A 127,558-nucleotide genomic window follows, 5' to 3' on the forward strand; every position below is an offset into this window, starting at 1 on the left:
AGGACCAGCTGATGCCCGAAGACCACGGCTGATATGCGTTCGCTGGGAACCCTCAGAAACACTTAGGAGGGGACTGAACTTACTGAAACCAAATGTGGGGTGTGGACTTGAGTTATTCTATTCAGTTAGCAAGAGAATAGTCACCTCTCAGTTATCTGCAGATTCGGGGACATTCAGGTTACATTGAATTACTGTACTGATAATAAGTAACATTCATGGCAAAATAAAACACTATTTAGTTTGCAAAGAATTTCTGTTTGCTATATCATTTCATAGATGATTCATTACATGTAAGTTTCCAAACCTATCCCGATATTTGGAAGAGAATGTATTTTCCCTGAACAGTGCATGTAAAAACATTTAAACAGACCCTAGCACCATCTTAGAATAGAGTTACACAGTTATTCGTCCAGGACTAGCTCAGGTGGTAAAGAATCTTCCTACGATGCCAGAGACCTGGGTTTGATTCCTGGGTTGGGAAGATCCCCTGGAGAAGGAAATGGCAATCCACACCAGTATTCTTGCCTGGAAAATACCATGGACAGAGGAGCCTGGCGTGACCCCCACGGGGTCACAAGAGTCAGACACGACTTAACGACTAAACCGCCACCGCCACACAGTTATTCATTACAATTAGTAAGTAATTCATTCTCTGTACAATAAAGCCAACCTCCCAACCCATTTGAAATAAGACTTTGACTACCCCGAGCTCTTCAGCAGCATCATTTTTGGGAGCCGGTTGACCCTCCCTTGTGGCTTAGCCAGGGGGCCTCTGAGCCTCCTCCTCTCAGATGTCAGGATGCGTGGAAATGGGGTAGAGAGGATAAAAAAGAGCCTCCGAAAGACTCGTGTGTCAGATGAAGTAAATACTCTGCTTCCACCGCAAGGACTAACCTGAAAAGATGGCAACGGAAACGGAGGTCCTGATGGTGACGAGAGCAGAGTCAGCAGGAATGGTGTTTGCTGCACCCGTGAATAACCTCGCCTGGCTTTTCTTCCCCTGAACCAGCGGGCACCAACCTTTTTGCCACCAGGGATCAGTTTCTTGGAAGACAATTTTTCCACGAGACTGGGGAGCACAGGATGGTTTCAGAATGACTCCAGCACCGGACACCTACTATGTACTTGGTTTCTATTATTACTGCATCAGCTCCTCCTCAGGTCATCAGGTGTTAGATCACAGAGCCTATGGACCCCCAACCTAACAGAAGCTAATCAGTCAGTCCTCTCTTCCTCAACCAAGCGTTGACCTCGTATTCCCAGGTGGCGCTAGTGGTAAAGAACCTGCCTGCCAATGCAGCAGACATAAGAGATGTGGGTTCGACCCCTGAGTTGGGAAGATCCCCTGAAGGAGGGCATGGCAACCCACTCCAGTGTTCTTGCCTGAATAATCCCCATAGACAGAGGAGCCTGGCGGGCTACAGTCCGTGGGGTCGCAAAGAGTGGGATGTGACTGATAGAGCATGCACACACGTGCATTAACTACATTAACCATGAAAGCATTTACAAAGTTCAGCCAAGGCGGCCACAGCAAGCCAGCAAGAAGCTCTGCACCGTGAACAAGGGATCAGGCTGCAGACATTCTTCTGGAGGACAAGGCTAGTGCCACAGTATCATTTTTTTAAGTTAAAAACAAGACTGCTTTATACTAATATAGAAAGAATATGCTTCCAAAATTTGCTTTATTCATTAAAAAAAAAACTGGCAGAATCGCAAAGCTCATTCAAAGAGAACTGGAAAGACTGAGTCCTGAACGATATAACGCTGTAATAAGACTGTTCAGTTAGACATAAAACAGGTTTTCTGTCTGCAGGGCAACGAACCCAAGACTTCTGTCACTATCATTGCTAAAGAAGAAAGAAAATGTGTCCCTCCCGGACACACACAATCATCTCCAGCTTATAAATCTCCACGTCGACATCTAATTTCTAACGTCTGTTGTTGTTGTTTAGTCACTAAGTCGTGTCCGGTTCTTTTGCGATTCCCATGGATAGGCTCCTCTGTCCATGGGATTTCCCAGAGAAGAATACTGGAGTGGGTTGCCATTCCCTTCCCCGGGGATCTTCCCAACCCAGGAATCAAACCCATGTCTCCTGTACTGCAGGCAGATTCTCTACCCCTGAGCACCTGGGAAGTGCTTCTAACACCTAACCAGTCGTAGAAAGTAAGTGAGACAGGAATGACTCCCTTTAGACGATGCTTGAAAATGACGATCAAAGGACACGGTCATCCTTTCGCTTATCCAATGTGGGGGTATTTTTTTTAAGACTTAGGATACACAGGACAATGAATAAAATAAGCGTTCGGTGCGTGGCTGTAAGAATTTAGCCCTTTCACCTGCGTCCTGCAGCACGCTGCCCTGGCACTTCTGTACTTACTGGTGTGTTTTTTAAATGACTGATTTCTACAACAAGCATAGAGACCCCAGGGCTGTCTTGCTCCCCAGAAGGAAGGATCTTTATGGAAACATCTGAACTGCCTTCCTTTGCTATCACGACATCTTCAAGGCTCTACCGGAAGGTGCACAAGGTTCAGAGCATTCAGACTTTCCCCTTAACCAGTGAAATCTAAAGAACTTGATGGTCATGTCTTTCAAAAAAAAATACAGAAATAGATCTTCAAGAAAACAGGTCAGGCCAACTCAGAAGGGGAGAAAAAAAAAACCTTATCCTTGGGAGGAACAGTTAGTTCATTTGACTTTTTCTAAGAACTTTGGCCTTGGGGCAGCCTCGGGAGGTGTGCCCACACACACTGGGCTGTCTGCCGCTGGACAAGTCAGGGCCATTATGATGTTCCTGGGGAAGTGCCATGATGCTCACAGTGGGGGTCTCTCCCCTGCTCAGACCCCGAGCCAGAAAGGGCCGTAACACTGCATCCTGACCACACAGCTCATCAGGGAAGGAGAGAAACTGTAGGTCTGCAGCCATAACGTCTTGTAGGGAGGTCTGGAGCCAAGCAAAGGCTGCTGTAAAAGCCAACAAATGACAACTTGGCTCGCAGAGACTGCTTCGTGTCCAGGCTGGTTTGGAATCTTCCATCAGAGGCCACGAATGCCAGCAATGTTGGTAGTGGTGGTCACTTCACCTAAACAGATGTCCTGGGCCCTGTGGGGGCTGTGGCGGGCTGGAGACCGCCTCTTCCCTTGGCAGTGGGAAATTGCTACCCAGGGCCTCTCCCTGTGACCATGTGGGAACAGTGGGCTGGTGTTGCCAAAGCTTCTGGTGTTTTTTAAGCTGGAAACTCAATGTGTGTGTGCAATCTCTTAGTTTCAACTTTGATTCCTTTTTTTTTTTTCCCCCTGAATGTTAAGGAAAAGCGAAGAAAACACACCTCTGAGCCAGGAGGTAGTGCCCTCTGCAGGGATGGTTCCCTTTCTCTCAGAACCAGCATCCCCAGTGGTCCCTAAACACCCTGCTTCCAGACCATCTGGTCCCCATCCCCAGTACCTCATCGGCAGAGTATTTTTCTGTCTTGCCTCTTTGGGTGGAAGATGCTCAGGCAAACTTTTTTGGTATAATTTTATGCATTTATTTTTACTTTTTTGGCTGTGCTGGGTCTTTGCTGCTGCCCGGCTTTCTCACGTCGCTGTGAGGGGGTCTGCTCTCCAGCTGTGATGCACTGGCTTCTCATCGCGGTGGCTGCTCTTGTTGTCAAGCATGGACTGGAGGGTGCTTGGGCCTCAGTCGTTCAGCACTCGGGCTCAGCAGTTGTGGCTCCTGGACTCTAGAGCACCGGCTTCAGGAGCTATGGCGGACGGGTTTAGTTGCTCCAAGGCACGTGGATTCTTCCCGGAACAGGGATCGAAGCTGTGTCCCCTGCATCGGCAGGCAGATTCCTTAACCACCGAGCCACCAAGGAAGCCCTCAGGCAAACTTCTGATTCAGTCCCTCCTAAGGTTTGCCTTTCAAATCATCTTTCTTTGCTTGATCTCCTGAAGCCTTTGGATGAGTAATGTTTTACCTCTACATTTGACCTTTGGCATCCAGAGAACACACCCTAATTTGAGCCTGGCATCCCACTACTGCTTGTTGAACAAAGATTCTGGGCTAATGTGTGAGAAAGAGACAGAGAGACAGAGGCAGGGTGTTGAGGGGCTGGGGCACTGGAGGAATTAGTAATAAGAATATTGAATTGAGTTCAGAGAAATGGGTTTTTTCCAAAACACAGGCTGGGATATGAACAGCGCGGGACGCTGAGGACTTGAACCTGACAAACCACGACTGTTTCTTAGCCTCACTGCATGACACTTCCCAGCAGTGGCTTCTCAGCCCTGGCCGCACATGACGACTCAGGAAGCCTTTATTTATAACATAGAAATCACTGGGCACCACCCCCAAAAATTCTGATTCAATTGTCTGGACTATATGACTTGGCTTCAGTACTTTTTAAAAGTTCTCCACTGATCTTAATGCGCAACAGGGTTACGAACCACGGAATGGGGAAAAGTCCCTGAGCCTTGCCAACTGAAAACTGGCACTCGCCCTCAGCCTCTGCAAGGATTAGGTCACGAGGGGCTGAGACCACTGACCTTCAACACGCCCTGAAAGGAGTTCAGGGCAGAGATCAGGAACGAGGCACCCTGTGCTCCAGGGAAAACTGGCAGAACAGGCCTTCAGAGAGTTGTATATTTTCAGGAGAAGCTTTTACGAGCCGTTTCTTGCATCTCCTCATATCTAGAAAAGCACTGAGATCACTGGTGGAGACCCCCGCTCCTGTGACCGGCAGCAAGCAGTGCTTGCCTGCACCCACCCGCTCTTCACCAGAGTCCTGTACATCACTGATCCTTCCCCCACCTTCTGGAGCACTTTGCCAGAACCATCCGAAACGCCGTGTCCTTGGCTAGAGTCCTCGTTTTGCCCCAGAGGAAACAGCATGCTGGTTCGGAAGGCAGATTTTCAAGCCAGCTTCAGAGTGAGCTTCGGTTCTGCCTGCACAGCTCTGTGACCTTGGCCAACATGCCTGGGATATCTGAGGCTCACTCAGTCATGGAAACACAGAGGCGAGTGCCGACCTCACGGGGCTGTGTGAGATGAAGCACTGTTGGTAAAGTGCTTGGTAAGTGTACACCGAATTACGGCTGTTATTATTATCAGCAGGGCTGAGGGAGAATTTGCTGACCATTCATTATTTAACAATATTTTAAATAATCTTGTCATTTAAAAATAACATGCTAAGCATCCATATAAAATCTGACCCCGTAAAATGTGTGCTTTCTAAAAGTATGGTCTTGACAAACCATTTTGACAATGACAGAAACTACAGTCCCACAACTCCTTCAAGAGCTGTCACGTGGACACCTGAGAGTAAGCCCTTCCCACTCCCAGTAACGTGTGCTGGGAAGCAGCAGAAAATGAAATGTTCTTGGCTATTATGTACATGACTCACTATTGAGCCATCCTAGCAACAACCCAAGTGCAAATTCAAACAGTAGTGAAATGCCTTTATGGTTTATCAAACTGGCAAAAACTCTTTTTTTCAACAGCACCACAAAGAAATTTTGAGTTTTATGCACTCATGATATGATAGCAAATTGGTGCGCAATTCTTACAGAAAAATTTAGTCATGTTTATCAAAAGCTTTAAAAATATGGATATGTTTCAGTTCAAAGATTTCACTTCTAGGGATTAATCCTAAAGGAAAAGTATTCAGAGATCCATGAAGTTTCACATACAATCATCTTTATTGCAATGCTATTTAAGATAGTGGGAAGGTTGGAAAACAACTTAAATGCCAATTAAAATTTCAGTAAACTATGGTGCATCTCTATAATGAATTCGGCACCATCTATCATTTCTAAACCATGCTTTCCAAGGTTTCCAAATGGAAAAGGAAAATGCCCAGCAAACACTGTAAGTAATACACAGACATCCAGATAGAAAAAAAATAGGGTAAAAATCCAAAATGCTCATCATGATTATCTTTGGGTGGTGGGATTGAGAGACTTCTGCATTTTTCCGAATTTTCTAAAATAAACTGACATCACTGTCTTCATTAGCATATTCTGTAATCTCTCACCCCCTCCATTTAATATTTAATCCATTTTATGCAAAGCTGAGAATTACAAGAGCAGAGGCGAGAGTGTGTGTGTAGGTGTGTGTGTGTGTGTGTGTGTCGCAGAACCTGGAGCGCGAAGGTGCTGGGAATAGGATCTCCCAGTGGTTCTGTAACTGGGCTGCACCTTACGATCATCTGGGGGAAATCCATAAATCCCAGTGCACAAGCTCCTCCCCCTCCCTAAACCAAGTGAATCAGAGTCTCTGGGGTGGGGCAGGCAGCAGCGCTTTTTAAAACTCCCCAAGTGACCCACACATGCAGCCCATGTAACCATAGTTGTCTCTCCCGAGTCATCCAACTTTCTCTTGGATTGTCGCCAACACTATAAAACCATGCCTTACCACCCCCCACACCTGCTTTAGAACTTCTCTTTGGACAGAGTTGAGACCAGGGTGATAGACTGCGTTCTTTTCATTCCCCCTGGAGTGGCTTTGCTCTTCTCGCGGCTTATTTTAATACATCACAGAGCAGCCGGGTGAGCACAGACTGGCCTCCTAAAGTCATTCGCTTGGCCCTGAAGTGAGAATGATGATGTGCTCCAGCTCCTGTGTACCTCACTGTGCTCTTCTTTGGGGCGATCATCTGTGTGCTTCGGGGGGCAAGCCCCTGAGGGTGGGCTCGCATTTGACACCTGGCCCCTCCCAGCACTGTGCATCCTGCCTTGGCACACACTCTACATATGGCCCTCCAACATTTCTCGGGTCTTTCACTTCCACTAAATAGAAACGTTTTAAATGTTAACACGCTTTTCCGCTGCCTCTGTATTTTGTTCACATTTCTAGAGCAATTCCGAGACAAACATCTCCTCCGCCTCCTGTGGTTTTTACCACATTCTGCTTGACACACTGCCTCTCGAGAATGCTCCCTCTGGGTTTGGTTTCCGTGGAAATCTGTCTCTGGTGGAGACAAGTGTCTTTGCCAAAGGTGAACCATCAAGGCTCGTTGCCTCTGTGTGAACAAGTCACCGAAGGACTTGGAGTTGGGCGGGAGTGGCCCCAGCCCCCGGGGAAGCCGACACACTCCATGCCCGTACAACCCCGCACACTCAACCCAAGACAGAAGCAAGCTAACAGGGTCACCTTGTCACCCGGAATCAAGCGTGCCGACTTCACACGCTCCTGGCCCAGAACACTTGCTTTTCCGGGAGGGAAGATGGGAAGGGGACACTGGAGGAGACAGGCCTGGCCCACCCCGAGGCGAGATAGGTGGGGCTGTTATTCAGAGCAAAGGCTGGGGTGCAGTCCTAGCCATGTCCACAAGGTGTCACAGTCATTCTACAGAACAGGGGTCCCCAACCTCTAGGATCTAATGCCTGACGATCTGAGGTGAAGCTGATGTAGTAATAATAATAGTAGACGTGACAAGCACAATACCTGGAATCTTCTGAACCATCTGGAAACCAGCCCCCACCCTGGTCCATGGGAAAATTGTCTTCCACGAAACCGGTCCCTGGTGCCCAAAGTGTTGGGGACCTTTGCTATAGAAGGTTATTCCTCATCATCTTCATGAGAAAAAAACGCGCTAGTGCACAGTCTTCCAAGACGCAAGGAGACTCAGAAAACCCAGGGATGTTGGTATGGAGAAGGAAGCTGCGACAGCACAGACAGAGGCCACGCAGACGGAGCCCCCGGTCCGCCTAGAACACACTGCGGTTCAGAAGGAGCCAGGTTTAAGAGGCAGCGCCAAAGATGCACCTGGATTCACTGCTGACAGGATCGGCGCCTGGTAGGGATGTTATAACAGCGTCTTAACTTTTAGGTGCTTTCATCTGTGGCTTTAAATATGCATGCATTCTTAAAACTAACTCCCCAACCTAATAACTCATTCTTTCTCACGCAAATAATCAAAAACATTTGGAAATAAACTGTCGGAGGAGGCAGGGACAAGAGCACATGCCCAGCTGTATTTCAGGATTCTCAGAGATCATCCCAGACCGCAGTAGAAACGTCCATCTCTGAGCTCTTCTAGTTGCTTTGACCACAGCGGCAAACATTTCGATAAACCGCTCTGATTACACAGAGATATTCTCTGAAACCACTTAATAAACACATATGAGCTTCTACCTACCTATACACACGCCACGTGCAAGACACTGGGGAATCGAAGATAAAGAATATTGGGGACCTCCTTTCCAGGAACTCAAAATCTAGGCGTTGAGACAGTTTTATAACCAAAGATGCTGGTAGTGGTGGGACCATCAGCTACGGGAGTGAGATATCTACCCCTCCCCCAGAGGGGGAAACACGACGGGTACCCTGAGTGCTAGTTATGAGTAGTAGCTCCTCCCAAGCAAGAAAGTACAAGAGCTGCCCCTAATTGGGGAAATATCCTAGGAGGGAAAAACACTTTGTAAGTGATGCCAAGATCCATAGGTTTCAGTCTAACAAGAGGGCTTCTGCTGCTCTCCTAAAGCTGTTACTGTGCCCCAAGCAAGCCGAGAAGTAGGACCAGCAGAACCCGAACCAGTTGGCTCTCATTGTCCAGCCACCGCGGACCATTTGAGGCCTGAGCATTGCAGCAAGTCAGGAGGGTAAAGTTTGGAAATCACAACTCTGTTAAGCACCACATCAGTGTTAACCTATAACAATAAAAGTCAGTTATTTTTGATACAGGTGCGGGGAAGAATTGCAATTTGGGGTATGCAACTGGGGCAAGCCTCCTGCAAGTCTGATAAAGCAAAAAGAGAGGAAACTTTTAAAATGTTTTTTATATTTCACTTACTTTTTTGGTCATGCAGTTCAACATGTGGGATCTTAGTTCCCTATCCAGGAATGGAACCCATGCCCCTGGCGTTGGAAGCACAGAGTCTTAACCATTGGCCACCAGGAAAATCCAGAGGAAGACTTGTTTATAAAAGAGAAGAGGAGTTAGGAGGGGCTGTTGTTAATAAAGAGTCCATTGGAGGAAGCCGAGAGTTTTAAGTGTGGTGGCTTTCCACTGGCTGCGTTCTGACAGTGTGTCATTGGCTGAGCTGTTGCCAGGCGAGAAAATCTTCCTTCCTGCTGGGTAGTAGAGCAGTACTGCCTCCTGCTTGTGGAGCAGGCACCTCTCTTCCCGGTGGGATCCGTATTGACAAAGAGGGTTAGGTGGTTGAGAGCTCCCCCTCTGGCTTCCAGACCCCACTTTCATGAACTTTCCCCTTATTAGACGCCTGGTGTCTCAGATGGTAAAGCATCTGTCTGCAATGCAGGAGACCTGGGTTTGATCCCTGGGTCAGGAAGATCCCCTGGAGAAGGAAATTGCCACCCACTCCAGTATTCTTGCCTGGAGAATCCCATGGACGGAGGAGCCTGGTGGGCAACAGTCCGTGGGGTCGCAAAGAGTCGGACACAACTGAGTGACTTCATTTTCTTTCTTTTTCCCCTTACTGATGTTCACAGCAGTCAACTGGGATAGGCCTCCAATACTCTTTAAATCGATAGTACTCAAGTTCCCAGTCCTCACACTTGGTTCTAACATAACTGACTGCTGCTCTTTGAGCCCTCGCCTTGCTTCCTCCTTCAACTGCCGGCGCTGCCCTTCTGCTTCAGTTCTTGTATCCCATCTCCTTCATTACCAACTCATTATTTGCTGTTGAAGGGATGTTTCCATGATTATGCTAGGACACATCTGCATAGAGATTTGGCTGCAGTAAACGTTGAGGTTCTCACACACCGACTAAGTCTGATTCATCCAACTCTAGGATCCAGCAAGTCCTAAGAGCGCTTGGGTATCTCTCTTTTGCCTCCTGCATCTGTGTGTTCACTGGGTGAAGGGAACTGGCTCAAGATAAGCATTGAGGCCCACGCGGGGGGTGCTCCCTCCCCACATAGCACATTCATGAGGCTTCTGAGTCTAGAAACTTGGGCTTGGCGTGAAGGGATGGTCCTGGGAGTGACCTCGGGTGGTGCCACTCGAATGTCCTCCGATCCAGTCCTTGAGAAATCAGCTCCTGCAGGAATTCGCCGTAGAGAGCGGCTGCGTAAATGGAACAGCATCCTGTGAGACCCGCTCTCGCTAAAGCCTCTGACCGCCTGGGAGAGCCAGACTTACCACAATCTGCCCTTCACCCCATTACCCCAGTCGTGGTAACTGGAGCAAAAGAGAGAGAGAGAAAGAGAATATCAGACTGCTCTATGAATGCCAACTATATTTACTGAGGCCTATGAAATGCCCTGCTGACTCAGAAGGTAAAGAATCTCCCTGCGATACGGGAGACCAGGGTTGACCCCTGGGTCGGGAAGATCCCCTGGAAAAGGGACTGGCACCCCATTCCAGTAGTCTCGCCTGGGAAAATCCCGGGGACAGAGGAGCCTGGTGGGCCACAGGCCATGGGGTCACAAAGAGTTGGACACGCCTGAGAGACTCTATGAAATGCCAGGCCCTGCATAGGGTGGCAGAGCTGTCACCTTCAGCTGGTGAGAGGGTGCCGGGAGCAGGAGCTCCGCCCGTGGCAAAGGTCACGAGGAAGGAGGCTCGGCATACCCAAAGGCGGGATCGAGCCTCAGGAGTCCCCCTGGAAATTCCCGAGCATCTACCCCCAAAACCAGAGTCTGCCTACTTTCCGCTTTGTGCTCTCACCTACACCTCTGACTTTACGGGGGGCTGTCCCCCACTACCTCTCTCTGAAAAAAGAGTTAACTTACAGCTCCAGTTAATAAAGTTCCTGGGTGTGACAGTGTTTCAACCTACAAACTCCTTTGGAAGTCCTCTAGCCTGCCTGAATAGGTTTTTCCGGCCACATGTGATTGTTCAGAGCCTCCCAACTGTGAGAGGCATGAAATGTTCTAAACTGTCTAAATACAGATTCCTTTGAGCAGTTAAAAGATTGATTAGAAATTGTATTGGTAAAGGGTTTTTCACTTGTTGGGCCAGTGTTTGCTGCTAAGTCTCCATATCCCTTACCTGCTGTGTCCCTGGCAGTGTATTGATTAGTATAATTGGTGTAAGTAGCAGCTTTAATGTTTGTAACCTTGGACCCTTGAGTTAATTCTTTTTCTTGTTACAACCCACCACACCTTTGCCCTATAGGAATGCAACTTTAATGCTTTTGGAGGGTGGCGCCTGACTAATCACCTTTAGAGAAAAATAAGTTTTCTGAAGAAAGGGTCTTAAAATGTTAACAGGCCTCCGGGCCAGAAGATGATGCAAATCACCTAAACTTTTGCATATGATAAGTTTGCAGGAAGAAAGCCTGGCTTACTGCATGACTCTATCCCTTCCCCATTATCCTCTATGCATAACTTAAGGTATAAAAACTACTTTGGAAAATAAAGTGCGGGCCTTGTTCACCGAAGCTTGGTCTCCCCATGTCGTTCTTTCTCTCACCTTCTGGCTGAATTATTCAGCCTCTTTTCTCCACTGAATTTCCTCACTGAGCTATCCTTATTTAACCACTCTTTACATCCTTAATTAACCTTTAATTAAGCAATTGTTTCCTGATCGCTGATGCTGTCTCCCCTTCGAATACCCTGGATCAGCCGGGGCTGGACCCCGGCAAGAGGGGACAGCAGAAAGGCGGCGGGCACACAGTGAAACACCTGAAGACCACAGGGCCGGGCATCCTCAGAACCAGGGCGCGAGGAAGGCCATGGAAGGGCTGAGAGTGTGCCCATGTGGCCCTGGGGGGCAGGAGAAACCAAGGCAGTGTCAGCGCAGGGTGACGCGTGCGGTTAGCAGAGGCGGATACGCAGCGGAGCCCAGAAGTCTCCTCCGTGCCCTCCCGGCAGAGAGCAGACAAGGAAGGGGCTTTGGCTTCCACGGGGACTGCTCCCCGTGGCCCAGTGCAGCCCCGGGTGGGTAGGACTCGCCGAGTCAGGCCCTGAGCGGGTGACGCTGGGCCGAAGGGCTGACCCACAACAGTGTATGGAAATCTCAGGTGGATCCAAGTCCTGCTTCCACCCCCGAAACTGCTTGTTGTCCTCCGGAAATGGAGTGCTCTCAGCAGGGGACAGACGTTTGAGGAGGAAACTGCGGATAAACGGTCTACAAAGCATTGAGCTCCCAGGTCTCGCCACCACCTTCCAATTATCTCAACAGGAATCTCCTGCTCCTGAATTGCAGCTCTCTGGAGTCCAGGGGGCTTTGCAAAATAATCCTATCGCCTGCTGGGAAGCAGGGGTCCTGCCTCAGGGTAAAAGTGGAATTGAAAGCACCAGGCGTAGGGGAAGGCGCTCAGACAACCGTGTCCCGTCCTGGCTGGCCTGTGGCTGCGCCCCTGCACGCCTCTCCCCCAACCCCACTCCCCCTCCCCAGCACTGCTGTACTGCACCCAGAGAATTCCAGCCGGGAAACCACTAGCTCCCCATGGAGGAGGCCAGGGGCGAACCAGCCCAAGAAGGGAGGGCCAACCAGTTTGTGATTTTGATGTAAATAACACTTAAAATACTGCACTGAGAGCTTCGGGCTTCCGGGTGGTTCTAGGGATAAAGAATCCACCTACCAATGCAACAGACTGGGGTTGGATCCCTGGGTTGGGAAGATGCCTGGGAGGAGGACATGGCAACCCTCTCCAGTATTCTCACCTGGGAAGTCCTGTGGACAGAGGGGTCTGGTGGGCTACAGTCCATGGGCGTGACTGAGAACGCAAGCTCGTGAGCACTAACAGCCTCAAAGCAGAAGTCAATGAAAGTGCTTTATCTGAAAATCTGAAAACCACTCCAGGAAGACAGACTAAATGGATTAGTAACTTCACCAAAATTTGCACCAAAAAAAAAAAAAGGAAAGAAAAGAGTGTCTGAAGCTAGCTTTGGAAGGATATAAGTAAAATAAGTAAAACTCCCATGTCTTTGTCACAAGAATGTTTATTACAGACAACAACATCAGTTCAGTTCAGTTCACTCAGTCGCGTCCGACTCTTTGCGACCCCATGAATCGCAGCACGCCAGGCCTCCCTGTCCATCACAACTCCCGGAGTTCACTCAGACTCACGTCCATCGAGTCAGTGATGCCATCCAGCCATCTCATCCTCTGTCGTCCCCTTCTCCTCCTGCCCCCAATCCCTCCCAGCATCAGAGTCTTTTCCAATGAGTCAACTCTTCGCATGAGGTGGCCAAAGTACTGGAGTTTCAGCTTTAGCATCATTCCTTCCAAAGAAATCCCAGGGCTGGTCTCCTTTAGGATGGACTGGTTGGATCTCCTTGCAGTCCAAGGGACTCTCAAGAGTCTTCTCCAACACCACAGTTCAAAAGCATCAATTCTTCGGCTCTCAGTCCAACTCTCACATCCATACAACAACATAGACGGAGACAAAAAAGCTATCAGAAAAGCTCCTGAACAGTCCTGTGGGATTTATTGCACTCTTTGGAATCATAATTGGTGCTTTTGCTTCTGTGTCATTTAACTAATCTCTGCTCTGGGATGAGAGGTTTTGGGGGCCAGAGCCCAGAAAACGGGAACCAGGTCAAGTTGGAGCTCAGAAAGAATAACGCATCCTAGGGCTCTGAAAACCTGACCCAGAGGTGGGTGAGGTGGCTCTTCTTGACCTTCATTCTTTGACGCTCAATGTCCCAAGCCCTTTCCCTGACGTCGGTGCACTCCCTACCATTCTTTGACGCTCGATGCCCCAAGCCTCTCCCTGACGTCGGTGCCACTCCCTACCATTCTTTGACGCTCGAAGTCCCAAGCCTTTCCCTGACGTCGGTGCCACTCCCTACCACTGTGTGGTCACATCTTTGCCTCAGACTTGTCAGCTGCATTGTAGAAACGTGCGATTCTCCTCAGTAAGAGTAGGAAGTGTTAAGGATTCTCAGTGGGGGCTCTCTTCCTGATTTTGCTGACTCTGGACTTTAGATTCTCGACCATGATGGTTGGGGAAGGGTCCAGATATTTACATGTAGCAGTATTGTTTAAAAACACGCAAGACTCTAAGACCACGCAAGTGTTAGTTGAGAATGACTACACCTGCACCTACACTCTGGTTTTCCCAATAGTCAAGTACAGATGTGGGAGCTGGACCACAAAGAAGGCTGAGCACCGGAGAATTGATGCTTTTGAACTGTGGTGCTGCAGAAGACTCTTGAGAGTCCCTTGGACTGCAAGGAGATCCAACCAGTCCATCCTAAAGGCGATCAGTCCTGGGTGTTCTTCGGAAGGACTGATGCTAAAGCTGAAGCTCCAATATTTCAGCCACCTGATGCGAAGAGCTGACTCATTTGAAAAGCCCCTGATGCTGGGAAAGATTGAGGGCAGGAGAAGTGGACGACAGAGGATGAGATGGTTGGATGGCATCACAGACTTAATGGACATGAGTTTAGCAAACTCATGGAGACAGAGGACAGGAAAGCCTGGTGTGCGGCAGTCCATGGGGTCACAGAGCTGGACAGACACTGCATAATAGGAATTATGTTCCAGTCATGACACACGGTTGGAGAAGGACATGGCAACCCACTCCAGCATTCTTGCCTGGAGAATCCCAGGGACGGGGGAGCCTGGTGGGCTGCTGTCTATGGGGTCGCACAGAGTTAGACTCGACTGAAGCGACTTAGCAGCAGCAGCATGACATACAGTCATAAAGAGGGTAGAGTGAGTCCTGAGGTCACTTCTAATTCCTCCAAACAAACTAGAGATCATTCCCGTGCCTTCCCCTGGGTGCCCCTGGTGAGGTACAGGGGTGCAAGGTGAAGGGCGTGGATCCTCTGTCCAAGCCCAACAAGATTAACACAGCTGGTGTGAAGTCACACCAGCTTCTGTTTGTTCTCTGATGAGACTGCAGCTTCCTCTTCGAGATACACAGTCAAGACCCAGGAAGGACCCCAGGAGGCACCATGTTGATAATAACCAATTATTTGCACTCTTTTCCAATTCTTTTTTTTCCCAAGGATAGACCGTGTGCTACCTACCCAAGCCACAGCTTGAAGGAAAATCCAAATTATCTGAAGTCACTGTGTTACCCAAAGTGGGGTCCAGCAGCTTGCTGCTCAAGAGCTAAAAAAAGACCAGGCTGGTGGAAAGGAAATCTTACTCTGTTTCAGATGCCAGCAACTGAGGGGGTGGTCCTGTCCAAAGGAAAATTGCCCCCCGCCCAACCCCCTGATAGACTGCAGCCCACCCGGCTCCTCTGTCCACGGACGTCTCCAGGCAAGAATATTGGAGCGGGTTGCTGTTTCCTTCTCCAGGGGATCTTCCCGACCCAGGGATCAAACCGGCATCTCCTGCATTTCAGGCAGATTCTTTACCATCTGAGCCACTGGGGAGGGGGAGAGGTTTCCCATGCCTAGGTAGTCCTTGCTCTCCAGAGCATCTCTGTCACTGAGATGACCCCTGATGCGCATGTCCCAAACATGAGCACCATCATTCTTCTTCCCCAAAAGTGATCAGTTGCTATCAGGTTGACTTGTTCAGCTTGGGATAAGCCAACCTTGTGATGTGTGATATTATTTCATTAACAAATAACCAAATGATCATTGCTAACGTTAACTCTTCTGGGCAATTATTTTATTTACATATATAATTAAAATAGCATAAGTATCTCCACACTTATGGGCTTCCCAGGCAGCACAGTGGTAAAGAACCCCATTTGCCAATACAGGAGATGCAGGAGATGTGGGTTCGATCCCTGAGTTGGGAAGATATCCTGGAGGAGGAAATGACAACCCACTCCAGTAGTCTTGCCTGGGAAATCCCATGGACAGAGGAGGGCTACAGTCCATGGGGTCGCAAAGAGTCAGATATGACCTAATGATTGGGCATGTATATATAATTATTTTAAATAACATTTTGTTTTCTAATTGCATCTATAAATTGATATAATCGCACTTAACATTTATGCTTGATAATTTCATGTATAGAACTGTACATTATATATAACTATAGTAATTACTCTTGTCCTTGTTTTACAGATAAATGAACCGATGCTGGGGTTACAGAGCTTGACCGGGGTCTCACGAGGACCAGGGGGCAGAGCCGGGTTTGGACCCCTCTTTCTCTGAATCCTCTTCTTTGGAGGGAAAGAGCATTTGCGGAGTTCATGGTTCCACCAGCAGACCTCAAGTGTTCATCTCTGTGTTTTTGCTTCTGAGGGTGTGCACTGCAGAAGAGTAAAAGAATTCTCAAAAAAAGACACGAAGACTCCCCGGGGTGTGCCTCAGTTTCTGCTAAGAGCAGCGTCGATTGGTGTCTTCGTCAGCAGGTGGCATCGTTTCTAACCTGAGCCCTGCTGCTCCTGCCTGTTCTGTCTGGGCCTCGAGCTGGAGTCAAATCCGGAACCCAGGCCTCCTGACAACCAGGAGTGTTCAGACTGTCAGCTCCTGCCTCGCTCCCCTCCTTGCCCACCGTGACCCTGTTTTTGTTCTCCTAGCGGCTCAGGGCTTCTCCACCCCTGTGGTCAACGATTCTCTCTTCTGTCTCCTGAAAAACAATTTGTAAATGTGTAAATTTACATCAAAGTGTGCATTTGTGCATAAAATAAAAGATTTTTCTAGAAAAAAAGAGCACATATTTCTATCCAAACAGGATTACCTAGAGAGGTTGCAGGATTTCTTTCCCAAAAGGAGCATTAATCTAGCTATTAGCAAGACCCTCCTGGACTTCAGAATCTGGAAGAACGTGAATGGTGGTGTTCCTTGGGTGGGAGCTCTGGGGCCCCCATCAGTACCCCCGGGGCCCGAGGAAGACTCGCTGTTTCTCTTGGGCGCAGGTGGGCGTGGGTAGAGGGCCCCGTGCATTCGTCTCAAACCATTACGCTGTTTTGTTTATTTGTTTTTTTTTTAATTTATTTTGTTTATTTGTAAATTTGTTTCCAAATTTACACAAAGATTTGTGACTATCTGGCAACCTAGTATTTGTGAAGTATTTTGTAATCCCTAAAGAAAAAAAACACCATATATCCAGAAGATTCCTGGCCACCTGAAATAACAACCTTGTCTCTCTCTCTCCTTCAGAACCTGCCAATAAACTCCCACTTCAAGCAAATCCTATGATTATGAAAGAACTGCAGAGAAAAGCCATGGGAACTTCTCCCACTCTTTGCCCCTGCAATTCACCACCGGTTCCCAAACAAACATGTCTTTATGCCTCGAGTGTTCAGATCTTGCAAACTCGGAGCACATTCTGTCCACATCTTTCCATCTGGACGCCAGCTCCTCCACCACCCTGCAGCGCCTTCGGCCAGACTGCGGGAAGGGCAGCTCCCTGCTGCCTCCTGTCTCCTCCTGGAGACAGCGGGACCCAGGCACTCCGAAAGCAGGGAGCTGGTGGCAGGGGGGAGGCTGCGCCTCTGCCTCTGAGTGGTTGGGAGCACATGGGGACAGAACCAGGCCTGGCACTCGCCCAGAACTAGGACAGTCCCCGGGAATTCTGACAGGGTGGAATGGGCTGAAGGAATAGAGGGTAGGAACAGCCGAAACAACGCCGCAAGGGAAGCGCCAACTCTGCCTGATGTCAGAATGCATCGTAGGGACTCCCCTGGTGATCTGCTGGTTAAGAAGCTGCCTGCCAATACAGGGGAGCCAGAGAGACCCCACATTCCACAGAGAAACTAAGCCCGAGTGACACAAGTACTGAGCCTGTGCTCTAGAGCCCGGGAGCCACAGCGACTGAAACCGCGTGCCTAGGCCTGTGCTCCGCAGCAAGAGAAGCCACCGCAAGGAGAGTAGCCCCTGCTCGCTGTAACTGGAGAAAGTCCCAGTGCAGCATCAAAGACCCAGCACAGACGAAAATAAATCTTTCTAAAATAATAACAAAAAAATAAATACAATTTAAAATAAATAATAAATACACATGTAGGAGACAAGCTTATTCACTTCAGTCGCTCAGTCATGTCTGACTCTTTGCGGCCCCATGGACTGCAGCACGCCAGGCCTCCCTGTCCATCACCAACTCCCAGAGTTTACTCAAACTCATGTCCCTGGAGTCAGTGATGCCATCCAACCATCTCATCCTCTGTCGTCCCCTTCTCCTCCTGCCTTCGATCTTTCCCAGGATCAGGATCTTTTCCAATGAGTCAGTTCTTCACATCAGGTGGCCAAAGTATTAGAGCTTCAGCTTCAGCATCAGTCCTTCCAGTGAATATTCAGGACTGATTTCCTTTAGGAGGGACTGGTTTGATCTCCTTGCAGTCCAAGAGGCTCCCAAGAGTCTTCTCCAACACCACAGTTCAAAACCACAAATACTTCAGTGCTCAGCTTTCTTTACAGTCCAACTCTCACATCCATACATGACTACTGGAAAAACCACAGCTTTGACTAGATGAACCTTTGTTGGCAAAGTAATGTCTCTGCTTTTTAATATGCTGTCTAGGTTACTCATAGCTGGTTCTTCAAGGAGCAAGTGTCTTTTAATTTCATGGTTGCATTCGCCAACTGCGATGATTTTGGAGCCACCCAAAAATAAAGTCTGTCACTGTTTCCATTGTTTCCCCGTCTATTTGCCATGAAGTGAAAAGAATGGATGCTGTGATCTTAGTTCTGTGAATGCTGCGTTTTAAACCAACTTTTTCACTCTCCTCTTTCACTTTCATCAAGAGTTTCTTTAGGTCTTGGTTTCTGCCATAAGAGTGGGGTTATCTATGTATCTGAGGTTATTCCAGCTTATGCTTCATCTAGCCTGGCATTTCACATGATGTACTTTGTATATAAGTTAAATAAGCAGGGTGACAATATACAGCCTTGACGTACTCTTTTTCCTATTTGGAACCAGTCTGTTGTTCCATGTCCAGTTCTAACTGTTGCTTCCTGACCTGCATACAGATTTTTCAAGAGGCAGGTCAGGTGGTCTGGTATTCCCATCTCTTTCAGAATTTTCGACAGTTTATTGTGATTCACACAGTTAAAGGCTTGGCATAGTCAATAAAGCAAAAAACAGATGTTTTTCTGGAACTCTCTTGCTTTTTCCATGATCCAGCAGATGTTGGCAATTTGGTCTCTGGTTCCTCTGCCTTTTCCAAAACCAGCTCGAACATCTGGAAGTTCACGGTTCACGTATTGCTGAAGCCTGGCTTGGAGAATTTTGAGCATTATTTTGCTAGTGTGTGATATGAGTACAATTGTGTGGTAGTTTGAGCATTCTTTGGCATTGCCTTTCTTTGGGATTGGAATGAAAACTGACCTTTTCCAGTCCTGTGGCCACTGCTGAGTTTTCCAAATTTGCTGGCATATTGACTGCAGCACTTTCACAGCATCATCTTTCAGGATTTGGAATAGCTCAACTGGAATTCCATCACCTCCACTAGTTTTGTTTGTAGTGATGCTTCCTAAGGCCTTCTTGACTTCACATTCCAGGATGTCTGGCTCTAGATGAGTGATCACAGCATCATAGTTATATGGATCATGAAGATCTTTTTTGTACAGTTCTTCTACGTATTCTTGCCTCCTATTCTTAGTATCTTCTGCTTCTGTTAGGTCCATATAATTTCTGTCCTTTATCGCGCCCATCTTTGCATGAAATGTTCCCTTGGTATCTCTAATTTTCTTGAAGAGATCTCTAGTCTTTCCCATTCTGTTGTTTTCCTCTATCTTTGCATTGATCACTGAGGAAGGCTTTCTTATCTCTCCTTGCTAATCTTTGGGACTCTGCATTCAAATGGGTATATCTTTCCTTTTCTCCTTTGTTTTTAGCTTCTCTTTTTTTCTCAGCTATTTGATAGGCCTCCTCAGACAATCATTTTGGCTTTTTGCATTTCTTTTTCTTGGGGATGGTCTTGATCCCTGCCTTCTATACAATGTCACAAACCTATGTCCATAGTTCATCAGGCACTCTATCAGATCTAATCCCTTGAATCTATTTGTCACTTCCACTGTATAATTGTAAGGGATTCAACTTAGGTCATACCTGAATGGTCTAGTGGTTTTCCCTACTTTCTTCAATTTAAGTCTGAATTTGGCAATAAGGAGTTCATGATCTGAGCCAGTCAGCTCCCGGTCTTATTTTTGCTGACTATATGGAGCTTCTCCATCATTGGCTGCAAAGAATATAATCAGATTTATGTGTTGACCGCCTGGTGATGTCCATGTGTAGACTCGTATCTTGTGTTGTTGGAAGAGGGTATTTGCTCTGACCAGTGCGTTCTCTTGGCAGAACTCTATTAGCCTTTGCTCTGCTTCATTCTGTACTCCAAGACCAAATTTGCCAGTTACTCCAGGTGTTTCTTGACTTCCCACTTTTGCATTTCAGTCCCGTATAATGAAAAGGACATCTTTTTTTGGGTGTTAGTTCTAAAAAGTCTTGTAGGTTTTCATAGAACCATTCAACTTCAGCTTCTTTAGCATTCCTGGTCAGGACAGAGACTTGGATTACCGTGATATTGAATGGTTTGCCTTGGAAATGAACAGAGATCATTCTGTCGTTTTTGAGATTGCATCCAAGTACTGCATTTTGGGCTCTTTTGTTGACTATGATGGCTACTCCATTTCTTCTAAGGGATTCCTGCCCACAGTAGTAGATATAATGGTCATCTAAGTTAAATCCACCCATCCCAGTCCATTTTAGTTCGCTGATTCCTAGAATGTCGACATTCACTCTTGCCATCTCCTGTTTGACCACTTCCAATTTGCCTTGATTCATGGACCTAGCATTCCAGGTTCATATGCAATATTGCTCTTTAAAGCATCGGACTTTGCTTCCATCCCCAGTCACATCCACATCTGGGTGTTGTTTTTGCCTTGGCTCCGTCTCTTCATTCTTTCTGGAGTTATTTCTCCACTGATCTCCAGTAGCATATTGAGCACCTACCAACCTGGGGAGTTCATCTTTCATCCTATCTTTTTGCCTTTTCATACTGTTCATGGGGTTCTCAAGGCAAGAATATCGAAGTGGTTTGCCATTCCCTTTTCCAGTGGACCACATTTTGTCAGAACTCTCCACCATGATCCGTCCATCTTAGGTGGCCCTACACGGCATGGCTCATAGTTTCATTGAGTTAGAGAAGGCTGTGGTCCATGCTTATAATATACAATTTAAGCTTGAATATAATTTAAATAATAAGACTGAACAGTGCCTTTACCAGCACTGGAATGCGTTCCATAGATCTTGGAACCTGGCCCATTGCCCTTGGAAACTAGGAGGGACTTGTCCCTGGGCTCACCCCCTCCGGGCTTGACTGGGATGGAGCTGGGGCCTCCCACCATCAGCTGCAGCGAGGCCAGGTCACCTGACTCAGATCCAGGTGTCGGTCCCCTGAGCCCCGCTCCCACCGTTTGTGCCCTCCTACCCGGCCCCCAGGCTTCCGCCCAGACTTCAGACCTGCCTTGTGTGTGTGTGCCAAGTTGCTCCAGTCGCGTCTGATTCTTTGTGATCCCATGGACTGTAGTCCCCCAGGCTCCTCTGTCCTTGGGATTCTCCAGGCAAGAATACTGGAGTGGGTTGCCATTTCCTGCTCCAGGGGCTCTTCCTGATCCAGGGGTGGAACCTGCATTTCCTTCTGCTCCTGCACTGCAGGGGGCTTCTTTACTGCTGAGACACCGGAGAAGCCCTTCAGACCTGACTTACCAACTTTCAAGGTGGGTCATTCGTCATTCAGCATTTTTCCCAACTTTTTCCAGCTTAGCCCAGAACCACATTTTGTTAATTCAAGGGTGGATTCCATGTGAGAATTTCCTGGACTGTTTCACTTCCCTCCTGATCCCTGCAGCTGCTGTCTCCCAGCCACGTCCCTACTCAGCGCCCTGGAGGCTGTTACCCCTGGCCCGAAGCAGGAGACAGATGGGCCCCAGGCTGAGCACTGGAGTCTGTCTCCTGTGGACAGACTCTGCAAGGTGAAGACCACAACAGGAGTGAGGAGAGCTGAGTCCTGCACAGGTAAGAGAGAAACAGGTTACAGAGTCCTCGTTCTCCAGGTCAAGGAGACCGTCCTGACCACCCATGCACAGAAAGGCTCCTCGGGGCTCAGAAATGGAGGGGCGCCACCCCATCCTGGGTGATGCAAACCCACCCAGAGGCCTCTATGCTAGAACCTATCTTGGCTAAGAGATGGGCACACCCACAGGGGAGGACCCGGAGAGGAGCAAATACGGACTCAGAGCCGGGCAAAGCAAGGTGGACACTGGCCAGAGGAACCCAGAGGAAATGCCTCGGAGAAGTGATTCAAACTCCCCCGGACTCAGGGCAAGTCAGGGTCCCAGCGGTGAGGACAGAGCACCTGTCACCGCTCTTCTCACTGTGGGTGACAGAGACCTGACGGAGAGCAGCTTAGGCTATTTCTTTGGAATTTAGTTCTGTATTTTAAATCATTTTTTAAATAATTAAGAGTTGATTGGGGACTTCCCTGGTGGTCCAGGGGTTAAGAATCTGCCTGCCAAAGAAGGGGACACCGGTTTGCTCCCTGCTCCGGGAGGATCCCATGTGCCCCGGAGCCACGAAGCCCATGCTCTGCAACGGGAGAAGCCACCACAGTGAGCCCACGCGCCACAACAAAGCCCCTGCGCAGACAAATATAAATCAATTACATCAATAAATCTTTTAAAAATGTGAATAACGAACGCATCACAAGAAAAAGGACCAGCAAGGGGCACTGTACAGTGGCGGCAGAAGGGAAGCCACAGACACTTCAGGACGGGCTGCGGGGGCATCACACGCCAGCTCAGAGCCACCAGGGAGGCCTGGACCACGTTCAGTTTATGTTGTTTCAAGCAGTTCAGTTTGATTCGGTAGTTCAGTCCCTCAGCCGTGTCCCACTCTTTGCAATCCCATGGACTGCAGCACACCAGGCTTCCCTGTCCATCACCAACTCCCGGAGCTTGCTCAAACTCATGTCCATCGAGTCAGCTATGCCTTCCAACCATCTCATCCTCTGTCGTCCCCTTCTCCTCCTGCCTTCAATCTTGCCCAACATCAGAGTCTTTTCTAATGAGTTAGTTCTTCGCATCAGGTGGCTAAAGTATGGAGTTTCAGCTTCAGCCTCAGTCCTTCCAAGGAATACCCTGTTTCAAGCAGAGGATTTATACAATATTTAAGATTTTCATTAAAAATGGTGAAAAGTCAGTATCTATTTCCTTCGTTTCTGTGAAACAGTGCTTTCTTGATTTCTTTCTCTATGTATCTGTAATGAAGGAGCGTGACCAGCACTCATCACGTCGTTGACAAGGCAGAGACGATGCTGGGATCGGGGCTATAAAGACACGCATGTCCTGCTGCAATGAGCGAGGCCAGTGGGAGCTGAGGACAGAGGGTGTCGCTCAGGCCAGGGGGTCTGGAAGCTCCCAGGATGGCACTGTACAGGGTGAGAGGGGGCTGACTGGGGGGTTTTTGCTTGTGTTGACTGAAAAAGAGGCACAACTTGAGAGCTGCAAGTTCAGTTTTATTTGGGGCAGAATGAGGACTGCAGCCAGGAGGCAGCATCTCAGAGAGCTCTGAGAGATGGCTCCAAAGCGGCAGTGGGGAAGGTCAATGTAAGGTTCTGATGAAGTGAGAGTTGACTACCATTAATTACTCATTTTACAAAAGGTTTTTTGTTAGTTATGAGGCTCTGATGTCACCATGAAGGAAGTTAGTGCTTCTTTAGAGATGAGGAGGCTTCCCTGGTGGCTTAGCTGGTAAAGAATCCACCTGCAATGCGGGAGACCTGGGTTCAATCCCTGGGTTGGGAAGATCCCCTGGAGAAGGGCAAGAGCACCCACTCCAGTATTCTGGCCTGGAGAATTCCATGGACTGTATAGTCCACAGGGTCACAAAGAGTCGGACACGACTGAGCAACTTTCACTTCACTTCGCTTCACTTAGCTATGAGGAAATGCAAGGACTGAGATCAGAAAATCTGTTCCCAGAAACATCCAATGATCTAAAGACCTGTCCCACCAGACTCCCCGGAGCAGAGTGCCTCACTCCACCCTGAACTCCCTCAGGGGTTTATGGAACGCAAACAGCTATAAAGGGTTTTTCAGCACAGGGTTCAATCTCCCTCGAGGCAGATGGCAAGTGCCTTTCTGGTTCAGATCAGATCAGATCAGTCGCTCAGTTGTGTCGACTCTTTGCCACCCCATGAATCTCAGCACGCCAGGCCTCCCTGTCCATCACCAACTCCCGGAGTTCACTCAGACTCACGTCCATCGAGTCAGTGATGCCATCCAGCCATCTCATCCTCTCTTGTCCCCTTCTCCTCCTGCCCCCAATCCCTCTCAGCATCAGAGTCTTGTCCAATGAGTCAGCTCTTCGCATGAGATGGCCAAAGTACTGGAGTTTCAGCTTTAGCATCATTCCTTCCAAAGAAATCCCAGGGCTGATCTCCTTCAGAATGGACTGGTTGGATCTCCTTGCAGTCCAAGGGACTCTCAAGAGTCTTCTCCAACACCACAGTTCAAAAGCATCAGTTCTTCAACGCTCAGCTTTCTTCACAGTCCAACTCTCACAACCATACATGACCACAGGAAAAACCATAGCCTTGACTAGCCGGACCTTTGTTGGCAAAGTAATATCTCTGCTTTTGAATATGCTGTCTAGGTTGGTCATAACTTTCCTTCCAAGGAGTAAGCGTCTTTTAATTTCATGGCTGTAGTCACCATCTGCAGTGATTTTGGAGCCCAGAAAAATAAATCTGACACCGTTTCCACATCTATTTCCCATGAAGTGGTGGGACCGGATGCCATGATCTTCATTCTCTGAATGTTGAGCTTTAAGCCAACTTTTTCACTCTCCACTTTCACTTTCATCAAGAGGCTTTTGAGTTCCTCTTCACTTTCTGCCATAAGGGTGGTGTCATCTGCATATCTGAGGTTATTGATATTTATCCTGGCAATCTTGATTCCAGCTTGTGTTTCTTCCAGTCCAGGATTTCTCATGATGTACTCTTGCATATAAGTTAAATAAACAGGGTGACAATATACAGCCTTGACGAACTCCTTTTCCTATTTGGAACCAGTCTGTTGTTCCATGTCCAGTTCTAACTGTTGCTTCCTGACCTGCATACAAATTTCTCAAGAGGCAGATCAGGTGGTCTGGTAATCCCATCTCCTTCAGAATTTTCCACAGTTTATTGTGATCCACACAGTCAAAGGCTTTGGCATAGTCAATAAAGCAGAAATAGATGTTTTTCTGGAACTCTCTTACTTTTTTGATGATCCAGCGGATGTTGGCAATTTGATCTCTGGTTCCTCTGCCTTTTCTAAAACCAGCTTGAACTTCAGGAAGTTCACGGTTCACATATTGCTGAAGCCTGGCTTGGAGAATTTTGAGCATTACTTTACTAGCGTGTGAGATGAGTGCAATTGTGCGGTAGTTTGAACATTCTTTGGCATTGCCTTTCTTTGGGATTGGAATGAAAACTGACCTTTTCCAGTCCTGTGGCCACTGCTGAGTTTTCCAAATTTGCTGGCATATTGAGTGCAGCACTTTCACAGCATCATCTTTCAGGATTTGGAATAGCTCAACTGGAATTCCATCACCTTCACTAGCTTTGTTCGTAGTGATGCTTTTTAATGCCCACTTGACTTCACATCCCAGGATGTCTGGCTCTAGGTGAGTGATCACACCATCGTGATTATCTGGGTCATGAAAATCTTTTTTGTACAGTTCTTCTGTGTATTCTTGCCATCTCTTCTCTCTCTCTCTTTTTTTTAATTTTTTTTTTTTTTTAAACTTTACAATATTGTATTAGTTTTGCCCAACATTGAAATGAATCCGCCACAGGTATACTGCTTCTGTTAGGTCCATACCATTTCTGTCCTTTATCGAGCTCATCTTTGCATGAAATGTTCCTTTGGTATCTCTGATTTTCTTGAAGAGATCCCTAGTCTTTCCCATTCTGTTGTTTTCCTCTATTTCTTTGCATTGATCGCTGGGGAAGGCTTTCTTATCTCTTCTTGCTATTCTTTGGAACTCTGCATTCAGATGTTTATATCTTTCCTTTTCTCCTTTGCTTTTTGCTTCTCTTCTTTTCACAGCTATTTGTAAGGCCTCCCCAGACAGCCATTTTGCTTTTTTGCATTTATTTTCCATGGGGATGGTCTTGATCCCTGTCTCCTGTACAATGTCACGAACCTCATTCCATAGTTCATCAGGCACTCTATCTATCAGATCTAGGCCCTTAAATCTATTTCTCACTTCCACTGTATAATCTGGTTCAGTCGTTGACAATGCTCTTGGTACATGCCGGTTTGTAGTTGACAGTTGCAAGCCCAGAATCTGACTCTGGCCAATGCCAGCAAAAGTAGGCCACATTAGGGACAATCTGAAGACAGATTGGGAAAGACGAGGGCAGAGCAGACGCAGGGCCCAGGGGTCCAGCCAGGACTTACTGAGCATCAGTCAGCGCTTCAGAGCTGGGGAAGAGCTCCTAGCATTTCCTGCCCCTCCTTGAGGCACGCCAGTCACGTTCCAGGTCCTGAGATGAGTGTTCAGGGGCCCAGCCTGAGTTCCATGTGCTCCCCGGGGCCAGGAGTGGGCAGAGCCCTTAACAGGCAGATGGACACTCCTGCACGTAAGTGTGGAGAGGAAACATCCCCTGCAGAGTAAGCAGGAAAAGCTGCCGATCATTAAACAAGCGGAGACCAGTACGCGGGGCGGAAATTAGCTATGGGGAGGAAGGGGAGAGCTCGGCATTTTTACAAAGACATGGTTGCGTGTTTATCGGAGCCAAAGGTCAGAAGTAGGTGATACCACAAAAAATCTCCCAGTCTGAGCTTTAGCTTGACAGTCTGAGAACCCCTGGAAGGTCTGAGGTTTGAGACTTGATGGGATTTATGTTTTTAAAAACTCCCTGCCTGGGACAACCCAGAGGGATGGGGCAGGGAGGGAGGTGGGAGGGGGGCTCAGGATGGAGGGGAGACACATGTACACCTGTGGTTGATTCATGTTGATGGCAAAAATCACCACAATATTATAAAGTAATTAGCCTCCAATTGAAATAAAGTAATTAATTAAATTTTAAAAAGCGAAACTGGAAAAAAACTGCTGTATAATAATATTTAATCATGTAACTGATGAGTAAAATATATGATTTTTAAAATAAAAGTGTAGGGGGAGGAGCTAAGACGGCGGAGGAATAGGATGGGGAGACCACTTTCTCCCCCACAAATTCATCAAAAAAACATTTAAACGCTGAGTAAGTTCCACAAAACAACTTCTGAATGCTGGCAGAGGACATCAGGCACCCAGAAAAGCAACCCATTGTCTTCGAAAGGAGGTAGGGAAAAATATAAAAGACGAAAAAAGAGACACAAGAGGGAGGGACGGAGCTCCGGCCCGGGAAGGGAATCTTAAAAAGAGAGAAGTTTCCAAACACCAGGAAACACTCTCACTGCCGAGTTTGTGCCGAGCCTTGGAAGCACAGAGGGCAACATAACAGGGAGGAAAAATAAATAAACAATTAAAACCCACAGATTACGAGCCCAATGGTAACTCCCCCAGTGGAGAAGCAGCGCAGACGCCGGCACCCGCCACTAGCAAGCGGGGCCTGGGCAGGGAGGCGTGGGCTGCATTGCTTAGAGTAAGGATCTGGCCTGAATGCCCTGAGCTCTATCTGAGCGAACTAACTTGGGCTAGCAAACCAGACTGTGGGATAACTACCACGCAAAAAGCCAGCCCTAACCTAAGACACCACCAGGCCCGTGCACGGAATAAAGGACTGAACAGAGATAGCTGGCTGCAGACTATCCCCCTCCGGTGACAGGCAGCCAGAGCCGGAAGGTGGCAATTGAAGCCCCAGAGAGACATTATCTACAAAACTATAAGCAGGCTTCTTTGCTAACTAAGACTTCTTGGGGTTCTGGACGGTCAACATCCGCCTGAGAAAGTACGCCGATTGTACACCCAGATAAACGAGCCACGGGGAGGCAATAAGTTGCAGCAACTGTGCTCGCCAAACACCTCATCACCTGAGCTGCTCTGCCGGGAGCCGGTGAGGCATTCCACTCGTGACAAAGGTCATGAGGAAGGAGGCTTGGCATACTCAAAGGCGGGATCGAGCCTCAGGAGTCCCCCTGGATATTCTCGAGCATCTACCCCAAAAACCAGAGTGGTACTTTATTGCTTTGTGCTCTCACTTCTGACTTTACTGGGGGCTGTCCCCCACCACCATCTCGCTCTCTCTGTCAAAGAGTTAACTTACAGCTCCAATTAATAAAGTTCCTGGGCAATTAGGAGTGTTTAAATCCAAAGCCCTCAGATGGCTCTCTAACTCACCTGACAAGTTTACCCGGACTCCTACAGCTATGCATACGATTGTTTACAGTCTAGCTTAGAGCCTCTCAGAGAGTTAGAAACTGTCAGAATAAACTAGTAAAGGATTTCATTGATGAGCCAATGCTTGTTGCCAAGTTTTCACATCCCCTGAATTGTATCCTTGAATATGTATTAATTAATAGTTGGTATGTAGAAAAAATAAGTAGTGGCCTTGGTATTAGTAACTTTAGACCCTTAAGGTAATAAATTCTTTCCTTTGTTGTAAACCCATTACATATCCGCCCTATAGGAATGCAATTTTATCTTTGGAAGATGGCGCCAAACCTTAAAATAATTACTCTTAGAGAAAATAAGTCTTTGTTGATAAGTCCTTGTCAAGAGTCATAAAATGTTAATAGGCCTTCTGGCCAGAAGATGATGTAAATCACCTAAACAATTTGTATACGATAAATTTGCAGGAAAGAAACCATGGTTTTTGATAAGGATCAAAAACTGCTGACTTTGCATCCCCTATTATCCTCTATGTGTAACTTAGGGTATATAAGCCCCTGTTGAAAATAAAGCTACGAAAAAAGAGAAAAAAGAAAGCTACGGGCCTTGCTCACCAACGCTTGGTCTCCCCATGTCATTCTTTTCACATTCTGGCTGAAGTCTCCATCTGGAGCGCGGAGGTCTTCTGCGACCATTTATTTGCCTGGGCTTCTAAGACCCACTTGAGAAGGTGTCTAAGGTGGGGCACTTTCCGCTATTCGAGAGGGCACCTGCGGCCTCCGTGGTCAGAGCTAACCTGGTGTCACGGGTTATATTGATTTTCCCCTTAAACCAAGCTACTCAGCCTCTTTTCTCCACTGAATTTTCCTACTGAGCTATCCTCATTCTATTACTCTTTATATCTCTAATTAACATATAAATAGTCGCCTAGGCCGTCTCTCCTTCGAATACCCTGGATCAGCCGGGGCTGGACCCCGGCACTGCTCGGACCTGGGAAGGGCACAAAACGCAGGCCAACTGAGTCTGTGCCTCTGAGGACTACCTGAGTGCCTGAACCTGAGCGGCTTGGACCTGGGAGGTACAGGCAGCCCAGGGCCGGCCTCAGATGGTTCCCGGCGGAGCAACCTAGAACCTGAACAGTGTGGGCAGGGAGGCTACACGCGCCATGAGCAGGGGTAGGCCCAGTGTGGCTGAGGCACTGTGAGCAAACGCCAGTGTTATTTGTTTGCAGCTTCCCTCCCTCCCCACAGCGTGACTGAACAAGTGAGCCTAAAAAAAAAACTGTCCTCCACCGCCCCCTTTGTATCAGGGTGGAAATCAGACACTGAAGAGACCAGCAAACAGAAGAAGCTATAACAGAGGGAACCGCCTTGGAAGCGACTGGCAATAGATTAAAACCCTGTCGTTAGTACTGACTACATAGGAAGGGGCCTATAGATCTTGAGAAATATAAGCCAGACCAAGGAACTAGCTGAAAATGAACTGACCCCACAATACCCACAAACACCAGAGAAAGTCCAAGATATATTTTTACTATTTTTACAATCATTCTTTCTTTCTTTTTTCTTTTAATTTTTAAAAAAAATTTAAGTCCTCTATTACTCCTTTAATTTTCACTTTTATAACCTACTATTACTTTTGCAAAAAAAAAAAAAAAAAAAAGACCCTATTTTTTTTAAAAGCAAACTTCATATATTTTTTTTTATAATTTTTGTGACCTTGTTTTTTTTTTCCTTTTCTCTTTCTTTCTTTCTTTTTTTTTCTTCTTCTTTTCTTTAACATTGTATTTTTGAAATTCCAAACTCTAGATTTTTAATTTTAGCTTTTTGGTATTTGTTATCAATTTTGTACCTATATTTTTTTTTTTATAATTTTTGTGACTTTATTTTCTCTCTTTCTTTCTCTTCTTCTTTTCTTTAACATTGTATTTCTGAAATTCCAAACCCTACTCTGCTGCTGCTGCTGCTGCTGCTGCTGCTAAGTCGCTTCAGCCGTGTCCGACTCTGTTGCAATGCCATAGACAGCAGCCCGACAGGCTCCTCCATCCCTGGGATTCTCCAGGCAAGAACACTGGAGTGGGTTGCCATTTCCTTCTCCAATTATGCTTTTTGATATTTGTTATCAATTTTGTACCTATATTTTCTTTATAATTTTTGTGACTTCGTTTTGTTTTTGTTTTTTTTCTTTTTCTCTCTTTCTTTTCCTTCTTCTTTTCTTTAACATTGTATTTTTGAAATTCCAAACTCTACTCTAGATTTTGAATTTTTGCTTTTAGGTATTTGTTACCAATTTTGTACTAAAGGTACAAAAGGTTCTTCAAAGAGAACCCAATCTTCAGTATCCATTTTTAACTCGGGAGCAAGATTACTGGCTTGACTGCTCTCTCCCCCTTTGGACTCCCCTTTTTCTCCACCAGGTCGCCTGTGTCTCCTCCCTAACCCCTCTCTACCCAACTCTGGGAATTTCTGTGTGTTCCAGACGGTGAAGAACACTTAGGGAACTGATTACTGGCTGGATCTGTCTCTCTCCTTTTCATTCCCCCCTTTTATCCTCCTGGCCGCCTTTGTCTCCTTCCTCTCTCTTCTCTTCTCTGTATAACTCCGTGAACATCTCTGAGCGGTCCAGTTGTGGAGTGCACATGAGGAAGTGATTACTGGCTAGCCCGCTCTCTCCTCTATTGATTCCACCTCATCTCATTCAGGTCACTTCTAACTCCCTCCTCCCTCTTCTCTTCTCCATGTAACGCTGTGAACCTCTCTGGGTGACCCTCACAATGGAGAAACTTTTCATCTTTAATCTAGATGTTTTATCAGTGGTGCTGTATAGAAGGAGAAGTTTTGAGACTACTGTAAAAATAAGACCGATAACTAGAAGCAGGAGGCTTAAGTCCAAACCCTGACTCCAGGGAACTCCTGACTCCAGGGAACATTAATTGACAGGAGTTCATCAAACGCCTCCATACCTACACTGAAACCAAGCACCACACAAGGGCCAAAAAGTTCCAGGGCAAGACATACCAAGCAAATTCTCCAGCAACACAGAAACACAGCCCTGAGCTCCAATATACAGGCTGCCCAAAGTCACGCCAAAACCATAGACATCTCATAACTCATTACTGGACACTTCATTACACTCCAAAGAGAAGAAATCCAGCTCCACCCACCAGAACACCGACACAAGCTTCCTTAACCAAGAAACCTCGACAAGCCACCTGTACAAACCCACACACAGCGAGGAAACTCCACAATAAAGAGAACACTACAAACTGCCAGAATACAGAAAGGACACCCCAAACTCAGCAATTGAAACAAGATGAAGAGACAGAGGAATACCCAGCAGGTAAAGGAACAGGATAAATGCTCACCAAACCAAACAAAAGAGGAAAAGAGAGGGAATCTACCTGATAAAGAATTCCAAATAATGATAGTGAAAATGATCCAAAATCTTGAAATCAAAATGGAATCACAGATAAATAGCCTGGAGACAAGGATTGAGAAGATGCAAGAAAGGTTTAACAAGGACCTAGAAGAAATAAAAGAGTCAATATATAATGAATAATGCAATAAATGAGATCAAAAACACTCTGGAGGCAACAAATAGTAGAATAACAGAGGCAGAAGATAGGATTAGTGAATTAGAAGGTAGAATGGTAGAAATAAATGAATCAGAGAGGAAAAAAGAAAAACGAATTAAAAGAAGTGAGGACAATCTCAGAGACCTCCAGGACAATATTAAACGCTACAACATTCGAATCATAGGAGTCCCAGAAGAAGAAGACAAAAAGAAAGACCATGAGAAAATACTTGAGGAGATAATAGTTGAAAACTTCCCTAAAATAGGGAAGGAAATAATCACTCAAGTCCAAGAAACCCAGAGAGTCCCAAACAGGATAAACCCAAGACAAAACACCCCAAGACACATATTAATCAAATTAACAAAGATCAAACACAAAGAACAAATATTAAAAGCAGCAAGGGAAAAACAACAAATAACACACAAGGGAATTCCCATAAGGATAACAGCTGATCTTTCAATAGAAACTCTTCAAGCCAGGAGGGAATGGCGAGACATACTTAAAGTGATGAAAGAAAATAACCTACAGCCCAGATTATTGTACCCAGCAAGGATCTCATTCAAATATGAAGGAGAAATCAAAAGCTTTACAGACAAGCAAAAGCTGAGAGAATTCAGCACCACCAAACCAGCTCTCCAACAAGTACTAAAGGATATTCTCTAGACAGGAAACACAAAAAGTGTGTATAAATTCGAACCCAAAACAATAAAGTAAATGGCAATGGGATCATACTTATCAATAATTACCTCAAACGTAAATGGGTTGAATGCCCCAACCAAAAGACAAAGAATGGCTGAATGGATACAAAAACAAGACCCCTACATATGTTGTCTACAAGAGATCCACCTCAAAACAGGGGACACATACAGACTGAAAGTGAAGGGCTGGAAAAAGATTTTCCATGCAAGTAGGGACCAAAAGAAAGCAGGAGTAGTAATACTCATATCAGATAAAATAGACTTTAAAACAAAGGCTGTGAAAAGAGACAAAGAAGGTCACTACACAATGATCACAGGATCAATCCAAGAAGAAGATATAACAATTATAAATATATATGCACCCAACATGGGACAAATGCTAACAAGTATGAAAGGAGAAATTAACAATAACACAATAATAGTAGGAGACTTTAATACCCCACTCACACCTATGGATAGATCAACTAAACAGAAAATTAACAAGGAAACACAAACTTTAAATGATACAATAGACCAGTTAGACCTAATTGATATCTATAGGACATTTCATCCCAAAACAATGAATTTCACCATTTTCTCAAGTGCACACGGAACCTTCTCCAAGATAGATCACATCCTGGGCCATAAATCTAGCCTTGGTAAATTCAAAAAATAGAAATCATTCCAAGCATCTTTTCTGACCATAATGCAGTAAGATTAGATCTCAATTACAGGAGAAAAACTATTTAAAATTCCAACATATGGAGGCTGAACAACATGCTGCTGAATAACCAACAAATCACAGAAGAAATGAAAAAAGAAATAAAAATTTGCATAGAAATGAATGAAAATGAAAACACAACAACCCAAAACCCGTGGGACACTGTAAAAGCAGTCCTAAGGGGAAAGTTCATAGCAATACAGGCATACCTCAAGAAACAAGAAAAAAGTCAAATAAATAACCTAACTCTACACCTAAAGCAACTAGAAAAGGAAGAAATGAAGAACCCCAGGGTTAGTAGAAGAAAAGAAATCTTAAAAATTAGGGTAGAAATAAATGCAAAAGAAACAAAAGAGACCATAGCAAAAATCAACAAAGCCAAAAGCTGGTTCTTTGAAAGGATAAATAAAATTGACAAACCATTAGCCAGACTCATCAAGAAACAAAGGGAGAAAAATCAAATCAATAAAATTAGAAATGAAAATGGAGAGGTCACAACAGACAACACAGAAATACAAAGGATCATAAGAGACTACTATCAGCAATCATATGCCAATAAAATGGACAACGTGGAAGAAATAGGCAAATTCTTAGAAAAGTACAACTTTCCAAAACTGGACTAGGAAGAAATAGAAAATCTTAACAGACCCATCACAAGCATGGAAATTGAAACTGTAATCAGAAATCTTCCAGCAAACAAAAGCCCAGGTCCAGAAGGCTTCACAGCTGAATTCTACCAAAAATTTAGAGAAGAGCTAACACCTATCCTACTCAAACTCTTCCAGAAAATTGCAGAGGAAGGTAAACTACTAAACTCATTCTATGAAGCCACCATCACCCTAATACGAAAACCTGACAAAGACGCCACAAAAAAAGAAAACTACAGGCCAATATCACTGATGAACATAGATGCAAAAATTCTTAACAAAATTCTAGCAATCAGAATCCAACAACACATTAAAAATATCATACACCATGACCAAGTGGGCTTTATCCCAAGGATGCAAGTATTCTTCAATATCCGCAAATCAATCAATGTAATACACCACATTAACAAATTGAAAAATAAAAACCATATCATTATCTCAATAGATGCAGAGAAAGCCTTTGACAAAATTCAACACCCATTTATGATAAAAACTCTCCAGAAAGCAGGAATAGAAGGAACATACCTCAACATAATAAAAGCTATATATGACAAACCCATAGCAAACATTATCCTCAATGGTGAAAAATTGAAAGCATTTCCTCTAAAGTCAGGAACAAGACAAGGGTGCCCACTTTCACCATTACTATTTAACATAGTTTTGGAAGTTTTGGCCACAGCAATCAGAGCAGAAAAAGAAATAAAAGGAATCCAAACTGGAAAAGAAGAAGTAAAACTCTCACTGTTTGCAGATGACATGATCCTCTACATAGAAAACCCTAAAGACTCCACCAGAAAATTACTAGAACTAATCAATGAATATAATAAAGTTGCAGGATATAAAATCAACACACAGAAATCCCTTGCATTCCTATACACTAATAATGAGAAAATAGAAAGAGAAATTAAGGAAACAATTCCATTCACCATTGCAACGAAAAGAATAAAACACTTAGGAATATATCTACCTAAAGAAACTAAAGACCTATATATAGAAAACTATAAAACACTGGTGAAAGAAATCAAAGAGGACACTAATAGATGGAGAAATATACCATGTTCATGGATTGGAAGAATCAATATAGTGAAAATGAGTATACTACCCAAAGCAATTTATAGATTCAATGCAATCCCTATCAAGCTACCAACGGTATTCTTCACAGAGCAAGAACAATTTCACAATTTGTATGGAAATACAAAAAAACCTCGAATAGCCAAAGCTATCTTGAGAAAGAAGAATGGAACTGGAGGAATCAACCTGCCTGACTTCAGGCTCTACTACAAAGCCACAGTCATCAAGACAGTATGGTACTGGCACAAAGACAGAAATATAGATCAATGGAACAAAATAGAAAGCCCAGAGATAAATCCACGCACATATGGACACCTTATCTTTGACAAAGGAGGCAAGAATATACAATGGATTAAAGACAATCTCTTTAACAAGTGGTGCTGGGAAAACTGGTCAACCACTTGTAAAAGAATGAAACTAACACCATACACAAAAATAAACTCAAAATGGATTAAAGATCTAAACGTAAGACCAGAAACTATAAAATTCCTAGAGGAGAACATAGGCAAAACACTCTCTGACATACATCACAGCAGGATCCTCTATGACCCCCCCTCCCAGAATATTGGAAATAAAAGCAAAAATAAACAAATGGGACCTAATTAAAATTAAAAGCTTCTGCACAACAAAGGAAACTATTAGCAAGGTGAAAAGACAGCCTTCAGAATGGGAGAAAATAATAGCAAATGAAGCAACGGACAAACAACTAATCTCAAAAATATACAAGCAACTCCTACAGCTCAATTCCAGAAAAATAAATGACCCAATCAAAAAATGGGCCAAGGAACTAAATAGATATTTCTCCAAAGAAGACATACAGATGGCTAACAAACACATGAAAAGATGCTCAACATCATTCATTATCAGAGAAATGCAAATCAAAACCACTATGAGGTACCATTTCAGTTAGAATGGCTGTGATCCAAAAGTCTACAAGCAATAAATGCTGGAGAGGGTGTGGAGAAAAGGGAACCCTCTTACACTGTTGGTGGGAATGTAAACTAGTACAGTCACTATGGAGAACAGTGTGGAGATTCCTTAAAAAACTGGAAATAGAACTGCCTTATGATCCAGCAATCCCACTGCTGGGCATACACACTGAGGAAACCAGAAGGGAAAGAGACACGTGTACCCCAATGTTCACTGCAGCACTGTTTATAATAGCCAGGACATGGAAGCAACCTAGATGTCCATCAGCAGATGAATGGATAAGAAAGCTGTGGTACATATACACAATGGAGTATTACTCAGCCATTAAAAAGAATACATTTGAATTAGTTCTAATGAGGTGGATGAAACTGGAGCCTATTATACAGAGTGAAGTAAGCCAGAAAGAAAAACACCAATACAGTACACTAACACATGTATATGGAATTTAGAAATATGGTAACAATAACCCTGTATATGAGACAGCAAAAGAGACACTGATGTATAGAACAGTCTTTTGTACTCTGTGGGAGAGGGAGAGGGTGGGATGATTTGGGAGAATGGCATTGAAACATGTATAATATCATATATGAAAAGAGTCGCCAGTCCAGGTTTGATACACGATACTGGAAGCTTGGGGCTGGTGCACTGGGACAACCCAGAGAGATGGTATGGGGAGGGAGGAGGGAGGAGGGTTCAGGATGGGGAACACATGTATACCTGTGGCAGATTCATTTTGATATATGGCAAAACCAATATAATATCGTAAAGTTAAAAAATAAAATAAAGTATTTCCTTTAAGTAAAAATAAATAAATAAATAAAGGTTACAAAAAAAAAAGAAATACAAACCCTTGGATTCTACCCAGACCTACTGTATGGCCACTTGGGTCTGGAGTTCTGGGTCTGAACACCCCTACTGGGTGACGAATTCTTAAGCTGGGAAATCACTGGCCTGGCTCAACCTCCTCATTTAACAGAGGAGCAAATGGAGGTCCAGGGAGAGGAAATTGCTGCCCAAGACCAGTTAGGGTCAGGACTGGAATGTGGAGAGGGACTGAGCTGACTGCCCTCTGCCTCATATGATGGCTCTGGGAGTCCACATTTTCTGTCACCTCCCAGGGATCAGGGAGGGTCATGGCAGAAAGGCATTCCTACCTACCCAACTGTGAGCAGGCCTAGTGAGCCCTGCAGACTCCAGACGGTTTGGTGAGCGGGGCTGGTGTCTGTCTTGGGTGGCAGGGGTCCTTAGGTGCTTTATTAATTGATGTGAGTGTCCTCCATCCCTCAGCTCAGAAAGGGTGGGTGGGATTGAAGAGGGAGAGTGAAATTCCACTGGTGCCCAGACCCCTTGGCCAGGTGGTGTGACTTGAAGAGGTGCTATCACTGGCCATCCTTATGGGCTACACTCGGGAGTCAGGAGTCCTGGGTCCTGGTCCCAGTGGCTGCTGAGGTGCGCCATGACTGGGTGAGTCCCTTCTGCCTTTCTGAGCCTGTTTTCCCATCTATAAATTCTGTGACTCAAACACAAACTATTCCCAGCCAAAGTTTTAGCTGGAATTCAAGATGAACGGAGGGCCCAGGGAACACCTTTAGGGATACTGCCCAAGAAAGAAGGGACAGGGAGCCCAGCCACCATGCCCTCAGGCCCAGCTCTGTAGATTCCCTGGGTCCATCCCACCCAGCTGCTGACCAGGAAGCATGGCCCCTCTGGGGCTCCTGGAGCTGAGCCATTTGACTTCTGATGCCCGAGTCTCTCGTGATGGGCGCCTTCCCACATCCCAGAGTATGACCTTTGACTCTTCCGCAATTTGTCTACCTCACCGTCCCCATGGCCCTCTCCCACATGGCTCAGAGTTGCTGCCTGGACCTCATGATGATTTTCCCTTTGAGGGCTAAGCCTGGGGTGCAAGCCTAGGGGGAAATTTGGGGGCCTTTGACCATTACCTCCAGTCTCCCTTGGTGATGGACTCCTCTTCCACTCGGAACTGCAGGTCCTCCACCTTCCTGCGGAGGGGAGAGGGGGCTGAGCAGGCTTCACCCAGAGGGGTCCGTCCATGCTCCTGCTCAGTCGTGTCTGACTCTTTGCGATCCCCCGGACTGTAGCCCACCAGCCTCCTCTGTCCATGGGATTCTCCAGGCAAGAATACTGGGGTGGGTTGTCGTTTCCTCCTCCAGGCGATCTTCCTGACTCAGGCACTGAACCCATGTTTCCTGCATTGCAGGTGGATTCTTTGCCCGCTGAGCCATCAGGGAAGCCCATAAGTGACTCCTACCCAGAGGGGTGGGCTTTGCCAAGTCAGCAATGGCAGAGAGAGCCAAGGCCACCAGAAGCCACATTCAGAGTACCCAGAAGGTACTGTCCCAGGGCCTCATGGCTGATGGGGACGGAGCCTCCTGGAAACAAAAAATAAATAAATAAAATAAATAAAATAAAAATGTATTTACCAGTGAGGTGTGAAACTTTATAAACTAATGGAACTGAAACAGTGTAAAGATTAGTTTCTGATAATATTTTGAGAGATTAAATTAAATTGAAATTTATTCAGGTTTAGTTATTGAAAGAAAAAGCATTAAATTATTTTCTGATTAAAAAAAAAATAAAAAGCTCCCTGCCAGAGCTGGAGCTGGCTGGGAGGCGGCTGCTGGTGGAGGCAGACCTGGTAGGAAACTGCTGTGGGATCCAGGTAGAGTGATAAGGGGCAAGGCGGGAGGGAGAGGTGGAAGGGCCTAGGAGGTGAAGGGGCAGAGCTCCAGGGCTTGGCTGGATGCGGAAATGAGGGCAGTGAGTTATTTCAGACATGAGATTAGCCACAGAAATTCCTTTGGCATAATTTATTTTAGTTTCCATTCAATCAGTGTATCTATGTTCACATGCGTATATACATCACATTGCCACGCACACTGAAGAGAGTTGACGAAATAGCTGCACAAAGAGCGAGTTGCTGCAAGCATGACCTGATACAGAGCCAGGTTGCTCAACGAACCCGGGTCATCTCATGACCACCGTGGGCCTGGACCCAGGGCAGCCGGGAGCACTCAGTGGGCAGGAAGCTGGGCACTAGCTCAGGTCCTGCCTCCAGCCCTGCTGTTCTCCAGCCCTGGACCCAGAGGCCATTCCCCATGTCTTCATGTTCATGGACGCACGCGTTCCTGTGGGCCACCTCCAGGAAGCCATGGAGGAGCCTGTGCTGGGAGATGTGCTGTGACGGTGCCACCGGTGCCATGGCCGCTGTGAAGAGCACAGGCGCAGGGGACGCAGCCTTCCTGCCTCAGAGGGCGGCCTGCTCCTCGTGATGGCCGTGACTCTTGAGCTGAAGGCCCACAACTGTCCAACCAGTGACCGCTGAACACAGGTTCTGACTGCTTCCTGGCGCCGGCTGTGACAGTTAATTTTATCTGTCAGCATGGCTGGGCCGCGGTGTCCAGATGTGTGGTCAAATGTTATTCTGGATGTTTCCGTGTAGGAGTCTTTTGGATAAGATTAGCATTGAAATCAGTAGACCTTGAGTAAAGCAGATTGCCCTCCATAATGTGGGTGGGCCTCATCAGATCAGGTGAAGGCCTGAATACATCCCCAGAACAAGAAGGAATCCTGCCTGTGACCGCCCCTGACACACTTTCCAAGGCCTCCAGCTTCCAGCCCACCTTGCGAATATCGGGCTCAGGAAGCTTCACAGTCACAGAAGCCACTTCCTTAAACCTGCTCTCTGTGCATACACGTGTCCTGCTGGTTCTGCTTTTCTAGCAAACCCGAACACTCTTCAGCGTGCGTGTGCATGCCAAGTCGCTTCAGTCGTGTCCGACTCTTTGCAACCCCATGGACTGTAGTCCGCCAGGCTCATCTGTCCATGGGATTCTCCAGGCAAGAATGCTGGAGTGGGTTGCCATTTCCTTCTCCAGGGGATCTTCCTGACCCAGGGATGGAACCCGGGTCTCTAACATCTCCTGCACTGGCAGGCGGGTTCTTTACCACGAGCACCACCTGAGAAGTTTTCCACCCCAGGACCTGCAGCCAGTGCCTCCTTGCCCCAGATCTGCATGGTTTCTGGAACCTGCCACTTTCTGGAGCAGAAAGCGAGGAGGAGGGAGCCAGGCAGCCATGGCCACCCGCCTGCAGGCTGTCTGCCCTTCCTCTGCCCCCAGTGCCCAGCTCAGACCTGCTCCGAGAGGCGAGAACTTCCAACCAGGCTGCATGTCACTCGAGAACACGGCAGGGTAAATGAAGGGAATGTGCTATGCACAGGCCTGTACTATAATTAATGGGGCTTCTTTGAAAAATAAGCATGACTTTCTCATCACCCCCGGGCGAAGGGCTGGGTGACTGATGGAAAGCCATTAGTGACTGTTCCCCTAACCAGAGCCTTGAGGGAGTTGCTGAGAAAGGGTGTCACTAGCCAAAAGGGCTTCCCTGGCGGCTGAGAGGTTAAAGCGTCTGCCTGCAATGCGGGAGACCCGGGTTTGATCCCTGGATCAGGAAGATCCCCCGGAGAAGGAAATGGCAACCCACTCCAGTATTCTTGCCTGGAAAATCCCATGGACGGAGGAGCCTGGTAGGCTACAGTCCACGGGGTCGCAAAGAGTCGGACACGACTAAACAAAGTCACGAACGGCCTGAAGGTTTGACATTGAGGACTGTGCACTGCATATGTTTATCTGCGATCTGAGATTGTAAAGAACAGATATCTCTGGAGCATGAACAAGGCCGTAGATGTTCACAATAAAAGCCATGCAAGGAATAGGATCTGGGCCTTTGCCTGTGGATGGCATCAGCCCTCTGATCTCCACTTTATTTCTGAGTCTTCTTTCTCTTTACTCTTCTGCGGCCCCGCTCCTTCGGGTCGGTTAGTTGTTGGGCTGGTCCTGACATATGATGCCCGAACAGGGACCTGAGGGCGCAAGTAGGGCTCAAGGCTCTTTTTCGGCAGCTCCAGAAGATGCAGGGAATTCCAGCCAAGAGATGGGAGGACGGTGACAGTACTTGGTGAGTACACCCCCCTGGATTTGTCAATCAGGGGCACAACGGGGCAAGCTCCTTCTCCACATGCTGACTATACTGTGCTTCTAAAACCTTACTACGTAGCTCTGGAGTGAAAGCGAAGGAACAGAATTTTCAGGAATTATTTCAGGCAATTCATAAGCGCTGTCACTGTTTGGACCCAGAAAAAGGGACTTTGCATCTTAATGAGTGGAAAGAAGTGATGAGTGGAAAGAAGCGATGAGTGGCTTGCGTCAAGCCTATCAGTCTGGGGACCTCATTCCTACTAAGCGTGTGGTCTCTGTGTAACCTTATTTATACCACTTTGGCTCCTTCACAATCTGAATGGTCTGACTGTTCTGATTCAGAATCTGATACTCCTGCTCTTTCTGCATCTCAGGAATTGCCTGTCCAGCAGCCTCATATTTATGAAAATCTGGATAAAGGGAAATATAATCCTTTGGAAGGGGAGAGAGAGGCTCAATTTTTGAGTTCTAATTCCCTTGTTAACTGTGGTACTGAGCAACATCCTGAAGCTTTCCCTTTATCGCCAGTCTCACAGCCTTCGGGTCCTTCGCCAGAGCCCCCTATAGTTTAGGACCCCCTGCAGTAGATCCTGATACACCATGGGATGATGGGGTATTTAGAGCCGCGGTCACATTCCAAAGATGTCTACACCTGCTTTCTCATCTTTTCAACAAGCTGAGGAGCAGTGAGGCGAGAAGGTGACCTTGATGCTTTGGTTTTGCCTGTTATCATGACTGAGATGCCCCCTAATGCTCAGCTTCCACAAGCCAGGGTACAATTTGAGCATACGCCTCTCTCTTTTAAAACTAATAAGGAGATTAAACAGGTATGCACACAGTAGGGAGCTACATCCCCTTACACCACGGGTCTTATTCAGGGCTTGGCTCAGTCTGAACGACTAATTCCATATGATTGGGAAATGATCGCTAGAACGTGCTTATCCACTTCAGAATTTTTACAGTCCCGAACATGGTTGCAAGATGAAGCATCTCAACAGGCTCAAAGAAATACAGCGACTAATCCTCTTCTTAACATTACTGTGGAGCAATTAATGGGGTCAGGGGCATATCAAAGGGTTCAGAGACAACTATAATTCGATGATCAACTTATAAGTCAAATTAGATTTATTTGTCTTAGAGCATGGGAAAAGGTTAGCCCCCTGAGACAGTCTCATCCTTCTTCTGTTAATGTAAAACAATCTAATGGAGAAACTTATACTGATTTTATCGCCCAATTAAAACAAAATCTGGTGAGAACTGTTGCTCAAACTGAATTAAGGGATATGTTATTACCGATGCTTGCCTATGATAATGCGAATTCAGAATGTCAAAAGGTTTTACAGCCTCTCAAAGTACAAGGAAAGCCTCCAGAGGATTATATTAAGGCTTGTCACGATATTGGATGAGAACCCTATAAGATGCAAATGTTGGCTCCACCCATTACAGGCTTGAAACAACGAGCAGAATCAGCAGGTTAAGTTTTAGTTGTCGTAACAGAGGACATGTGCAGAAAAACTGCAAGACTAGTAAAAACACACCCACTAAGCCTACTCCCACAGAGGAGAAGACACCTGGATTATGCTCTCGCTGTCATAAAGGCCATCATTGGGCTAATCGGTGCAGATCTAAATTTCATAAAAATGGATCCCCTTTGTCGGGAAACTGGAAGAAGGACCCCACTCAGGGCCCGTCAAACAATACAGGCTCTCAACAAACATGGAACGCTGTTCCTTTTGTGTACCCAGCCGGCGAACAGCAACCTCATCCAAAGCACACACCTGTGTTGCCAGCTTCCTTCCTGCAACACCCAGGAGCTCAGCACTAGATGTCCCCGCCACTGGTAATTTACTTCTTATGCCAGCTATGGGAATTTATAAAATCCCTACTGGAATTAAAGGTCCAATACCTAAAGGAAGTGTGGGATTATTATTAAGACATAGTAGTTTAACAAGTAAGGGAGTTCAAGACCTAATGGGGATTATAGGTGAAGGTTATGAGGGCGAAATTTCTATTATGATGAAAACAGAGTATCCTTATCAAATAATAAAAGGAGATTGTATAGCTCAATTGTTATTATTACCTTATATCACTACTAGTAAATCTCATATGAAAAGAACTGGAGAATTTGGAATTACAGGAAAACAGGTATATTGGCAAACTTTTGTACCTGATTCTGAAAGGTTGTTGCTGAACCACGAAAAGACACTGGGATTCTTGGCCTCTGGAGGACAAGAATTCAATCCGGGGCCAGAGACGAGGCTTGATCGCTCAGAGCTTTTGTGTAATAACGTTTTATTAAAGTATAAAGGAGATAGAGAAAGCTTCTGACATAGGCATCAGAAGGGGCAGAAAGAGTACCCCCTTGCTAGTATTAGCAATGGAGTTATATACTCTCCAATTCGTTATTACAGTGAATGAAAAGAATGTCTGGAGGCTGTAAAGACCTCACTAGACCAACTTCCATAATTTACATTTTAAGACAGCAGGATTAGCCAGAAGTTTTAATCCAGAGACTGTCCTCAGGCAGGATACATTATTGTTATATAATCCTAAGGAATGAGAAAAAAAGTTTGTCCTTTCTTCCTCCTTGAGAATTCCAGACCCCTCTCTCCTTGGGGACCCCTAGGCTTCTTATCAACCTGCCTAGGAAATGACTCTATCAATTCTAGACCCACATTATCTGTATATATTAATAACAAGCAATTTTCAGGACTTGTGGATACTGGAGCTGATGTTTCTATAATATCTAAAAAGCATTGGCCAATTTCTTGGCCTTTAACAGATGTTCTTATTATGTTAACTGGAATTGGAACTATGCAAAATATTCAAAAAAGTACTAATATTTTGAACTGTTCAGGTCCTGAGCAACAACCTGCAACTTTGCAACCTTTAGCTGCAGATATCCCTATTAATTTAGGGGGATGAGATCTACTGATGCAATGGGGAGCTTCTGTAACAAGTCCTACCAGATCTTCTCAGGCTAAACAAACTATGGCAAACATGGGATATAATGCTGTTGAAATACACAGGCTTTTTAGTGGGGGCCACTGCTGAGCAACAAAAGACAGCACTTAAATTGACATGGAAATCTGATGAACCTCAGAGCAGTGGCCGCTATCACATGAAAAGTTACAGGCTCTTGAACAGCTAGTAGAGGAGCAATTATCTCTTAATCATATTGCCTCAACTACTAGTCCTTGGAATTCTCCGGTCTTTGTTTCTAAGAAGAAATCAGGAAAATGGAGAATTCTAACTGATTTAAGAAAAATTAAAGCTATAATTGAACCTATGGGTGCTTTACAACCAGGCATTCCGTCACCCTCTATGATACCACAAAGTTGGAAAAGACTGGAATGCAAAAGTAGGAAGTCAAGAAACACCCAGAGTAACAGGCAAATTTGGCCTTGGAATACAGAATGAAGCAGGGCAAAGACTAATAGAGTTTTGCCAAGAGAATACACTGGTCATAGCAAACACGCTCTTCCAGCAACACAAGAGAAGACTCTACACATGGACATCACCAGATGGTCAACACCGAAATCAGACTGATTATGTTCTTTGCAGCCAAAGATGGAGAAGCTCTATACAGTCAACAAAAGCAAGACCAGGAGCTGACTGTGGCTCAGATCATGAACTCCTTATTGCCAAATTCAGACTGAAATTGAAGAAAGTAGGGAAAACCACTAGACCACTCAGGTATGACCTACGTCAAATCCCTTATGATTATACAGTGGAAGTGAGAAATAGATTTAAGGGACTAGATCTGATAGAGTGCCTGCTGAACTATGGACTGAGGTTCATGACATTGTACAGGAGACAGGGATCAAGACCATTCCCATAGAAAAGAAATGCAAAAAAGCAAAATGGCTGTCTGGGGAAGCCTTACAAATAGCTGTGAAAAGAAGAGAAGCAAAACGCAAAGGAGAAAAGGAAAGATATAAACCTCTGAATGCAGAGTTCCAAAGAATAGCAAGAAGAGATAAGTAAGCCTTCCCCAGCGATCAATGCAAAGAAATAGAGGAAAACAACAGAATGGGGAAGACTATAGATCTCTTCAAGAAAATTAGAGATACCAAGGGAACATTTCATGCAAAGATGGGCTCAATAAAGGACAGAAATGGTAGGGACCTAACAGAAGCAGATATTAAGAAGAGGTGGCAAGAATACACAAAACTGTACAAAAAAGATCTTCACGACCCAGATAATCACAATGGTGTGATCACTGACCTAGAGCCAGACATCCTGGAATGTGAAGTCAAGTGGGCCTTAGGAAGCATCACAATGAACAAAGCTAGTGGAAGTGATGGAATTCCAGTTGAGCTCTTTCAAATCCTAAAAGATGATGCTGTGAAAGTGCTGCACTCAATATGCCAGCAAATTTGGAAAACTCAGCAGTGGCCGCACAACTGGAAAAGGTCAGTTTTCATTCCAATCCCAAAGAAAGGCAATGCCAAAGAATGCTCAAACTAACGCACAATTGCACTCATCCAACACGCTAGCAAAGTAATGCTCAAAATTCTCCAAGCCAGGCTTCAACAATACGTGAACCGTGAACTTCCAGATGTTCAAGCTGGTTTCAGAAAAGGCAGACAAACCAGAGATCAAATTGTCAACATCCGCTGGATCATCGAAAATACAAGAGAGTTCCAGAAAAACATCTGTTTTTTGCTTTATTGACTATGCCAAAGCCTTTGACTGTGTGGATCACAATAAACTGTGGAAAATTCTGAGAGAGATGGGGATATCAGACCACCTGACCTGCCTCTTGAGAAACCTATATGCACGTCAGGAAGCAACAGTTAGAACTGGACATGGAACGACAGGCTGGTTCCAAATAGGAAAAGGAGTATGTCAAGGCTGTATATTGTCACCCTGCTTATTTAACTTCTATGCAGAGTACATCATGAGAAACACTGGGCTGGAGGAAGCACAAGCTGGAATCAAGATTGCTGGGAGAAATATCAATAACTTCAGATATACAGATGACACCACCCTTATGGCAGAAAGTGAAGAACTAAAGAGCCTCTTGATGAAAGTGAAAGAGGAGAGTAAAACAGTTGGTTTAAAACTCAACATTCAGAAAACGAAGATCATGGCATCTGGTCCCATCACTTCATGGCAAATAGCTGGACAAACAGTGGAAACAGTGTCAGACTTTATTTTGGGGGGCTCCAAAATCACTGCAGATGGTGACTGAAGCCATGAAATAAAAAGACTCTTACACCTTGGAAGAAAAGTTATGACCAACTTAGCATATTAAAAAGCAGACATTACTTTGCCAACAAAGGTCCATCTAATCAAGGCTATGTTTTTTCCAGTGGTCATGTATGGATGTGAGGGGTGGACTATAAAGAAAGCTGAGTGCTGAAGAACTGATGCTTTTGAACTGTGGTGTTGGAGAAGACTCTTGAGAGTCCCTTGGACTGCAAGGAGATCCAACCAGTCCATCCTAAAGGACATCAGTCCTGAATGTTTATTGGTAGGACTGATGTTGAAGCTGAAACTCCAATACTTTGGCCACCTGAGGCGAAGAGCTGACTCATTTGAAAAGACCCTGATGCTGGGAAAGATTGAGGGCAGGAGGAGAAGGGGACGACAGAGGATGAGATGGTTGGATGGCATCACTGACTCAATGGACATGAGTTTGAGCAAAGTCCGGAAGTTGGTGATGGACAGAGAGGCCTGGCGTCGTGCGGTTCACCGGGTCTCAGAGAGTCTGTCTTGACTGAGCACTGAACTACTTCGCGTCAAGCCCCGCCCCGTCCCCCGTCTCCGCCCCGTCCCCGCCCCCGGCCTCCACTTCTACCTATGGTGTCAGATACCCCGGTCCCGCCCCTCTACGGCCCCGCCCCCGGCCTCCATTTCTACCTATGGCTTGAGGCCCCGCCCCTGCCCCGCCCCCGGCCCTGGCTTCTACCTATGGTGTCACGCCCGGCGCCCTGTCAGGCAGTCCCGCTCTTGTACTCGGGCGGCCATGGCGGGGTTGGCAGGCAGGTTTGCCAGGCGCTGGTGCTCTGGGCTTCTCGGCAGGTACGTGCTGAGCCGGGCCAGGGCCGCCCTTGGACGCCGCGTCCTTGCGGGAGCTCGCTGCCTGTCTCCGCCTCCTGCCGCAGCGGGTCGCAGCGGGCCGCGCGGGCTGGCCGGGGAGCGTGACGTCAGGCGGCCGCCTCGCGCTCGCCGTCCTCGGGGCCCGAAGGAGGTCTGGCCCGCCAAGCCCGGTTCCGCCCCGCCGGCCGCTGCCGGGCTCGGAGGCGCCGCCCCGGGCGGGTGGGGCGCCGTGTGCGCGGCCTGCCGGGTCGGGCCTTCCAGAGGAGCGCCCCGCATTCCGGGGGGTGACCTGGGTGCTTCGCGGAGGACGTCCTCCGGGTGACTCCTGGTGGGGCGCGCGGCGGCCCACGTGAGGCCGGACCCGGGGCGCACAGGCGACGGGGAGACCGCGGGACGCGCCATCCGCCTACGTGGAGAGGCACGTTCCCGGTTTATGTATTAAACGGTCGTGCTTTTAATTGTTTTTAAAACTCGATTTTAAAATAAATACGTTTGTATCGTATTTTGTGGGAAAAAAATGCACATTTCGGCCTTTATGGACATTTAAAATTTTCCGTTCGTTTTCTACTTGAAACTTTCCAGCTGCCAGATTCGTGTAGGATTCAAAGTTTTTCCTTTTTAGGGGGAAAAAAAATGATTCAGTTATTTAATATAAAACGTGTCCTTTAGTCGCTAAATCTTTTGTGACCCAATGGATTATAGCCCTCCAGGCTCTCTGTCCTTGGATTCTCCAGGCAAGAATACTGGAGTGGTTTGCCATTTCCTCCTCCAGGGAATCTTCCCCACCCAGGGATCAAACCTGGGTCTCCCTCATTGCAGGCAGATTCTTTACCACTGAGGCACCAGGGAAGCCTAATGTAAAACCAGAAGGCTAATTTTACTGAATGGCATTAATTCAAAGTTTGGTCTCAGTCTTTGAAAATTACATTATTGCAGAGGAGGTGATACATTTGTTATGTTTGGGATTTATTCATAACTTATTTTAATCATCTTGGATGCGAGTCATTGCTGTAAACATCCATTGTTTGTTTATGACCTCACTGCTGTGCTGTGATGCTTTTCCCTTCCCTCTGCTTATAGTGTGTGCTTAAAAAGGACTTAGCCATGCTTGCTGTCCCCACTCTGCTGCTGGCTCTTTAGACTGCTGGAGGTGAGGACTGAGCGTGTCTGCTCAGTGAGTGTCACAGCCTAGCATCCAGGCCAAGTAGATTCCCCCAGGTAGGTCCTCCACCTCTCTTAAGAAAGAAGTGCTATCTGTAACACCAACCAGTTTTCCTTCTGAAAACCTACCTTCCTTCTCCTCTCCTGTTATCTGTGTGTGTGCTGGGACTCAGGTGTTTGCTGAGCAGAGTTAGGCATTGACCTGATAAAAGATTTTACTTTGTTAATCAGTGACTACATCATTGAGCAAAAGGCTCTTGTGCCCTTGGAGCAGAAGACCAAGTTCCAGCAGCAGGAGCTGGCAGCAAAGTACGGATTTATTGCAGGACTCCAAGGGGGTGGGAGAAGGAGCCACAGAAACCCCCTCAGGGGTTTTTTGGGGGGAAGGGGGGAGAGCAGAGAAGCTGAAGTTAATTATCCTCTGTTGACAGTAATCATTGGATGTCTCTGGTTTATGACTCTCTGGCCAGGTGGTCCGTGGCTTGGAGGTCTGTGGGCTTATGCTGCTCTGGAGAAATAGCCTGAGTTTGCATGTTTCAAGGGCTGTTTAGAACGGCAGTTTTAGTGCAAGAACGATAGTATCGGCAGCAGCAGTTTTAGTCGTCTGACTGGTTTCATAGTGCTCAGTTCGCCCAGCATTGAGGTCAGAGGGGACGAGAAAGGGGACGGAATTTGGGGCATAAGAACGACTCACAAAGTCGGTAAGGAAATTTGGTCCTAGAGGGATGCAGGTTCAGCTGCAGAGGCTGCGTCTGGATCTTGGGATGCTGAGTTCTTCCTGTACACTTTACCCGGTGGTCTCGATGTCCTTGTTTTGTCTGTGGGGTGCGTGTGCACTTGGTCGTGTCCGACTCTTTGTGACCCCATTGGTTGTGGCCCTCCAGGCTCCTCTGTCCATGGGGTTCTCTGGGCAATAATACTGGAGTGGGTTGCCGTTATACTCAGAGGTTGAGATTGTCAAGTGTTTTATTTGACATGGGTCCGTGCCGGGAATTATAATCATTTCACAAGCCAGAAGTATACAGGATAGTGTCTCTTAATAAGCCAGTAAAGAGTTTTGACTTTGCCATCCAAGAGCTGGGCTTCACTTGTGGCTGGCTCAGCTGGTAAAATAATCCACCTACAATGCAGAAGACCTGGGTTCAATCCGTGGGTTGGGAAGACCCCCTGGAGAAGGGAAAGGCTACCCACTTCAGTATTGTGGCCTGAAGAATTCCATGGACTATACAGTCCATGGGGTCGCAGTCAGACATGACTGAGCAACTTTCACTTTTCCAAGAGATAATGGCCAGCTGCCAGCCTCAAAATAAAAGTCTCTTGATGCTGGAGCAGTTTGCCTGGGTGGCCAGACAGGCGGATTCCACCTTTAGCTTTTGCCACTGCTGATAAGAGTCCCCTTCACCATGGCAGGAACGAGTGCCCCAAGGTCTTGGAGAGTTATTTAGATCAGCAGAGGGGAGCTTTACCCAGGCTGAAACTCTCAGATCATTCCCACAAACTCGGCATTTACAGTCTGAATGTCCCTTCCCCGCAGTTGCTTCAGCGGTTTTGTCTGTTTGTTTTTAGCTGTACCGGCTCTTGCAGCCTGTGGGATCTAGTTCCCTGACTAGGGATCAGACCCAGGCTCCCTCCATTGGGAGCACAGCATCTTAGCCATGGGACCACCAGGGAGGTCCCTCATAAAACAACTGTGCTTCTAAAAAGAACATTTTTTTGCTCTTTGCCACCATCAAGTGGGTTAAAACAACTTCAGTTGCACAGGAGGCTTGGCAGCTCTCAGATCCTGCCTGGCGCTCCTGCCCCCCACCTCCTCCCAGGCCTCTTATTTACTTCCTGCCTCTGACAACGTTACCGGGCTCCCTGGCTTCTGGCTGCTTTTATCTCTGAGGGCCTTCCTTACCGAAGTTAGCTTCTGTCTGGATTTCTTATCCAGGGACCAGTTTGGAAACCACTAACCACTGGCTGAGGCAAGTGCAAGGCAAATATTGCTGGAGAAATGTAGCATTTCGGCGTGGAGGAGTTGGAAACAGTTAGGAACTCGCCTGCCGGTTTGCAGCCCCCTGCAGGTCCCAGCCCTTGGGTTACACGTGGGCGGCCCCGCCATGCTAGCCAGCCAGAAGGACTTTAACAACGCGGTGAGCCAGGTGAAGCTCCTGAAGGAGGATCCGGGCAATGAGGTGAAGCTGAAACTCTACGCACTCTACAAGCAGGTGAGCACCGCAGGTGTTTGGGAGAGAAGCATCTTGAGCACAGGGGTCCTCAGATAGACACGCTGTCTGTTGCTCTGAGAAGACAGCCTGAGTGCGTTGCTGGCTTTCCTCTAAAGAGTGTATGCGTGAGAGTTTATTGGATAAGATTCAGAGCACTGTTAAGGCAAACAGTCCCTCCTTAGGATCACTGCGGAGTAAAAGAGACTTCAGAGATACAGCAACCAGAACGACAAGGCACGGCCAGCCGGCAGCGTGACCTTGAGACAGCTGGGAAACTTGAATAGGGATCGAGTATTAGATGACACCTAGGAACTATTCTTAATAGCATCATGGTTATATAAGAAAAATTGATTTTTTTTTAGGAGTGCATACTAAGTACATGGAGTGAAAAATGGTGTGGTGTTTGCCATTCTCTAAAAAAATTAAGCATAAACGGAAAAGGATGGTTAAGCAAATATAGCAAAAATGAGAGTTAATTGAATTTGCGGGCTGAATATTGGGAGTTCATTATAATATTCTACTCTTACATATATTTGAAAATCTTTATAAAAACATTTCAAAACTTGAGTTTTCAGTTACAGTGTCTGAAAACTATCCAGAAAATCAGACCCTCTGGGCTCCTGTGTCCTCTTTTTCTCTGTGATCCCTGTGAGCCCCTCTTACTTTGATACTAGTGTGTATATTAAAGAATTTAACCTTGCCCCACAAGGTTCTGACCCTTGCCCTTGGCTTCTGGGAGGTAATTTCTAAGCCCTTGAAATGCCAAGCAGGATAGACCGAGTCTTTGTTTGCCTGGAGAGTCTAAGGATGGGATTTAGAGGGGACTGGCCCCCCAGGTAGAGTTGGAGCGGAGGCTGCAGTTACAGAGAATCACTCAGAAGTGGCGGAGCCCCAGGGAAAACTCTGAACACCAAGGAGGCTTGGATGAGCTTCCCTGGTGGCAGGACGCTGTGTGTGCATCACACGGCAGCTGGGACTGGGAAAGTATACAGTCCTGACTCTGCAGTGGCCGCTGGGGGCGGGTCACACTCATCTCTCCTTTACTCCACCGCTGTGCTCCTTCCTTGCTGATCTGAGTCCCGTCTTTTCCCTGCCTCCCCTCACCCCCACCCCCCACCCCCCCACTGCAATGACTGGTAACCGGGAGGACGAGAGTGTGTCCTGTGAGCCATCCTCCGGGTCATTGCCCAGAGTCAGCACTTCCAGGAGCCCCTGGTCTCACACCCATGTGTCACAAGTGGGGGGCAGTCTTATGGCCCGTGTTGCCTCTAGCATCCCCGATGGCTAACTCTTGAGAAATAAGTCTTTTTCTTCGGACCATCTTAGCCTCCTTTACTGTCTTCGTCTTTCAAAGCCTCTCTCTTATTTTCTCTTTTAGCTAGAAATATGACAATTATGGTTATTAAATGGAGTTTTAAGTTGCCATTTCTGAAAAGAATAGTGCATATATATTTTTTAATCTCAAAACACTCACTGCACCTCCTCCTCCCCAACTGCATGTCCTTCAGTTAGGTGTCCTAAGGGCCAGTGGCTCCGGTGCCCACCCCTGCCCCCGCCCCCCTCTGGGGCAGCTCTGTTGCTCACTTACCGGACATCCACCACCACAGATTTGTGAGGAACTGGTGGGGAGTGGTACCTTTGAATGAGCTTTCAGGATATACCGTGTTTTCTAAGTGTTTGTTGGCTAGTTTCCTTTAAAGACTGCTTGAACCATCGATACAAACCTAATGAACGATTAGTTTTTTGAAAGCATTTCCCCAAACCCTGATCTTGCATTATGTTCATACGGAGGCAATTATAACTTTAGGGACTGATAACCCATAATAGCCTATTTTGGCTCTCCAGTCTTTTTTCTCCTGTTTGAGAGGGCAGGGGAGAGGAGAGTTCAGATCAGTCTCTGCCTTGTGAAGCTGCCTGGGAGAGGAGGCACCATCATGCCAGTGTGCATTGCATGGATCTCAGCTGTTTAAGGCCCAGTTTGCATGTGCGTTTGACCAGTAATTGCCCCTCTCCTTTCATAGGCCACTGAAGGACCTTGTAACGTGCCCAAACCAGGTATGCTGGACTTTATCAATAAGACCAAATGGGATGCATGGAACGCTCTTGGCAGTCTGTCCAAGGTACATGGACTCCCATCCTGCTTTTATTTCACTTACTGTGCTCCTAAGGGAGGTGGGTGTTTCTCCCTATTAAGACATAAAGATGAGCCCTCTGGGGATAGAGGTCCCTATATCCAACCAGGACTTTCATTGCCATCAGGTGTACTGAGTAGGACAGGAAGTGTCTCAAAATGCTTGTTCATTAACTGGGCTGAAATCACCATCTCTCTTTAGGAAGCTGCCCGACAGAACTACGTGGACTTGGTGTCCAGGCTGAGTGCTTCCTCTGAGTCCCCCAGCCCAGAGGCCCCTGCAGCAGACAGGAAGCAACCGGAAAGCGATAGCCTGGTGGTGACCTCCGAAGACGGCATCACCACCATCAGGTTGAACCGTCCAGCCAAAAAAAATGCTCTCACCACTCAGGTAACGCCATCTGCCCCGGGAGTCCGTCCTGCTTGTCTTGTCTCCTCTGTTTCACTCAAAAACCGTAGTGTATCAGCATCCTTTTTGGTTCTGTAAATACAGCCGAGGTAAGCGTTTGGCACTTTGCAAAGAGCGGGCTTGCAGACGGACGTGGAGAGGACCCACTGGGTAGGAATGATCGTTTTCAGCTTTCTCCTTTCCTTGTCTTCCCTCTTTCACGCAGATGTATCATGACATCATAGCTGCACTTCAGGCTGCAAGCAAGGATGAGTCAGCCATAACTGTTTTAACAGGTAAGACATTTCCTTGGATTTCTTAATTAGATTTCTGTTTGGGGGCAGGGGAGGATGTTCTCCTAGAAAAGAAATTGAGTAAATAAGCTCTATTATCTTTTCTAGTGCTGAGATACCCTAATTCTTAAATATATAAACAATATGGTAAGACATAGGATTGATATCTTTATCATGTAAAAAGCAGGTACAATTTGGTAAGAAAAGTGCTAAACCTGTTAGATAAATTGGTGAGTAAAATGAATAGACAGTTTGATGAGAAAGTCTTGGCATCAAAGAAACAAGGAAAATGCAACCAGATTAATAAGTAAGAACACAAATAAAAATGATGAGATACCAGTTTATATTAATGCTTATCTGAATTAGCAAACTTTTATACTATACTGAATTTTGAGAAGGTCATGGTAGAATAAATGCCCCTTGCTGACAGCAGCAGAAATGACTTTAAAAAGTGTTAGGTACCTTTTAAAAAGACAGCATTTGACAATATGTAAAATGCTCACATACTTTGACACAGGAATCTCCCAAAACATTCTAAATACTCTAAATAACCATAATAAACCATATGCTAGAACATCCTGTAGACTCTGTATTGCAAAAGCATTAAAAAGTGTAACTGTAGAGAGTCACCGTATAGAAAAATGTTTACGAAATAAAACATTAGCAATTATATCAGCACTGTGATAATTATTGGAAAATATGGATGCTGATGGGCCTGGGCTGATGAGAACTTGATGATTGAACTTGGTAGGGGCTTTGCATGTGTATAGCGGTGAAGGCTAAGGTTCTGGACGCAGATCAACTTGAGTTTAAATCCCAGCTTCACTTCTTACTACTTGTGGGTGAATTCTGCTTCCTAAGTGGAGAAGACAGTGTCTTCCTAACCCTACAGAGTGGTCAAGATAGTGACCTGAGGCAGGGCAGGGCAGGGCTCACACCGCACTTGGGAGGCGGGAGCCACCGCTGCGTGTTGGCATGGCAGAAGCAGGAGTCATTTTATTTTATTTATCTTTTCTTTTGGCTGTACCATGCAGCTTGTGGGATCTTAGTTCCCCAATCAGGGACTGAACTCCCGTCCTTGTCAGTGAAGAGTCCTAACCACTGGATCACCAGGGAATCCCCAGGAGTGATTTTAATTTTCATTGAAATTTGTAAAATATGTAATATCAGAGCACTTTTAGTTTAAAAAAAAAAAAGAGAGAGAGAGGTGAGGAGAAAGATCCCTAACAGCTAATGAGAAAGAGTGAAGTGGGGAAGACGCAAAGATGCTCTGGCATCCCCTGTGTATGCCTAGGAGCAGGATCCCCTGTGTATGCCTAGGAGCAGGATCCCCTGTGTATGCCTAGGAGCAGGAAGGCAACGGGAACAGTCCAGAGGCAGCACTAGCTGCTTATAGGAGAGGAACAGTTTCTGATTTTTTAGTTAACATTTTTTAAACTGAATGTACAATGCAGGTGCATCATTTTTTAAAAACCCAAAGACTGAAATGCACATAACTAAACTAAAACCCCAGGCCTGCATCCTAAAACACCTCAGCTTTTCTTGAGCCTTCTAGAAACTGCTTGTGTGTGTGTGTGATTCTCCCTACCCCTCCTTTTGTAAACAGAAGAGGAAGCACATAATACACACACACTATACCTACCTTTCTGTCCTAACTGCTGTCCTGAAAATTTGTTCTCAGTCAGCACCTGCACATCTAAGTTTTCCTCTGCAGGACTGCAAAGTATGAAAGTTTCAGGACTCCATAATTTGTTTCATTATTCCTCTGTCAGTGAACAGGTAGGTTGTACTTAGTCTTTTGCTATTAAAATCATGCTGCAAGGAATATCCTCAGGCATACATCTTTCAGTAAATATGCAAAGATATCCATGTTGTAAAAGTGAAACTGCTGAATTTCATATTAGCTGGTCATAACGGCTAACGTTTGTATCATACTTCCTGTTTGCCGAGCATTGGGCTAAGCATTTTAATTTGTTTGGTAGCTTTCTTAATTCTTAACTCTTCTAAGCTTTCTTGCAATAACCCTATGATATTAGGCCCTATTATTACTAGTATTTTACAAGTAAGAAAACGGAAAGATTAAGTGCTGATAAATAGTGCTTGTTCTCTGGGCTTCCCAGGCGGCACTAGTGGTGAAGAAGCTGCCTGCCAGTGCAAGAGACATAAGAGGTGCGGGTTTGACCCCTGGATTAGGAAGATCCCCTGAAGGAGGGCATGGCAACCCACTCCAGTATTCCTGCCTGGAGACTCTCCATACCCAGAGGAGCCTATACAGTCCAAAGTGTCACAAAGAGTCAGACGTGACTTAGCACACATGCTTGTTCTATAGTTATTTTCTATATACCCTTCACTTTTGGTTTCTTACTTACTCTTTTTATCTAAGCGTTGTAATAATAGGTCCTTCAGTTTTCAGAAAGGATTTTGTTTGTTTTGCATTTCTGTTATCAATTCCTGGCTTATAATCAGAGATGATCAGTTTTTCTAATTTTTTTTTTAGAATCTGTTAAAATTTCATGTATACTAGATATATATTGAAATCTCTACCTTGAAGATTAAGAAGTAAAAAAATGGCCAATTGTTTTATATCATCCACAAACACTTAAAAAGTGACTTCAGGGACATCCTTGGTGGTGCAGTCACTCCCTGCTCCCTATGCAAGGGACACAGATTTGATCCGTGGTCAGGGAAACTAACATCCCATATGCCACACAGCCTGGCCAAGTAATAACAATAAGTATTTAAATTTTTAAAAAATTTTAAGAATTAAAAGTAAATTCACTCTTGATTATTAAGGTGTAGAGTTATAATTATGTCGATTAGACTTGCCTTTCTAATTCATGTCATATAGATTCCGTAAATTCTGCTTTCCCTTCTAACTTATCTGTCTTGGACTGAGAAGAGCAAGCTGAAGGCAACTGTTACTTTGTGATGGTGCCTCTCTGGGCCCATCGAGCGCCGGGTGACCCGCCCCAGAGCCTCACACGCGCTGTCAGCTCCGGAGAACACCCCCGCCCTGTGCCCGTACCCGCCCCCGCCTCCCCGAGCCCCCAGATGAGATCAGAGCCCCCCTGCCTGCTCTCGCGTCCCTTCGTGGCCCAGCCGCGTTGCCTGCGTTTGTCAGCGTGTCCTTAATGCAGCGTCTGGCCGACCGGTCGTCAGCCAGGGCGGGCACCCCCGCGGGTTCACGGTGCTCTCGCAGAGCGTGGCGCCGAGCCTGGCGCCCAGGAGGTGCCCGGAGCGGCGGGCGCCTGAGTGGCGCGCCCATGGCTTGTGTTCGCAGGCAGCGGGGACTACTACTGCAGCGGGAACGACCTGACCAACTTCACGCATCTGCCCGCCGGCGGGCTGGAGGAGATGGCCAGGAGCGCGGCCGCCCTCCTGAGGTGAGGGGCCGGCTGACCCGGGGGCTCGCCCGGTTCATCAGGGGGTCTGAGCTTGCAGAAAAGAGAAACACTGGTTCCCTGTGGTCGGCGGTGACTTCCGCCAAGCGTACTTGTCCGGCCGCCGTCAGGAAGGGCGTCTGGTTCCTCGCGGTGACTCCCGTTCCCCTGAGCGCTCCTCACGGGAGGGCCCGGCAGCCAGCTCCCGGCGCGCTCTCAGTTCTCCGCGTCGAGGCTGCGGCGGTCACGACTCAGCGACAGCGCCGCCGCCGCCGCACCGAGGCGGAGGAGCCGAGCGCCGTCTCCCGGGCTGGGGGAGGCCTCGCTGCCGGGACCGCTGCGCCCAGGGGGCTGGAGGCGGGCCCTGCTGCCCAGCCGCTTCTGATGCCCGGCCCTCTGCTGCCCAGCACGCCGGGACCCCGCGGCCCGTGCTGACTCCGAGTCGGCCGCTGACTCACGGCCCTGACTTAAGGCCCAGGACGCAGGATGTGGACCGAGGCCGGCCCCGGGGTCCCTGCAGGCACCCCTCCAGTGCCCCGCAGACGGGGCCCGGGTGAATCGCGGGCTGCAGGCCGGGGAGGTGCCGGGAGCTGGAAACGTCTCCAGCCGGCCCAGAGAAGCGCGTTCCGGACCCCGGTCCTGCTTGTACCTCGGTGACGCTGCTTGGGAACAGCTCAACACGCCTGTCTATTTCCGTGTCTGCAGGGATTTCGTCAACTGTTTCATAGACTTCCCGAAGCCTCTGGTGGCCGTGGTGAATGGTCCGGCCGTGGGGATCTCCGTCACCATCCTCGGGCTGTTTGACGTCGTTTACGCGACCGACCGGGTAAGTCCGCGGGCAGAAGCGAGTGATGTCCGGCTGGGGAAGACACGCTCCTCCAAACGCTGCTTTGGCGTTGCCGGTAGTAAACAGGGCATGTGGTCGGGGTTAGAAGGGATGAAAGTTACATTTTCCCCAAAGAATTAGTCTGCCTTGACATGCTGTATTCTTCCTTCACTCTTAACCTGAATTTTCCTAAACACCAGTGTCGTCATGAACATTGTCCCAGCCCTTTTGGTTCTGTTTATTCTCAGCCTATGACACAAGAGTTATTCAACTTTGCTCTAAAATAGTCAGGAGACCTTCAGACTTGCAAGCATGGGTAAAAAAAAAAAAAAAAAGCAGCTTTGAAGGTTATGCAAGTGAGTTATTTGATCTTTTTTTTTTTTCAGTGTAAATGAACCCTGGAATCTAGAAATCTAGACTAAGAAAGGACTTTCAGGCAGTATCTACCTTCACTCCCCACCCCCACCCCGCCCTTGGCAGATAGGAAAACCGAAGCTCAGAGAAGTTACTGCCTCATGCTCACCATTGAATTATATAGATTTTCACTTCAGTTCCTACTATAGTAGTAATGTATGTCATAGTAGAAAATAAAAATTTGGAAAATATGGAAAAGTACAAAGAAAACAGTTGGTTTAAAAATCACTCCTTGGGACTTGCCTAGCGGTCCAGTGGCTAAGACTCCACACTCCCAATGCAGGGGGCCCAGGTCCACCCCTGGTCAGGGAATTGGACCCCACGTGCCAACCAAGAGTTTGCATGCCACAGCTAAAGACCCCTCGTGCCGCAGTGCAGAGCCTGCGTGCCACCACTAAACCCGCCGTGGCCAGGTAGATAAATGCTAAATATTTTTAAAAAATAAAATCACTCCTCTCCCCACTCGGAGATAAGCAGCGCTAACACTTGGGTTATTTAGCTTACCTAATTTAACAAGTCCCCGACACTGGAACCCTAGCATGCCTAGTTCTTTTCCTTATAAACAAAGATGATGTGATAAACATTTATCTTAGCACCTTGACCCTAGAACTTCTCCTGTAGAACTAATAACCACCTCTTAGGGTTATCAGAGTCTTAGAGTGACTCTTGCTTTTGTGGCAATGAAATTTGCTGATGTACACATATCCTTGCAGGGAACAGTTGGTTTTTGCTGCTGAAGAGATGCCTGGTTTTGTTGGAGGTACCTTCTCCAGTAACAGGGCCATTTATAAGGGTCCTTTACTCCCATCATTGACTGGATTCCTTTCAATCCGATTGGGCATATTGTCAGATCTAATACTTATTAATAATTTCCCCGTAAAAATAGCAAGTGCAATTCTAGACGCTTGGCCACCTAACCTTTGTAGGTAGAACTTTCTGCCCAAAGGCAGAACTTCACAGTCTTCAGTCCCATTCTGTGTGTTAAATGACCCATCCGTTGATCTGCTTTGAGCAGGGTAAGAGCAGAAGTTCCTGACCTGAAGTTGGTGGTCTCTTTCTGTAGGACTTGAAAGCCAAATAGTGTCATATTTGCATCTTACTCTCCCACTAGATTCCAAATGATTGTCATGAGCATCATCTTGATAAAGATTCCTAAGACTCCGTCTTACGATACAACTTAAAATTGAAATCAGAGGGAAATGTGTGTGTATTATATATGCTGACAGATTGGGCCCACAGTAAGATATTTGACAGATAGTGACCACCACTAAGATTTCACCCAACTGAATTAAATCAAGATTCAATTTCAAATCAGAGAAAGACACAGAAGAAAGAAGCTGTGGAGAGAAATTGATTTTATAGGATCTGTTCATTCCTGGCTTCTTGAATGTATACCATATTAAATGTGGGTTAACATTTAACCCATATAACCAATTATTCTTCATTATGGGCAGTAGGTCATGCCTGCCTATTAGCGTCTCCGTCAACAAACAGCACCTTTCTCCTTTGAGCTCATGAAAAGGTGGAAGTCATAACAATAGTAGATAATTGAGTGGTCAGTCCACAGGAGACACTCTGCTGATGCCCATTACACATATTCAGTAAGCACCCACAGTAATGGCCCCGTGAGGCAGGGGCTCTCATCCCCATTTCACAGATGAGAAAACCATGGCACAGAGGTCAAGAAGCTCCAGGGTCACCAGGCAGCCTGATGCCAGTGTCTGACCGTCTCTGCCTCTATTGCTCTTGTTTCTGAAGTTCACTTAGTGTTGCTTATAATGATGTTTGTAAGTAAGTAAATGCTGCAGAGCCTTAGCTTTCCGTGGACCTGTTTGTGACACTTTCCAAGGTTGGCTCCTTTGTTTTTTGATTATGTTCCTTCTCAGCACATTTTCTCCAAAAGGCTTTCTTTTGGGGGCAAAAGAGAAGGCAGGTGCCTTTAATTACTGTTTTCCGTATACTTTTATTATTTTGATTTGTATGTGTCGCACATCATATGTTTTTATCTTCTAACAGTATTCACTGAAAAAACCTCAACATGTCTGATTATGGAAAAATGAAGTCTAAATATGCTGTTTACAGAATTGTCAATTATAAGTTAATTTCCTAAGAACTTTTCATTCATCAAGAAACACAAAAATATTTCTGACATCTAGGAAAACACAGAAAACACAGTTATTGTAGTTGAATAACTGACTGACTCTGTAGCCTAAATAACCAATATTAAAGTAGTTTTGGGTATTTAAAGCCAATCAAAAACCTCTGGGGCAAAATCAAGACAATTGAGAAAACAATAGAGGCTAACCTTGCTAGTATAGTTTTAAAAATGAATCAGTGAGGTGATGGATCAACAATGTAATACAGAAACGCAAGCTGGAGAGGAATAATACGGCTCACAGAAAAGAAAGTGTAAATGGCTCTTAAAAATATGAGAAAGACACCATTAAGAAAAGGATTTGTAAACAGAACATGTAAGAAACTCTTACAGCTCAATAATAAAAAGATAACCAAGCCAACTTAAAAACAGTGGACAGAGAATTGCAAGTTACTTCACCAAAGGAGACACTAAATAGCTGATAAACATGTGAAAAGATGCTCAGCATCATTAGCCATCATTGTTTAGTTGCTCAGTCATGGGTGACGCTTTTGTGACCCCGTGGACTGTAGCCCACCAGGCTCCTGTGTCCATGGGATTTCCCAGGCAAGGATACTGGAGTGGGTTGCCCTTTCCACTTCCAGGGGATCTTCCCGACCCAGGGATCGAACCCAGGTCTTCTGCATTGTAGGTGGATTCTTTACCGTGGAGCCACCAAGGGATTAAAACCACACCAAGACACCATGATACACCTATGAGACCGGGTAAAATTGAAAAGACTGATGATGACAAGGTTTAGGGAGAACTTGGAGCATTTGGAACATACACCGCTGGTGGCATTGCTAAATGGTGCATCCTCTCTGAAAATAGTCTGGCAACTTCTTAGAGAGTTAAACCACACATTTACCACACAGCTCAGCAATTGCAAGCCTGGGTATTTACCCAGGAGAGTTGAAAATAGACATTCATCATAAGCTTACAGTATCCAGAATACTGGAAATGCCACAGTGGCTTCAACTGGTGAATGGATAAATGAATTCTGATATACCCATCCAATGGAATACCGCTCAGAAATAAGAAGGAACAAAATCCTGGTACATGAGACAGCAACGTGGAGACTCAGGAGCCTTCTGCTAAGGACAGAGGCCTGAAAAAGGAGAAGTGGGTACAGGATGTATGATTGCATTTATACACATGTGAGAAAGGGCAAAACTGTAGGAACAGAGCCCGGATCGGTGGTGGCTCAGGGATGAGAGGAACAGCCTGCCTGCGGGAGGGCACGAGGAAACAGGCTGTGCGCTCAGTCGCGGCTGATTCCGTGACCTCGTGGACTGTGGCCCGCCAGGCTCCGCTGTCCACGGGATTCTCCAGGCAAGAACACTGGAGTGGGTTGCCATTCCCTTCTCCAGGGGATCTTCCCAACCCAGGGATCGAGCCTTTGTCTCTTATGTCTCCTGCAGGCAAGTTTGTTACCACCACGGGCAATAGAAATATTCTATATCTTGACTATGGTAGTGGCTACATAACTGTATATATTTGTTTAAAACTCATCAAACTGTGTATGTCCAGAGAGTCAATTTGTGTGTGTAGAGCACACTTTGAAGACATTGTGGGTCCACTTCAAGAGCACCAGGATAAAGCAAATATCACCATAAAGTGAGTCAAAGGAATGTTTTGATTTCCCAGTGCTTTGAGAAGTTACATTTACATTATAGTGTAGTCTGTTGAGTGTGCAAATAGCATTGTGTCTAAAAAACCATGAGCTATTTTTAAATGTTTTAAAAACATTTTAATTTAAAAATAGCACTGTTGGGAAAATGGCGTGGACAGACCTGCTTGATACAGAGGTGCCACAAACCTTCAATTTATTCTTCAAAAAAGAAAAAAGCAGTGTCTGTGAAGCACAGTAAAGCAAAAGCTTAGTGGAGTGAGGTCTGCCTGTGTGATACGATAAAGTGCTTCAGTTAAGTACCGTAAGGAGGACATAAACAGATGGTGATGTTTCTGAAATCACATGTGAAAAGATGATTTTCTTTTCTCTTTTTCTCTCCAAAAAGGCAAGCTTTCACACCCCGTTCAGTCACCTGGGCCAGAGTCCGGAAGGCTGTTCCTCTTACACTTTCCCCAAGATAATGGGCTCGAGCAAGGTAGGTCTCAGAAGCCTTAAAAATAAACGTTAGAAAGTCTCTCCACTCCGAAAGCGTCCCGTACCCCCTGTTCTTTCCCTTGATAATAGGGATGACACAGAAGCACATGATCTGCCCCGCAGATCCGAGAGTTTTAAAGAGAGGAGCCGGGCCGTGGGGAGGGTCTCGCATGGAGGGGGTTGGCGCTCAGTCCGCAGCTCTGCAGACCGCGGGTCACGCTGAGCTGCATGCCCCTGCGCCCAGAGCCGTCCTGGCCTCTCCAGCCTTCTCTCCAGCCTGCTCAGGGCAGGGCGGGCACCCAGGGGCCTGTGGCCACTCCGGCCTGTCCCTGCGGCGGCGGAAGCCTCAGTGCCCGCCCAGGACCCCACCGGGGTGGGAGGGGCTTGGCAGACATCCTCCAAGATCTGAGAGAGGAGTGGGGATGGAGCCTTTGCCTGTTGCTGTCAGATTTCCATGGGAAAATTTTTTTTTTTTTTTTTTTTTTTAGTTTTTTTTTTGGCCATGCCGCATGGCTTGCAGGATCTCAGTTTCCCGAGCAGGGATTGAACCTGGGCCACAACAGAGAAAACCCAGAATCCTAACCACTAGGCCACTGAGGAAGCCCCCTTTTAAATCTCTTTCTTTTGACACATTCCCTGAAGTGTTACACAGATTTGAACTTGAAAAGTCGGGCAGACCCAACTCAAAGGCTTAGAGCATTTGGCTGTGGAACAGTCTTTGAAGAAAAATGGCAAACACAGAGAAAGTTACCCTCTCAGTGACCCCAGTTCTGTTAAAATCTGAACGTTAGTCTTCATCACGTTCCTCCAGTGAATTAGAGCTCACCTGACTCCCCAGACCACTGTGTGAATTTCCAGGGAAGGGAATTGACCGTTGCTGTTTCTAAAAGCTGGTTGTCGTCCTCTATGACCATGAGTTTTCATTTATTGTTGTGGTGGTTGTGTGTTGTGTATGAAACGGGAAATCATAGCTGCCATTTGTCATAGACCCAATATGTGGCATTTCTGGTCTAGGTCCCAGCTCTTACCTGCCCAACATAGACACACAAGAGAAGCCGCAAACTCCACAAGCCTTCTCGAAAGCCTGGCGGTCTCAGCACACAGCCTGCACAGCATTGCCTGTGGGGCCATCAATTTCTCCCTTAATGAGAAATACTGGCGATCTCAAAGACCGAAGGAAGTGGCCGCATGTCTGCTGAGAGCAGCTCACTCTGAGTTACTGAGCCTTTCTTCACTGAAGTCACGTCCTAACCTTGCTTTTCATTCCAGGCGGCAGAGATGCTCCTTTTTGGGAAGAAGTTAACGGCCCAGGAAGCATGTGCCCAAGGACTCGTTACCGAAGTTTTTCCCGACGGCACTTTTCAGAAGGAAGTGTGGGCCAGGCTGAAAGCATATTCAAAGCTGCCCCCAAATGTTAGTATTCGGGACCCTTTTGTTTGTTTGTTTGTTTTACTTGCAAGAACCATTTGCCTTAAATAAGCAATTTAAAAAAAACAAGACACCTTCGCTTGCTCTGAGCACATGTAAATCTGATGTTAAAAGTAACCATAATAACGTTAGAAATACTGACTTTTTACGAAACTTTCCAAATGGCCGTTCCACTTCTGGGCTGTGGCGGCAGAGGGGCAGTTCTTCCTGGGCATGACTTTGAGGAGGCTGTTTGGCCGCCTCTGCTGGGACTTCTGGCCTTGAGCCCAGGTGAGCAGGCAGATCGGTGAGCTTCCCAGGGACGCTTGTGCGTCCACACGTGCCCGCCGCTGAGCGACTCTCGTCCTCGCTGCTCAGAACGCAGTCCTGGAGCCAGAAGTGTGTGGTCACAGGGCCTGCCCCACCCCTGCCAAGGTGACGTGTGCACACTCGAACATTCAAGAAGCCCTGTCTTCCTTACAAGGTATCACAGGATCAAAGGAACTACTGAGCCACACAATCATCAGAATTCTAGAATGATTCCAACTCCTCTTAGAATACCTCTTCAGCTAACTGTTGGTTTTTGATTTTTCAGGCCATGAGAATTTCCAAGCAGATCATCAGAAACAGGGAGAAAGAAAAGTTGCACGCGGTCAACGCGGAAGAAAGCAGTGTCCTAAGGGAGAGGTGGCAGTCAGACGAATGCATGAATGCCATCGCAAGCTTCCTGTCCAGAAAGGCGAAGCTCTGATGGCCTGCGCGGCAGCCGGGCGCCTCCAGGGAAGCGCTGTACCGCTGCTCCCGCGTGTCAGCCCCCGAGCCGAATAAAGCTCGCTGTGCCTTATTTCAGTGCTTAAATACCACTTGCTGTGATTGTATTGTGCTGGAGCCTTGATGGGAAACAAATGATGTCAAACGCACTTGGGGAACTTCTGTGGGCTCTTGGTCGGGGGCAGCCTCAGCTCTCGAGACATGAACCGCTGCTGCCAGGCACACTGGAACATGCTGCCCGGCGCCCTGCTCTGGAACGCGCTCACCGCGTTGCAGGCCGAGACCACGTGTTTGAAAACCACCACGGCGCTCTGCCGTCCGCACAGCGTCACCGACTCGATCGGCCCGAACACCGACAACCTCTGTGTGACCGAGGCAAGGTCTTCGGTGGGTTGCATGTTCTTTTTCAGCCACCTGGCATCGGGGAGTGAGCAGAAAGGAGCAGGACTATCAGAGGGTCAATTAGAATCTTAGCTTCATTCCACCCCTATCATCTGCCAAAAAGACACGGAGAATTAGACCATTTCCCAGGAACGTGATATTCCGAATCAGTGGTTATTTCCTCATGTATTGTCTCATCTTCATTCTCATTTAAGAGGGTCTCTTATAAAAAACACATCTGAAAGCTGCCTTCACTGTCCTTGTAATCTAATAAAAACACAACTTACGGGGTATAGTGAAACTGGTGCTGAGTGGAAACATGTATAGCTTGTACATGCTTACGTGAGAAAGAAGGAGACTGGTGAACTAGGAATAAAGGGAAGGCTCTGCCACTCGGGTTGTTCCCTGGGTCCCTGGCCGAGTTGGGGCGGGCTGGTGCTTCCTGACTTGTGCAGCATAAAAGCCTGCAGCTCAGTGGCTGGGTCCCTAGGATCCCCCTCCAGCCCTGCTAGGTCTCTGCTCCCCGACCTGGAATGCGGCGGCCCACGGGGATCCCACACGCCTGCTCCGCCTCTGAGCATGCCTACAGACCCTGGGTGCGGCAGGGGGTGAAAAGGCGGCTCGTGTGTTTTATGCAGAGCAGAGCTTGTTTTCACACTCAACCACATATGCCAGAGACAACTTCAAGTCACTTTTTCGCTAAGGCATCGGGTTCGTGGTCATCCTGTAACATCTCTAAACAGGCCTGCCCGGGACAAAGCTGGCCCCCACCTGACGACGATGGTTGACGTCGGAGGATCCTTCGTGTTTTTACCCCACAAGCGGCACGTCTTCCACCCTTGATTGGCGTCGTTGTTTTGCCTCCTTCTCCACAGGGGCATACTGCTTGGTTTGGGGGTCAGATTAATCTCTCTTGGAAACTGATGTCTTTCTAAGATCCTTTCTAAGCCAGAGAATTCAGAGTTCTCACCTAGTAGTAGAATAAATTAGTGTTAGTCGCTCAGCTGTCTCCAGCTCTGCAAGGCCCCTGGACTGTAGCCAGGCTCCTCCGTCTGTGGGATTCTCCAGACAGGATACTGGAAGGGCTGCCATTCCCTTCTCCAGGGGGTCTCCTCAGTCCAGGCATTGAACCCAGGTTTCCTGCCCTACAGGCAGATTTGTTTTTTTTTTTAGCCAGTAAACAACTTTGTCTTTTATTTGCCCGAGGCCAACTGTTGCCAACTGCCCCAATCTTCCAGAAGGGGTGGGGGGCAGGGTGGAGACCCGTCCTGCCTGCCAGGTGCTGTCTGCCCCATCCTGCTTCCTGCAGGAGATGGGAGAACAGATAAGTGTACCCTTGCGCCAGCAAGAATCTCCTCCATTTTGTGTGTCAGTCACTCAGTCGTGTCTGACTCTGCGACCCCATGGACTGTAGCCTGCCAGGCTCCTCTGTCCAAGGGCTTCTTCAGGCAAGAGTACTGGAGTGGGTTGCCATTTCCTTCTCCAACCGGCAGACTCTTCACCATGTGAGCCCCCAGGGAAGCCCTGGTGCAGCGAGCATTAGAGTAACTCGGTGTTTCTTCCCATCTCTGCTTGGGAAGAGTCACATGGCATTGGTTTGAGAATGGCTATTTGTGCCATTAATCCCTGGGTCGGGAAGATCCCCTGGAGATAGAAATGGCAACCCACTCCAGTATTCTTGCCTGGAAAATCCCATGTATGGAAGAGCCTGGTAGGCTACACTCCATGGGGTCGCAAAGAGTCGGACACGACTGAGTGACTTTCTTTCTTTCTTTAGCTCTGCCATTTCTTCATTCCAAAAATACCTGTGAGCAGCATTTAGACCTTAGCCTGGTCCTGGACATCTGAGAGATGCCCAGCAAGCAGAGAATGAAGGAATGCACAGGGCAGGCACTGAGGGTCGATGGTGTGATCTGTCTGTGATTCTCAAAGGTCAAGTGCTTCAGTGATAGTAACCACACACTGCCCTGACATCACACTCGCTGCGTCACACGGATGGCCCATAAGTCGCCCGTCGGCAGTGAGACAGAACTTGTGTCAGAAAGTGTTCCAGGACACCGCTTCCTTCCTTCATCAAAACCATCTCTACCCCCCCACCAAAAAAAAAGAGGGAGGGAGAAGGGAAGTCAGTTAAAATGCACGTTGTTTACTGACATAGCTGAGTTATCTTGCAGGGCAGGCTTTTTATCTCTTTGCCAACTGGTAACACTTTGAGAAGCAAAAGCCAGTTTGCAGGCCGTGCTCCGAGCATCTCTGCAACCCAGTCAGGCGCATGGAGAAGAAGCTGTCACACAGCTGCTGCAGCAAGAGGAGCTGAGCCTCAGGAGATTCAGGGCGGCCCTGCATCGGACTCGGAATTAGATCAGAGCTCATCCAGCCCCCGTTATTCCACCGGCTGGATCCCTGAAGGTCCTTCCTAGGCAGGGCAATTGGTAGAGACCCCCAGGAACACCGCCTCATGCAGACTAAGTGAACTAAATGGTATGATGACAGTGATCAGCTTCATCCTTAGAGGCCAGACAATCACACCAAGTGACTCAAGAGCAGGCCTGAGTACGGAGCTCCCGGGTGAAGGCCAGGGTTCTCGCAGCGGGTCCTTAGCCCCATGACCACACAGCTGGGCCGCCCAGCCTCCCTCAGGCTCCCCCCGCCCCACAGCATGAGTGTAGGGTTTGCTTGGTTGTCAGGATTTCAAATATATGGATAATTCAGCGGACCGCAGCCTGCATGGCAGGAACGCTACCAACTGCTAAAGGTGTCCATACCTATTTGTGTCTACACTGGAAGGCTAGGAGAACAAAGTCCATAAATCAACATGTAACTGGAATATCACTGAGAAATCAGAACGGGAACCTCACATAAACGCTCACTGCATTTTCAATTTTAAAACTGAATTTTAATTACAAAAATTAAAGATGCATGGAAAGACGTTCATTAAAATAAAATTAAACAACTTAAGTATAGTGAGTGAAAGTCCCTCAGTCATGTCCGACTCTTTGCAACCCCATGGACTGTAGCCCGGCAGGCTCCTCTGTCCATGGGATTCTCCAGGCCAGAATACTGGAGTGGGTAGCCTTTCCCTTCTCCAAGGGGATCTTCCTAACTCAGGGATGGAACCCAGGTCTCCCAAGTTGCAGGCAGATTCTTTATTGTCTGAGCCACCAGGGAAGCAGTATGCTGCTGCTGCTGCCAAGTCACTTCGGTCGTGTTCGACTCTCTGCGACCCCATGGACTGCAGCCTACCGGGCTCCTCCGTCCATGGGAGTCTCCAGGCAAGAGTGCTGGAGTGGGCTGCCATCGCCTTCTCCAGAGAAGCAGTGTACACAGCGCAGAAAATTAATCAACAGAAACCTCAGAGCCAGGAGACCAGCAGGGGGCGCTCTCAGCCCTGTGTCCACAGCGGAGCCCAAACCGGAAGAAGAAAGACCCGCCCCTCCCTCCTCTCCCGCGGGACTCAGCCGGTTTGTTCACTCCGTTGGTTACCCTCCGGATTCCTTTACCTTCCGTGAAAGCGTTCTCCTGTCCTTGCCCTGTGCTGACTTCCTTGTGGTTTGCTGATTTGCACTTCTCCGTGGATACCGAATAAACCCATCTTTGCCGGAGAGGTTCAAAGTCAACAACAGTCAAAGGAACCTCTTCCTTCCCGTCGTCGCTATCCTGCCACCGTCCCGAATTTGCTGTGTCTCCATCTAGAACCCTTTTCTAAACATTCATGTACATATTCCCATCTCTGAATTTACACTCTTCTTTTGGCAAAAATGGAATCGCTGTTATTAAAACTCTGCAGTGTGTTTTGTAGATGTTTTAATATCGACTTTTTTTTTAACAGTATTTCGCAGTATGAAGGTGTCTGTTTAACCATTCTGTGGTTGAATGATAATAGGTTTTTTAGAACTTTTCACCTTTATAAAAGTGTTTCAGCACACACCTTTGCTCCTGCATCTGTGTGCAGGGCGGGCCAGTATTTCTCTAGGACGCTGAATTGAAGGACATGCATATCTAACAGGATTTTAGCATGCGCATTTTTCTGTTGTCTCAGTCTTGTCCTAAGCCCACACGGTCTGAAAAGCATCCAGTGGCGCCAGATATCCAACTATGAACAACAAACTTAACTATATAAGAAAAAGCTAAGCATTCTGTTAGGCACATGAGGATTTCTTTAGGCAGAGGTGCTGTAGTTCTGGGGACTGTAGCGTCTCCTAAGCCCCAGTGTCCCCGGATGTGGCCTCACTTGGAAATACCCTGCAGATGTAGTTAAGATGAGGTCATACTGGAGCAGTGTGTGCGCTAAGTCACTCAGTCGTGTACGGCTCTGTTCGACCCCATGGACTGTATGCCACCAGGCTCCTCTGTCCATGGGGATTCTCCAGGCGAGACTCCTGGAGTGGGTTGCCATTTCCTACCCTGGGGGTTGAACCCGAGTCTCTTGCATCCCCTGCATTGGAAGGCGGGTTCTTTACTGCTAGGACCACCTGGGAAGCCCTGTTCTGGAGCAGAGCAGGTTCTTAATCCAATATGGGCTCCTTGTGGGAGGACAGACGCCTTCCTACATGCAGATAGTGGCCGCCCACGGAGAAGATGGATGTCACGTGTGCACACGCACCTGTGGCAACGGAGGCAGAGTCGAGTGATGTATCTGCAAATCAAGGAACACCAAGGATTCCCAGCGAACTCAAGAAACCAGGAAGAGGCAAGAAAGAATCCTCTCCCAGCCGCTTCAGAGCCTGCTGACACTCTGGCTCTGGACTTGTAGCCTCCAGGCCGCGAGACCATACATTTGTTGCTTTAACCCCCCAGTCTGTGGGTCTACATCCTGGCAGTCCCAGGACACTCTGCTTACTCTTTACTGAGTTCAACTCATTCAGTAAGCCAGCAACATACATTTTAAACTTTGACAAAGACTTTCAGGTTACCTTCAAAAAAGCCTGAAGCAATGAACATACCATCAGTTAGTTGTGAGGCTATTAATTTCCCCATGTGTTTATCATTATTGATCTTACAAAATTTGACCTCTCTGATGGCTTAAAAATATCTCCTCGATTTATCTTTTTAAATATATTTCTTTCTTTTCTTTGGCTGCACTGAGTCTCAGTTGCAGCAGGGAAGAGCTTGCATCTCTGTCGCTGAAGCGGGATCTTTAACTGCAGCCTGCAGACTCTTAGCTGTGGCATGTGGGATCGAGTTCCCCGACCAAGGGCTGAACCCAGGCCCCCCACACTGGGAGCTTGGAGTCTTAGCCACTGGACCACAGGGAAAACCCCTCGTTGGTTTTCTGTTACTTCCTTGATTACCAGAGTGTGTGAACACCTCTCATGTCTATTGGCGGTTTGCATTTCATCTTGTGAACTGCCAGTGTATAATGTCTGTCTATTCTGAGTCGCTTACACTTTTCTTGATTGTTACGTAATCTTTAATATAACTTGGATCTTGGGATTGATTCACAATACTGTACGTTCAGAAGACAAAATGCAGCAGACCCAGATTTGATTCCTGGGTTGGAAAGATCCCCTGGAGAAGGAAATGGCAACCCACTCCAATACTGTTGCCTGGAGAATCCCACAGACAGAGGAGCCTGGCAGGCTTCTGTCCATGGGGTCGCAAGAGTCGGACACGACTTAGCAACTAAGCCACCACCACCAGAAGACAACTCGCCAAATCAGCCATTGTGTTCTAAAATCAGCACCCCGATACCCGCCTTCCTACCCAGAACTTGTGTCTTCATCAGTGCGGCAGCTGCCACTTCACTCCTTAAGCCCCTGGGGGCCAGTGGCTGCCCTCTACCTCTGCCCTTCACCTGAGCTAAACAACATGGGAGGCAGACTCCACCCAACTCTGCAAATCAGTCCAGTTATCACCCTCCCTGGCGGATCCAGGAGGGGCAGCCACTCCACCTTGCAGAGCCTGTAAGGCCTGGGGGAAAACAGTGTTCTTCCAGGGCGGTGCAAGCCTGGAAAAGGAAAGGAGGAGGGGTAGGAAACAGAGCCGAGGAATGAACTTCAAAGCCTGGCCTTTAACTGGGAAGATATCCCACTAAGCTTAAAACCAGATCTAGGACTGAACTTGTACATTCACTGGTATTTGTCACTTAGGCCCCTTCCCGTCTTTCCACAGATTCATATAAGTCTAACTTAAGAGGAGCAGGAGGCGGCGCTGGGAAGGCCAGTGTGTAGGTGAACCGCGTGTGAGCTCTGAGCACGAAGCACGGACGCGGTCGAGGCCTCAGGCGTGAACCACACCTGCTCTGCAGGACTAGCTTAGCACTCGTGACTGCAGAGGGGCTTCCCGGGTGGCTTCAGTGGTAGAGAACCTGCCTGCAATGCAGTAGATGGTTCCATCCCTGGGTCGGGAGGATCCCCTGCAGGAGGGCATGGCAACCCACTCCAGCATTCTTGCTGGAGAATCCCACGGACAGGGGAGCCTGGCAGGCTACAGTCCATGGGGTCACAAAGAGTCGGACGTGACTGAAGCGACTTAGCACACACACACGCATGACTTCAGAAGGGGCGTGGGTACCACGGTAAAGGGCAGGCTTCCTAAAGAGCTGGCGCCCACCCTCTGCCCACATACATTTTTTCTTGTCCTCCTCACTCTTGCAGGAGTGGAGCAGCTCCATCAGATGATTGGGAAGCAGCTTGTGAAGGTTGGACAGAGTCTCAAAGGTGCGATGGAGAACCTCGGGGTGGCTGTAGTTTTTCGGGGTCTTAGGCTTCTCGAGGAGCGGGAGTTTCAGCTCCACTTGGCTGTTGCTGGCTGTCCCCATGATGACCCTCCGAGTTACGGAGAAGAGTGGAAGGAGAGCGGAGGCGGGGAGGCCCTGGCAGCGTCATCTCCAGGAAGGCACCATGGGCCCTCCTTTCTGCCCTCTGCTGCTGAGCGTTCTGAGGGTCACAATAGCCCAGAGCTCAGCCTGGAACCCTGAGCGCCTCGCGCCTCCCAACCAGAGGAAGTTCGCCTTTCACGAATACCCAGGGTCTGACGGGGATTTTAGGCAGAAACCTGTTTCCTGTCCAGACATGGACGATACCTAAGGAAGGCAGGGTGCTTTCCTACAGGAGGGGGACCTGGTGTGCGCACATCAGTGGTATGTTCCCATCCGGCCCCCAGTGGAAGGCGAGCACCTTGTGTGAATCTAATTAAGGATCTGCAGACCAACCTGGCCCCCGGGAGTGTGGCTACAGCAGCGAGGTCTCCAAGCAGAACCGGGGAAAGAGCGTCATTGTCCACGGCTGAGGACATGTCCAGATTAACCCAGGTAAGAAGCTCAGCTGCTGCTTATTTTCTTACCCAGACTAACACGAGGAGACAAAAGGAAGCAAACAAAAGATGCTCAGCTCCGGCTTTCCTAGAGAAGCCATTCTCCATCGTGGACCAAAAGCAGACGGAAGATCAAGCAGGCAAACAGCAAGGGCCTACTGTGCAGCACAGAGGACTGCACTCGGTGGCTTGCAATGACCTCTCAACAGAACGGAAAAGAATCTCAGAAAAGAATGCATATGTGTGCGTGTGTATGTGTGATGTGTGTATAACTGAATCACATTGATATACACGTATGCTCCCCTGCCCATGGGATCCTCCAGGCAAGAATACTGGAGTGGGTTGCCTTGCCCTCCTCCAGGGGACCTTCCCGATCCAGGGATGGAACCCAAATCTCTTACGTCTTCTGCAGGTTCTTTGCCACAGTGCCATCTGGGGAAGCCCTTTAAAACTAATACAACATTGCAAATTACCTACACTTCAATAAAAATAAAGAAAGAAATAAAATAACAAAAGCAGACATACTAAATAATCTTAAACCACCACGCCTGACAGCACAGCCCCCAAGAAAGACAGAAGTTGCCAAGAACTACTCCCAGAAATTGGGCAAAAATGCAAATAATGAAATCTATTATAGGTAGTCCTGGCCAGGCTCCAACTGAGCCAGGCTCACCATAGTTGGTCTATTCCATGAACTGGCTGGACAATGACACTGCCAAATGGTCAGAAACAGGGAAAGCCATGGTAAAAACTGGGCTTCCCATGTGGCTTTGAGGGTAAAGCATCTGCCCACAATGCGGGAGACCTGGGTTTGATCCCCAGGTCAGGAAGATCCCCTGGAGAAGGAAATGGCAGCCCACTCCAGTACTCTTGCCTGGAACGTTCCACGGATGGAGGAGCCTGGTAGGCTGCAGTCCATGGGATCGAAAAGAGTTGGACACAACTCAGCAACTTCACTTCAACTTCAGGTGGTGAAAGCTAGGAGTGTTTGTGAGTTTTTGTTTGGTTTTTTTTTCCCCTATTTTTTGGTGGCGCTGCGCCGCATGGGGGATCTTTGTTCCCCGAACAGGTGTAGAACCGTGCCTCCTGCACTGAAAGTGCAGCATTTTAACCACTGGACTGCTAGGGGGAGTCCCTGAGTGCCAGCTTTTTATCAAACTTCAAAACCCTTGGCCAGGACTATAAGAAAATGATGATGGTATCATGGTCCCCAGCACAGGAGACACAAAATTCCACTTCTGAATTTTCAACTTGCAAATTTAAAAAATACAACTTTAAAAAGTAAACAGAAAGATGCACTTTAAATACAAATACTTTTTGAATAGGTATAGAAGTAACCAGAATCCCTGGGATTGGGTGTGAGTCTCATAATTTCATGGGTGCTTTTGGAGAGAGAAAGGAATTGGTGAAGGGGGAGGGTAGAATATTCTGGAAGCCAGAAGTTTCTCTCTTCCAAGCAGATGTGACTGGGTTACTCTAAATCCTCTTTCACATAAATAGGGAAGAACAAACCATGTTTTAAGCCATTCAAAGGCCAAGGAAGGGATCTATTAAAATTGATTTTTTCCAGTTCACATAAATTGACCTATATGTTCTTTTTATATTTTTATCGAAGTATAGTTGATTTATAATGTGCTAATTTCTGCTGTACAGTGACTCAGTTATACATATACACACATTCTTTTTCATGTTCTTTTCCATTATGGTTTTTCACAGGATGTTGAATATAGTCCCCTCCACTTTACAGGAGGACTTTGTTTCCCCGTCTATATATGACAGCTCACATCTGCTAACCCCAAACTCCAGTTCATTCCTCCCTTACTCCCCTCTCCCTTGGCAACCACAAGCCTGTTCTTTATTTGACCCATATATTCTTTTTAACGTTTTATTTAGTATCCGGGTATAGCTGATTAACAAATAATATTGTGATAGTTTCAGCTGGATAGCAAAGGGACTCAGCCCTACACACACACGTTATCTGTTCTCCCCCAAAGCTCAGCCCCATCCAGGCTGCCGCATCACATGCAGCAGAGCTCCGCGGGCTGTGCAGTAGGCCCTTATTGGTTCCCACTGTATCTTTAAGAGCTCCGCGGGCCGTGCGGTAGGCCCTTATTGGTTCCCACTGTATCTTTAAGGCAGTGTCTGTTTCTGCCTGTGTTGGGTTTGGTTTCGGCACACAGGCCTCTCTTTTGTTGCGGCCCGCAGGCTCAGTAGTGCTGGCGCATGAGCTTCGTGCCCTGTGGCACACAGGATCTTAGTTCCCCGACCAGGGGTTGAGCCCACATCCCCTGCACAGCAAGGTAGATTCTTAACCCCTGGACCCCTCCTGGGGTCCAGCCCCGGTAGGATCCAGGGATTCCCTCAGGAGGACGGCATCGGCGATTAAACGATTAAAGGGATAGCGTCAGTGGAGAGAATCAGAGGCCTAATTATAATTGGTTTACTTGGGAAATCAATGTACCCCCACACTCCAATTACTTTGGCCTGAAGAAAGAGTAGAGACAAAAGGAAAGAAAAGGAGATGAGAAAGAACGACACGGGGAGACCAAGCCTGTTGAGCAAGGCCAGTAGCTTTATTTTCAAAGGGAGCTTATATACCCTAAGTTGCGCATAGAGGATAATAGGGGGTGCGAAATCATGAAAAGTCAGCACTCTTTGATCCTTATTGAGACCAGGCTTTCTTTTCTGCCAACTTATCGTATACAAATGGTTTAGGTAATTTACATCATCTTCTGGCCAGAAGGCCTGTTAACATTTTATGCCTCTGATAAAGGTTTGTCAACCATAAGACTTATTTTCTCTAAGAGTAATTATTTTAAAGTTTGGTGCCATCCTCTGAAGGTGTTAGATAAAGTTGCATTCCTATAGGGCAGAGGTGCAGTGGTTTACAACAAAGGAAAGAATTTATTACCTTAAGGGTCTAAAGTTGTTAACACCAAGGCCACTACTTATTTTTTCTACATACCAACTATATTAATTAATACACTTCCAAGGATACAATACAGAGGATGTGGAAACTTGGCAGCAAGCATTGGCTCAACAATGAAATCTTCTACTAGTTCTATTCTGACAATTTCTGACTCTCCGAGAGGCTCTATACTATTTGAATATCTTAAGCTTCCTGTGCCTCTCAGGGTTGGGAGACTGTAAACAATCATATTTGTAGCTGTAGGAGTCCAGGTAAACCTGTCAGGCAAGTTAGAGAGCCATCTAACCCCAAGTTAGAGAGGGGTTTGGATTGAAACACTCCTATTATGCCCAGGAGGCTAATTAGCTAGAGCTCTAAGTTGATTTCCTTCAGAGAAAAGGTGTCGGGGATAACCCCACCCCCGTGACTGTCAGAGGAGTTGATGAAAGTCATGAAGCAGTAAAACAGACAGACTCTGGTTTTGGGGTAGACGCTCAGCCAGGCCCAGAGGGGCACCCCTCGAGTTCTGGCTCGCCTTGCCCACCAGAACTCTCCCACATGACCTTGTCATGGGTGGGGACTCCCATGCTGGCTCCCAGCAGACCCGGAGTGAAGTCCGTCCATTTTAAATATAGTGGTGTGTGCATGTCGATCTCAGACTCCCTAACTATCCCTTCCCCCATCCATCCCCCCACCACACTGCCCCCGACCCGGCAACCATTAGCTGGCTCTCGAAGTCTTCGAGTTGATCCATATATTCTTACTCTTTGCTCTAAATAACAACTGTTGGAATCTTTGCAGCAAATTTACTGACCTTGGCTGAAATCAGGAGGCCACGATGATTACCTTTTATTTTTAAATAAACTCTTGGAGGAATAAATGTTTTCTGCCACAGGTACATCTTCTTCAAGGAGCCAGATTCCATCCCTTTGTTCTGATGATGGTGCGGTGGCAAGAACACTGTTGGGGGCGGGGGGTGTGAACAGTCTTCACAGGGCAGGCGCGGTGCCAAGCCCAGCTGTGACCTTCAGTATAGTAGCTGCGTGACCTTCACTGTGGCCAAACCGCTCTCAGCCTGCGGTGCTGATGTTGAGGACACAAACCCCTCCCCTGTGAGCCTTGTTCTGAACCCCTCTTACTTATAATTCTGCTCTGTGGTGACTGGTACATTTACCTCTCAAAACCGAACCTGGGGTCGAGTATTATCTTCTCCCAAGAAAGGATCAGGAAGACTTCCGCTTGGCCTGCCCCTGCTCCTCCGGTCACTGTGATGCCCTGAGTTGCCCTGAAGGGCTGGCAGCCCCCCGGCGGGGGGCAGGTGTTATCAGCGCGATTGCTCCCACAGCAGAGCTGCTGCAGGACTGGGCGCTGGTCTTTTGGGTAGGCTGGTCTCCCATTCTTGACTTCCAGGTAACCGGCAATTCCTTTCTTTGTCGTTGTTCCCACAGAGGACTGCCGTGTCTCCCGAGCTCCTCCCGCTCCCCCTCTTCCATGGTGGGTGTGACAAGCTCAGCTGGCTTCCCGAGGGCAAGGTGTTCAGTAATGTCCAGAGAGAGAGGATCATCTCCAGGTTCCTGAAGGAGAGCGTGCTGAAGAGAGTGTTCCGCTCCAAGCAGCTGAGGTGGGAAGGCCCCAGCTCCCAGGAGGAGGGTCCACGCCACACCTCTCCTGCCAGCAGAGTGTAAGTGCTGTGCTAAGTTGCTGAGTGTGTCCGACTGTTTGTGACTCCATGGACTGTAGCCTGCCAGACTCCTCCGTCCATGGGTTTCTCCAGGCAAGAATACTGGCGTGGGCTGCCATTCCCTCCTCCAGGGGATCTTCCCGACCCAGGGACTGAACCCGTATCTCTTAGGTCTCCTGCACTGGCAGGCAGGTTCTTCAGTGCCGGTGCCACCCAGAGAGTAAGTTCTGATCCCCAACCCCAAACCAAAATCCAAAGTGAGTGGGGGATATAAAGCTAAGGAAACCCAGCTACGGAGAACAGGCATCTGGAGGATAGGGAGACATATAAAGCAACTCAGGTAGCAGAAATCAAATCTTGCAGAAAAATCGAAATAAAGGTGGAAATATGATTGAGAACTGGATCAACAGAGGCAGGTGTGGAACGTACTGATGTCCGTGCTTATCTTACGTTTGGAAAGATATTCGTGCACGTGTCTATCACACACCTTCCAGGAACAGATTTTAAACAAGATTTCTTACAACAAAACTGGGGCCTCCCAAATAAGGAAGGAAAGTGTTACAGCTTAATTTTTAAAACAAAAACACAACTTGTAACTGAAAGTAACTCCATGAATATTTCTTAGAGCAGAATTACACAAATACAAGGAAGTTAGGCTATTTAAGGTAAATCTCACAGAAATGGAGTCCTAAATTGGAGGTAAATATAATTGGCCCTGACTGAAAGACAAACCAGAAGCTGGAAAATGGGGAGGTAGGTGGGGGGTGGGGTAGGGGAAAACGAGTTACCTGGATACACTAAAGGCAAGCTGCCCATAGTTGAATGGGAGTCTTTCCCGCTGTTACGGAGTCTTAGTGGAGAGCAGAAATGCACGTTATTGGGACTTCTCTGGTGGTCCAATGGTTAGGGCGCCAGGCTTCCGCTCCCAGGGGTATGGGTTCAGTCCCTGGTCAGGGACCTAAAATCCTGCATGCCACGCACTGCGGCCAAAGAAATGCATATTAGGAATTAGAAAAGATGGTCCTGACTTTCTGAAAGCAAGCCCATAGTTACACTGCACAAGATCCTTCAGCGGAACATGCCCCGCCCCGAGCTTGGCAATACCTGGGAGAACCAAGGGAGCAGGAAGGGAGTGTGTGGAGCCACGGAGGGTGTCAGCAGAGGGAGGCGGATGCAGAGAACTGTTCCCTTCAGGAGAACGAGAAGTTAAGCACTGTTGTTCCTGACCTTGTCCATAAGCCTGGACAACGAGAAGGAATGTATGTCAGAGCGCTCGCCAAAATAGTTGTCAAGGGTCCGTGTCACCTTCCCACAGCAAGAGAACCCGAGGTGGGGAGAAGGCCCCTGGCCCACAGGGTGTGTGGCCTGAGGAGCTCCCCTTCTGCCCACCCAGACTAGCTCCGTCCCGACTGACGGAAGAGCTTGTCCAATGCCAAGAGACAGAGGCAACCTGGCCCTGCTTCACGGGTTAATAGGGAGGACTGGGTTGGAAGTAAGGCTACCGGCAGAACCGAATCCCGCAGAGGCCTGGGGCTGGTTGAGAAGGCTGGCCCAGGACCTGAGCTGCTCTGGAAAACAGCCACGTCCAACCCGCACCTTGACTCTCAGGGCTGGACTGGGGGCAGACCAGCCTGCAGCCAGGCTCTGCTTGGGCTCCCCGGCTGCTGCCCGGCATCCTCCACATCCACGGCTTGGCCCTTCCGCCCCTCAGGAGGCCTGGCCCCTTGCTTTCCCAGAACACCCTGCGGGGGCTGTGCGGTCACTGCCGTGTTGAACATGTGATGCTAAAAACCTTATCAATTTGGAGGAAGGGAGGCAGGGTTTTGATGCTGATGCAAAGCCTTCAAAAAGTCTCCAGAGACAGGAAGAATCATCAAACAGAACAGGAGAGTTTTTAAGAATATGTTCCATCAAGGAAAAGAGAGGATCTTAGAGGATGTGCTTATTCCTGGGTGCCATAGCCCAGAAGGACCTGAGGGGATTAGGAACCAGGTCAAGTTCTGAAGCTAAAGGAAAAGCAGAAACAGAAAGCAAGGATGGGGGCTGCATAAGCTACACACGTGACATGCACTCACATGTGAAACACACACGCGTGTCCACATACACACACCATTTCTGTCTTCCAGCCGGAGAACAGAAAACCCTTCCCACTTAGACACATTGGTCAGTGTTAGCTAGGAATATGTGGACGCCCACATGTACCCAAGTCACTATTTTTCAAGAAATTATAAGTTGGGAAATGTAATATTTAAGGCCAGGTTAGTCATTTATAAAACAAGAATCTCTAGAAGTATCGCCCTCGCTGGGCTGTTGAGTATTACGCTGGTTAATCTCTATGAAATGTTTGGCAGGATGCCCGAACACAGTAACCACACCATACAGAAAAACGTCATTTTGGGGGTAATTTAACCCAAACATGTACGGACTGTCTGTTATGCCAGGCACTCTGCCAGTCAGAGAAAGGCCAGGTCTCATCTTCAAGGTGTTTAAAAGGTAGCGAGTGAGAAATTTAAATGAGTAACTCTGATGCAACAGGTGAGCAACGAATTGAAAGCAAATCCTACTACAAACCCAAATCGGGGTCTCGAAGGAGGGAGCGGGCTGGCGGGGCGGGGCAGAGTCGCGGGCGGGGTGGGACGCAGGGTCGGGGTCCTGGGTTGGGGGCGCGGTCACGCTGCGGATCTGCGGTCAGGGGGCGGGGCCGGGCTGAAGGTCAAGGATGGAGCCTGGACCAGCTGCAGGGTCCGGCGGGAGGCCGGGGCGGGGCCGGGGTCAAGGTCGGGGGCAGGGGTCAGGGGGCGCGGTCCGGCGCGAAGGTGAGGTCGGAGCGGGGCCGGGGTCAGGGTCAAGGTCGGGGCGGAGGTCGGCGGGCAACGGGGCGCTGCGCTCTGTCCTCCCTGCAGGCCCGCCGAGCCGGAGGCCGGGCGCGCGGAGCGGCTGGGGCGCCCGGGCGGCAGCGCGCGCGGAGACGCGGCCGGGGACGAGCCGGGGGCCAGCGGCGCCGAGCGGTAAGAGGCGGCTGGGCCAGCCGGACGCCCCCTCTTCTCTCCCCTCCCGCCCCCGTTAGGAGGCCGGGCCCCCCCGTCCCGGCGCGCCTCCCCCGGTCCGCCCCGTCGCCCCCGCCTGGCGGCTCCCCGGGCGCCGAGCGTCCCCGAGCGGCGTCCCTCCCGGAGCCGCCCGGCGAGCGCCCTGCTCTCCGCGGTAGCTGCCGTCTGTCTGCGTTTTTGCAGCGGGTCCGAACTCGCGCCTTAATCTGCCTCGGCAAAGTCGTGACGCTTGCTGCGCCCGCAGGCTCTGCCTCGAGCGGCGGTGGCCCGGGACCAGGGTCGTTTGGGGTGGCAAACAGGCCTTTCGGCGGATCTGAGGCCCTTGGCGGGGTGGGGCGCGGGGGATCTGCCCTGCCCGTGCAGAAGGTGGATCCTGCTTTCCAACGGGGCCCCTGGCTTAAATGCTGAAAAGCAGACTGCACGACCCTGTGTCTTAATTCCAGACGATTCACCAGATGTCTAGTTTGTGTTTTAACCTTCCGATCTGATAGTGGCTCCCTTCTCGCTTCAGACCTTCGCGCCCGTCTTCTGTCACTTAGGTCTTCCCGTTTTCTCTTTTCTGTGGCCCCCCTCCCTTTGGCTGGCTGGCCTGGGTTCCCAGTTAACCCCCTCTTGTGAGCCGGCCTGCCCTCAGGCCAGTTTCTCCTCTTCTAAAGCGTTTTCTTAACCTCTGGACGCTCTCTCTGCCTCAACCGCGGGCCTCACCCTCCGTGTGCTGTCCCACACCTGTGCAGGATTCCCAGGAAACCGAGGAGCAAGATGGGCAGAAAAACCGGTGAGAGCCGTGGCCCCGGCCCGGCCGCGGCCGTCCCCTGGGAGGTAGGTGCAGCGGACCGGGCGGGGGCGCAGCATCCCCTCCCCACCCACCCGCTGCGGTCAGCGCCTCTGCAAGGTGCCCCCGCGGGCCCTGCTGGTCTCTGGGAGCAGTTTGCACTCCGCCTCTCGGTGCATTTGCAAGACCAGACGGAAAAAGTTCTCTTTAAAAAGTTTTTAAATTTTATATTGGAGTTTAGGTGGTCGGCAAGGTTGTCTTAGTTTGAGGTGCACAGCTCAGGGAGGTTCTGCTGCTGCTGCTAAGTCGCTTCAGTCGTGTCCGACTCTGTGCGACCCCATAGACGGCAGCCCACCAGGCTCCCCGTCCCTGGGATTCTCCAGGCAAGAACACTGGAGTGGGTTGCCATTTCCTCCTCCAGTGCATGAAAGTGAAAAGTCAAAGTGAAGTAGCTCAGTCGTGTCCGACTCTTCGGTATTCCATGGACTGCAGCCTACCAGGCTCCTCCGTCCATGGGATTTTCCAGGCAAGAGTACTGGAGTGGGGTGCCATTGCCTTCTCCTAGGAAGGTTCAGTCATACAGATATCCATGCTTTTTTCAACTTCTTTTCCCGTTTATCTTATTACAGAGTACTGAGTAGACTGTCCTGAACATTTTTATGTCCTTTAACAAAGGACAAATTAACCAGCTTCTCTGCAAATCTCCAAACATTTCTGATTGCAATGGGATTTCATGAAACATGATTCATCGACCCTTGATTCATCGACCATGCTCACCTGTTTAATATCCTTACACGTTTTCTGTGAAAAACATTGGCAAGGCAGGTGGATATCAAGTAGGAGGGCCCAGTTCCCCCCTGTAGGGAGTTTACAATGTGGCAGATGTCGTGGGCGATGGCCCACGTGGCGTGGGCGACGGCCTTCCTTACCTGGTGACTTTGCTTCCTCTTACGCTGTGATCTCGGCTGGTGACTTGGCTTCCTCATGCTGTGATCTCAGTGGGGGACTTTGCTTCCTCATGCTGTGATCTCAGTGGGGGACTTCGCTTCCTCTCGTGTTGTGATCTCAGCGGCGCAGTTTTCATCCGCTGCCCTTTATCTTGTTACTGTAGGGCTGTTCCTCTCACGGGTTGTTTTGCACCTTAGGGAACCAGGATTACAGAGCAGAGAGAAGCCTGAGAATCTGTCAGGAGGCTCTAAAAATACAAGTGTCTGGCCTCATCCTGCTTAATCAGCATCTGTGTTTTTCAACTTTTTTGTTTTTTTTTAATTGCATGTATTTACAGTTTTTTTTTTTTTCCCCCCGGCCGTGCTGGGTCTTCCTTGCTGGACGCGGGCTTGCTCTGGCTGCGGGGCTTGCTCTGGTTGCGGTGTGCGGGCGTCTCACTGTGGTGGCTTCTCTGCTTGCGGAGCCCCGGGCCTAGCTGTGGGAGTTGCAGCTTGTGGGCTCTACGGCTCGGGCTCAGCTGCGACGCTCTGGCTTAGTTGCTCCGCAGCCTGTGGAACCTTCCCCAGCTGAGGACCAAACTGGTGCCCCCTGCCTTGGCAGGCAGATTCTTAACCACTAGACCACCAGGGAAGCCCTCAACTGTTATTTTTAAAGAGCACCCCTGGAGATTCTCATGAGGAGACTAGATCCAAAGCACGTTCTCTCAAAGAACAAAGAATTTTATTAACTTTTTTTTGTAAACAAAAGCCTCTAGGAAAAGATAAACCAAGGCCCACATTCCAAAGGCCAGCTCTCCTTCCTGCCAGGAGGTAACTTCCTTGTGGATCAGTTAAATTCTCATCCTGTATTTAATCCTGTATTTAAGCTGGTGTGTCCCTCTTTCTCCTTAGTGCAGTGATGATGACCTAATACTACCTAACATTTCATTGGTGTGAATGTTGTTTAAAGATTAGTTTATAAAGGGTTTTCTCATTTGAGGTAACAAAGCTGCTGAGTTCATCCCTCAAATATTACTTTTAAAATTTTTATTTATTTACTTGGTTTGGCTGTCCTCGGTCTCTGCCGCTGCCTGCAGGCTTTGTCTAGCTGGGGCGAGTGGCGCTGCTCTCCTCGCAGGGCTGTGGCCCCCTGTCGCAGAGCCGGGCTCTGGACTCGCAGCTGCAGTGGTTCCAGTTTACAGGCTCCGGAGCACAGGTTCAGCAATTGAGCTGCGTGGGCTTAGCTGCTCCATGTGGGATCGTCCAGTATCAGGGATTGAACCCATGTCTCCTGCATTAGCGGGCAGATTCTTCACCACTGAGCCATCAGGGAAGCCCTCAAATATCAGTTTTTTTTAAAGTAAACTGTCCACCTCTTCACTTTCTCTTTTCTAGGATGAATTACTGCAACCCTCCCCTGCACACAGCCATGTTTTCCCCGCAGCGCTCAGCAGTGTCTGGAACGTGGGTCCTCAGGAGATATTGTACCTTTCCTTATTCGTGTCTTGCCTTAAAAAAAAAAAAAATTTCCTGCATGTTTTTCAACATCTGGAGTCTGGAATGAGATGTGGGCTAGTCAGTGTTGAGTATGTGAGGGTCAGAGAATTTTGTTCTGTTGATGGAAAGACTTTCATAGACTCTCAGATCCGGTACTCAGATACATAAAATCTAGTGGATGAGCCCTCGTGTGCCCAGGACACACTGAACTGGACACTTTATCATATTTTTAAAATCATTTTCGAAATGAAGCCATCAATTCTTGTAAAAGCCTTTCCATTTCCTGAGGTCTTATCCAGCTGATAACAGTTTAAGGTGAACGTTTCCTGCTCCTCAGAAATGCTGAGTGTCCGTATGGGGTGGAGGTGGGGGGTCATAGAACTTGGTGCCTTTTGTCATATTTTACCCAAAGGACCTATAAAATCATGTACTTGGGCTTGTAACATTTTCTTACATTAAGTTTATCCTGAAACAAATATTGTTTTAGAACTTGTCTCACTGGAATTTGGATGCAGAAGTGCCTGCTCCTGAAAATAAAAGCCCCCCACCTGGGAGGGACAGCGCCACAGGTGGTAAGAGACCCCTGATGTGTCCGCTTATATTTATAAATGTACAGAAACTTACACCCCGATCTGTAACAGGAACAACCACTCATGTTAAAGGGGGCTTGTTTTGAGTATCACCGGTTTTATGTAACTATTAATTGTCATTTTTTTTCTGTACACATTCTTTCAGGCAAAATTAACAAGGTAAGGATAAATATTTGGTTTTAAATAATTCACAGCACATTAACATGACACTGTATGTTCCTTAAAGAAAGTTTCTTTCCTCTAAGTTAAACTTTAAATTTTATTTCTATGGAGTTCTTCAAATAAGTCAAGTCAGTGCTTTTGCTTACTGTTTTACAAAGCTCCAAATAGGTCATTAAGTGAATACCTTATTATATTGCTTTTTTCAAAATAACAATATTATACATGGAAATTAACGTTGTAATAAATATAATATGTTCTGCTGCTGCTGCTGCTAAGTCACTTCAGTCATGTCTGACTCTGTGTGACCCCAGAGATGGCAGCCCACCAGGCTGCCCCGTCCCTGGGATTCTCCAGGCAAGAACACTGGAGTGGGTTGCCATTTCCTTTTCCAATGCATGAAAGTGGAAAGTGAAAGTGAAGTCACTCAGTCGTGTCTGACTCTTAGCGACCCCATGGACTGCAGCCTACCAGGCTCCTCCTCCCATGGGATTTTCCAGGCAAGAGTACTGGAGTGGGGTGCCTGCCAAAAGGGAGGTGGTCTCGCTCTTGAAATGCATTAAGTCAGTTGAAACGGTTGTATTTTGAAGTCGTGAAAGAGTTAGTCTTTCATTTGCTTTTATTGATCAAAATGTAAAACAGTTAACTGTTAATAAAATAAAGTGAAAGTGAAGTTGCTCAGTCTTGTCTGACTTTTTGCCACCCCATGGACTGTAGCCTACCAGGCTCCTCTGTCCATGGGATTTTCCAGGCAATAGTACTGGAGTGGATTGCCATTTCCTTCTCCAGGGGATCTTCCCATCCCAGGGATCGAACCTGGGCCTCCCACATTGTAGACAGATGCTTTACCGTCTGAGTCACCAGGGAGGTCCAAAGATACAGGTCTTCTCAGCTGGTTCCACTGGGGATCAGACCCAGGACCTTCTGCATGTAAAGCGGATGTGCTAATCACACACTGTAGAACCATGAGCTGTTAATGAAGACAATTTTAATGACAGTCAAGTCTTACTAGTTAACATTGTTTAGTTGATTTTTATAAATTGATTATACTATTCCTACTGAGGTCAGTACAGACCAAAATGTATATGAGGGCGAACTGTCAGATTCTAGCATATATTGCTTGGTTAGAACAAGAACTGTACATTCTTAGAACGAGAGTCGGGAGTAGAGATGCTGGGTGTTTAAATGTCTTCTGCCCCTTTATAGAACCACCTGGAAATTCCAGCAGAGCAGCTGCTGCTGGAGCTCACTTTCTCAGAGTTCGTGCCCCAGAGAACACAGGTGGGGTTCTATCCATCACACTCTGAAAATATTTTATTATTTTTCAAAAGGCATGCCATTACTAAAACGTCCGTGGTTTTTCTCTTCTTAGGGTAGTAAACAAGGGCTCCTCCAGCTGTGGGGTTACCCTCCGAGCGAAGCAAGCACCGCAGAGCTCAGGTGAGCGAGTGTGGCTGTCAACCCCTAACTCGGTGAGATAAAGATAGCTACAGATGAATTAGCTCCTCAGTTGAAGTAGGAGGCCAAAAAACAACCAGAAGCAAAAAGGACTGTGTGCAAATCCTGGGGAAGCCCTGAGAAAGGGAGTGGCCGAGCGTGTGGGGAAGCCGTGAGGAGGCCTCGCCGCGGCGGGGCTGGACGTCTCGTCCAAAGGAAAAGGAGCCCCGACGGGACAGGAGTAATTCACGTGCCAGCGACGGTTTTCATCTCGTCCCTGTGTTCGCTCTGAAGCCGCACGACAGTCCCGTTGGGAGGTCTGCTGGCATCGTGTCTGTTCCATAGGTGAGGACAGGGGGCAGGAAGGCTGAGCCGGATGTGAGAGCTCGGCTCGCGCTCGCAGACCCCGTTCCTCGCTTCAGACCCTCTCTGGGGTCCGAATTCTTCCTTTTTGGTTCTTCGGTGTGCGGGAGACCCAGCTGGAAGGCGTCTCCACATCGCAGGTCAAAGTGCCGGGGACGCTTCCGTGGACTCAGCGCCGCCGTTGGTCACTGTCCGTCATGCGTCGTCTGCGGAGGTTGCTGAGCTGGGCTGCTCTCTGCTCCCCGTTCTGACCGTCGGGCGTTTCCCCAGCAGCCGCCGTGCCCTCCGCGGAGGTTCTCTGCGCTCGGGGCGCGGCCCTCCTCGTGCTGAAGCTGAGGGCAGATCGGAGGCGTGAAGGCGGTTGTAGTGATTTGTGTCCGGGCGGATGGTGCTGATGGGGGGTGGGGGAAGGCTGCTTTTACGGGCAGGAGCTCGCAGGATGAGGTCAGGTGAAGCAAGAGGACGCGGATGGAGTCAGGCGAGGGCAGTGGCTGGGGCCACGGGCGCGGAACCCTCCGCCCCGGCTTAACCCCAGCTCCTCTGCTTCCGGGATGTGTGACCTCAGCCTGCCTGGCCCTGGGATCCCTGATCCGTCCAAGGGAGAAAATGGAACCGCCGATCTCGTGGGCTGTTGGGAGGACTACAGAGTTGATGGGTGTTCACGGCGGGTGCTGGCGAGGCCTGGTGATGGTGCAGAGTTGGAAGCTTGGGGGCAGGGAAACATTATGCTAATGAGATGTTTCTCCTCAGTGTCAACAAAGAGAGTAAAAGCCATGACAGCTTACGTGTTTGGTTTGCAGAGTGCGTTGGTGTAATTGTCTCACCTCTCAGACCACCTCCAGGGTGGATAATTTCCACTTTGTTCGCTGGTGGCAAACGGGTCCAGCCACAGTCTTCCATATTGAGATTCCATGCTCGCTCTCTTTTTTTTTGCTACATGGATTATGCTATTAGGTATAGATTTAAGGTGATTTTCCTGTGATTTTTCAGAGGCAAGTCATTAAACCTAATGCTTAGCTAAATGAATAGATTTTTACCATTTTCTGTATTTTTGTAAACCCCTCAAGACTACCTTGTTGACTTTAGTGTAAGTTGGCTTTAAAAGAAGCAAGAAGATACTGGAACTGTATATATGTCAATTAATGCATCAAATCTTTCCATGGCAGTATTTCTAGTAAGTGTATAAAACATACTAACTGTGAATTCAGTATTCTATGGCCTGGCTTTTTTGCAGTTTTCATTTGAATATAATACCTAGAAGTATTACCCCTAAAATGAAAGTGTACCATCAGATGGAAATTGCTATAGACTGTATCTGGGATAATTTTTGTTTATAGCTAGACATTGTTTTGCTTCCTTTTTTGGTTAGACTAATTTTTAAAAACCACAGTGGCCCAAGTAGAAGCCTTTCTTAAGTAACCTGACTACACTCTTTGAGTTTCCTTTTGTCTAATTCTGGGTCAATAAACGTTTCAGTGTAATTTCAGTTTGAGGTGGAGAGCCTCCTTCTCAGACATTATAGTTACACATGTGGTATATTCATAGGCGAGTGGCTATGATCAGCCACACGTAGCCTCCTGGTCATTCGGAGTCAGTCAGCCATTTCTAGGTAGAATGGTCTAGTCACCTATGCATGTACAAAGGACTGCCCAGTTATTATTTTAATCTATACTTTTAAAAACATAGATAGTTGTATATAGTTAGAGCGTATTTGAAAATTAACATGTTCTGTTACAGATAGATATACATGCCATTGGGGGCTAAACATTAGTCTTTGATAAAGCTTTCTTATTATTTTAATAGCATTTTAATTCTAGGCAACCAACCATTCATTATATAAATCATTTTTTAAGGGATTTCAAAATATCTCCAATGGAAACTGGCTGTAATGTGACCAATAATCCCATGAGGCTCTTCGGTGTGAACCCACTGACAGGTGCGTCAGTGGACAAGCGAGTTGGCTCCCACCCTGCACTGCAGGCACCACCAAGTCTCTGCCGTCCATATGCTGATGGAGACTCTTTCAAGGACAGGAGTGAGCCTCATATTAATTTATGCTCAACTCTAGAAAACAACAGTGGAGAACTTTTAACTGCTCCAAACTGGAATCTGAAGTATGGAAATAGCAGTGTGGAGGAAAATTTAACAGATGAAAGCGATTTATCAGAAAATGAAAAAGCAAACGATACTTTACTCAGCTATTTTAAAAAGATGGACCTGCACTTAAAGCCAGAAACAGTAGAAAATGTTGAAGAACCTTTCACAGAGGAACTGAATGAAGTATTTCCATATCCTGATTTTCTTCCCCCTCCTTTCAGTACTTTGGACTTGCACAAATTAGCCCTCTCAAAATCTGACAGTTGGAAAATGACAGTGGAGACGCCAGACAGCTCGCTGGAGCCACTGATGGCTCGTTTGCTGGACATGGAGAGACTTCAGCACCTGACCATTCAGAGAGAAAGGCCCAGACTCCAGACCTCCTTCTGTGCCCCAGTCGCCACCGAACGACCCCCTTCCTCCAAAGCTGTCTCCAAAATGAGACAGCCCAAACCTCCTGACCCTGTGGGGCTTCAAATGGCTTGTGTAGAGAAAAGTCATGAGAAAATTAAAAACAGCTCTGGTTCTTACAAGCCTGAACACGCTGCTCCCAAGTGGAACTGGAACTGTGCTGGCAAATACAAGTGGAGTTCTAGACCAGCTCTGAAAACCCCAGCCACCCCAAAACAGGTCACTGTAGTTCACGATGACTTTAAGAATCCCAAAATCTCCATTTTAAACCCATGCCAAGAACTCACAATCAAGCCCACTCCTGTCCAGACGACTCAGCTGCTAGTTAAAACGATCTCAGCCAGATGTCCGCCACCAAAGTCTCCTACCCCAATTCCACCCATACCTCTGTCTCTTCCTGACAGTCACAGGGAAGAGACTCAGGCACCAAGGACCAGAAAGAAACTTTACCGAAAAGACGTGGTGCTGAGCAGACCGTTCTGTATTCAGAAGCTGAACTGTTGTTTATCACCTTTAGTGATAGCTAAGGACAAGCGCTCACCCACTGACCAAAAATAACGTGACTCTTCTTTCCTGCATCTCAGCATGAGCAAATCTATTCCAAGAAGCCCAGCTGAAATATGGTTCCTCATTCCGAGATACAGGTATTACAGGCACACACACATACTCACTCACTCATTCACTCTCTCATGTGCGTGTACACACACGTGCACACTTGCACTCGTGTGTACACACACACACGTACGTGCACACACACGCTTATGTGCATGTACACACACACGCGTGCACGCGCGCGCGCACAGAATCCCCGAGTGTGCTGTGGAGTGGGGCTTGTGAGAGCCCCAGCTGAGATGGCTACACAGTAAACCAAGGGCTTCCCTGCTGACGCACTTGAGTCTCTTACATGTTCTAAGGAATGTCTCTCAGAAAACCATTCTACTCAAGGTGGTTCTTTATGATTATTTTCCAGTGTAATTCCATCATCAATAAATGGTATAACAGACTTATCACTGGTACGAGTATTTTTTTATTCTATCAGTCATAAAATAGTTTTTTGTTATAGTTGATTTAGTGCTGTTTCAGGTGTACAGCAGAATGATCTAGTTTTATACATATATATATACTTTCAGATTTTATTGTAGACTACTACAAAGTATTGAATGCAGCTCCCCTGTGCTATACAGTAGGTCCTTGTTGGTCATGTTTTACATATAGCAGTGTTATCTATTAATTCTAAACTCCACATACATCCCTCCGTCTTTCCCACTGGTAACCGTAAGTTTGTTTTCTATCCGTAGGTCTGTCTGTTTTGTGAAGAAGTTCATGTGCATTTTTTTAAGATTCCACCATATAAGGGACATCATATGCTATCTGTCCTTCTTGGTGATTTTTTTCCCCCTCACTGGTACCCTTTACCCTTCTCATCTCCACAAATCTCCTCTGTCACTTTGACCTAATCTTTGGGCATTGGCTTTGCCTTTAAAAGCTAAGGAAGTTGCTATTTTATTAAATTAACATACAAGACCCTCTGGGTCCTTCCTTGAAGCCTCAGTAACTTACCCTTCCCCAGGCCCTTGGTCACAGGCGTGACAGCAAGGTCAGTTCTCTCTGAGGCCCAGCTACAGATACAGGCTTGAAACAACCCTCTTCCCTCAGACTGGATAGCTTTAGGATGTTCAAGGGGAACGGGGAAAGGTCACTCATCACAGAATAGCCCAAATGTCTCATTCATTGAATTGTCCCCAAGACTCCCTATTGCTGGAGTCTTAACCCTGGGTTAGTTGAAACTCAAACAGCTGAAACTTAACTCATCAACTGGCGAACAAGGCAAAAAACTGTAATTAGCCAGGTGGTGCGAGAGGTAAAGAACCTGCCTGCCAACGCAGGAGACTAAGAAACACGGGTTTGATCCATGTTTGATCCAAGGGTGGGGCAGATCCCTTGGAGAAGGAAATGGCAACCCACTCCAGTCAATATTCTCACCTGGAGAATTCCAAGGACACAGGAGCCTGGCGGGCTACGGTCCGTAGGGTCGCAGAGTCTGACCCAATTGAAGCGACTTTGCACACATGCGTAACCGACATCCTTTTCTGCACTGGAGAATCAGGCAAAGAAGACGGTCCTGGTTTCTCTTGGAGCCTTAGGAAACAGGGTCTATGGGAGGGGCCCAGGGCTCCACTCTGAACACAGTATCCCAGGTGAGTTTGATGCAGGTGGCTCTTGGAACACGCCCGGAAAACGCTATACAGAGTGGGGAGCCTGAAGCAGCCAGCCTGGACCGGAGTCTGGGTGTTCCAAGGGGCAGTGGGCTTTGGTTTTAGTGGGTGGCTGGTGAATTTAACACTTCAAGCACCACCTGAGGAAAAACAGAAAAGCCTTCTTCCTACCCCCATCCCCCTCCCACAGAGGCAGTCTCTATTAAGTTTTTGCGTATCATCTCCCCAGTAAGGTGGCAAGTTGGAGTGGAGATTAAAGGGTGACTCTAATCAATGCTGAAGAGGCAGTTGTCGCTTGTTTCCTCCATGGTATCACTAGGAAAAGAACACGATTCAAATCGTACTTAAGAGGCAGGGGCCAGGGTATGCTTAGTTTTTAGGTTAATTTCAAAGAAAGTTCTGGAACCTTACAGCAGCAATAAAAAAAAATAAATTGTTCAGGATCCCTTATAATAGACACTTGAATCCCACACAATTAGGCTCATTAGCCAAATGGTGTAACAGCCTCTCCACAGATTTTCACAGAAATGGGATTGTGCTTTAACTCAATCCTGACCCGTTTCCCCACCAGCGCGTCCTTGTTTCCTACAGTTCTGAGTCCTGAACCTACACACCAACCCGCTATCCATCCCACTTCTACCTTCACCTGTCGGCACCCCAGGCAGGCCCTCACCTTCAGAACTGAGAGGTCTCATTTTCATTCGTAAACCCTTCTGCGGGAGCGTGCGCCCCGTTCAATGCTGTGTCCTGGTCGTTGCCTGGCACGTCGCAGACACCCTTTAAGGTCTCCGGCTAAGTAAGACGTGGAGTTCAGCCTCCACACAGGCTCGTGAGGTTCCCGCAGCAGCTGCGAGCACTGGCCCCACTGCCAGCCGTCTGCATGGGGACCCAGGCTCCGCTAACAGTTCTGACTCCTCAGGCAGGTTCCTTGACCTCTCTGTTCTTCCCTTACCTAATCTGCGGAGTGAGTAGGAAACCTTTTCTCTCATATAATCAAGAGCCTGCAAATCCAGGAAATGGATCAAGGAGAGCAGGAGGGAGACGGAGGGTAGAGAGGGTGCCCTGGGCTAAGTTCACGACAGACCATCCGCATTCCCGCTTCTCAGAGGCACAGGCACCGGGGGTGTGGTGTGCACTGACAACGTGAAGCCCGTCTTTCGGGAAGACAAGGAGAGGGAGTTGGACGAGGGGGACAGGAACGTCTGCTGGGCTCTGTGACAAGCCCGTCTCTGAAGATCAGTGGGAGACAGGAGGTTAGAAACGGCGGTCCTCACTTTACATGTCAGACACGAAACGCAGGCAAGGAGACATCAGGAGGCAGCAGGGTAACAAGAGGCATGTTTATTACATTTTCCTAGTAGGTCAATTAGGAACATTGCTGCTGAAATGCAAGTTACAACTCAAAGGACACTGGGAAAATTAGGATACATATTGAATATTTTCAGAGGTCAGCTTCCGTATCTTGATCACTAAACGGAAAGATTCTTCAGAACAGTCCCTTACCCTACACGTGGAAGGAGAAAAAGATGCCACGATGATGAAATCTATCAAAGTAACTGGAAAGCATTTTAAAAGTGAAATTGGTGCACATTAACGGACATAAAAAACAAATGAATTTGTAATGAACGCTGCTATAAAAATTCACGTCTGAACTAGGACGCTACGAAGAAAACACTTCAGGAAGCTCGATTTCTAACGCTGCCCTAACTGACAGTGACTGTGCGTTAGCCATCTGGCTTCCTTCCTGTCTCAGTATTTAGATGGGAATTCCGGGAATTCCTTAATGGTTTGACCTGCATCTGAAGACACGGGATTCCTGCTGCAGAGACTCTCTTTCTCCCCAGCTAGCTAGAGTTCCACTATGAAACCACGATCAACTACAGGTGGAGAGGAGGCGGCGTGCACCCAAGGACAAGGCACGTCTCACTGCCTCCACCACACACCAAAGACAAGTCCCGGGTACGTCTTAGGGAAAGAAAGTGGTAATTACGGTGATTAAAAAAAGTGGCTTTCTTTCTAAACACAAAAATTACTCTGCGAAAAAGAGTGGAACGAAACAGGCATTGGGGAATAAAGGAGAAGGATGCTATTAATAAGAACTGAGGGTGAACTCATGCTGGGAAGGTCTTAAGGTTTATTTAACCTTGGAGGACAACAGGTCTACCTGAACAATGATCCTAAGATGTGTAGGCTCAACCATTCCCCCAGCTACAGAGAAAACTATGCTCTGTGGGTCACGTTCTAGGACTTACAGACCCTCAAGTCTCACAATCACTTGATACCATTTTTGCCACAAAGTGAAATAAAGCAAAACCTTCCTGAGAGAAATGGCAGAGCGGCCGACACGGGCTCGCCCGCCTGCTGGGGACTGCGCACCACCTGCCCCACCCTGCAGGCTCACAGAGCTCTGGGTCTCTGCCTCAGAGACCACGGGATCCAATACCACCCCGTGTGCGAAGATCAAGACTGCTCATGGAGGCAAACAGAGAGTGTTGAGCCCAGAACACCAGAGACCTAGGGAACACCCCTCGCGCTCCCCTCGAGGAGGACCACGGCTGTGCTCTGGGTATGTGGCCTATTCTAAGACCTCGACAGCACTGGCTAGGCAGACCCCACGGGTGAGCCGCAGAGGTGGGCACCCCGGGAGCTGAGCAGCGCTGAGGGCTTGTTCCTATCCCTGGGCATCGATCCACCAAGAAGACACGACCCCCTGCGGCGGAAGACTGCCTCTGGATGGATGTTCTTGGTCCGATTCTGACAGCCATGTGCTAGGCGGGATCTCCGTGTCCACACCACTAACACTGCTAGGTCTGACGCCTCTTTTCACTCCGGGGGAGGGAAGGGGCAGGGGCAGGAAGCGTGATGAGTGAGCACTTTACAATGAGCACGGGAGCACTACTCTCAGTACCAAAGGGCAATGCACCCTAAATCATCATGCTGAAAACTGAACCACCAGACAGAAATTAAACGGAGGGCTCTTTGTTCTCAACTCTTTTATGGGACAGAACCTTAGCTCATGTCTTCTGGAGCCATCATCTTCCACTGAGCCGCACCTACAACACAAAGAACAGGCAACAAGCGACTTTGTTTGTTTACAGAACGCGCAACAGTCGTGAAGGCAAAAGACGAACTTTCTAGCGGGAGTTAACTTACTTAAATAAGTGTACAAAACGAGGCCGTGAAAAATCACCAGAAACACACCAGAGTAACTATTCTGAGTGGCAATCAGTAGGACACACCCCACTGTGCAGCACGTGTGTGACCGCCAGAGCTGCCTGGTGGGGAATTGCTACGCTTAGTTCAGGCAGGAGAGCTGCACCTGTGGGCCTTGCTTACAAGGCCTCACCGCCCGAGGACGAGCACGCCTGGCGTTCACGTGGTTCACGGCTGCACCACAAGGAGAGGGGGGCAGAGTCAGAGCTGGCCTAGGATAGCATCTGCACCTTCCTGGCTGCAGGTCATTTCATGCCTTTAAATGGAGCAAAACCCACCAGAAGGATGCTGCTACTCTGATTTTCCATTCTTGAATGCACCAAAATGTGCATGCTTGTTGTAATTAGGTGCCTGGGTGAATAAAAAAATCCCATTTACAATTTAAAAATATTATGTTAACCTCTAAAAATGTGATTACTTTCCACACTCCTCAGGGAGACAAGCATTAATTTTACCACCCAAACAGAAAAGATTACATTTCTGAAATTCTCTGCTACTATGTTAAAAAAAATTACTAATTCCTTTGTGTTGCAAAACCAAACTGATTGACATGATTTTGATTTAAACTGTTGCTAAATGTTTATCTACACATGCTGTCAGAAATAACCTTGTTAAGAAGGTGCAGCGGGTGTCTCAGCAAATCAGACCCTGGAGAAGGCGGTGAGTGGCCTGTGCCCCGTCTCCTGTTCTCTTTCCGCACCATCAGAAGGAAAAGTGAGAAAACAGCAGAAACATTAGTTAAATCCTGGACTCTACCCCATGACCTACAGGAACTACCTCACTACACTGAAAGCTGACAATACTGGTAGAATTTTTTGATGAAATAATTAGGATCCTAATTATTAATAAAATTACACATTTCTGGTTAGCTTACACCTTTAACGAGTAATTCTTTCAGTTAAAGAATCAAAGGAAGAAACGCAAGGTTGCTTTTCATTCTACGTGGTTTACCTGACTTACCAGCACTGCAGACAGAAACTTTTAAAAATGGCTACCAATGCCTTGTTCACAAAAGACTTTATTATCTAGTGATGCATACTGAGAACATACAGAAATCTGCATGGTCCACGCCACATGCAGCAGAACAATCTTCACTTTACAGTAAGTGAGGGTCAACTGTTTTATGCAGTAGACAACACTTTAAAGTCACATCCTTAAAGAAAAGCTTCATTTTACAAAAGAAATAAAAGGTAAAGAAGCAATTACCGCTTTTAAAAAGCAGCTGCTTTGTTCAAGAGTGGAAGGTTTATGCCTGTATTGAAAGACAACATGATCACAAATAATGAAAACAATGAACAAATGAAAAACACTTTTTACCATAAAGCATACACTTTCAAAATGACATACAAATAGTTAAAAATTTCATTACATTGTCTATCTAACTTTTAAATATGAGGACTTCCAGAATTAGGCCTCAACATGTGTTATCAGTAAAGGAAACTACGCACTGTTTCTGTCACTAGGAACTGTATTTAACAAAATGTGTATAAAGTCTATAGCAAGTTGATTTAAAAAAACGAAAGTTACTAAGAAACAGTACACTGAAGGCGCTCTACCCATCAAGCGCGTTCTCCTCCAATCGCAATGTGATGAACAGAACAGAAACTGTGCCTACCCACAGCTGTGACGCCAGAGAAGAAACAAGATCAGCTCTCACACATGCGGGGAATCCTGCCACAACGCTAACGCCCCTCCTTTGTCAACTCTTCCAGTAAAATAACATCTTACACACCGGTGATGTTGATGGTTCAGCTTACCTTCAGTGTACTGAATGCTGTACACAACCTGCTTTAAAAGAGGAGACCGTCCCTGCAGGCAGGCTCAAGAAGGAACAGGCCCCTTCGGCACTGACTACGCCCAGGGCATGCTGCTGTGGCCTGCACACACACACCTAGGAAAACGTGAATATAAACAGCATTTACGCTGGCCATTGATCTGAAGACCACAATGAAGCCAAGTTTGCTAAAATAAATCAACCACCCATATTCCTACTCATTTTTTAACAGATGCTTTTGTCTTTTATGTGAACTGCAACCATTTACATTAGCACTGTAATTCTGTGCAGTCTTGGCGATTAAAACAGTTCTACAGTGAGATTTCACATAAGACACAAAACAGATTAACTACCATTTCTAAAAGAAATATCACCCTTGGTGTTAATTCAAATATATCATGCTTCCTCAAATTTGCTGGAGAAATATTTATAAGTTTATATACATTAATAAACTGCTGTGAAATTTCTTCAGTCTTTGTATTTAATTACTCAAACCCTTGGAGCTTCTTCATCTCATTTAAATCTTCTCCTGGATGAAGGCATGCTGCAGGGCCTGGTTGATGCTAATCCGTTTAGCGGGGTCCAGCATCAGGATCTGGTCCAGCAAGTCCTTCAGCTGGTGCACTTTCTTACGCTGGTCTTCAGGAAGTCGCTGGCACCCAATCAAGTCAGCCAACAGGTCCTTAGTTGGATTAATGGTGCTCATGACAGTAACTTTCTCCTACAAATAATTTTTTAAATGTGTATCTCTAAATAAATTACTAGACACATATAACCTAAAAACGTAAATGAAAAAAGGTCAACCCCAAGTTAGCCATGATGGCTTTTTTAAACATGGTTCTGTAATTTTATAAAAAGATCAGAGTAAGAACAGACAGGAATTCTATGAGAATTCAAAATTACAGCTGGTGCGTGAACACAGGCATGGGGTCTGCAACAGCGCACGCCCACTGGCCTACCGCCAGGCGCGGAGCGGCTGGTCCACGGAGTCGCAAGAAGGGGGACGTCCCCCATGGGGGACAGCAGGCTCTCTGAGGAATTAAGTACAGTATTTTATAGGTAAGAGGCGCCAGGGAAGAATTTTTAATCAGGGAGACTAACACGATCAGATTTGTTTTTAGATCTGGAAGCAGCAGGGAAGCTGAATGCGAAGCCAGACCAAGAAAGTGATCCAAGGAAAGAGAAAAAGGCCTAAATATGATAAAATAAACTCATGCTAGGCAAACTTTTTTACATCTTTTCATCACCTGATGTGTCTTATTTCAGAAACTGGCCAACAGGAACAGGAATAGATGTGTTTTAAAATATTCACAGCTCCTAGACCATCCAACACTCAATCCATCCATGAGCTGTAAGACAATCATTTAATGTAGCACACCTAGAGGACACTTACCCTCTCGGTCACTTTATCAACTTCTATGTACATGAAGTTGAGGTTTTGATCAAAATGTTGGTCTTTAAATACGCCTTTCCGAATCATCTGGCAATAAAACAAAAGTTGGATTTTGAGCTCTTACAAAACAGTCTGATCTACCGATAACCTAATATATAAGTCACACAAATATTACTATTTAGTCTCTCTGGGTTTGCTTACTTATTTGAAAATGATCTCAGATTCCTTGCTCTTGAGAAAGTAACATATTTGGAAAAAATATAAATGTTGTACCTAAAACTACTTAATAACATGAAATTAATTTTCCCAGGCAGTGAGTTAAATAAACCCATTACAATATCAAGTTGTACTTTCATTATTCAAAACTGAAGACTAAACAAAGACTTAAACCAGCTGTCCTTAGACAGGAGAACATTACACACGCGGGGCCTTGTCTCCTGGCAGGTTGAGAAACCTCAGGACATTTAAAACATTATGTTCTAGTAACAGCCCTGAAATGACACCAGGTCAGACCTCATTAAAGCAAAAACCAACAAAACTAATCTCTGTCTTGGTCTAAACAAGTTCAACAGAAGAGAATCTGAATAGAACCTAAAAAGATGTCATTTCATGTGGCTTTTCTCGGCACCTTTTCCTTTGCCCAGCAGCGTCCAACCTTTAATAAGCCGAGTGCCCTCAAGTCCCGCTTCCTATAGCCCCTGTGGTTCTCCGATGACCAGGTCCGTCTAACCTACCAGCATCTGGGTCTCGCCGCACAGTCACCAGGGTGGGCGTGTGTCACCCAGGGGCAGTCAGCAGGACAAGGGAAGGCTATGGGTAAGTGGGAACAGCCACGCCCTCTCCCCCTGCAACGCAGCCCCACCCTACACACCCTGCTGCTTAATTCAGGAGGGGAAAGAAACGCACAAGGACAGCCTTCAGATAGGAAAAGGAAGATGGGATTCTCCCATTCTGAAATGGGAGCTCTTGGCTGCTTAGCCCCACTAACTGAAAAGAGCTCAGGAATCAGGGTAGCCAGCTCCCTGCCTCTCAGAAACTGGTGTACACTCACCAGGGTGAGCGTCAGCCACCCACAAATCTACAGGATGATAGGGCTAAAACCGTAAAAACAAGCTCACCCAAACATCCTACCTTATTTGGCATCTTTCCTTTGAGATCCATGGCGAGCTTCAACATATGGTTATTGGTTTTGCCAGGAAATAAAATTTTTCCAGTATAGAGTTCATATAAGGTGCAACCTACAGACCACATGTCTATACCATAATCATAGCTTTTACCTATAACTGAAAACATAATATAGTTTTAATATACAAGAATACTATCAACCAACTACTATTTATTTCCATTTACTTCCATCAAGAGGGGCATTAATTTAACTGGGACGATATAACCATTACCTCAATATTCACACTTCAGCATGAGTCTCATGTGCCTTCCCACCAATTCTTAACAGGGACTCTTAAAAACCTTAACAAATGAGGCCCTGGGGAGGAACTGAAGAGGCAAGAAACGCAGGTGTTTCTTCTCTCTCTTCATTTCCCCTTTTGTGGAGGGGCTGACTGGCCTCCGCCAAAGCGAAAGAGGAGAAAACCGCACAGGTCCCAGACAAGCCGTGAACAGGACGTGACGACCAGGCCGGAGTAATGCAGCAGTCTTCTAAATCTGAGGCCTTCCGTGCCCGTTTGTGACTTCTGCCACAGCTAACTACCATCACCCCACCTGAGGAGGACACAGGGCTGCCTTCCTTGGCAACGACTCGAGCGGCTGCTCAAGTGCAGCAGGAAACGGTGCCCAGTGAACCGGGGGCTCCCCCCGCCCATGACGGCCCAGGTCAAGGAGCTCTGGAGGAAACTTACTGATCTCAGGAGCGCGGTAAAACCTACTGACAAGGTAAGGCGTTATGTCGTTATCTGCAACATGTGAGGCTGACCCAAAGTCGCAGAGCTTTAATATAGTTTTTGATTCATTAACCTGCAAAACATTTTATCGGGGAAGTTTGACTCAGGCCAGGAATAAAGACATAATCATAAAAATAATTGGCTTTGAGAAGTTATTTCCAATACTGAGAACAAAAGTCACTCATTTAAAAATTCCTTTCCTAATTATAATTCAATTTCTTAATTATGAATAATTAAGAGCTATAGTATTCTAACTAAAGAACTTTCTTTAACGAGGAAATAAGGGATAATACCAAGTGAATTTGATTCTAACCAATGCTATTTAGAAAAGGTTGGAGTAGTGAGAGAAAGCACTGAAGCCAAGGATCTTCTAAAACCCCCCAGAAAACCCAAACACAGTCAAGTTATTACTTAAAGGAACATGAAGACGGTCATTGAAAAGAGATCGGACTTAACTTTCGTTTGCCAGAAAATTATGATGGCAATGAAAGCAGAAGGATTCAGATTAAATTGGACAAAAACAGAATAGAAACATTCTTCATCTGAAGCTGTTAGACCATCCCAAACTTAGCACTTATGTCTTGAAAAAAATTAAATCCCTTAAGTATAAAGAAAGTATTAGTCAAGAAAATGTTAAATATATCTGGCAAAACTGATAAACATGAGCACTCTATTAGTCATCGGTTTCCTTCCCTTTGCAAATACTTCCACATACACAGTAACAGTGACATCTGCTGAGAAAGGCTGGAGGTGCTCCCATGCCTGCTGCCATCGTGAGTCAGAAGCATGCTCGGGGTTAACAAGTGGAGATAAGTCACATTCCAGAGTCCCTTCCCCCCTTCAAAAGAGACACACACAAATTCCGAGTTGGGACTTGAACTTGGCCTCTTGGTCCCACCCCACAGAAACCCAGCACTTTAAACAAACACCCCCGGGCCATTCCCAGGCTATGGTGGACTGGCCACTACAGGCGACGTCCACAGAACTAAGAGAGCAACAGCAACGGTCAAGCACCAGGCTCCACCTGGAGAAATCGGGAAAAAAGAGATCTTCAAACGCAAAGTGCTTCAACGTTCTTACGCATAAACTGCATTCAGCTACTTAAGGATGCAGTTTCAACAATCACAGACAAAAACCCCAGGGCCACTTTCAGGGGATGCTGGGTGGATGGAGGGTCTTTACCAGCAACTGGGGACCTACACCCGGGCAGCCCTCATCCGCTGGCCCTCAGGGAGCCTAGCACACTACTCTGTCAGACTGACAGTTGAAATGCTGGGCTAAAAGCTTGGGGTTTTCGTTAACAAGCAGCTCCACTTGGTCTCTGATATTTATTTCCTCCTTTCTTAGGAAGAATGCCAAACTGTCTGAAATCCACGTGAAAACCTATACTAGTTAAGCACTAACTCAAAGATGAATGAAGGTTTAAAGACAAGTGGTTCTGAGACAATGGCAAATGTCATTATTTAACCTCAAAGTGGTTACAAAGATGCTGTTCACTGTGTGATTACTTCTGACCGGCACGTAGTTGATACATTCTCTGGTATGGATGGTGTATTTTGTAATTCAAAAAAAGAGAAGAAAACTGGGGTAAAAGTCAATTATGAAGTTGATCAGGCAAGACTACAACTCATACTGTGCCTACCATTTCACTGAGAACACTCATCGCCTCAAACCCCAAGTTACCTTAGAAATGCAGTACCTTATAAACTCAGACCAAACTTAACAAAATGGAAAGCCTCGATAATGTGGGAGTCTGGAAGAAAATGGTCTAAGATATTTAAAAAGAACAACGGAAATCTGAACCAAGTGTTAAGTGATAAGGAGTTTGAAACACACTTTAAAGGGATCTTTCTTTAAACACGTGGAACGTGCTACGGGCAGATTCCCCACCCGTGAACACGCCCTCGGCTCTTGACAGCATGACCAGGGCTGAGGAAAGGCTGGGGACGCAAGGGGTGTGTGCGGACCAAGCACCCCACTGGGATGAGGCTTCAGAAACAGACACACCGGGAAACCTGACCTCCACAGCAGCAGCCACGCGCTGGGAGAGGCATGCCTTCCACACCAGGCCCAACCACGCCTGGGCTTCCCCGGTAAAGAACAAAGGACGAAGATCATTCCTGGGCACCCTAAACTCAACTCCACGCGTCCACTTCAGAGGGGGTGACTCCCTTAAACGTCCCTCACGCCATGAAGCTAGAGAACAAAGGACTGCCTCACTTTGGTGAGCACGCCTTACACAGCAGGCCCAACCTGCAGCACTGCTGCTCAGACAGAGAGGAAACCCGTCATCGCGCACCCAAGGACTCTCAGGGTCTGGTGGGCTCGAAACCCATCCATCAACCGGAGGAGGCCGGGACAGCAGCCTACTTCCTCTCTCTTCATATATTTCACTATAACACTTCATGGCCCAATTTCCAAAGAGTGAAAAACTGGTGAAGTCATTTGTAATGGGTAATTAATACACGGAATGACTCTTGGAAGATGTAATTTCTACAAGACAGTGGTAATCACGTTACAGAAGGAGCTGTACAGATGAACAAGGCCGTCTGATCACTGACTTACCAGGATATTGTCTGGCTTGATATCTGCATGGAGGATATTGCATCTTTTAAGGAGTTTCAGAGCCAAGAACAGCTGCTGACTGTAGGATCGGACAGCCTTAATGTGAAGGCCAACGTCCTTACCGTATTTTTTTAGCACCTCTCGTAAATTCATACTTGTAGGAAAGAAAAAAAAACAAAATCAGAGGTAAAAATGAAAATTTAAAAAAGCAAAAACATTTTCAAGCATGAAGTAAAATCAATTCAGAGTATGAGATACAATGAAAACACTGTTGAGGAATCCTCCCGCCCACTGCCCAAATCTCTGATAAATTATGCCACACTGAAACGAGAGCGTATGAACCGTGTGTACACAACAGTTTTCCAAATGAAGAGAAGGGAAGATACGCAGGGGTAAAATCCCCACTGACCTAGAATGGGCAGGAACACGAAGACATGGATTTGAAGGCTGGAATCACAGTCCTACTCCATGACTCCATGACTCCCGTCCCTGCTCATCCCGGCTTAATCTCTCGTTGTAGTATCTAACTCTCAGGGAGCTCTCGGCTGAGCTCAAGGCCACACGAGGTGGGCGCGTGGCACACAGCACACAGCCAACTACCGTCCACACGGTAACAACCGCCAAGAAGCTACCTTTTCACCAATAGTTAAAAGACAAAAGCCAGAGCCAACTGGAAAACCACATCAAACACCCAGAAAACTGGTCACAGCATTTATCTGAACTGAGGATGCGAGACGGGGAAGCCGAGTTTCCAGGGTCATGACGTCCAGGTTCAGGCGTCGTACCTTAGAGGCTCAAACACCAGGCACAGATGCTGTTTGTGATAAAAATGTCTGAAGAGTCGCAAACAATGAAACTTGTCATCAGGATCAGCGTCATTAAGTTTTTTCAAGAATTCTAATTCTTTTAAGCCAGTTTTTTGCCTGAAACGAAAAGAAAATTAGGTCAAAACTGGATACACCAAGAATTTAGGAAAAGTAAATAATGTGTATTTATTTTATATATTTATTTAGCGATGTGTTAAGTTTTTTTTTAGGTACTAATAAACAATCTGTTGAGGAAGGACAAGTCTCCACGTCATTCACGCAATACTTCCCACTTGGCCAAATACTGTTTTCATGGAGCTAATTTCCAAAATAATCAGTGAACAAAACAGAAACACCGAGCAACAGACCCACCTTGCTTGGAGGGAAATCAACCTGGCACATTTTATCTCAAGATGCTTCGATGCAAATATCATCCTCCAAAATTCTAGTTACAATTTGACAATAAGCCATATTTTAAAGCTAGTGTCTGGATTTCCATCGAACTAACCTTCTAAGCCCAGGGCAGCCCAGGACCTCAGCATAAATCTTGACACTTCTAGTGCTTCTAAACCAACGCTAAGTTGACTTTAATGCAGTTCAGTGTGTGGAATGCTGCTGTTGCTAAGTCGCTTCAGTCGTGTCCGACTCTGTGCAACCCCATCGACAGCAGCCCACCAGGCTCCCCTGTCCCTGGGATTCTCCAGGCAAGAACACTGGAGTGGGTTTACATTTCCTTCTCCGATGCATGAAAGTGAAAAGTGAAAGTGAGGTCGCTCACTCGCGTCCGACTCTTAGCGACCCCATGGACAGAAGCCTACCAGGTTCCTCCATCCACAGGATTTTCCAGCCAAGAGTACTGGAGTGGGGTGCCACTGCCTTCTCCAGAGTGTGGCATAGATTGTGTTAAAGCAGTATGGCAATGACCTCATTGTTCGTAGAGAGAAAAGGCAACAGATAAAAGACACAAAGGATTCCTAGACCTGAGTTGTCACCTTTCGCAGGCCATATGCTCGGTGACAGCCAAGCAACACGACCCTTCGAATTTGCACCTCTGGTCTCGGGGTTATGACAGTCACAGTCAAGATCAGCCGTAAGACAAGGGCAGAGAGGAGGGGGTCTAAGCGGACAGTTCACACTGTAGGTACTGAAACGAACTGAATACAATCACACTGTAGGTACTGAAACGAACTGAATACAATCAGTCGACAGTTCCAAGGTGTCACATGTAACAACACGTGACTGTAAATTAAATACCCACAAAGAGCTGCTCTGCCGTTTCATAAGCCCCAAGCTGTCCTACACAGACTGCTGTCACTGTTTAAAACACGCTTGTGTGTGAACGCCTGTGTTGGGCTGGTTCCGCAGCTCCCTGAACTCACATGAGCTCGTTGTTCCTGATGATCTTCACGGCCACCTCCTGGTTGGCCCTCGCGTTATCCCTGGCTCGGACCACGTTACTGAACACACCTTGACCCGTGTAGCCGTACACGTTGTAACGCTTATCCAAGACTTCACCTATGTTCACACCTAAAAAGGTAAACTAAAACATCAGAATTCTGACCGTGATACATTAATGGACACACCAGAAATCAGAAGGCAGGAAACACAGCGTGTTAGGAACGCGCCCAATCGCTCCAGTGTGCGTGGCTTCCTGGACACCAGAGTCCCAAGGCCCTGCCTCCACACTGCACGCCAGAAGCTGCAGGCCTCCAAGCGCTACAGAAGTTTCAGGGAGCACCCGGCAACTGCTGACGCCCCCAACCCCGAGGAGGCAGTGCCGTGGTCGCTGCAGTCCGGCGTGACTGGCACCGCCCACCCCCCCGGGAGGATTACCTGGGGCCTGAAAGTAACTGAACAGACTTAAGGCGCACGTTGGGTCGCGCTGCACTCCAGTCTGCGAGGCTTCTGGGCGGCGGCTCGGGCACACACAGCTGCCGGCGGTGCCACACTCGCAAGTGACGGCACTGGGATATGACCTCCAGAGTCCCCCCACGTGGGAAGCCTCGAGCCACACGATTTTACAAAGCACTATGATAAACTCTGAAATGAGGAAGGACTGTGAACTTACGGTAATAGCCTTCTGCATCAGTCCAGTTATCCCTGAGGTTGGGATTCTCTTTGAAATCTTTCCCAATGCCAGCAGCCCGCAGACGCGCACTCTGAAATTAAGGGAGTAACATGAGCTATTTACCCCCAATTTAGGCAGACATTTAAAGCACTTCCTTTAAACTCTGACAAGAAGATTTCATGCCAAGTTAAATAAACTCTTACTATGACTCACGTAAATGCAACGCAACAGAAACACGATTCCTGAGTCTCCTGTATCACAGTACTGCTCAGGGAAAAAATTCACGTTATCTTCACATTTCTCCTACTGCCCTGTTCATGTGACACCCCGGTCTCTCCCCAGCTCCACAAGGAGCGTCACTGGCTGCACTACAGGAGCGCCCGGTGCTTCTGAAGACGTTTTCCTTACTCATCACTCGCAGGACACCCGGAAAACCCTTCACACCCAGGCAAGGGAAGCTGCCTCAGAATCACGTCATCCTCTCCTAACCCGTCTCCCGTGCGCGTGGCTCACACTGGAGACGCGACTTGCTGCTGAAGCCGGTCGTGGTGTCTGCAGGGTCCCGGACACTGCTGGTCCCCTGTCCACTTTTAATGCCCCTGCTGTGTGCTCTCTGCACGCGTGCACCCCCACTTCCCGTCACCAAAGCTTCCATGTTTCTCATGTCCCCTGATTTATGATGGAAATGGTCTGCTACTTTTGAGACCATTTCTCAAGGAAAAAAACTGATAAAATGTTTAAAAGAAAAAATTTCTTAACCCAGTCCTTATAACATTCCCGGTTCTTCAATGAATTCCATTAAGCTCCAAATCCTAGGTTCCCAATACAGAAGCCCTGAGTGGAAGGCCTGAAAATTACTCATGTCACCTGGTCCCCCACTAACCACAACACACACAGACGTCTGTAAATCCCAGAAAGGAGCTGTTTAAAAAGAAAATAACTACACATTTAAGTCATTCTGTATTTAACTTTTACGAAGCCCTGATTCTTCTTTTCTCGCTAGGTATGTGCATACCACCCAAATATGTATTTGCTGTATGTACTGATTTTAACAGTTGTTCTTATGACTAAAAATACTCACATCAAAATAGGCAGCAAACATATCATCAGATTCTGTAAACATATCAGGTGCCAACAGCTTCTTCTGAGATGAACCTGAATGGAAATTAGCACTAGTATTTGGAAAATGGAGAGATACAAACTGAACACAAATAACACACCAATGGAAAATCACTGACAGCAATTCAGACTTTCCCTCTTGTGTATCAGCTTTTCATTAAAACCCAACTTAGTATCACTTCATAACCCAAGATAAAATAAAGCTATCCACTTTTTACTGAGAATGCATTTCAGAAAATTAAAAAACCTAATATTGATACTTTCACTAACATTGAACTATGCTAATAACTAAGCAACAACTGGGCTTGCCAGGTGGCTCAGGGGTTAAAGAAACCACCTGCCAATGCAGGAGACTGGAATTCGATCTCTGGGTTTGGAGGATCCCCTGGAGGAGGAATGGACCACTCGCTCCAGTATTCTTGCCTGCAGAATCCCATGAACAGAAGAGCCTGGTGGGCTACAGTCCACGGGGTTGCAAAGGGTTGGACATGACTGAGCACACACAAGTAACAATTATATACCATCAGGAAAGCTCCTCTTTAAATTGCCAATTCATACCTCAAAAGGTTAAACCCTATATCTGGATTTTGATTCAAACCAATGAACTATAGACATGAGATATTTAAAAATCGTCAATTTTACCAAGTGTAAGTAATGTGTTTTTTAGAAACCTTATCAGAGATACAAACTGGATTTTTCCCAGGTGAAATTAATCATGGCTTTGCTTTCAAATATTCTAGCAAGCAGAACCAAAGGTACTGAACACGTGTGGTGGACCGAGTGTGAGCTCCAGCTGCGGTTACGGGGACACTCACTGGGGTATTCTGAACACGGCATTCCTCGTCCCCTTCCTTTCCCCTGCTGCAAATAACCTCTGGGTGAAGTGACGGAGCTAACAACCCGGGGGAGAAAAGCATAGTTACAGAAATCTAACTCACTCACCATTATTCTGTTCAACAGCCATCAGATTATGCTTGGCTTTGACGGAGGCCTCAAACGTGTCGACGTTCTCGCGCTCATACTCCTTGACATCGGCAGCCACGCGCTCCAGGATGTCATCAGGAGACGGGGAGCGGGAGCGGGTGCTGCTCTGTGGGCTGCTGGGCTCGGACGGCACCGACAGGTTGCTGTCGTCAGCAAGGTACTTGTATTTCTGTAGCGACAACACAGAGCATCATCGTCACCAATCGGGGGAGCTGCACTGAAAACCTGAGTGTCAAATAATGCTAAAAAAAAAATAAATAAAGGTACTGATGCCTCAGCTGAATCAGATCCACAATCCCTTATATGTGATTCCAGACCCACAGAACCGTGGGAGGCTTTCTACGTTTGGTGCACGTTCATTAGGTGGCAGAATCTGACCTCAAGACGGGACTCTCTGAGTGTTCCCAGTGTGAACACGAGGTGTCTCACAGCAGAACGCTCCCAGTGTCTGATAATGGGGTGCTGTGCTCGCCCCCACTCAGGGGCTAAGTAAGATACATGTATGCACCACATTACCTTCTAAAACTCACATATTTCTCAGTTCTGAAGCACATCTGGCCCAAAAGGTTGGAGATAAGGGATTGTGGACCTGGGTAAGAACAGAAAAAGATTCAACCAAGTCTTCAGGGGTGCCCAGTAACTGCTCAGTACCAGTTTCCGCAATGCCCCAGGGGGAAAGTCGCCTCTGGAATTCCAGTTACGCCCCAAGTACTCTGGAATTCCAGTTCTGCCCTCTGCTCTGAGATGCTGGGGTTGCTGCAAGTTCACACAGGCTGCTACACCTACCCTTTCCCTGTCTGCTTCCTCCTTACAGCACCCAAGCATCTTTCGTGTCTTCCAGAATTGTTCTCTCAACTCCACCCTCACCTCCCATCACATGATGGTGAGAGAAGGCACTTTATGAGGACAGCCATGCTCGCAGGGCCGCGTGGCAGGCCTCCTCTCTCAGGACAGCCAAGGAGAGCCGGCAGCCTTCTGCACAGCTCACCGTCTTGAGGCCTACGTGACACCCTTTCCCGCCCAACTCCTGCATCACTCGTCTTTCCAGGAGTCTTAAATTTTTTGAGACGTTCCATTTAAACATGCACGTCTGTATTAGAAAATCTACCATTTTTACTAGGCGTTAAAGAAAAATCTTTCTCACATATAACAGGCTATAATATATACAATTTTTATGCTAAAGGAAATTCTTCCAAGAAAGCACACTCCAAATTTTGTCTTACAAAAGGGCTTTATATGGGAATCCTATGTATACAAAAAAGATAACTATTTCAATTTTATTAAGAAACTATCTTTTTTTCATGACCTATTCAAGTGCTCTACCAACACTTAATTGTTAAAGTAAAAACCCTTAATTTTGTTTCAATAGTGGTTATTTAAGGACTGTTGATCAAAATGTTACTAAAATCAATACCTGAACGATGGCCTGTCTTTGTATTCTTCTCTGTTCTATCAAGGCTTCTTCATCTTCCTCCTCAACATCGAAGTCTTCAAGGCTTAGGAAAAGTTACATCCATACATGTTAATTCCAGACATCCTTAGAGAGTCCACAACTGTTAACTTGCATACATTTCAAAAAATAAAGGCTGGAAAATGTGGGTCATCAGTAAGTGAACAGAAGCCCTAAGCCACCTCACTCTGTCCTTGCTTTTAACCCGTCCTGGTTTGGAATCCCAGCAAGTCAACTTAACCTTCAACGTCTCCTTCTTCTCCTCACCTATCTCACTGCACAAAGACTGGAGACAAAAGACAGATCCTTAAGCTTAAAGTCATCACTAGCTGTGATCAAAATTATAGATGGAAATTAAAGACTTTCAAGTCACACCATCTTTGTCTAATTTGCAAAAAGGAAGTTATAGGAAAGTTCCATCCTTACTTGTCATCAGATGAAGATTCCTGCTCGACCTTCATTCCTTCAGAAAGACTTCCTTTAAATCTGTCTTCCTTTACTTTGCTTCTGCTCCTACGTCTACGACCACCCCGTGATCGAGACCGCCTTCTCAGGCGTGACCTGCTCCTCCGACCTCTGTCCCTGTTTGAGGAGAACAGAGAGATATATATAATATATAGAAAAGGTCAATTGAAGTTAGGGAGCTCTGAGTGTGCTGGGGCACGGATGTTACAGGAACTCTCCGTACTTTTCAAAAGCTTGATTTTGTTATAAATCCAAAACTGTTCTAAAAATAAAGTCTTTAAGGGGCCAGCGGAAATGTTTTAATGAACAGATTTAAGTTTAAAGCAAACTCAACAATCTGTGTGTGTGAAATATTGCACGCTGGGGACAGAAGACTGCATGGCACCACAGCTAGTTTCTCAGAGAAAACAGCTGTTAAGGAAAGCCACCCACTGAGCTTCAAAAGCTCCGGTCTGATGGACCAAAGGGGAGGCTTTACCTTCTCCGAGGAGACCTGCTTCTTCTTCTGGGAGACCGGCTCCGTCTGAGAGGGGAACGAGACCTCCTCCTAACAGGAGATCTGCTGGCCCGTCTGCGAGCTGGAGACCACCTGCTGATCGGGCTGGCGTCCTTGGACCTTTCCCGCCTGCTGAGGATGTCATCTCGAGGTCGTGTTCTTAAGGGGACCAGACACAGGTTCAGAGAAGAATAGATCAAATCAGAATAAGCGAATTTCTCCTACATGTAAAGGCACTTTAAGAAAGGGCACAGTAACCTAAAGATTGCAAACACAGAATAATGTTTTGTAACAAAAATTCAGGTGACAACAATAACATTTTGGTGTAATTGTCGACACACAAGAGAAAGTCTATTTCCTCTGGTCTCACAATTTGAAGAATTAGTAAAGATTATTCATATTGTTTATCTTTTTCTCATTTCAGATAAAACTTGCCCATATAAGGAATAATATTCCATTCCCTTGGTTTGAGCACTGATTTCTTTCTAAATTGTCGACACTTCTTTTTGCAATCAAGAGCCTTATTTTTAATGAATCAATTAAGAATAAAACCCCTTTACAATCAACATCAACCTTAGAAGAGCGGAACTTTAGGTAAGAGTTAAGAAAAAATGCCAGTCCACCGTGTCATGGAAGTAAATACTGGTATAACTTATCTGGAAGGAAATATGGCAGTGTCTTTCTGAAATGTAAATATACGTAATCTCAGACTGTGTAATTCCACTTCTATGAAACTACCCTAAAAGAAGCTTTACACAGACTCAATGGATATCTCTGCACACAACTGTGAAAAACTGGAACCAACATCAATTTTCATCAGTCTCAACAAAGGAAGTTGAATACATTATGATATATCCACAAAGTGAAGTATCATGTTGCTCTTACGTAACAAACACCCCTTATATACTGCCACTCAGTATTTGATGAGAAAAGAAAACCACGGCTAACATGAATGGTATGAACCCTATTTTTAAGAAGTAGCATGTGCATAGAGAAGGGGCTGAAGAGAAACTGCTGTCTCAGGAGTGGCGGCAGACGAGGGATGGGAAGAGTGAGTTTACAGGTTTCCTGCAGGATTTAAACGTCTCTTTAATTTCATGCATTTCTTCTGTAAACTAACACTAAAAACTCGTTTCAAATATTCAACTCTAGTCCCTTAAAGAACTCGTAAGAATTTCCTTTTCAAACTGAAAGCAACTGAAAGAGAACAGGATCCTTAAGAGAAGATGTTAAGATACTAACACTGTCTCCATGCAGAGCTACAGGCAGGGGACCATTCCATCATTTAGAAGTAAAGAATCAACAGGAGCTCTTAATGAGAATTGCATTCTTGAAGCTTCTCAACACACAGGATAATTTAAACTTCAACATCAATTCATATTTATACCTATACACAGTAGATGGCTAGGAATTCATGAAATTATGAGCCAAGAATTGGTGGATCAAATGTATTATGTAAATATGAATGATTTTTATTATGACTGATTAAAAAAAATCATTTTACAATAAGACTACAGGTATATGAGTTAATAACAAAAAAATTTCCCATTTTCAATTGTATTTTGGGGACCAAGAAAACCAACTGTAGTTCCAAATATATTGTTATGATTCAAAATCACACCAATTCAAAAGAATGGACAGGTCACAACCCTTAAACTGATACCTCCATTTTTAAAAGTTCCAGCCCACACTATTCAAAAAACAATCCCTGCTCTAGAAACTAACACCTTTCCCATAAAATGCATAGACTCAGACTTATCAACCAAATTTCTTGGATTTAAAGGTGCGATTCTGCACGAGATACTAAATTAAGAACTTTAAAAAAAAAGTAAGTTCAACATTTAAAAGCCACCTACAGTCAAGACACTGACAGAAGCAAACAGTGACACAGTCAGCAGACAGGACAGGATTGTATCGAACACTAAAAACTCGTATCACCTCTGTTTTTATTGTCCACAAGCTTTAGCTTCTCCACTGAAATCTGCTGCAATGGTAGGAACCACTACGACTCTGAAATCAAGTTACCTTGGAGAAGAGAGGCGTCTCCTTTCGGGCTCCCTGCGTTTTCTTTCCAAGGACCGGCTCTTGGCTCTCCTGCCAGGCGACAGGGTTCGAGAAGGTGACTTGCTCTGTTTAGACCTCCTGTCATTCACGAGTGGGGATCGACTTCTTCTGGACTTGTCCCGCTGTTTCGGAGACAGACTTCTTCTTTTGGGACTGCGACCAGGTCTTCTGCTGGGTGACCTGTTTTCCTTCCCAGAGGAAGCGTCTTTAGAGGGAGACTTGACCGGCTTCTTCTCTTTGTCGGCTTCAGGCCGTTTCGATTTCCTCTCTTTGGACCGTGACCGTCTGTCTTTGGATTTGCCTCTCAAGTCGACTGGGGATCTAGATTTCTTGCCTCGATCACGACTTCTACTTTCGTTTATAACAGGGGATTTCTTCCTGTCCTTTGCCTTACTTTTGTCTTCGACTTTAGCCTTGTCGTCGACAGGAGATCTGGCCTTCCCAACTTTCTCTTGAGAGCGCCGTCTGAGGGTGGGTGACTTCGACTTTCTGGCTTCATCTTGGGACTTACTTCTTTTGGAGGGGCTTTTTGACTTTTTCCTCTCCTTTGACTTGCTCCTTGTTGCCTTCTCTTTAACTATTTCAACACCTCCCTTACTCTTCTTTTTATCAGACCTGTGTCTAGTCCGTTCTTTGGATCTGCTTTTGCTTCGCTTTTTTGTACTATTTTTATTGTCCACAAGTTCAAGTTTGCCCTTCGTACTTGAAGATCTAGTACTAGACCTATTTCCATTTCTTGCCTTTTCATGAATCTCCCCCTCTTCTTCAGAGCCGGACTCATAACCTTGTAATATGAGCCCCATCCCAGACTGGACCTTTCCTTCCATTAACTCGTTATCGAGTTCAGCTTTAATCAAGGCTCTCTGCTTCTCCAAGTCTTCCAGCAGAGCTAAATCATCAAGTTTAGTTCTTTTTGCTGGAGACATACCTTCCTTGTCAGAAGCGTCGGCGACCTCCTTCCTTTTGTGTTTCTTATGTTTGTGCTTGTGCTTATGCTTTCTGTCCTTGTCTTCTTCCGAGGAATGCTTGTGCTTCTTGTGTTTGCTTCTGTGTTTATGCTTCTTTTTCTTGTGACGACTGTGCTTATTTTGAGACTGGTCTTCCGAGACTTCTCCGTTTTCTTCATTAACACTCTTTTCAGAATTAGCATCTTCCATCCTATAAACGTATCAAACACATTTAAAAGACACATTACTTATGGAGCATTCAGTCGTAAAAAAACAGCAATGATAAAATATATCTCGATGTGATACATGAAGTTAGCCACTGAAATATTTTATTTCAAAGGTATAGGGCAAGAACTGAGCTGAACAGGGATTTAACTCTGTTTCTAATGGTTGAACTCACATACTGAAAGTATTAAAGGAAATACATAATAGGGGAGGTTAACGTAATTATACTTTGTAAAAAAGGAAATTCAAACTAGTAGTTTTTGCAGTAAGTTAACACTGACTTTCTTAAACAGTCACTCAGAAACGTGGTTTTTAAACCAGCATTTCCCATACCACTCCACACTAAAGGAACCTGCCCATTCTTTTTCCATAAAATATTAGTAATAACATCCATCGGGACACTAATCACTTTCCCCACCTGAAATTCGGAAACACACACACACGCATATATCACACACACGCATATATCACACACACACATATCTCTCACACACACACTTAAATCTCTAGAGCCAATATTGGGCCTGTAAGCGGCATTTTAGCCACCGTGTGCCCCCCTCTCTCTGGGCAGCGTGATGAGATCGCTGTGCCATCCCGCCCTGGGCTCCCACCACGGACACCGTCTGCTCCTGACCCTGACCAGCCGCATCCTCAAGGCTGAGGCTCCAGGGTCACCAAAAGCAGGTGATCCTCCTCCTGACATCCGGTTGGAACAATATGGATTAATTTGCTCAAGTCCTCCAAATTATATACTCCTATACTTTTAATAAGTTTAATGTTTTAATAGTAAGTTTAATGTTTGCACCATATACTACAAAGAACTCCTGCAAGTCAAGAATTAATGGGTCTATTCAATCTCTTTTAACATTTAAAAGAAAATCACCTACACACAACGTAGGCATTAAGTCAGGCAGCAGAAAATAAAATTTCTTGCTTCTCTTAAGGAAAACTTCCAGTGGAAAAGAATCACATGCCTCACTGGAGAACTGCAACGATAAGACCTGAGTAAGGGCATTATGGGAACGCTGACGGATCACTTTAAAACATTCTGAAACACTCAAGGAAGGTATCTTGTGGATCACAGAAAAACCCAAGCGATTTGTTCAGCAGGGACTTTGGGGGAGAGAAGTTTATCAACAAGGTATTTATTTGGATTAAAAAACAGGCTGAGTAACATTGACCTGAAGAATGAGTATGACATTTACCAGAAAGGTTAAGGGGTATTTTAGAAGAAGGAAAAAAAGATCAATGTTGCCAGGGTGTCAAACTTGGGGAAGAGACTGGTCTAATGGAAGCTAAGCTCTCAGGTGGACCGATTCCAGGAGATGGAAAAATACAGCAGAGGATTCTGGGAGCACACAGCTGAGACAGTGGGGAGGCTCAGGAACCGCAAGGTCGGGCTGCTCGACGGACGGTCCCCCAGCCTGGTCTCGGTCTTCAGTAAACTTGGAGGGCAGGGGCACGACACAGTGGAGGACACCTGAAAAGATCCTGGCTCACAGTGGTGAGGGGCGTGGAGAACACACAGCCACCACACGGCAGGAACTGGGGGTTTGGGGTGTCACACTGCCAACGCCCTTTTCTGGCACTGTGGACTATGGGGAAGGAGAAAGTACTATCGAGCTGCAGAGCAAGCTGTGTGTTCAGCTGAGTCAGGTCTCAGTCTGGCCTGACTCCTCTCTAACGGAGTATAAGAGGACACAGGAGAAATAGTGTTCTGGGATCATTAAAATTTCTCAAAGACTTGGAAAAAGACAGCGTAGTATCTTTGTATATTAAAAAATACCCAACAACATGGCTCTATCAAGGAGGCGGGGGGACATCACAGATTTAAGGTGAAGATACAAAGGCATTTCAACTGTGTTCGTTGTATAGGCTACAACCTCATACAGGTAACCGTCTCCCTTTCCTAGACTCTCCCATCCCACAATCCAGAAGGTGGGGTATAAGTCCATTTTCCTGAACCTTGACTTACAGGGGGAAAGTGTGGGATAAATAGAACTAGGCTAAATCAAGATAGAGAGATAGGCAGGGAGGACCTTTATGAAGGTTGAGAATGATTTTCAGGAATATAAAAATCTAAGTGCCCAAAGTACAAAATTCTACTCAGTAAGCTAGAACTCAATCTAAAGACCCTCTAAGAACGCCCCAGAAAACGGACAGCTGGGTGGTGAAGTCTCCAGAGGTTCAAGTCCCGGTCCCACTACTGACTAGCTGCGTGGCCTTACTGAGCGTGAGCTTGTGAGAAAGAACAGTACCTACCTCCGAGCACACGGCGAGGACCACACAGTTAACACGCACAGCTCGTAAGGCCCAGCACAAATCTCGTGCCCAAAGTCTGTCGTGCTTACTGTTCAGACACTGGGCAAATTTACTCCCCGTGGTGCTGGGGAGCTGCCCACGGACACTCAGAATGTGACTTTAAAGAGCAAGGGTCCTGATCAAACCTCCTTGCTCCAACGCCGTGTGCAACAGATACCCGCAGTGTGCCCTCAGACAAGCCACTCCAGTGTTCCCCACTGTAAAAGCTGGGCAAGTAACACTTCTGACCAACCACAGGTATGTCACTGCAACGAGTTCATACACATAAAAGCAGTCACTCAAGTGCTCAAGAAGCGCTGTCTCTGCCTGTGTCCCCACGACAGAGGTGACATCACACTCAAGGAGGCAGACAGGACTCATCCGAGGGCATGGGCACACCCAGCTGGTGGGAAGGCTGGTGCTACAGTGGACGTCAGAGCTCTCGCTTCTGCTTGAAGATGCTTTTAAAACACCAGGTCACTGTCAACCCCGAGAGAAAGCTGATTACTGCTTCCTGCCTCATTCAGAGTGAAAACCTGAACCCTCCACAAAACCTGTAGCATCAGCCCAGCCTCCCTTCAGTGGAGCCTGCTCCCTCCAACCCCACGGCTCTCCTCCCCAGCACGTAAGGGCCTGGGCGCTCCCCCGGGAAGTATACACTGCCCGGCCCCTCATCTACCTCAGGTCTTGGCTCAAGTTCCACTTTCTCAGTCAAGTTTCCCTGACTAGCTCACTTAACTACAACCCCCACCCTACTACAAACACATTCCCTCTCTCCCCTGCACTGTCCTCCACCTAGCACAACTCCTGTTTGTTCCTCCTATTATAACATAAGCCCTGTGGAGCAGGATCTTAATCTGTTTAGCTCACTGCTCCATCCCCGAGGCCCAGAGATGATTTAACCCTGAGTGGGTACTCAGTAAGTACTTCTGTGTCAAGGGAATGGTTCGCAGAGTAACAACAGGTGGCTCAGTGCTAAAGAATCATCTGCCAATGCAGGAGATGCAAGAGATGTGGGCTCAATCCCTGGGCTGGGACGATCCCCTGGAGGAGGGCATGGCAACCTGCTCCAGTCTTCTTGCCTGGAGAATCTCATGGACAGAGGAGCCTGGCGGGCCACGGGGTCACAGAAGAGTCGGACACGACTGAGCAACTGAACAACAATGTATGCAGCAGCATCGCTGGCCACGCTGGTCTATGCCGTCTGTGCACACGCTCAGCTCTTGAAGGGGAACACTTTGTTTTTGGCTCACTTACACTCCAGCGCATACGCCTATTTCTTGACCACAATACCCTCAAATGATTTAAATTTAATCATCTCCCCACAGAAAAATCTGCTCTTCTAACCCTTTTCCAATGCTACTTATAATTTACAAGTTTCCCAAGGCATTTCAAATCCAAATACTGAAGGGTTTACCTTCAGAGGGATTTCCTTCAAAAGAAAACCTATCATCTAATGTTTCTGAGAATCAGGATCAACATCACGGTGCCCAAAGTCACTGCAGCCATTCCCAGGAGCAATCCCAGTTTTCATTGTAACTTAATGAATGTTAACTAAAGAAATGACTAGGTTACTAATAAAATGCCACCTGAGTGCCTTAGGGCCAGCTAGCTTAACCTTAACTCGAGTTCTCCTACATTGGAGTTAGGCAGAGAGCAGACCTCCAGCCTCTTCTGTTGATCTCTTAAAGCAAATTTCAAAGAAAATAACTGAAGTCTGACTAGGCACACGAGGAAAACTTGAACTCAGCCCCTCAATGGCACCCATGTCGCATATAATGAGCACACTTGTGCTAGGTCACTTAATTTAGGCTCATTAACAACTTTCTTCTAAAACTTTAGGAAAAGGTTTCTTGTAAAGGAACCTGACCACCTTCTCGGACGATTTACATTTTGCAATCTAACACTACACATTTAGTAGGTATATTTCTATACCAAACTGGTCTACAACAGGTTTGTCATAACCAGTACTTACTGAGAGCTGAGTAACATCCTCCAAATCTCATTTGGAAGGAAAGCTGCATTCGGAGTGCAGACAGCATGGTAGTGTCAAACAGTATTTACTCATAGGTTAGTTTATTTCATCCTTCAAACAACCCAGAGTCTTGGGGCATCTGGCACAATAAAAATAGCCATGGAACAACTTTAAAATAAAGCGACCAATTACCAACCACTAGTATTATTTTAACTTCCCTCTTCACACACACACACACACATATATATATATATTTAAGAATATTTCTAAAAACATCTTATATGGGAGGCATTCAATTCATGCTTTGGAGCTGGGGGCAATGGGAACGAAGTGAATGCCACTGCTTTCGACAAGAAAAATAATTATAACTAAGCCTGTTTCTCTGACAAGTGAGACTCCTTTAATACAGAATTAATGCAGATGCAAAAATAAGGATGGATTCAAAAGACCAACCAGTCTCAAAAGGAGCCATTCCACCCTCACTCCTTCCAAATGGGCTATTAAATTCCAAAGAGTTGGAACTGTCATATCATAAAAATGAACCTTTCTGGGATACTGGAAATAAAAATTATTTCAAATGTTAAAGGCTAGTAATATTTTAAACAAAAGGAACCACAACATAGAGTGAGAGACCAGAGCACAGAGCAGGGCTTCACAGCGGGGCTGCCCGGGTATAAACCCTACAGGGTTAGTGTGACCCTGGGCAAGCTAACTCAATTTCTCTGTACTTCCAGTTTCTCAACTGTACAATGTGGGGAGTGTCAGGACCGCCTCCACAGGGTTGTCATAAAGACTGAATGAGGTCGGATTTGCTCAGTACCTGGTCTGGGTATGTTCAAGGAAGTCAATGCATATAAAAATTTAAATGCTTGAAACTATGAAAAAAGACTGAGCTAAAGACATCGACAAACTTAAAAGCCACTGAAAAGCATTCAGGGAGCTTTAACTTTTTCAAAATATTCCACTTGGAGGAGATTCCACGTAACTGTGAACTCCTCGCTGTGTCTTCGAAAATAACCTACTCAGACATTACATTTCAGCATTCACTGTGGGCAGCCAACATGGTACTTGCTTTCCTACTAAACTGTCATTTTCTACACTAAAACGTTTCAAATAAGTGAAGGTGGGACACTATATATAGACAGAATACTCTGCGCACCAAGTGTGTGTGCGTGTGTGCATGTGTGTGTGAGCGGAGGCACAATAAAGACCACCTCAGTGCCACTCACATTGCAGGAGCCGAAATAAATACGATGAAAGCTAGTGTTATTTGAGTATAAACATGGCTGCATCCTTCTTGACAAGGAATCTAAACCGTCCCTGAAATCAAAGTAATGGACATAATACTACAGAAATTTAAACAGGTTGCTAGAAAAATCAGCTGCATAGCCTAAGATTTTCATAGGATCTTCTCATGAAGCCCGAAACAAGGCCTCACTGTGAACTCTGAAAAACAGAGAGAGAGGCAGGTGTACTTCAGAACCCACGTGCCCTCTTTTAAGTCAAGCTGTGGAGATAACACAGCAGCTTTCAGAGGCCCTAAACGAAATCTCCCGGTAACTCTCTGCCTAGCAAAGCAAATCCCCACGCAGTCCGGCACTGGATGCACGGCGGTGAAGCGATGAGCCGGCCGGGGAGGTGCAAAGATTTCTCCTCTGGTCAGTCCAAAGTTGCCGGGAGACTATCTCTACCTTCTTCTCAAGACAGCTGGAAACAAATCAGATAATGAGGATGCAAGCAAAAAAAAAAAAAAAAAAAAGGCGCTACAAGAATACTGTCTTAAAATCCGTTTTCTCTTCTAGGTTCCTGAGCTTTCCCAGCAAACACACGGAAAACACAACACACTGCTCTCAGTAAGGGAAGGGTTACCCTAGCAGAGTACGCGAGGATGCGTCCACTCGGCCGCATCGATGCTTACGTTAGCTTGACTACAGACACGAACCGCTCGGGTTTGCAAGGAGCTGACCGTTCCCACTCTTTATTCCACTGGGGCTCCCAGAGAAGCGCTGTAAACTCGGGCCAAAAACCCTAGGTCTCAGAACCGAGAACTTGGTCTTACTTTGCCTCGAGTTTGCGAGCTGGCACACCAGCTGCGCTAGGCAGAGAAGGAGAAAACACCGAGGGGACGCTGGGGCCGAGAGCACCGGGCGGGAAGGAGGGAGCACCCGCCGGCCGCCAACCGCGGCTCCGGGCGGTGAAGGAGGGCGCGCCCGGCGCCCCTCTGCTCCCGGCCCCCAGCCCCGAAGGCTGACACCGGCGGCGGCGCGGGAGCCGCCTGCGGAAAAGAGCGCTCGGGGATCGCCGCCGCGCGGGCCGCGCCGCCCGGGCTGCTCCGGAAGACCCGCTCGTCGCCTCAGAGGCGGGCAGGCGCGCCCGCGCCGCGGCCTCGCGCTCGGGACCCGTAGAGGCCGCTCGCGCCCTCGCCTCCCGGGGCAACGCCGCCGCGGGCCCCGGCCGCCCTCGACCCGACAGCAAGGGCCTCCGGGCGGGCGGAGCGCCGAGGCCGCCCTCCCGCGCCCCCAAGGTGCCGCGCGGGAGGCAAAGTTTGGCCGCGACCGCTGGGCCGCGAACTTTCCCGCCCGCTCGCCCGCCCGGGCGGCGCTCGGCCCGTCCCCTCTCGGCCGGCCCCCAGCGCAGGCCCTCCGCGCCCCCGTATTACTTACTCCGGCTGTTCCCGCAGCGACGGCGCCTCCGCGGCGGCCATGTTGAACTTCCTGACTCCTCGGCAGCGGTGGCGGCGGCTCCGCGGACGGCGGAAGCCAGGGGAGGCGGAGGAAGAGAGAACAGGGCCGTCGCGCATGTGCCGATAGCGTCGGGACCCGTGGAGCTCAGCGTCGCTCGAAGAATCCGGATATACAAGTGCATCCGGGGACAGAGCGCACGACATGACGCACTTCCGGGGGGGGCGGGACCGCGGAGGCCCCGGTCGGGGCTTTAAAGGTGCACGCTGATTGGGTAAAAACCGTCGTCAAGTTCTAGGAACCTGGAGAGGGGATGGAAGGCAGAGGTGTCTGCGTCCTGGGCGCAGTTCCGAGAACTGATCTCATTGTGGTACCAGACTCGGGTGAAAATTTTCAAGCTGGGAAAACAAGACGATTTTGCTTTTTAAATGCCTTCTTATCCCTTAGATAACTCAATGTGAAGCGGTATTAAGAGAAAGTTTGTAGACAGGCATTTTGAGAATACTGCAAGCTAGGGCCGAACCTGGAACGTAGGGAACTACTAGTATTGGCACGTTCGTTTGAAACTTTTGGAACTTTGTTTCAGGTTTGGCTGAGTCCACAGGTCAGGAGTCCGTTACTCCTGTCCAGGTTCTCAGGACCTGTAAACTGAATTTTTAAGTAACATTTCTGGTCCAAATAACTTTGTGATTTTGTTTTTCTATAATAATGGAATCTACAGTAATGAGATGAAATGAAATACCGTATGTGAAAAGTTGCTGTCTCTTGGTTAAAAGTTACTGTCTCTAGCTGACTCATTTGAGAAGCCCCTGATGCTGGGAAAGATTGAAAGCGGGAGAAGAAGGGGACGACAGAGGATGAGATGGTTGGATGGCATCACCAACTCATGGACATGAGTTTGAGTAAACTCCGGGAGTTGGTGATGGACAGGGAGGCCTGGCGAGCTGCAGTCCATGGGGTCGCAAAGAGTCGGACAGGACTGAGGGACTGAACTGAAATGAACCGTCTCTTGGAGAGCTTTCAATAGCATGTAGGTTTTCACATTCTCTTTGTTTCTCTGAAGAGTATCTTTCTTCATACTTGAGCCTGAAAGCAAGGTGATGATCACTTTTATTCTTATAATCAACTGAGTTTGGGTTTGATTTAGAAATCTGAGTTCAGAATAGCTGAGCTTCTTATATGTCTCTTGATTGTCAGAGGGGAAGAGTTACAAATATTCTTATAAAATAAGTCTCTAGTTGGCTGAATCCCAAATGTGTTAAAATATTTAGTTAAACATTTTCCCCTCATGGACTTTATTAATACGGAATACTAAATCCTTGGATGTTTATTGACTTCTGTGGGTTCTCCCATCCTCACCCCACACCCATTGCTGCATTTCTTTGAATGGTCCTTAACTGTTTTCTTCATGAAGGGTTTCTTTCATGGAAAATTCCATGGACAGAGGAGCCTGGTAAGCTACAGCCCATGGAATTGCAGAGTCTGACACGACTGAGCAACTTCACTTTCTTTCTTTGTTTCTCCTTAATTATCAAATTCAGGTATAATAACTTAGAAGGCTTCTTTCAAAGGAAATAGTTTTCAGAAAATGGTGTATATTTTCACCCATATATTTAATGATGTACTAGTAGTGTGTAGGTTGGAATTTCAGAATTATGTTAATTGTTCCTATCTCTAGATTCTCATCCAGATATATCTTTTTTAAAGGTATTATGTATACAGCAATACAGCAATCTTGTATTTACAGTTTATTATATTTCTGTCCCATGAAGGCAAGGCCGTGTGTCACTGTAAGAGTAGCTCAGATATGTTATTAAAATAACACTAGTACATTATTTTTAAATAAGTAATTTTAAAGTGAAAATAAACGTGGTGTATGTAGTACAGACCTATTACAGACCTCTCCTTGGAAGTGAGTCCAAGCCTGTAAGAGAGCTCATCTTGGATATAAAGTAGAGTAATACACGTTAAGGCAAAAGAAGCCTAGTAAACACACTCAGAGGTAAGGGGACTGGACTGTGATGACTCAGTCCTGAGGTGCGGAGCCGTGGTCTGAACTGAAGCTTCTCCAGGCTGCACGCTTCCTTCTTCTTGTGCTGTTTCCCACAGAAAAGTTGTTTGTTTAGCATCTCTCCATAGTGCACCCATCCACACAGTTCTTTGGTTTTAATGCTTTTTGAATATAAGTAATGGAAAGAGTGAGGAGGGCATGGCAACCCACTCTAGTATTCTTGCCTGGAGAATCCCATAAACAGTAGCCTGACAGGCGACAGTCCATAGGGTCACAAGAGTTGGACATGGCTAACATGCATGCGATGGAAAGAGTACTAGATTGGCACCAGAAATTCCTTATTTTCTCTAGGTCCAGAAACTGTAGTCTCTTTCTTGTTGATGAGTGGAGCGCTTATACATGAGTCTGTTTCCTCAGCCTTAATGTGGTCTCCCTGGCCCCCGCCCCACTCTCCATTTCTTTGCAGCATCTTTAACGTGGAGATTAAATGAAGCATCCCGAATGTGGGGAAGGATAGGTGGGCAACAGAGGAACTAAGGTTCAGGTTTGAAGCCTGATTATGGCTGGCTCAAGTTGAGACTTGGACAAATCATTCAAGTTTTAAAAGAGAGCATAGTGAAAGTCAAGCTTTAGAAAATGATGCTGGCAAACACCTGCTTTAAAAATGTCTCACCAAATTCGCTCGCACGGTGCTACTTTCGGAGAGTGCACTGGGACAGGATTTGTCAAAGACTCACTCCAAGCTGTTTGTAGTTTTGGAAGAAGCGGTGCTCTCTGAAGGCGGAGTTAAAGCAAACGTCCGCTTATTTCTTTAATCATTCAGCAGACGTTTCCAAAGCAACAGACTTAAGCCCGACTTTTCATTTTCAAACCCGAAGCCCATCGTTGCAACCGCGCTGCTCTTTTTTTCTTGCGTTCGGAAACCTTTGCACCGGAAAGCTGCCGGGGCAGAGCCGCTAGGAAGGGCTGGCCCCGCCTACTGGAAGTCCATGGAGGCGTGGCCACCGTGGAGGGCGGGGCCTCGGCGGCGGGGCGGGGCCTCGGTAGCGAGGCAACGGCTTGGTTGCTCCGAGAGGTGTGGGATCTTCCCCGACCAGTGATTGAACCCCTGTCTCCTGCATTGGCAGGCGGATTCCTGTCCACGGCGCCACCAGGGAGGTTCCTAAAGTCTGTTTTTTAAAAAGCTCAGCTCTTGCCTGGAAAACCCCATGGACGGAGGAGCGTGGTAGGCTGCAGTCCATGAGATCCCCAAGAGTCGGACATGACTGAGCGACTTCACTTTCACTTTTCACTTTCATGCATTGGAGAAGGAAATGGCAACCCACTCCAGTGTTCTTGCCTGGAGAATCCCAGGGACGGCGGGGCGTGGTGGGCTGCCATCTATGGGGTCTCACAGAGTCGGACACGACTGAAGCGACTTAGCAGCAGCATCTCTTGTGAGGTAGACCTCTATGTTGTGAGTATATGAGGGGAGTGTTTTTGTAAACTGAGTGGAATCACAGATAACTAATGTCATTTCAGCAACGTTTTCCCACCACATTTATAATACATTGTTTGTAAAATTGTGTGCCTTGCAGTGAAAATTTAACACCCAATTGTATGTCAATCATCTCAATAAAATTGGAAAAAAACAAATTTAACGCCAGCTTTTAAAAATGCCTTTTTATGCATTTCTTTCTCTTTTTTTCTGTTTGTAGGTATGCACTGTTAAACTAATGAATTCGAATGTAAATTCCAGTACATATCCTGTGATCCTGACATTTAGCAGAGGAAAACGTAACTTCAATCCTTCTTTCCTTGGGGAAGACTTTGAAACTCAAATTGCACCCTTGGGAGAGATACTTTCCTTAGAGATAAGTGGGTACAATCTTTAACCAAATCACCAGCAGCACAAAGAACAGCCTCAGGAACCGCATTTTAATTTCCTGTTGAATGACAGGTGGTATTACAGTTTTGAACCAGAAATGAAAACCCACTCAGATGAAAACTTCCGAGTTTTAGAATGTAGATCAGTCAGAAACCAAAGGAAACTTGGAAACAATGCAACAGTGTGCCAAGCACCCCCAGCCCCCAGCCCCAGGGGCCACAGCAACGCTCCTCAAGGAGGGAGAGATGAGCACACTAAAGAAGCCGGATGGTGCCTGTGAACTGGCCTTTCTCTCCTGTGGCTCATGTCCTCTGTGCTAAAAGCAGGCAGGATAGACAGAGACCCGGAAGAACCCTCCCTAACTGTTCTATGCTTAATTTCTCCTGTACAACCTCAGAACCATGGGAGAATTCAGTGTCCAAAGTAGTTTCAAAATGAGAACTGATAAAAGAAAAGGAGGAAGAAATGACAATCGAGTTCACCTCTTAAAATGTAATGAAAGAAGCCTTCCATGTAGCCTATTTTTTTTTTTTAATATTTATTTACTTGGCTGCGTTGGGTCTGAGTTGGGCCAGACCGGATCTTTCTGTGCAGCTCACAGACTCTCTAGTTGCATCGTGCCAGCTCAGTAGTTGTGGGTAGGGAACTTACCCGCTTCCACTGCATGTGGGATCATTCCCCAACCAGGGATGGAACCAACGTTCCCTGCATAGCATGGCGGATTCTTAACCACTGGACCACCAGGAAGTCCTTGTGTAGCCTACTTTAGACTGCAGTTGTACTAAATTATATTGTGTATGTCAAAAGAGACCTTTTGGAATTGCAAGCTTCTATTGTAATTGAGAGCTAAGTAGTTTAACAAGAAGACACCATTTTTCACATGCTAGTAAAATTAACTGTCAGTGCTTGATAGAGAAAAAGTTTTCCTGACACAAAATCATTGGGAGAAACATGGGAACCGGTCATCTAGGAAAGGAGTCGGTCATCATGGTGTTTTAAAAAATTATCCAAAGTGGCTTTCCTTGATGCTGAGCACATAAGAAATCTCAAGGGAGTTCTCATGACAACTGACTTCTCATTATGATAGCTGACAATTTTACTGGAAAGTTTAGAGCATTTCTTTTTTGTTGCTGCTGTTCTTATTCAGTCATTTTAAATGAAATTCAGCAAACTGTACTTTGGATGTGAACAGTCACAGCACCTGTTTTTCATGGTACAGCTGGTTTCCGTTAGCCTTTTGTAACCTGCATAATTTGGGGCAGTTTGATATAATTCAGTATAATCAAAGTGTGTGGGGATAGAAAATGATTTTCTAGCATATGCGTTATATTGTCTCCTTTTAATGTTTGTTTGAAAATATGCCCATAATTTATTTGTTTGCCTGTGCCGGGTCTTAGCTGTAGCAAGCAGAATCTTCCAGCTGCAGCGTGCAAATTCTTGGGTGCCGCAAGTGGGCTCCAGTTCCCTGACCAGGGATTGAACCTGGGCCCCTGCACTGGGAGCGTGGTGCTGCTGCCTTGATGGGTACTGAGGTGGCGGCACTTTTACAACCTTTGATTTTGCACCATCAGCAAGATGACGATGCAGCCAAAATGGCAGGCAGCATCTCAGTGTTGTTATAAAGTAGTTTTGACACTGTAGACCCCATGAAAGGCTTCTGGGAGCCCCTAACGATTCACGGACCACTCTTGGAGAACCGAGACGGTCGTTAGAAAACCTAGTCAAGAAGACGGAATACTGAGGGACTGCACCGCGCTCGGGTTCTCAATGCCAGGGGAGGGCTCTTGCTGGTGGAGGGCAGCAGAGGTCAGCACGACATGGTCTAGCGCTGCATGGAACAGCACAGAGAGGAGACGGGGGAGACCAGCTCCAATACTTAGGGTGTGCTGGGCCCCCCCTCCAGCAGGTCCCACCCTGCGGACGCCGGACAAATGGCCCGCACACGGCCCGCACGCGCTGCGCTGCGGCGGAAGGACACGCCCGGCCCCTGAGGTGTGAGCTACTGAAAGCTGGGAGCCCGTCCAGGCCATCAGACACCCACTGGAGTAGAGCAAAGGAGCACCCGGTGAGCCCGAAGCAGGGACATCCATGCCCGCACGAGGCAGTAAAGGACCAGGCTGTGTGGCTTCTTTGCCTCGGCGAGGAAGCGTCCAGGGCCAAGGCTGGTTCCGTGTGTGGCCGAGTGGGCGGAGGGACCGTGGACAGGAGGACCTTCTCAACAGGAGGACCTTCTCAACAGGAGGACCTTCTCAACAGGAGTGTGTGAGCCGCTCCACGACAGCCTGACCTACTGCTACTCTTTGTCTAACCTCATCTATTAACAGTTGCTTTCCTTCCTTTTTTTTTTTTTTTGTCAAATTATTTTGCCTTAATGTATTCTGTAATGCTTTCTCGTTCAAAATTATTATAATGCTTAATCATATCATATAGAGGTTTGCTTTTAAAAATTAATACTGGAGGAAATAGGCATCATTTAAAACTTATAACCAAATAGCAGTGAATCCAAAGTAGGAAGTAAGTGCCAGATGGCTGTGTAGTACAGGCTTCCCTGATGGTTCAGGGGTTAAGAATCCACCTGCAGTGCAGGAGGCTCAGGAGACTGCGGTTCAAGCCCTCGGTCGGGAAGATCTCCTGGAAAAGGAAAGGGGAACCCACTCCAGTATTGCCTGGGAAATCCCAGGACAGAGGAGCCTGGCGAGTGCAGTCCATGGGGTCGCAAGAGTCGGACATGACCGAGCAACTACACTGCCACGACTGCGCATTACAAATGCCTTCAAGGGGGACAAAGGAATAAAACTCGAACTTCCGGACTCGTTTGGTCTTCATATTTGGGGAGGCATGTGGTCTGTTTCTGTCATTACCTTCTCCTCTTCTTCTCTGCCTTCTTAGAGCCTCTTGCCATTTTCACAGACTGTTTGGAATAAATAATGCTGGATTCTGTCTACTCCGGGTGCTTATTAAACTGAGAACCGACTTCTTGCTGTACAGAGGCTTATCAGCAGAGAATGTGAGGCAGGGACATCTGCTACAGAACTGGGTGATTTCTCCCCTGTTCCTACATGGGAAGTAGCCCTGTGTTTCTGTCCTTCTTGAAAGAGATCATGGCTATTGGAGTCCTCCTGCTCGCTTCAGTAGAGGCACGTTCTCGCCTCTCTCGAGGGCAACTTTGGTGTGCCCGGCTAGCAGCAGCAGGTGCTAGCAGGAAGGCATCTGTTTCCTCTGAGTGGTGGGCACTGCCTCAAGTGGCCACCTTAAGTGTGGGTGGATTCTTAACCTCTGAACCATCAGGGAATCCTGTAATACACAAGTCCTAGGTAGAGTTTTGGAGAAGGCAATGGCACCCCACTCTAGTACTCTTGCCTGGAAAATCCCATGGACGGAGGAGCCTGGTAGGCTGCAGTCCATGGGGTCGCCAAGAGTCTGACACGACTGAGCAACTTCACTTTCACTTTTCACTTTCATGCATTGGAGAAGGAAATGGCAACCCACTCCACTGTTCTTGCCTGGAGAATCCCAGGGACGGGGAGCCTGGTGGGCTGCCGTCTCTGGGGTCGCACAGAGTCGGACATGACTGAGGCGACTTAGCAGCAGCAACAGCCGCAGGTAGAGTTTTGGGCAGAATTTGAATTGTTTTAGATTGTTGTTGTTCAGCTGCTCAGTCGTGTCAGACTCTTTGTGACCCCATGGACTGCAGCACGCCAGGCTTCCCTGTCCTTCACTGTCCCCTGGAGTTTGCTCAAACTCATGTCCATTGAGTCAGTGATGCCATGCAACCATCTCATCCTCTGTTGCCCCCTTCTCCTCTTGCCCTCAATCTCTCCCAGCAACAGCATCATGTTTTAGATTAAATTCCTAATGTATAAGAATGGCTTGTAAACCCTGAAATGGCATCCACTGGAGAGGTGCCAGTGAGACAGTTTGCAACTTTTAAGTACACACGAGTTCATTCATCTTTCCAGGGACAAAAGTTACAGATGTCAGGTTACATTTCTGCAACAAGAACCATCTATAGACAGTCTGAAACATTCTGCCTTGTTTGTCCTATTTGGATAATACGAATGGTTGCCCTAATTACACAATTTATGTGAAAAGGACTTTGTTAAGGTGTGTACAGATATTACTGAAAGTTAGTAAAGAGGAAGACAACTGAGCAAGGGTCAAACCCTCACCAGAAAAAGGCTACCTAAGACACACACGGGGGGCGATAGGAGTCTGCAAGGTGAGTTTCACCTTCAGACCCTCTTCAATGTTGCTCCTTTTTATAAACTGTGAGTTTGTTCTTGTGCTTTTTTCATCAGGACTTAGTTTTGATACAATCAATATGTATTCATCTGTAAATATGTGTACAGACTTACATTGTATCTATACTAATTATAATTCATAGAATTAAAATGAGTATTTCTGATTGGTCTTCATGATCATTTTGAAGATTAAAGAGCATCTAAATATGCAGAACAGGGAATATAACCATGGTTTTATGACAACTTTAACTGGTGATATAGTCTATAAAAATATTGAATCACGGTGATTCACAATGGAAACTAAAGCAGTATTGTACGTCAACTATTTTAGGAAAGGAAGCAAAGGTGCTTGAACAAGTGATTAAAGTGAGATTTTTAGATTATGATTTTTATTTGTGAATTTTATGACTTTATTGCAAATAAATTGGCTACATAATGCAATTTTATAATGTTAAACACAATATATGCCAATCTGTATACCATAAAGATTAAACTGAAAGGTGTTTAGTCATTTAACGAAATAATTTATCATAAGATTCTGAAAAAAGCAAACTCCTGGTACATATCAGAGAGTCAATCGATAAAACTTTCCGTTGAGTTCTATGAATATTCATCGAGTCCCTCTCATGTACCAGCTACATTGTTTTAGAAACTCACCTGTCACTTAAGTCTAGGTGGTGGTGGCTCCGCCGCTCAGTCGTGTCCGGCTCTTTGTGACCCCACGGACTGCAGCACAGCAGGTTTCCCTGCCCTTCACTGTTATCCTGGAGCTTGCTCCAACTCATGTCCATAGAGTCAGTGATGCCATCCTCTGTTGTCCCCTTGTCCTCCTGCCCTCAATCTTTCCCAGGCTCAGGGGCTTTTCCAATGAGTACATCTGAAATAATTCAGTTAGGACAAAGTGATCCTGCCTTTATTGGCTGGGGATTGTGTGTGTGTGTGTGTGTGTGGTGTGTGTGTGTGTGTGTGTGTGTGTGTGTGTGTGTGTGTGTGTGTGTGGTGTGTGTGTGTGGTGTGTGTGTGTGTGTGTGTGGTGTGTGTGTGGTATGTGTGTGTGTGTGTGTGTGTGTGGTGTGTGTGTGTGTGTGTGTGGTGTGTGTGTGGTGTGTGTGTGTGTGTGTGTGGTGTGTGTGTGGTGTGTGTGTGTGTGTGTGTGTGTGTGTGGTGTGTGTGTGTGTGGGGGGGGGTGTGTGTGGTGTGTGTGTGGTATGTGTGTGTGTGGTATGTGTGTGTGTGTGTGTGTGTGGTGTGTGTGTGTGTGTGTGTGTGTGTGGTGTGTGTGTGTGGTATGTGTGTGTGTGTGGTGTGTGTGTGTG

The 127,558-nt window shown here is 46.9% G+C and overlaps 4 protein-coding genes and 3 long non-coding RNA genes across 60 annotated transcripts in view; 2 read left to right on the forward strand and 5 right to left on the reverse strand.

Annotated features, from left to right (window-relative positions):
• The window catches only part of LOC147347830 (uncharacterized), a 23,815-nt gene extending 14,912 nt beyond the window's left edge, over positions 1-8,903 (reverse strand). Inside the window, exon 1 of the long non-coding RNA XR_015152815.1 lies at positions 8,776-8,903. This is a non-coding gene — a long non-coding RNA (uncharacterized LOC147347830). The remainder of the gene's footprint in view (positions 1-8,775) is intronic.
• Positions 8,904-15,715: 6,812 nt separating this feature from the next.
• Positions 15,716-37,771, reverse strand: LOC147347831 (uncharacterized). The gene is made up of 2 exons (XR_015152818.1): positions 37,634-37,771; positions 15,716-16,380 (listed from the first exon to the last, which is right to left on the reverse strand). It is a non-coding gene; the product is annotated as an uncharacterized LOC147347831 (long non-coding RNA).
• An 8,863-nt stretch (positions 37,772-46,634) lies between these two features.
• ECI2 (enoyl-CoA delta isomerase 2) lies at positions 46,635-64,047 on the forward strand. Of its 8 annotated transcripts, XM_086370914.1 has the most exons (12): positions 46,635-46,720; positions 47,819-47,956; positions 49,833-49,866; positions 49,956-50,109; positions 52,131-52,229; positions 52,443-52,631; positions 52,855-52,924; positions 56,202-56,304; positions 57,007-57,127; positions 61,694-61,783; positions 63,052-63,195; positions 63,785-64,047. In XM_086370914.1, the coding sequence occupies exons 4-12, from the start codon at positions 50,002-50,004 to the stop codon at positions 63,938-63,940; spliced, it is 1,080 nt and encodes a 359-aa protein (XP_086227040.1). In that variant the 5' UTR covers positions 46,635-46,720; positions 47,819-47,956; positions 49,833-49,866; positions 49,956-50,001; the 3' UTR covers positions 63,941-64,047. The 8 variants fall into 8 exon arrangements, with proteins under 8 accessions (XP_086227040.1, XP_086227041.1, XP_086227039.1 ...); XM_086370915.1 differs by lacking the exon at positions 47,819-47,956 and having other exon boundaries at positions 46,635-47,156; XM_086370913.1 differs by lacking the exon at positions 49,833-49,866.
• LOC147347833 (uncharacterized) lies at positions 52,213-57,089 on the reverse strand. Its single transcript, XR_015152816.1, has 2 exons — positions 56,951-57,089; positions 52,213-52,986 (listed from the first exon to the last, which is right to left on the reverse strand). It is a non-coding gene; the product is annotated as an uncharacterized LOC147347833 (long non-coding RNA).
• Positions 64,034-71,101, reverse strand: LOC147347834 (testis expressed protein 56-like). Its single transcript, XM_086370920.1, has 3 exons — positions 70,909-71,101; positions 65,113-65,311; positions 64,034-64,374 (listed from the first exon to the last, which is right to left on the reverse strand). Exons 1-3 carry the CDS (start codon positions 71,099-71,101, stop codon positions 64,101-64,103), a joined length of 666 nt encoding a protein of 221 aa, XP_086227046.1. The 3' UTR covers positions 64,034-64,100.
• Positions 71,102-78,600: 7,499 nt separating this feature from the next.
• On the forward strand, positions 78,601-88,484 carry FAM217A (family with sequence similarity 217 member A). The gene is made up of 9 exons (XM_086370599.1): positions 78,601-78,677; positions 79,088-79,192; positions 79,966-80,050; positions 82,325-82,393; positions 82,914-82,998; positions 83,162-83,175; positions 84,382-84,456; positions 84,548-84,615; positions 86,829-88,484. Exons 1-9 carry the CDS (start codon positions 78,601-78,603, stop codon positions 88,039-88,041), a joined length of 1,791 nt encoding a protein of 596 aa, XP_086226725.1. The 3' UTR covers positions 88,042-88,484.
• A 2,541-nt stretch (positions 88,485-91,025) lies between these two features.
• On the reverse strand, positions 91,026-118,282 carry PRP4K (pre-mRNA processing factor kinase PRP4K). Of its 47 annotated transcripts, none has more exons than XR_015152859.1 (21): positions 118,106-118,282; positions 109,956-111,152; positions 107,913-108,089; positions 107,396-107,551; positions 106,934-107,015; positions 105,478-105,688; positions 104,498-104,571; positions 103,417-103,507; positions 102,728-102,875; positions 101,328-101,465; positions 100,543-100,696; positions 97,936-98,050; positions 97,211-97,362; positions 96,080-96,166; positions 95,130-95,407; positions 94,670-94,803; positions 94,119-94,164; positions 93,520-93,595; positions 93,191-93,263; positions 92,708-92,752; positions 91,026-91,203 (listed from the first exon to the last, which is right to left on the reverse strand). XR_015152859.1 is itself a non-coding variant. In XM_086370923.1 (16 exons), exons 2-16 carry the CDS (start codon positions 115,457-115,459, stop codon positions 95,204-95,206), a joined length of 3,003 nt encoding a protein of 1,000 aa, XP_086227049.1. In that variant the 5' UTR covers positions 115,460-115,581; positions 118,106-118,282; the 3' UTR covers positions 91,026-95,203. The 47 variants fall into 47 exon arrangements, 4 of the variants coding, with proteins under 4 accessions (XP_086227049.1, XP_086227050.1, XP_086227048.1 ...); XR_015152856.1 differs by having other exon boundaries at positions 93,520-93,602; XR_015152858.1 differs by lacking the exon at positions 93,191-93,263.
• Positions 118,283-127,558: the final 9,276 nt, after the last annotated feature.

This window comes from Bos grunniens, chromosome 23, assembly GCF_055505025.1.
Source record: "Bos grunniens cultivar Pamir isolate PY7600 chromosome 23, Bosgru_T2T1.0, whole genome shotgun sequence".
In the NCBI taxonomy this organism is placed as follows: Eukaryota; Metazoa; Chordata; class Mammalia; order Artiodactyla; family Bovidae; genus Bos; species Bos grunniens.

Coding starts and splice junctions, on each gene's coding strand:
- ECI2 (XM_086370912.1), top strand. CDS start 46,665: ATGGCGGGGTTGGCAGGCAGGTTTGCCAGGCGCTGGTGCTCTGGGCTT. Junction 50,110..52,130: donor TCTACGCACTCTACAAGCAG/GTGAGCACCGCA, acceptor CTCCTTTCATAG/GCCACTGAAGGACCTTGTAA. Junction 52,230..52,442: donor CTCTTGGCAGTCTGTCCAAG/GTACATGGACTC, acceptor ATCTCTCTTTAG/GAAGCTGCCCGACAGAACTA.
- LOC147347834 (XM_086370920.1), bottom strand. CDS start 71,101: ATGGGGACAGCCAGCAACAGCCAAGTGGAGCTGAAACTCCCGCTCCTC. Junction 65,312..70,908: donor TGAGGAGGACAAGAAAAAAT/GTATGTGGGCAG, acceptor TTCTACTACTAG/GTGAGAACTCTGAATTCTCT. Junction 64,375..65,112: donor ACGTCAACCATCGTCGTCAG/GTGGGGGCCAGC, acceptor CCCCGATGCCAG/GTGGCTGAAAAAGAACATGC.
- FAM217A (XM_086370599.1), top strand. CDS start 78,601: ATGTACGGACTGTCTGTTATGCCAGGCACTCTGCCAGTCAGAGAAAGG. Junction 80,051..82,324: donor CCGCGGCCGTCCCCTGGGAG/GTAGGTGCAGCG, acceptor TCTCTTTTCTAG/GATGAATTACTGCAACCCTC. Junction 82,394..82,913: donor CGCTCAGCAGTGTCTGGAAC/GTGGGTCCTCAG, acceptor ATATTGTTTTAG/AACTTGTCTCACTGGAATTT.
- PRP4K (XM_086370922.1), bottom strand. CDS start 118,242: ATGCGCGACGGCCCTGTTCTCTCTTCCTCCGCCTCCCCTGGCTTCCGC. Junction 102,876..103,416: donor TGATGCAGAAGGCTATTACC/GTAAGTTCACAG, acceptor TTACCTTTTTAG/GTGTGAACATAGGTGAAGTC. Junction 96,167..97,210: donor AAGGAAAGATGCCAAATAAG/GTAGGATGTTTG, acceptor TTTTATTGCCAG/ATGATTCGGAAAGGCGTATT.